Here is a 141,980-nt window from a genome sequence, read left to right as displayed (position 1 = left end):
GGGCGATGGTAGCTTATCTCTGAGAAGAGATGTGGCGGCTACATGCCTCTGAATTGTCTTACAATGAGGCTCAAGGGCCTTTTTATTATTGAACAATAATAGCAAACCCAAAACAACCAAAACCCTAACCTGAGGAGATGTAACACTAAGAGTTTATGGGCCCCGTTAGGGTGAGTTGGACAGCCAACTTCTCGGGGTCGCGACTTGGTCATATTATCTCCGTTTGATGCGCATGATAGCCCGTTGGAAAGATCTCTCCGAGGAATACAACAAAAAGAGAGATTTTAGACAAAAAATTGTTGATTGGTAGATTTCCAAAAAAACGTTGTTTAGGGCCTCAAAACGGCTCTGGAAGTTTAGGACCCGAAAAACTGCTAAAAATAGTACATTGTGCTACAATTAAGGAAACTAAAAAATTGAAAGAATCAATGGTGGGGGTCCAAGTGGAATTGGCAAGTGGCCACCAATATCCACCTGGATCATTCCTCCCCCCTTAGGAAGCAATGGTCCCCATTGCGTTGAATTCCCCCATGAGATGAGGGAACTTCTGCTGAACTTGGTCCCTGGTGAGCCACTTGCCTTGGTGAAGGAGTTGGCCTACTTTGACAACTCGATACAGTTGGATATTCTGTTGGCGAGTGTGCTTGATCTGTGTGTCCATGATCCGATCAGTTGTAGCTTGTTCCATGCAATCTGGATTTAGCTCTGTGGGTGTGAGCTGTTCTGTAATGTCGGATGTGTCTAGTAATGGTGGAAAGTATGGCCGAAGGCGGTCCACATTAAACATTGGGTGCAGGCCAAGGAATGGGGTAATGCTGAGCTCAAATGCATTGTCTCCCACAACCTTGGTAATGGTGTAAGGACCACATCGGAGTGGTCTGAGTTTCCAATAGGCTCCAGTAAGGCGTTCCTTTTGCAAATGCAACCAAACTTTGTCGCCCACCTAAAACTTGTGTGGCACCTGATGTTGATCATGTCGCTACTTGTACTTGGCATTTTATTTCTCCAGAATGTCATGAACCTAATGGTGAATATGTTGGATGTGCTCAATGAAGATGTTTGCCTTATATGTTTCAAACTGGACATCAGCCGAATCTGCGTGAGTAGCTACAAATGGCATGGCCACATCAATGGGACATAGTGGTTAGAATCCCAAGCCCACATGAAAAGGGTTGTGGCCAGTCGAGTTGTGTAGAGCCCGGTTAAAGTTGTGCTGAACATAGGGGAGGCTCTTGTCCCATGTGCGTGGATGCTTTGAGTTGTACATGCGCAGAATGCATACGATCATCCTGTTGACAACCTTTGTCTGGCCATCAGTTTGAGGATGGAAGGTTGTGGACTTAGTGAGTTTGGTGTCCAGCATCGACCAGAGACTGGACCAAAATGTACTGAGGAACCTATTGTCCCGATCTGAGATGATAGACAGTGGGATCCAAAGTGTACCCACATTCGTTCAAAGAAGAGTTTAACAGTGGCTTCTACTGTGATATTCTTCTTCCAGGCCGCCATAATGGCCATATTCGAGAACCTGTCGACGACCACAAAAACACAGTCATTTCCATGCTTAGTGGAAGGAAGGCCTGACATGTAATCCATGGAGATGGATTCCCAAGGTCGACTAGGGGTAGGCAGCGGGGTATAGAGGCCTTGCTTCTTGATGGTCAGTTTGGCAATGGCGCAGGCAGTGCATGATCTGATGTACTTCTTGAAATCCTGTCGAAGATTCGGCCAACAGAAATACTTCTACAGTACTGCCACCATTTTCTTAACCCCGAAATGCCCAGCAGCCTGACTGTAGTGTGTTTCCAAATCATCTTGGCATGCTCACTTGAAGGAACACAAAGGTGACCTAGGTGGCATAAAAGGGCATCCTGGAGGTGAAAATCTGGAACATGTTGACCCTCCAAGAGTGTCTGGTATGTGTGGCCAAATTCCGGATCGCTTTTGTAGAGAAGTGGCCAATCAGAAGTCTCGTGCCCATAAGAGTTGAGCACGATGGTTAACGCCATGATCGGTGGTCGACTGAGGCAATCTGCAACATTATTGGTGTTGCCCTTCTTATACTTGATATTCAAATGGAATTGTTGTAGGTATGTGGACCACTTCTGATGGCGATCATTCTGCAATTTCCCTTGGATCTGTATGAACTGCAAGGGTCGGTGGTCTGTGTGGATGACCATTTCCTTCCCCAAAATGTAATGCTTCCATTGTCGGCAAGCTTGCACAATGGAATACATCTCTTTGTCATAAGTGGGATACTTCCATACTGTGTCTGAAAGTGTCTCACTGTGATATGCCATTGGATGCCCATATTGAGTAAGGACTGCTCCAATAGCATAGTCAGAGGCATCTGTCTCGACCTCAAATGGTTGTTGCAAGTCTGGTAATGCAAGCACTGGTGCCGAGTAGAGGCGATCTTTCAACTCTGTGAATGCCTTCTGTTGAGATTCAAACCAAAAGAATTTTTCTTTCGCTCCTCCCTTGGTGACTTGACTCAAGGGCCAAGTGATATGAGAAAATCCCAACACAAACCTAGAATAGAAGTTAGCAAGACCTAGAAAGTTGCGAAGCTCTGTCAAAGTGGTTGGAGATGGCCAATCCCAAATGACTTGGATCTTGGCTGGATCCACATGCACCCCCTGTTCATCAATAATGTATTCCAAATACTGAACCTGGGTCATGCCAAAAGTGCATTTCTCCAAATTGGCACACAACTTGTGTTGCTGCAGTGTTTGGAGAACCTGTCGGATGTGGTGGAGGTGCTCTTCCCAACTCTGGTTGAAGATTAGGATGTCATCCAAGTATACCACTACAAATGAGTTGGTGAATGGCCGCAAGATGTCATCCATTAGCCTCATGAAGGTTGCATGAGCATTCGTCAATTCGAAAGGCATAACCAACCATTTGAAAAGGCCCTCCTTGGCTTTCAAGGTAGTCTTCCACACATCGAAGGGTTCGATTGGTACCTGGTGATATCCTGACTTCAAATCGATCTTGTTGAAATATTTTCCCCCCTTAAGTTAGTCCAAGAGGTCATCAATCCATGGGATCGGGTACATATTATGGACAGTGATCTTGTTCAGCACTCGATAGTCAATATAGAGTCTCCAAGTCCCATTCTCTTTTATACCAACACGAGCGGGCTCCCACAGGGCGATGAACTCAGACGGATGTGACCTTTTTGCTTAGCTCCTGAATCTGCCTCTTGATTTCATCATTCTCCAGAAGAGAGCGTCGATAGATTGGTCCATTGGGCAGCGGTGCACCTGGGGTCAGATCGATGGAGTGCTTGACCTGACAGTGCAGAGGAACCCCCGCAGAGGAGGTGAAGATGTCCTTGTACTCCTCCATGACCTTGTCCATCTGTAGTTGTCGTGCGGAGGGGCCTTGTCTGGAAGTCGTGGCCACAATCTTCTTCTTTCCTTGAGAGCGTATCATCAGGAAAACAAATTTCTCAGTTTTGGAAATGAGCTTACTGCATTGTTTTGCAGTAACAAAAGAGATGGTTGTATGTGGTGCTACCTCCGGTATCCTGTACAACTTATTTCCAAAAGTAACAATAACAACACAGGGCCTTGATTCATAAACAACATGTCGCTTCCACAAGTATGATTGTCCTAATAATACATCACAAACTTCAAGGGGAGAAATATCACACAATACCTCATCTGTGAAGGGCTTGATGTTGTATGGAAGGCGACACTGTTGGCTCACGTGAAGATCTCGTCCTTGGTGAAGCCACCCAATGATGTACAGTTGTGGATGTGCTGTGGTCGATAAGCCCAACCGCTTCACGACCTTTGCCGAAATGAGGTTCTTTTGGCTCCCGCTATCGACAATGAACTGTAGCGGGGAGCTTTTTACCCACATCTAGGAGTGGAAGAGACGCTCCTCATCCTCTGGATCTTCGGGTTCCTCCTTCTATATCTTCGTGGTGGCAACGATGGCATTGGGCTCCACATCGATAATCTGCTTCCCTTGTCATTCCCCTTGTCGGGTTTTGACTTAGAGTCGGAACATGCATCTGATTCTGAAACCTTTAGCTCGACCACCAGTGAATGCTTGGCCCGACACTCACTTGTGTTGTGAGTGGAGCTCTTATGGAACTCACACCACTTTCCCGTGTCCTTTTTCGGCTTCACGGCGTTGTTCTTTGCTTGTAGCTTTGGCGGGTTGTCTTGGGCCGCCCCGCCTTGGCTTTGTCCTTTGTTCTGCAATTTGGGAGCACCTTTCCCTTGCTTCAGATTCGCAGATCCAAAGTCTCGCTTCTTCTGTTTAAACTTTTGCTCGACCTTGATGGCATATCGGTATGCCGTGCCGAGCGAGGGGATGTTCAGGAATTCTATTTCTTCCTGGATGTACTTGTGTAGCAGCCACAATATTTGAGTACCAAATGCTGCTTCGAATCCTTGATACCCAACTTTGTGCGAAGGGTATGGAAAATATTGGTAAACTCCGGCACGTCTTGGTCCCTCCCCTGTCGCAGCGTGGTCCACTTTATGTATTGATCCTCATAGCTTCCGACAGGGTAGTACTGCTCCTTGATGGCATCCCGGAATGAATCCCAAGTGGGTGTGGCTGAAAATAGTGAGCCTGTACTTTCATCCTTCTGTTCGCAGTAGGTTTCCCACCAATCCTTGACGTGGGGGGTTGCTTTGAGAAGAGCGAAAATAATCTTTTCCTGACTGCAAAAATCATGAACAGAAAAATAACCCTCTAACAGATTTAACCATTTATCGATGGCATCTGCGTCTATTTGACCCTCGAATATGGGGATTCCAAAATTAACTTGTACCTTAAACGGTGTGGTGTTTCTAGAGTAGATGTTGGAAGCCGATGCATCGCCCCTGGTTAGCTACTGAAGGATCTGGCAAAAGTTGTCCATCATCGCGTTCCTTTGTCACTCGAGGGCTTCTTGGAGCAAGATTTTGATAGGATCTCTTGCCCCCTCGTCTTTCTTTTCATCTGCCGTGGGAGGTCGTCAGGATTTGCGAGGCTGGCCTTGCAAAGGTTCGATCAGTTCAAGCCCTAACTCCTTATATCCCAACCTCGTTGGGGACATGCAAAGAAAAACAGAGAAAAAGTAGACCACTCTAATACCACTGATCCAGATTTAAACAGGAATGCAACAAATTATAGAGATAACCATAAACAAAGAGATGCAATGGAAATAATACTTCATTTCATTAATGTAAAATACGGAAATATGCTTACAAACAGCAATGGAAATAAACCAGCTAGGACGATAGTAGCTTATCTCTGAGAAGAGATGTGGCGGCTACATGCCTCTGAACTGTCTTACAATGAGGCTCAAATGCCTTTTTATTATTGAACAATAAGATCAAACCCTAAACAACCAAAACCCTAACCCGAGGAGATGTAACACCAAGAGTTTATGGGCCCCGTTAGGGTGAGTTGGACAACCAACTTCCCGGGGTCGCGACTTGGTCATATTATCTTCGTTTGATGTGCATGATAGCCCATTGGAAATATCTCTCCAAGGACTACGACGTAAAAGACAATTTTAGACAAAAAATTGCTGGTGGTAGATTTTCGAAAAAAACATCCTTTAGGGCCTCAAAACGGCTCCGGAAGTTTAAGACCCAAAAAACTGCTAAAAATAGTAAACTGTGCTACAATTAAGGAAACTGAATAGAAGCAATGGTGGGGGTCCAAGTGGAATTGGCGGGTTGCCACCAATATCCACCTGGATCAGTTGGAGAATGGAGGAAATATTCATCTCAACAACAACCTATTTGTTCCAGGTTTTCATAAAAAAATTACTTTCCATTTCAATTCTAGAAGATAAAGGTGATAGAGTGGCTTTCATTGATGGAAAAACATAGTATGGGGTAAAAACTCAAGCATAGAAAATGCAAGAATGATTGGGATTCGTGAAGGAAAACTTTACAGGGTGCTAACTCCCCTTGCTCAAGAATTAATTCACATTGAAATCATCCCATGTGAACTTTTGCATAGAATATTCAACCATCTCCACTTCAAAATCCTTCCAACCCTAAATTCAATAGTAGATGGAATCCCTGAACTGAAAGAAGATCACGAAGGAGTATGCAAAGGATCTGCATTGGGTAAGAACACCAAGAGGCCATTTGGAAGAAGTGCTTCGAGTTCAAAATAAATCTTGGATCTTATTCATTCTAATGTTTATGGTCTTATGACTCCAAAGTCACTTGGAGGTCATCTATACTATGTCATATTCATAGATGACCATTCAAGGAAAACTTGGGTTTACTTAATGAAATCTTTACCAAATTTCAAGAATTCAAAGTGGAAGTAGAGAACCTTACAGAAAGGAGAATCAAGATATTGAGATCTAATAATGGAGGAGAATATAATTCAAAAGAACTTATAGCCTTTTGTAAGGAGTTTTAGATTAAGAAGGAGTTGATTGTCCCATATAATCCCAAACAAAATGGAGTTGTAGAACGAAAGAATTGGTCCATTGAAGAAAGTGTAAAATTTATGCTACATGATCAAGATTTACATAAATTTCTGTGGGGTGAAGCTACGAAGACAGTTTTATACATACAATATCGAAGTCCCCACAAGTTACTAGATATGAGGACTCCCGAAGAAGTATTCACTGGAAAGAAACCAACCGTGGATCATCTCTAGAGTTTTGGTTGTCCTGTCTATATTCATATACGTAAGGGCAAAAGAAAGAAGTTGGATCCATTGGGCATGAAGGGAACACTTGTTTGCTATAGTAACTCTTCTAAGGCCTATAGAATCTACATAATGGAAGGGCACCGAATATAAGTTAGCCAAGATGTAATATTTGACGAAAGTATTGCATTCAAGAAATCAAAGAATCTCCCTATGGACTATGTTGATGAAGAACTTCCAATATTTGAAGAGGAAGTTACTAGGGAGGAAGAAGAAACAAATCATGAAGATGAAGGTGAACCTATACAACTTGTGGTAATCCCCAAAACTAGAAAGAGACCTAACTGGTTGAAGTCTACACTACTTGATGTAGAAAGTCATGGATAAGTTCAAGGCACATTCAAGGAAAGCAAGAAGCCCAATCGATATTTTGGGTATGCAATATATATGACGAAATTGATAGAAGAAAATCTATCCACCTTTGAAGAAGTTTTCACACACCAAGAATGGAAGGATGTCGTGGATGAAGATTATCAATCAATAATGAAAAATGGAGTTTAGAAGATTATACCTAGGCCTGTTGATAAATTTGTGGTAACTTCCAAATGGATATACAAGATTAAACATGCAACAAATGGAAGTATTGATAAATATAAGGCAAGTTTTGTGGCTAGGGGCTTCTCTCAACAAGAAGGCATCGATTATGAAGAGAAATTTGCTCCGACAACAAGGTATACAACTATACGTTCATTGGTCTCTTTGGCAACATCGATGGGATGGAACATCCACCAAATGGATGTCAAGATTGCATTCCTAAATTGCACAATTAATGAGGAATTCTATATAGAGAAACCCTTGGGATTTGAAGTTAAAGATAGAGAGGCATATGTTTGTAGATTGAAGAAGGAATTATATGGCCTCAAGCAAGCACCAAGGGCATGATATGCTAGAATGGATGCATACCTACAAAGATTAGGCTTCACAAAGGGTTTTTTGATATGAACCTTTATATTAAGGTTGTGAAGGGAGAATTAGTAATCATTCTTCTATATGTGGATGATATTCTCTTGATAGGCGTGGAAGGTCAAATTGAAGAATGTAAGAAGCATCTAACAACAGAATTTGACATGAAGGATCTAGGGCCGATGCACTACTATTTGGGACTGGAAGTCTGGCAAGGATCGAATGAAATCTATCTAGGTCAAGGGAAGTATGTGATCAAGATGTTGAAGAGGTTTGAATTGATGGATTACAAACCAATGTCAACCCTAATGATCACAAACTTGAAAATACTAAGGATTTTTGTATCGATCCTGTGGATCCTCCCAAATATAGACAATTGATTGGCTCACTGATGTACTTGGTGAAAACATGACCAGACATATGTTTTATCGTAAATGTTTGCAGTTAATTCCAAGTGGAGTTGAAGCATGATCATTGGATATCAACAAAACATATACTAGCATATCTGCAAGAAACCATCCACTACTGCCTAAAATATGATAGGAGGAATGATGTCCATTTGATTGGATATACGGATTCCGACTAGGGACTCAGTGAGCAGGATGGAAGGAGCACTACAGGAGGATGTTTTAGTTTTGGATCCTCCATGATCTCATGGATGAGCATAAATCAAGATACAATTGCTTTGAGTAGCGCTAAGGCTGAGTATATTGTAGCCTTTCAAGTAAGCAGAGAATTTGTTTGGTTGAGGAAGTTAATGTTTGACTTGTTTGAAGGTAAATGGACCCTATAGTGATACATTGTGATAACTCTAGTCATATAAGATTGTCTGAAGACCCAATCTTTCATGAAAAGACAAAGAATATAAACAACAAGTATCACTACATTCGGAAGCTAGTACAAGATGATGTATTGCAACTACAATATATCTCCATTGATGTATAGGTAGCTGATATTTTGAAAAAATATCTTCCTAACAAGAAGCATGTGTATTTGAGAGACAAGTTTAGTTTGGTTGATATATCCTCCCTGGTTGAGAGGGAGAGATAGGCACATCATTCTTGTCTTCACTTGGGAAGAAAGAATGGAGGATTTGGTAAGTATCTAGCATCCAATACTCTTTGAGGATGAGGTAGGGCATGCAAGATAAGAGTAGTCATAGGGGATTGATATTCTTTGAGGATTGGCTATCCAAGATAAAAGTAGTCCTGATGGAACATACTCTGAGAGTACCCGGGTGGGGTATGTTCCGAGAGATACAATGATGATGGTGTCTATCAATCATTGGTCTCGCCAACATTGCACTATGATCTTGTGGAGAGATAGAGTTGCTAGTCAAAGCCTTGCTATATGGAAATGCTTGTTGGTATGATGATAAACAAATGGGTTACCAATCTAACTCCTCTCATAAGATCTCTTCAAATTGAGAATGTCCATGTACCATTTACGAATACCTCCCTATACCAGGGAGAGTTGAAAAACATGTAACTAGGTTCGGTCTTCATAAACATGAAATGTACTTTTGATTATTGTATATTGTAAAATGAAAGAAAAAATATTATTATTATTATTTGGAGCACGGCTTTCAAGCTCAAGGTCTTTTATTTTAAAGGTCAAGCACCCATTGAGTGCTTCTAGGGTTTGTCCTAAGTCAAGAAGTCAAAATACTCATTGTCATAAGTTGAAGACCCCATCGGGCATATTGTAACTTGTAAAGAAAAATATTTTTTCATTAAAAGTGTCAAAATACCCTTCAAGACCAAGTTTGTTTGGCAACTGGAAAGTCGGCTTAAATTTAGGAGCCACGTCCACCTTAAGAAGCCTATATAAAGGAGGGAACTCGACCTCCTTGGGACACATTCATTACTAACTCATTCAAGAGAATGAGAAAGAGGAAGAAGGCAACAAAGAAGGAAGAGGATGAAGAAGACTAGTTTCTGGGCTATTTCTCTCTAACATGTGCGATGGAAGGCTAGGGTTTATGTTGCTGGTCTAGGGTTTTTCTTTTGTAGGTTCGATCTTGAAGAAGGAAGAGAAAGAAGGCCAACGAAGGTCACTTTAGGTCATCCTCAAGCACCAAAAAAGGAAAAATTCAAGTGAAGGTTTGAAGAAGTGTTGGGAGGCTAAAATAAGCACACGTGTGGCAATAGTTGTATCTAGGAGGGCTGAAAATTTTAGACCTGTAGTAGAGGCTGAAATTTTGAACCTAGGGGTCAACGTTGTACTGCTAGAAGAGATTTGATTGAGTTTGAATTGGATAAGGGAAGAATATCATCTAGAAAGGTTGGAATTGGTCTTGAAGGGTATGGGTCTTGGTTAAGAGGTCTTGGAATTCATCGATTGAAGAATATAAAAGAAGAGAAGAGATTTGTGGGTTTTCCTCTCAAGTGGAGAGGTTTTTGCCTTGGCTTGCAGCCTACATTTTGTGTTCTTGTTTCTTCTTGTTTTGGTAGTTTTTTGATGATATACAAACATAATAATAAGTAATAAAAAGTGAGAAGAGATCACAAGCAATTATCAAGGAAATAGAAATCACTCTAATCATTTCCCTATAGATTTCTCATCACTGCATTCATATTCTTCATGTTAATAAAATAAATAAATAGCATGCAATAATATAATATTGCATTTATATTCAAATATCCCCGCATCACAATATTTGTCCATGTCTTTGCCTTTGTCTTGCCTTTGTTGTCATGGAGTCTTGCCTTTGCCTTGCAACATAACAATTCAACTCATGCCTTTGCCTTTGTCTGGCATCACAACAATCTCTTTACACAATTGTGCATACACCAACTATTGTTGCTCCTTTGCCTTGCTGGTACTATTGCATACCTTGCTGCTCCTATTGCTCCTTTTCCATCAATGACAATAATGCCATCACATAATACAATTGAACATAAAAACAAAATTCTTATAGCTAAAACATTTTATTAGTATGTTGATAAAAACCAACATAGATCCATTTTAATCCCAAATTTACCAAGAGCCAAGAAGAATCAAATCTATCTAGGTGCAAAAATTTCCTCTAACGTTGCATTCAGAATCAGGTTTGCATCTTGAGAGATTTGATCTGTCTCGACACTTGGTAGATCCAGAGTTGAGATGGATCTCTGCAGGTGTATACAACATATAAACAAAAAGAATTATAAATCTTGTCATCAATGTAAACAACAAATAGATAAAAACATATCCAATTGGCAACAATTAAGGTTATTGTTTGATCAAAATCACCTTTGTCATTTGGTGCAAGTAGTTGCTTCGAGGACCAAAGTTGTATTAATAAGTTTGGTGGGGGGTTGACAAGCCAACTATAGCAATATCACGCTTGTATTTTTTTGTATTATTTAGTTTACTATGTGATGTGTTCATTTGTCATAGTTTGAAAATAGTGTAGGGTGAGAAAAAAGAATTAGGAAGTCAAGAGGTGGCTTTCTTGACGATGGTATGGATAGTGTTGCAATTGTGTAAATATGTTATGTTAAATAATAGAAAAGTTTTTTAGTATGTAGATTTTCACACTTGATAATATGATGACGAGAATTTATGGAACGTTGAATGATCTCGTTGAGGTGTCCAACGTTTCAGGTGAACGCTTCACCCATCTTTAGGGACAAAAATCTCTTATTGATGAAGGTGGATGAAGTGTTCACCCAAAACACTCGACAGATCAACGAAATCACACAGTGCTTAAGAAGTTCTCATTGTCATATAAGAAAAGTTTATATATATATATATATATATATATATATATATATATATATATATATATATAAAAGTTATTATTATTATTATTATTAATTATGCTAATAGACGTATCTATTTCAGAATAGGCATTACATAATTTTAATTTAATTATTAATAATTATTAGGTGGTTGGTAGAGATTTAATATTCATAGAATATGTCTGAATATTCATAGTAGTGCTCACAGATTAAGGGTTAAGATTTATATTCAAGTTAGTTATGTCATTTTAATTAATTTATCCCAAATTAATTAATTAAAGAAAATGTCATGTCGACGCATGTCATATTGTACATGAGGTATTGATAAGCCATGGTATTGTAACAAAAGCTATTTACAAGTTAATAATTTTCATGGTAAAATAGGGGTGAATCTCCCTAGTTAAGAATATTGTTACATGTATTTTAAAATGTATATATGTTTAACTCATATACCGGTCTAGATCCATCTTAACTCTAGATCTATCAAGCGTCAAGATGGATTGGATCTCTCAAGGTGCAAACCTCTTTTTTGAGTGCAAAACTTAAGGAAAGGTTTGCACCTTGAGAGATTTGATCACTCTCTGCGCTTAATAGATATGGAGTTAATATGGATCTTTTATCCTAATTGTCTATATACTAATTAGATACATAGGAAAAGATCTACCGACTAAGACTTCATTATGCAATATGCTATGCCACAATACTAGTAAATTCCAAGTGAAGTAGAAAAACCATAAGTTAACTAAGCCATCAAGAGGAGTTGGAAATATCAATAGTTTTTGGAATGGTTGGATTGACTGGAGTGGAATATTTGGTTTGTAGCAAATATTCTCCATGTTTTCCATCCCCAGTAGGGTGTGAATGTTTTCACACTTAGTTATCATATTGTTTGAGTTTTACGGAAAAAACTATGTAAAAAGTTTAGAATTGCCCAATGTTTTTAAGTGGACACTCCACCTATCATCATAAATAATCGATACAACAATGTTTGAAAAGAGTCTCAGGTTCAAACTTCATGGGGAGAGATGGAGGATGGAAGTCACTTTAGGGAATTAAACTATCCCAAGGAGCATCCAGGCTTGACGGAGCCTCATACAATCCTGGTGATAACATCCCACTATGGGTCGAACATTTTTATTCCATGCAATAATGGAGCGGCCTTGGCCTAGGCTCAACCTAGCCATGACATAAAAGAAAAAAGAAGTGTATGGGGGTAGTGCATAAATAGGGGAAAATATTTTGGAAAACAAAAAAGATATTGTTGGTGGAGAAATATTACCATTAGAGAAAGGAAACAAAAGTCATATAATAAATGATTTAGTAGCTACAAAATTAAAAATATATATTAAATTAATAATTATAAAATTAGATTAGCAATTAAGTAAATGATTATGAATCCCTGTATTGGGTGTTAGGGAGGGATAGGTGGGGCAGGGCATGGGGAGGGGATAGGTGGGGCAGGGCATGGCCACTACCCCACCAAGTATAAAACATGGGAGATTTTGCATATCCCTCCCCCCATGCTAATCAATCAAGCATCATATTATATACCTGATGCATGTTTACACAACACTCCATGCAAAATGACAAATGATATGCACAGTCGGGTTTTAATGCCTGAGGATTTGACATTCATTTCAAAGTGTATAAATGCAAGTATAAACCTACAAATCCTGCTCCAGTTATCATTATCAATTTGGTGCACCATGAGAATTTGTAATTCTATGAGGTGGAGCACATTCGGTTTCTAAGCTCTGATCCAGGTTCAATTATAGTAGTAAATCAATGACATTTATGGACTCAGGTTCTCACGTAGGAATTTAATTATAGGGCGGCAAGGAATTCTAGTTTAAATTATCATCTTAGAGGTGTAATTTATCATTGGTCCATTGTTTCTATTTGGATCCAAGCTTCACTATGGATTTTCATTTAACTTTGAGTCCCTTCCCTTTGGTTTAGGAACTTGTTGGCTCCTTATATGTTTCCTCTCAATGTTCAAGTCCCACCACCTTCTTCTCATTCCTTGCCTTCCTTTTGGGACATGCATATGGTTGGTTGTGAAGGCAAGTCTTGTTTCACCTCTATTTGATGTGCCCCTAGGTTGGATCTAACCTGGTCTAACCTCTCATGCCTCACTAGTCTAGCCTTGCATCCATTCCTCACCTCCCAGGGTTACATTTCAAGCCCCCCCTTCCCTTGCCCCCCTCATGGATTTGCCCCTCCACACTTGAATTTTGATCTGGTATCCACTTGTCGATAGTCATGCTTAGACAACAATCTAGGTCCAGAAGAGAAGTTGACTTATGACCGTGAGATGGGTTCTTGTGTGAAAAGCCCTCAACAACGCATTTTAGACACCACACTCCACCTCAAATTCAAGAGGAAATAACCGAGGTGGAAAGGGGAATAATAGTGGAATGTGAATGTTTGTTGGATGTGGAAATTGCAAGTGACTTTTTCGACTGGATCCTGGTTGTTGGGCATACAGGGGTAATACTTAATTAGTATATGTACATTATAGATATTTACTGACACATGAAAATGTTGCTTGGGGGCATTCTTCTGGATAGAAACAAAGCTTGGGAAAAAATATTGTTGACATTAGATGAGTTATAACGCATAAATAGAAGACTAGATCAACATCTGCAACATATTAAATAACACCTGAGACTCCCTCTAGATATATATTAATTGCCAAGGAGTAGCAAAAAGCCCATTGTTGTCAAGGAATTAAACTCTCCCAAGATAGATTGATGAAATTTGTCCAGTCTCCCGTTGTTCATTTTTATTGTTTGTTTTCTAGTTTTACGGGTATGATAGCTCAAGAAGGCTATAGGCCTCAAAGTATCTATGTTGTAATTTTGAACTCTCAAACCAGTGTCAATTTTTTGATGCTCAAAAACCTCTAGTTCTGCCACTAGTCTAGTTTCCCTAGTGGTGAACCAGGGCAAACCAAACTATATGTCTTATTTTGTCTCTCATGAAATGAACTAGTTTTACATGCAAGAAAAAAAAAGGAAATTACTATGAAAATAAAGAGCGGGAACAAAAGAATGAGATAGGATGCAATAAAAAATAGATTAAGCCATGATAGTGAAAAGGGAATTAGAAAAGGAGGGAAAAAATAAGACAGAAAAATGTAAGAGAAAATCAATCGAAATTATTAAAATCTAGTGGAGGCCAAGGCTTAGGAAGAAGATAAATTGAAATGAATAAATTAAATATTAAAGAGGGTCAACGATTGAGGCAATGAATAATGAGTTTCAAAGACTGCCTTAGTTTATTGTCATCTTTTCCATTAAACTTATCAGGGTGGTTTTGAGTTTCAAGAGCCTCCCTTGTGATACATGAGGTGTAAAAGGGGTTGGAGGCAAGGATTTGGCTTCGTCCAAGAAAATAAGGTGTTTAGATTTGAAGGAAAGCTTGGCAATCACTGATTTGGAGATGATGTTGTTATGTTCAGTAAGATAAGCGTTGAATGATTTGCGAGTTTGAACAATGTATGATTTTCCCTAAAGCTAGAAATTTCACAATTATTGATTTAATATATATTTATTATTTCCTAATCATTCTCTAACACTTAAATCATTAAGTATATTACTCTACCTACTTAACTTTTGTCTCATTTCTTTGAAATTAATCTTTCTCCCTTAATGGTAATCTTCAAATTTTCTTTTCCCTTATTTATGGAAATTTCCCTTACTTTTAATTTAATTATATCTTATGATAGATAAAATGTCAACTTGAAACATTAAACATTTTTGGACTTCTTACATAGTTTCTCTAAAAAAGCTTTAACAACAACAAATTATAAGTTATATATATTTATCTCATAATAATTAAAAAAGAAGTATTGTATTATTTTTGGTTTCACTCAAGCGTGGAAGTTGACATTTCATAGAATTTTTTTCCTTAGACTCGTTGTATTTAACAAATTCTTATGAATAATCTTTCATAATTTTTTATTGGTATTTAGTACAAATAACTCTTCCAGACTATAATGGATTTGATATTCATTTAATTTTTACCACTTAAATAGAAATCTAAAGTTTCAACTTAATTTCATTAATAAATTATTGATAAAATAAGTGTAACACATTGGTTAATTATATTATTAGAAAATTTAAAATTTGAAATATATAATTATATCATTTTTTCATTTTTATAGAGATGAGATTTGAAATTCCAACCCCACGTATACTTTTTAATCATATAATAACTATCCCCGTTCGAGGTGGAGAACGAGGGGAGGCAAGTTATTGGGGGGCTAGCCTACCACCACACCACCTCATGCAACATTTAAGAGGGGGGTGGCATGGCCTACCCCTGGCATGTAGAAGCATGCAAATACCTCTATGCAATTATGAATATGGAAAGCTTCTCTTTCGAACCACATTCTTTTTTCAAACCACTGCTACAACGAGTTAAATGGTGTGAATCACTTCCCTCCCCAACATAGGTGGGATTTCGCCTGAAATCTTACAACTTCAAGGGACCTTTGAATGAAAACTCCCTTGTTTTATTAGAGATTCTTCCTTAGATTTTTTTGGACCTTGACCAATTCACCCCATTCCATTGCATTGCAGGGTTATTGCTCTATGCACTTTGATTTTGGAATTGTCTATCCCATGTCCATGCAATTACGATGAGAGTGGAGTCGAGATTTCAGGAGTGCTAGTGGTTGTGTTGTTGGACCTTTGTGTGTGATGTCATGGATTCCTATGGAGCTATCTTTTCCCCCAAATGTAGTAGTTACGTCATCAACTGTTCACCACATCTTGAACCTTGGGCCTTTGCGCGTTGCATTATTGGTGGTACTCCTTATGACTATTGGCTTTGTTCCTTTTTCATTTGATAGCATAATTGTTGACTTAAGTTTGGATGGGTGGTCTATAGATGTCGAATGGTGGCTCCAAGATTTGTGGCATGTTGAATATGGTTTGAAGTCTTGCATTGTTAGTCTTCTCTTGCCTCCCCTCTTGACCTGTTGCCTTCACTTTATTCTACACCTCTCACTAGTTCTCCCCTTTGTAGTTTGCAAGATAAACTATGTCTCCACTTCCCCCCTTGGTATTCTAGTTCTTGACCTCTACTCCCTACATCATTTTATTCCGAGCTCCATGCCTTGGTAACACATGCGCAGCCGATGAAGAGGGGGGCGACCGTGGGCATCGGGGTAGATCTCGTGCCTAAGCACACACACGATAGGTCGTAAACATTTACGAATCTATTGTACCCTCTGATATCTGTGCTAAGATCTGTCACCTTAAGTCTCTTTTTGTTGATGATCATAAACTTTTCTCTGATTTATACATCCTTGAAGACGTTTTCCATTAGGTTCCTAACCCTGACTATACTAGGGGAAGATGAAAACAATATCTTAGTTCAATTACCATTCACTGGAAGCTAAAAAACCTCCTTGTTTGAGTTCTGAAGGAGAGGCAAGAGGATTATTATGACATCTTTTCTACCCTGAATGATATCAAGTGAGCCCAAATGTTCCAATGTTCGTGCTTGGAGAGTCTAAATGCCCAACTAGCTCATTTGGAGTGCCACCTCTAGTGCAAGATTAAACCTACAACTCCTTTAAGTTATGATGCTAGAGATCCTGCTATAATTACTCCTTTAGATTCTTGATTTTCTACTATGTACCTTAGTGACACCTTTCTTTGTAGTTCTATAGCTGATAACCTGGTATACTTTTAACAATTGTTTTGATATTGGTATGTTTATCTCCTCAAAAGGTGGTCGATACATTTGGTTTCCCTTGTGACAGAGTGAGACCACCTATGGTGAATTAAAAAAAAAACATGAATAGTTGGTGAATGTAATTTGATGTTTTGATATTATGAGGCAATGCAACCTTAAATTCGGACAAAAAAAATCACATAATAACTTAATTTCATTAATAAATTATGAATAAAATATACTCATGAGCCTATAAAATAATCTATTTATAATTTTATTGATAATTAGAATTAATTGCATACTTTTTTAATGATTTTATAGGCTCATGATTTTATTTATCCACTTTTTAGCCTATGTCAATTTTTTAACCTATAATGATTTTTTTTTTCATAGAGATATTCACTTAATTTTATTAGAAAGTGCACGAACTACATTCGTTATTTATAGTTAAGTTTATTTAATTTATGGATACTTTATTAATGAAATTAAGTTCATTTATTTTATTGATAATTTATGAATGAAATTATCAATAAAATAAATAATAATTATGTTATGGAAGAGAATATCACTTCATAAAATCATATATTGTGACCTATTTATTTTATTGATAATCTTATTATAGGCCACAATATATCATTTTATGAAAATGATATTCTTTTCCATAACTGTTATTGGTTTTTATTGATAATTTCTTTGATAAATTATCAATAAAATAAATGAACTTAATTTCATTAATAAACTATCTATAAAATAAACAAACTTAACTATAAATAATGAATGCAACGAAAACTTCGTTCACTTTTTAGCCTATGTCAAATTTTTAATATATACTATTTTTTTTCATAGAGATATTCACTTAATTTTATTAATAATAAGTAAAATGGAGTGTTTTAGGTTTTAGTTTTGGTTGTTGGGAGTATGGTGATTTGTTTTGTTTTTTTTTTTTTTTAGGCTAGGCCAGTGCCAACCTTAATGTTGCATGGAAGAATGATCTGCCCACCAATGGGATGTTATCACCAGGATTGTGTGAAGCTCAATCGAGCTTGGATGCTTCTTGGGATAGTTTAATTCCCCAGAGGTGGCTTCCATCCTCAACCCCACCCCATTTGCTTTGAACCTATGACCTGGTGGGGACTAAACCCCACTCAAGTCAATTGGTCTACACTTCAATTCTCTTTTTCAGCTGGTTCAAATCTTGCAAAGGGACATGTTGACTTCTTGTGATAAGACTATAAGGGTAAGCACCCCCACTAAGAAGGATGTTTGGGCCCTTACTAAGTTGTAAGTTACTTGTTAGGCATTGGCTCTTGTGGACTGTTGGCACTAGCCTAGGGGTTAGCCACTGACACTAACATAGGGATTATAGCGACAATCGTTGAATTTGAACATAAGCCTCTCTTTTTTCAACAATAATGTGAATTTATATTAATAAAAAACTGCTCCCAAAACACACAACAAGTACATTGGAGTGACTATTAGAAATAAAATTTCTTCGATGAATCTAAAAAGAGAGGGGTTGAAAACCATCCTCCACCTAAAAAAAGAAGGGGGTGGTGGTAGAGATCCAATACTAGAATTTCTAAATCTTGCACCTACTGCTTCTTGAGAACATGAGTAGAGGATGATGCAAAAACTAAAATTTCTAAGATTTGGGAGAAACCGACCCATCCCTAAACCCATGGGAGCTAAGACAATTTTTGGCACTAGAATTCATGGTTTTCTTGCTTCGATATTTCCTACTTCTTGTTCAATGAGGGGAAGAGTGAAAATTCTTTTTAGAACATTTGAATATGAATGAGAAGAAGAGGGGGGTTTGATCTCCTCCTCCTCCTATGTTCTAACGTCTTCTTCTTACTTTTCTGTAAGAGGGATTTTGTCAGTATCCTTGGACAAAGACTTTTCCTCAATGGACGAATTAATATTCTTTGGAGACGTTGATCAGGGACTGATTGATCAACTTGGTCTCATCACCCATAACTTTTGCCTCTAGGGATTTCAAAACTTCATATCTATTACTAGAGGGAGGATGTTGATGAGATTCAGGCTTGCTAGCATGCAACCTCTTAGTCAAATGCTTCTTGTGTTTCTTTGTAATTGGTTTGAATTCTCCTTGCTTATCATTACTATGAGAAGATGATGGAGGATTAGAAGAAAGATGAGAAGTTGGAGCCTTAAGACAAATTTTTGCAAAGTGCCCATACTCATGACAAAATATCATTTAAAGGGAACTTGTTCATAATCCAATGCCTGAAGATGGGACCAACCATCCAAGTTAAGCTAAATCACCTCGAGAAGGCCTTTTGAAAAATCCATTTCAACGCAAATTCTGGCAGAAGAAAAGTTATTCTCCTTATCCATATCATTATAAATAAATTGGCTCAATTTATCTCCTATGGCCTTGAAAATACCTTCAACAGAGATAAGAAGGGGAATATATGATAATTTGATCCACACCTGTGTAGAATAATTTTTTCATCATGGAATTGAAATCCAAAGACCAATGGGTGAGACACATTCCTTTAGTTACCATGAAATAAGGTCCAAATGTGTAGATTTGATCCCTATCCTCGTTTAAAAAAAAGAACATAATAACTGTTTCTATAATAAAAAATACCAACAAATTGATTATTTACCCAACAGAGCCCCATGCTAAAACATAATTATAGTTGAGCCAAAGGTCAATGAACTTGTCAATCAACCTTCTTTTCTTCAATGTAGTCACATTTTTCTTTGGAGAGGAGGAAAACTCCAAATCAAGAAAGGGATTTGACTCCACCTTTTTAACAAATTTGCATGAGAGTTCAGTGTAGTCACATTTTTCTTTGGAGAGGAGGAAAACTCCAAATCAAGAAAGGGATTTGACTCCACCTTTTTAACAACTCTGCATGAGAGATCCATTGAACAAGAAATGATCACAATTGGCTTTGAACATAAGCCTCGCTCTATAATCCCAACAAATTACCAAAAGAAAGAAATAAATTATTTTAACGTCCACAAGGCTAAAAATAGCCTATAAAACAGATCAAACCTTAAATTAACATACATTTACTTCTTCACCCAAAGTGACTTAATTAGTTAATAAATTATTAATAAAATCCACCTTTTATCTCACATCTGCATCTGTTTTTAAAGATATAATGGCTTAATTTTATGAACAAATTATTCATAAAATGAGTGAAGTATTAAATAATGAATGCACTGAAACTGGGCCTGGAGTATGCCCTAAAACTGCTTCTGCTTGGTTAAGAGCTCGTCTTCCTCGGACGTAAGGAAACAGGTTAACGGCCCAAGACCCAGAGGCATCTAGCAGGAGTGAAAGCCTGCTCCCTTACGGACCACCAGCGGTTATTTTAGGTGGCGTGGTTTTCCTTGATAACAGTGATGTGTTAAACTAACATTCGCGGATAGCAGCGAGAGATGGCTGTCCTCACTGTTGGTTTGACAAAACTGAGTTTGATAGGTTTTTCCACCTTTTGAAAAAAAAATAAAAAATGAATGCACTGAAACTGAATAAAATTGTCTCTACTTTTTAGTACATAGTGACTTAATTTTATTAATAAATTATCAATAAAATAATTAAACCTAAGTATAATAACGAATAAAAAAGTAATCCAATCATTAGAAAATCTAAAACACAACCATTATCGGATTTTCGTTTTAAATAAAGCTGGGATTCGAAATTCCAGCCGCCTGGCACTCTTTAGCACAGAGTGGAATTGTGGTTAATCCACTCCTTTACTGAGACATATCTGGATACCATCCTGTAACGTGACGTAGTAGCGGACGTGGCAGCCAGTTGATCGAAAAGGACTGCACGTGGTTTTTGGCACAGAAGGGGAAGTGTGGACACTGGACATTCCACTCGAGTCGGACATAGATCAATACTATCATTACAACGTGACGTGGCAGCAACGTGATGAAAAGGGCCGCACATGGTTTTTGCAGTTGGTAAGAGTTAAAAAGGAGTCTATGCAAACGATTTACTATTCTAGGCGCATTCGGGCGATGAATCTCTGTGAAAGGGAGAGGAGCAGCGTATATAATATGTGTGCTGGTGGCGTTGATCGGAAAGAATGGGATTCCTTACTTGCAATACATATAGTTCGCTTGCACTTCTAATTGCAATATATGCGATCAAGAAGATTGCTGTTGTGAGTTCTTCAGGAGGAATTACCATGGTAGAAATTTGACATACGGATCGGAGCGGCCCTTCTCAGATAAGTTATTTATTTTTCTATTGTTTTCATTTGCCTTTCAAAATGTCACGGCGGGCAGAATTGGTCGAAAGCAGCAGTAGGAATGGGAACAGCGGGGGACAGAGCTTGGTTGAAGACCATGGCGTTCAAAGGTCTATCTGTGGCTACTGCAAATCGACTTCCCGCCCTAGCATTGCACACGGTGAGCTACGCTTATAATTTAATTTCCTTTCCTGTTTTTTCTTTTCCCATTCAATCATAGCAGAGCAGAGCTTGCTGGATTAACGGGAGAGCAGTTTTTCATTTTTGAAAAACCAATTGTATTTGTTTTACCGGTAAACATGCCTCAAAGGGATTCATCGCCAAGAACGGAGTTCCTTGGGGCCAGGTCTAAGCACCTCAGACTTGCACCTGTCCTTATCCCTTTGAAGCTTATGCTATTTGGGTGGGGTAGATTTACAGTGAGAATGGAACCATGGTAGACGATCTAACACTTCATCCTGGTGGCATTGAAATGCTTATTTGAAGGTCCATCTGGTTATTAATTTTTCATTGAAGGTCTAGGGCTCTAGTGCAGTCACATGTACAGATTTGGTTATTGTATTGCAGGGTTCAATCTTGCTGTATGGCGTTTAATATCTATTTTTCCGTTTATGTGGGTGGCTTGGTAGGGTGGGTGTCTATGTACATGTTTGTTATTTGTAATTGTTTTTCTCGCGGGGAGCTATGCTGCGTTAACATGGTACAGATTATATTTTACTGGCCCTATTGCCTAAACATGTTCTTCATGGGTTTTGAAGTCTGAACACGGTTTTCTCCCAAGAGAATCCATGACTTTCACCAATTTATCTTACCTGTCTTGACTACAGATTGCTGGCATTGAGAAGGACATGGGGTGGGCTTTTATTCACTTATATATGTGCAGGGAGTGCAATGAAGCTTCACACATTTGACCACTGCCTATCCTTAATGGGGTTTGAAGATGTGTTTCCACTGAGAGAACCCATCACTTTCACCAATTCATGTTACCCATATTAAATACAAATGGATGACCTTAAGGAGAACAAGAGGTGGGCTTTGACCCACTTATGTGGGTATGGGTAGTGGAACACAAGCTTCACACATTTGGCCATCACTTACAGGTGCTCCCATGGCTACTTTTAAGGGGCCAGTAAAGCCTTCACAGGAATTGAATCTTAACCACTAGTGAGAAACTCCTCATTCCTCACGACTGGATCCAACTGCTTTGGGCATACATACACACACGTTATTTTTTTAACAAAAACATTTTTAATTAGTTCCTACAAAATTTATATTTAGTGGGATGGGAGCTTGAGGATCACACTGGAGTTCAGGGCTCCACCTCATATTATCCAAAACTGGAGAGGCTGCCAAGAGAGCCTTTCTTCAACTTCCCAAAGGATTTACACACATGAGAACAGAGGCATTTTTGCCAGTCGATAACAGTTAGGCTTTGCAACAGACTTCCACCATGCACTTTTCTTAACACTACTTCTTATATAGATGCAACAGACCATGACAGCTAACATAATCAATAAACTAGATCAGAAGGGTAAGACCTAATCAACTGTTCTCGATAGAGTTCTAGTAATCCTTTCCCCTCCCTTTGAAATCCACATGGGTTATTTACATATTTTGAAATTGAAATGGACCAAGCCCGGGCTTCTAAGAGCATCAGCTGAGTAGAATGGCCCAGCAGTTAGAGCTAGCCCTTGGAAGTGTGTTAACCTCCAAATTATAGTCAACATTAAAAAAGGATCCTGGGAGGGAGAACCTGTCCAGCATATTTGCCACTAGATTATCCCCACCCTTTCTGTTCGTCCAGGTAAATATACCATTTTCAGGTTCCAAGTTGACCAAGCTATGTTGTTTTGATAAGCCTACAAACTATTCACTAGCTACCTCTAGACCCCAAATGCACTCTTTCTTTTCCCTCAACTGTTGATAATATTAAATCCCCCCAAAGTATCCGGTGTCTCTGAGAAATTAGGTTCTTAATGAAGCTTGGGCTCTTGAGAAACTTCTGTCCTAAGACAGTGGGTCCATAAACATTTGCTAATATGCCTACCTCAGTTATCTACTAAGTTATGAGTGCCAGTTATCCCCTACCTAGTGGTTAGCAGCTCTCTTATCTGCACCTTAGGAGGGTTCGAGAAGATGGTCATACTGTCTGAGAAGTCATTAGAATCAACAGTGGTCATCTTCAGTCCTTCCAAATTAGCTATAAAATCCCCTTTAGCACCTCCTCACTGTATTTTGTCTCCTGCAAAAAGTCAATATCTGGCCTCTCCTTTTGGATTTTAGCTTTAAGGATTCTTTGCTTACTGTCAACATTCGATCCCCTTATATTCCAATAGAGTATCTTTGTTTTAAACATCTTCAGGGGTGGGAAGAACCGTCTCTGACGTAAGGGATTGTGGGGCTGAGTTAATGAGGTGCTACCCAACCTCTTGCATTTTTTCAATAGCTTCATCCCATCCTGGCTGGATCTCATTTTGCTGGTTTCAGGATACTGGCCTTGATCCCCAGGCAATACGGTGGTCCTGAATGTTGAGAAATCCATAGGGCAATGATTATAGTGATTTCTCTTTACTTGATAACTGCTTGTGATGTCTTTTTACTTATTAGATTTGTTACTTATTATTATATGTGTGTATCATCAAACAGCTACCAAAAACAAGAAGAACAAGAACACAGAATATAGGCTGCAAGCCAGGGCCAAAACCTCTCCACTTGAGAGGAAAACCCGCAAATCTCTTCTCTTCCTTATAGATTCTTCAATTGACGAATTCCAAGACCTTAAGACTGACTTTAGTACCCTCCAAGACCAAGACCAACCTCTCCGGATGATGTGCTAACCTTGATCCAGTCAAACCCAGTCAAATCTCTTCCAGTAGCATTTCGACCTCCAGCTGCAGAATTTCGGCCTCCGCTGCAGATCTGAAATTTCGGTCCCCCCAGCAGTTGCTGCTTCCACACGTGTGAGCTTCAACCTTCCTTTTGAGCCTTTCTTTGAGCTTTGCTTGCTTTTCCCTCACTTCTGGAGCTTAAGGATGACCCTTGGTAACCTTCACTTGACCTACTTGCCTTCTTTTCTCCAAGATCGAACTTTTAGATAGAAACCCTAGATCTATTGCAGAAACCCTAGTTCTCCTTAGCACGTGTGAGAGAGAAATAGCCCAAACAAAGATCTTCTTCTTCGTCCTCTTCCTTCTTCGCTGCCTTCTTCCTCCTTCTTCACTAGAATGAGAGATGAGTGATTGTGTCTCAAGGAGGACGAGTTCCCTCCTATATATAGGTTCTTCAAGGTGGATGTGGCTCTTCCTTTTAGGCCGACTTGCCAACTGCCAGGCCGACTTGGTCTTGGAGGGTATCTGGACACTTTTTAAGACAAAAATAATTTTCTTTACAAGTTACAATGTGCCCGATGGGGTCTTCAACTTATGACAATGACTCTTTTGACTTCTTGACCTAGGAAAACCCTAGAAGCACTCAATGGGTGCTTGACCTATAAAATAAAAGACCTTGAGCATGAAACCCATGCTCCAAAAATAATAATAATAATTTTCTTTCATTTTACACTTTACAAGAATCAAAAGTACATTTCATCTTTATGAAGACCGAACCTAGTTACACATTTTTCAACACTGAAGGGTTCGGAGTTTAGGTTCTAGGATGACCTATAGGGAACACACCAAGTAATTATGTTCCTAAGATCACGTTTGCACTTTTCTCTAGTGACTTTCCTTGTTTTTTTTTGTTTGTTTGTTATTTTTAATTTATGGTTATAGATTTGGGTACTTGTGCATATTATTAGAGAATCTAACTTTTTTCTGTTTCTCATTGAAAATGTGGCAGGCTTCTTGGCGTACAATCTTAGAGTTGACGACTATCAAGGTTTGTTTTATGCCTCTATCTGGACTAATTGTATAGCTTCCCTGCATTTCTAACGTCTCTCGCTCTATTATTAGTGTGGTCCTTATCGGCAGTGTCATCTTAGGTGTTTTGGGCAGCATTATAGTGGTATTTCTTGTATGATGCATTAAATATTTACGTGGCAGAATTGCATTATGTCATGGTAAATCCCAGCTAAACTGCTGAGTCACTTGGCTTATACATGCATGTCTTAATCACTTCAATTCTATTGTTATTGTAGTTCTTATGTAGGTAGCCTCGTTGTTGATCATGTTTTGGTACTCTCTTACTGATGTATATTCTGCAACATGCTATATAAATATGTATGACAAGAATGAAGCATTTCATATGAAACTGCAGCTAAACTTCTGGTTGATTTCGCTGAAGCTGTATAGCTTTCTTAATGCTAACTTTGTGTACTAAGATCTACTTAATATGTGCTATGGGGCATTGTTATTACACAAACCCTCACTTCTTGAGAGAAAGTCCTAAAGCTCAAGCAAGGCTTTGGTGTAACTAAGAGAGTCCATTGTCACCTCACCAATCCTCTTCTTCACTTTAGGTTGGCTCTTCTCTGACTCAAGGCTGGCTTTCCCTAGTATAGGATTACTAGAGCTTATGCAGTAAGGTCCAAGGTGAAGTGAAGAGAAGTTTTAGCAAAACAATTTTTATGGATTGAAGAAGGTAATTGGATGGAAGGATTGGAGGCTAAGTCGCAGGATACAGGGGAACATAAACACATATTTGAAATGGAAACTTGCTGGAAATGTGACTCTTCAAAAATTAGGAAACAGGGAAATTCGATGTGTATATATATATATATAATGTGTTATTTCAGAATGTGAAACTTTGAAAGAAAGCAATTAAATTTTAACTTTTAACGTTATGATTTAGAATAAGATTCATGAGCAAGTGCCAAGAACATTCAAATGAGAAACATAAAAGACATTGGACAAGTGATACATAATGCAAGTAGTAATATCAAAAAACAACCTTTATTATTTATAAATGAGGCTATATACATGACCCTTGAGGCTACAATTTTACATGTATGAACAATGAACAATGAACATAGAAACAAAACATGAATTTCAACTAAGCTAGTAAACCCTAAAGGCTAATAGTCATCATCCTCATCATCATATTCATCATGGAAAATAGAATAAGATGCATGTTCAACAGAGGAATGTGGATTGATAGAAGTATTTCCAATTCCACTTCTAGATTCCTCAAGATTCAGTGCAGCAAGAGAGATGTTTAAGTCCGGGCATTTCGGATCCACATCTTTGGATTTTTTTCTCTTTCCTTTTCTAATAATACAATTCTAGCTTTTTCATACCCATGGCTCTTGTATTCTTGCGAGGCTTTGTTGATTGCCATAGCCATTTCATGCAAATAAGGAGAATGAAAAATATTGAATGGTACATCACATGCATAGAGAAATCATACTACTTTTGGATCCACCTCATCTCTTCCATTATCAAGGAAATCTGCTATTATTCTTCTAGTTGAGCCTCCTACATGTTGTGAACATTTTAAATTGAAAGCCTATTGCAGCAACTGGAATTTATTTTTCTAATTGTTAATTATTTTACTAAGTTGCACGAAACGGGGAAACGGAAACGAGTTTCCGAAACGGGAAGCGATACGAAAAGCGACCTCCCCAAATTTTGGAAACGGGGAAACGCGAATATATATATATATATATATATATATATATACTAAAAATATTTAAAAATTATTAATATATATATATATATGCAATCATAAAGCATTAATGATACATTTACATTATATGATTATAATTTATTACATTTAAACATTAAGATTAAATTTACATCACATTTACTCATGAGTCATGAATAATCACATAATGAAAATAAAAATATAGGAACTGGAAAATCCAAAATCAGCCTTTATTTATATTAGTATATGAGGCTGCAAGTACAATAAAGACTATAAGGCTGCAAGAACTATAGAGACAAGTCACAAAAGACTAATCCTCATCATAACAATCCTCATCAAAAATAGAAGCAGCAGAATGCTCAACAGTGGATGGTGGTGCTGAAGAAGATGATGCACCAATTCCACTTCCAGAATCGTCCTCAATATTCAGGGCAGCAAGAGAGAGATCCAAATCAGGATTTTCTGCATCCACATCCCATTCTTTAGAAGGACCACTGTTGTATTTTGGACCCCTACGAGATGCAAGGCGAAGGTTGGAGTGCACATAAACAAGATCCTCTGCTTTCTGTGAGCCCAACCTATTGCGCTTCACAGAATGAATAAAACCATAAGTGCTCCAATTCCTTTCTGCTGATGAAGAGCTTGCCACTTGTGAAAGAATACGAATGGCAAGTTTTTGCAAATGTACACCATTTGCTCCATGACAAATCCACCACCTAACTGGATTCATGGTGCTTCTCTCCTCCAAAGCTGATATATCTGCATAATCATCTATTCCTGCATAATCATCTATTCATATTTTTGGCTGTATAAACCCTAGAAAAATTAAAGAAATAGTAAGAAAAAAACTAAGAAATGAATGTGGCTTACCCAAATTAATTTTCTGTGGCTGAATTTACCCTAAAATGCCAGAAAAGAGGAGAAATATGGCTGTAGATGAGCCAAATCTGCTGCAAAAATAAATTTAAAAAACAAATCTATCAATAAAAAACGTTTTTCATATTTTTGGCTGCCTAAACCCTAGAAAAATTGAAGAAATAGTAAGAAAAAACTAAAAAAATGAATGTGGCTTAACCAAATTAATTATCTGTGGCTGAGACTACCCTGAAATGCCAGAAAAGAGAAGAGAAATATGGTTGTAGCTGAGCCAAATCTGCTGCTACTGAAATCTCCTGCTGAAATCTCTTTCTCTTGCTGCTGAAATCTCTTTCTCCTGCTGCTGAAATCTACTTTGCTTACTGCTCAAAACACCCTAGCTGAAACAACTGCCAGTCTCCAAGAGAAACGACTTGCTGAATAGTGTGATGAGAGAATGAGACAAACTGTTCTTTTATAACTTTAGAATAGGTTTCTAGAACATCCTGGAAACCCTAAAAAAATTTAAAAACAAATTAAAAAAAATAAATTAAAAAACAACTGTTTTTTTGGGGAAACGTGGCCAGTACGGCTTGGAAACGCGTTTCCGGTCGTACGGCCACGTTTCCGTTTTGGGAAACGTGGCCGCACGGTCGGAAACGCGTTTCTAGGTCGTACGGTACGGGGAAACGCGTTTTGTTTCGTTTCCCCTGGGGAAACGACCCCTAGGGCCACGTTTCCTGCAACTTAGTTATTTTAACAATTTATCTGCTACGACAAATATCGAATAAATCACACTGCAACCTTAAGAAATTAAATATTGCGGAAATAATAGCGTTGGAAACTAAGAAAATACTAGCACACACAAACAATAAAAATGACACTGTTATTTTTGGACAAATGTCCCCGAAAAAATCCAACTTGGGAAAACCGGTGCAGCAGCTGAGGGTTTTTATTATTATCCAACAGTGAAATCTGAGTACAATCTATGGATGCTCAACTGGCAATCCAAACAGAGAAAAATACTGGCAGAAATATTGAGAGAAATTTTTCTCACCCCCACAGGCAATCCTAGTTCAATCAAGCCAATCGAACTGGCTTCCCAACTGCTTCTGCGTGGGCCTTGTGTCAACCTTTGCGCAAGCCTGAAATACACTGGTTTGGGAACTGCTTCTGACTGACTGCCGTTGGACTAGAATCCTCTGGCTTGTCTCTCTGGAAATTCTTCCGGCCACTAACACCTGAAATGACCCTTCCTCCAGCTAAATCGAAATGCCCTCTATAGGCTTCTGGGGCAGCCTCACTGTGACTCTTTCTTCCTCTCTATAATGCACTCACTGGATCTAGAAAACTTTCTTCGTCCTCACTGTCTATGCCCATCACTCTCTGTTTCGATCTCTGGCTTTCCGACAACTGCTGCTGCACTCTGGAAAACGATCTGCCAAGGAAATTGAACTTCTGGTGTATCTTCTCCAAGTGCCCATCGACTTCCTCTTATAATCCACTGTTGGAGCACCAACGACCAAGATTAAATCTTAATCAATGGCTAGGATCATCTTGGAGTCAATCCATGTGAGTTTCTAGATGATTCACACTTTGAATTAATTAATTCTAATTAATTAACCATATTCCCTAAGTTTAAACCTAGGAAATATTTAAAAACTCGTTAATAATCTAATTAAGTCATCTCTAGGTGGAATTCTAGAAACGATTTTTGGGTTTTGGAGATCTTATGTATTCTAGCATCTCCACCAAATTTCGTGGCTAGAACACATTCGATGTTACAAAAACTAAACACTCCCTCTTAGCGAAGACTGTGTTCTCTCTCTAGTGCTGCACATCTTGCCATAACAACCTGTCTCTGTATCACCTTTGTCACATTGTTGATGTCTGGCTACTGTGACTGCCTGCCATTGCCCACCAACCATTGCGCAACTTTGATGCTGCATCTGTGTTGCTGCTGACACTGCCATATTGCTGCCAACACTGCATCTGCACTGTAACTCCCTCTCATCTGTTGCTGCTGCAACTGCAACTGAGAAGCATCCAAAATATTGAATCAACTGTGTTCAGTATGATGCATCTGTCTCCCGAGTCTCTAACTGCTACTAGCATTTGCACTGCCACTAAAGAATTTGTGCTGCTGTTGACTCTGCATTGCTGTCAACACTACACTACGCTCCTCAGCCTTTGATTGCTACTAGTGTGCAACTGTCACTCGGGAACTAATTGCATCAACTGCCACTGATCCATCCTGCTACTGAACACTGTGGGCCCCTGTAGCAAGGTAGTGATCCATGAGGTTGACTCCTCAAGGATCGTGCCCAAACTCTGTAGCTCTCTGGGGCTACAACTCCAAGTCACCCCACCTCACTCTTGGAGGTATCGCTGCCATCATCGCGAAGTCTTCCTCCAACTTGGAGGACAACCTATCTATCTCAGCGTGTGCTGCTACCTGGTCCTGCTTCTCCTGCTTGTCCTTTTTGAGAGGACATTGGGTACTGTAGTGGCCAAACTCGCCACACCTGAAGAATTTGACCTTAGATAGGTCCTTCTTCTTCTTTCTCTACTCCCCCTGCCCCTGACTGAGACCCTTTGATGCGTGGGCCACATTCTCTTCCTCCTTCACCACCTTTAGTCCATTGCTACTGTTGCCACTGATGGAGCTCTTTAACAAAGCTCGCCTCAACTCCTCCTGCTGCAAATGTCCCAATGTGGTAGCTTGTCTCTGCCTAATATACTTTGGACAAAATTTTTTCACCCCTTAGAGACACTTTTCAGTGCCAATCTCACTAGCTTTGTTGGTTGAGGTGTTGCTCCAACAGCTGCAAGTTGGTCTTGGATCTCCTGAATCCTCGTGAGGGAGGGATCTATGTCTTCCCCCTTCTACATCCTGATGCATCTCAACTTTTCTTCCAGAAACATCTTCCGCTGCTCGGAAGTACCCTAGTATAGCGTGGAGAGAGCATCCCACATCTCTTTGGTAGTATCCTTGCTAGCTATGTGTGAGACTATATGATCCCAGACTCCAGCCAGGATCAATGGCTTCGCTCGCGCCATCTCCTTTTTGTATTCCCTTAGCTGATCTGCATCCTGGGGAACTACCACTACATTATCAATGTAGGTTTTCAGGCCATATTCATCTAGAAGGAAGGACATCTTGGCTTTCTAGATGACATAGTTGGATGATCCATTCAACCTATCCTGATCTCAAAGCCCCGCAGTAGCCATCTCGAAAACTGTTGAAATCCCCTCTTTCCTTTTGCTTTGTTGCTGCTCTACTACTCGCACGCCCTTTTGGAGTGAGAAGATCTGCGCACAACCACTAACAACTTGCAAGGAAAAATCAAATTTCTGAGACTTGAAGTTCCCTGAGAGAAATTTTCCCTCTTATGTGTGTGCTTTTCTCTTCCACCTGATGTTGGTTTTGCTGCTGCACAAACCCTCTGCGTCCAACCAGAAATCTGCTCAGTGAAAATTTGAGCTGCAACTGCTCCCTCTGACTGCTGGAATCACTCTCCTGGGCAAATCGAATTTTCTGCACCCCTGCAACTGAAAATCGAATTGTTGGCCCAACAATTCGGCTTGCCTGTCTAAGCACTGTGCTGCCTCAAGAATTTCGGCTTGCTGCTCCCTCTGAGCAGCGAAATTCTTCCTCCGCTTCTGAGCTTCTTGGCTGATCACTCACGCTTTGATACCATGTGAAAATTTCAAGACTGAAATCCTATTGCAGCGACTGGAAATTATTTTTCTAATTGTTAATTATTTTAACAATTTATCTGCTACGACAAATATCAAATAAATCACACTGCAACCTTCACAAATAAAATACTGCGAAAATAATAGCGTTGGAAACTGAGAAAATACTAGCACACACACACAATAAAAATGACACTGTTATTTTTGGACAAATGTCCCCGGAAAAACCCAACTTGGGAAAACCGGTGCAACAACTGAGGGTTTTTATTATTATGCAGCAGTGAAATTTGAGTACAATCTATGGATGCCCAACTGGCAATCCAAACAAGGAAAAAGACCGGCATAAATATTGTGAGAATTTTTTCTCACCCCCATAGGCAATCCTGGCTCAATCAAGCCAATCGAACTAGCTTCCCAATTGCCTCTGCGTGGGCCCTGCGTCAACCTCTGCGCAGGCCTGAAATACACTGGTCTGGGAACTACCTCTGATCTGCTTCTGACTGACTGCCGTTGGTCTAGAATCCTCTAGCTTGGCTCTCTGGAAATTCTTCCGGCCACTAGCACCTGAAATGACCCTTCCTCCAGCTAAATCGAAATGCCCTCTAGAGGCTTTTGTGCAGCTCCTGCGTCAGCCTCACTGTGGCTCTTTCTGCCTCTTTGCAATGCACTTGCTGGATCTGGAAAACTTCCTTCGGCCTCACTGCCCCTACCCCCTCACTGTCTGGTTCAATCTCTGGCTTTCCGACAACTGCTGCTGCTCTTTAGAAATCAATCTTCCAAGGAAATCTAACTTCTGGTGTATCTTCTCCAAGTGCCCATCGACTTCCTCTTATAATCCACTGTTGGAGCACCAACGACCAAGATTAAATCTTAATCAATGGCTAGGATCATCTTGGAGTCGATCCGTGTGAGTTTCTAGATGATTCACACCTTGACTTAATTAATCATGATTAATTAACCATATTTCCTAAGTTTAGACATAGGAAATATTTAAAAACCGGTTAATAATCTAATTAAGTTAACTCTAGGTGGAATTTTCAGAAACGATTTCCTCCGAGTTACGGAGATCTCATGTATTCTAGCCTCTCCACCAAATTTCGTGGCTAGAACATATTTGATGCTATAGAAACTAACACATGTGAGGTTCTAGTAGCATTAGCAATTCCATTTGTGGGCTTGTCAAATTTAAATTATGCTTCAGATTGAACCTTTTTTTACCATGCATTCTTTGTGCATCATTTTCTTGATTTATTTTCTGACCTATCCACCTTTGATATCATAGTGCAAATTGGAATTTCATTGAGCCCCTTGTTATCATCATTTGTCAATATCTATCAAAAATGCCTCCTCACATGGTTATATGGATCAAAATAAGGTCTCCCCTTGTGACAATCATGGCTACACATAAATTTAGTTGTTTCACCCCTTCCCACCCCCTCAAGTTTTGTTACATAGTTCCATAAGTGTGCTGAGAAAGTTTTTCATCTACCTTCATTGCCACCTTCATCTTTGTCCCCTTCATTGCTTTTCAGGCCTTCGTCATGTGCATAAAATGGGTCTATGACCACTATCCTCTTCCTCTCCCTCATGTCTGTTTCACACTAGCATTGTGAGAATAAAAAATGGAAGATACACCACATGAACAACATTTGCTCCAAGTCTTATTTGAAAAACCTAAAAATAGAATAAGGGATAAGTTAGAACATGACATAGTAGGAGAAAAGGACAAATCCACGAACAAACAACACAAAGACATAGAAATAAACTACAAAGAATGGCCTTTCTGCCAACAACTATCTAACTGTTAGCAATAGTATATTGTGACTATGGTGACCTTTGATCTCTTACAAGTTTGCCTTCCTAAAAAACTAGCGAGAAGACTAGGTTTCCTACTCCAAACAAACAAAACCCTAATCAAAGATGCATGAAATGATGGAAGACACTTATAGAGAAGGGTTTATTATGAATGGGTGTGTTAAACCTAATTTGTGGGCCCTACATTATTGGAAATGCCAAACCAAGGAATGACTTTCAAATGTGGATGCTATTGCATTAATGAGAACATAATTATATAACATAAAGAGCGACTTGTGGGATTCATCTTCCAAGGTCAATTCCTATTCTAACTGTTCATATTTCCCTTTATTTACATATTTACAAGTTATTGACCCAATCACCAAGGATTAGGTGTCTAACATTCCCCCCACCCCTTAATTTGAAGGGGTGTTTATGAGACCAAGCATCATTTTGAAATTCTCAAACTTTTCTTTTCCAGGGGCTTTGGTGAAGATGTCTACAATTTTCTCATTTGTGGAACAATGTCTTAGATGAATAGTCTTGGGCTCTACATGATATCGAATCATGTGAAAATTCTAGATCTAACTCTGATTTAGAACTTATTGTAGTTATCTGGTAATTATCCAACCTATCTTTTCTTTAGAGACTATTTGTCACATCAAAAATATTTACTGTAAATTATGAATAAAAACACGTAAATTATGAATAAAAACACAACTGAAATATTTGCCAATTAAAACTTCCTAGGAACTGAGAAAACCACACACATAAAATGAACACCAATATTTTTAGACAAATGTCCCTGGAAAAACCCCAATGTGGGGAAAACCAATTCTGCAGATGAGGGTTTTATTATTTCTTTAGCAATTCTGTAATTGATAGATATTACAGTTGCTTGCCGTAGAATGGTGAAGCTATGGTAAAATATTTTCCTCCAACTACCAGCAAATAAAAGCACCTGGAAGGTACTCAAACTCCTTCTACAAGATGATATGACCCTCTTTGAGAAATTTGGCCTGTTGGAAAGCACCATGACCCCATAGAAAAATTCGTACGACCCCACAAGTGAAGCTTGGTGATGGAAGATACGGCCTCATGGCCTCCTGGAAAACTCAGGTTCCTCCAACAATCTTCTCGGCCTTGCCTTTTGGCTCCTAGAAGTTTTCGGTGTAAAAATTTCTGTTTTTCCACCCCGATTTTCAGTTTCTCCTTATTTCTCCCATGTAGTTAAATGCCCATTCCCATAACCATACATTTAACAGACTGTAAAAAATAAATATTGCTGAAAACACAAATTCTGGAAATTTTTCAGAATGCTGGAAATTGCAGAATTAAAAATCAGCAATCAAAAACAACCATTAAAACACATTAAAACACTGATATTTTTGGTCAACTTGACCCTGGAAAAACCCCCTACAAATCTTGGGGAAAACCAGTTTGAGAGCTCTTCTTTATTTCTGAAAATTGCCTTTTTACAGTGAGAATTATTCAGCAAAAATCAGCAAGCAAATTTACAACTTATCTCCTTTCCCGTGCCTCACAGCAATCTGGAAATTACAACAAACAGGACAGCAATAAATGCTATACGGCCTCCGTTTTGTGTGCAGAAAAATCAGCAAACTGCTCCTCGATTTTTGTGCAAAAATCTGCCTTTCACTATGTGCTGAATCAGCTGTACAAATCTGCTCAACTGCTGCCTTGGAATGTGTGCCAAGCTGCTGTCTCCTTCTCCTCCCTGCTCAGAAATCTCTTTTGCTCTCTTGTTCTCCTTCTCCCAATCTGCTCATGAAAGAATGAAAGACCTTTTCCTCCTTTAATATAACTCCAAGTGACTTTTGGGTGATCCAAGTGACTTTTGGGTGATCTCTAAATCCAATGGCTGAAATAGATTTAGATCAATGGTTGAGATTAAATGCTCATTTAAATCTCACTTTCTATTTTTTAATTCACCCCACTTTAATAAAGACCCACTTAGTCATTTATTTCCAAAGTCACTTTTCCTTTCTAATTTTTCATTTACTTTAAAATTAGACTTAGTAACTTTATCACTTAAAGTCACTTTTAAATTAGATTTAACTTTATAAAATTATAAAGTCACTTTAGGAGAAAAATTAAATTCTTTTGGACACTTTTCCCTAGGCCAAAGATCAAAGCCTAAGGGAACCACCTGTCCTCCGGTACCAAATTTCAACACTCCCTCTTACCGAGGAAGGTGTTCCTCACCACACCCATCTTGTCTCTGAAGTAGACATGCTTGCCCCGTGGTAAGGCTTTGGTAAGAATATCTGCAACCTGCTCATCAGTGGAAATATACTCAAGCTTCACAGCTCCCTTCTGAACATAGTCTCTGATGAAATGATATCTGATCCCTATATGCTTTGACCTGTCATGAAATACTGGATTCTCCGTGAGTTTAATGCAACTCTGATTATCACAGTAAATCACTGAAGGTCTCAACGGCTGACCAAATAAGCCAAACAACATCTTGCGAAGCCAGATGGCCTCACAACTAGCTAGACTGGCTGCCATATACTCTGCTTCCACTGAACTCAGTGCTACTGACTGCTGCTTCCGGCTGAACCATGACACTACTGCTGAACCCAACCCAAAACAACACCCTGAAGTGCTCTTCCTATCAGAAGCACAACCTGCCCAATCAGAATCAGTGTATCCTGCCAATCTCACTCCATCTCCCTGCCTGTAGTCCAGACCATAATCCACTGTCCCCTGCAAGTACCGCAAAATGTGTTTTGCAGCCACCCAGTGAACCTTCCTAGGCTCACACATAAACTGACTCATCGTGTTGACTGCAAAACAAATATCTGGTCTAGTGTTGACCAAATACATCAAGGAACCAATCAGCTGCCTGTACAATGTGGGATCCACCAACTCGGAATCCGAAGCATGAAGCTTCTTCCAGTTGGTGATCATCGGTGTCGACATGGGTCTACAATCCTCCATGTGGAATCTGCTAAGGATGTCCACAATATACTTCCCCTGCCCTAGGAAGAAATGCCCCTCCTCCTGCCACACTTCCAAACCCAAAAAGTAATGCATCAAGCCGATGTCCTTCATCTCAAACTCCGCCGCAAGATCTCTCTTGCAGTGCTCTATGAGTCTCTCTGCACCTGTAATGATCAAGTCATCCACATACAGCACCAGAATGAGAGGCTCCTCACCAATCACAATAAAGTAAAGGTTCGGATCTGCCTCACTCTTTGTGAAACCCATCCCCTGCAAGTATGCATCTATCCTGGAGTACCAAGCTCTGGGAGCTTGCTTCAGGCCATAAAGGGCCTTCTTCAATCTGCACACATGGGACTCCTTCCCATGCACCTCAAAGCCCTGTGGCTGCTCAATGTACACCTCCTCCTGTATGAAGCCATTGAGAAATGCGGTCTTCACATCCATCTGGTGGATCTTCCAACCCATCTCTGCTGCTATCGATATAATGGAGCGGATCGAAGTATATCGAGCCACGGGAGCGAAGGTCTCCTCATAATCAACTCCCTCTACCTGGGAGAACCCTCTAGCCACAAACCTCGCTTTGAATTTCTCAATGCTGCCATCTGCAGCATGCTTTACCTTGTAAAGCCATCTGGAAGTAACCACGGATTTGCCCTCAGGCCTCGGCACCACCTCCCAAACATCATTCTTCATGATAGAAGAATACTCCTCCTGCATGGCCTCTCTCCAGACCTGCTGGCTAGCTGCCTCCTCATAGCTAGAAGGCTCAGAGTCAAGGATGCTGGTAACCATCGCCATATAGCTACAAAACCTCTCAGGTGGTTTACTCTCTCTGACCGGCCTCTTCGGCTCAGCAACAGATGTGGCATCTCTCAAGGTGTCCTGAAGCCACTTGGGCTTCCTCTTCCCTGAGCGCACTTCTCCCACCGGAGAATGAAACTCCTCCTCCTCATCATCATCAGTAGCCTGAACTCCTGACTGTCTGTCTGCTGTCCTCCTGCCTGCACCTGAACCTGTAGAAGCTGAGGTACCGTGTGAACTGTCCATTAGTGGACTCCCTAGTGAACTGCTCTGCATGCTGCCCGGAGCACCACCCCTCTAGCTCGATGAGCCACTGCTCACTGACGGACCTGACATCCTCATAGATGTATCTCCTGATCCTTCTGATCCCTGCCCACTGGATCCCTGCGACTGACTCAACTGCTGCTGAGGGTCTGGCTGATCCAGATACTCTAACTCCCGTGACCTCCTAAAGGCCCTGTCCTCCTCGAACTTCACATCCCGTCTGACAACAACTCTCCTCTGTGCAGGAATGTAAATCCGAAAGGCCTTTGAGGTCTCACTGTAGCCCACAAAGATACCCTTCTCTGCGGTGGGCTCTAGTTTGGTCCTCTTCTCCTTGGGTATATAGGAGTACGTTATGCATCCAAAGATATGAAGATGACCAATATCAGGCTTCTTCCCAGAGAAAGCCTCCTCCAGAGTCATGTGCCCCAAGGCACGATGCGGACTCCTGTTCTGCAAGTAAACAGCTGTGTTGCAGGCCTCTGCCCACAAGAACAATGGCAACCCCTGATCATGTAACATGGCTTTGGCAGCCCCTATGATGGATCTGTTCTTCCTCTCTGCAACCCCGTTCTGCTGGGGGTTGTAAGGAACAGTGAACTCCCTCCTAATGCCTGCCTCCGCACAATAGTCAACAAACTCTCCAAGGGTGTACTCTACTCCATTGTCCGACCTCAAGGACTTGATCTTTCGACCTGTCTGAGTCTCCACAAGAGCTCTGAACTCCTGAAACCGCTTGAAGACCTCACTCTTGGTCTTCAAAAAATAAATCTAGGTCCTCCTGGAGTGATCATCAATGAATAACACATAGTACTCATATCCACTCAAAGAAACATGAGACATCCGACCGCTCACATCGGAATGAATCAAATCAAGTATCCCCGTCGCTCTGCTGTCACTGCTGGGAAAAGGGGATTTGGCAAACTTGCCCATCGCACAACCTCTGCAAGTATCAAAGTGATCAGTACTGAAATCTGGCACACCTGTAGTGATCTCCCGCAATGTCCTCAAGGCTCCATGATACATATGTCCCATCCTGCAGTGCCAAATCTCACACAGCTCAGAACTGCTAGCTCTGCTGTCGGTACTACTGCTCAATGCCAAAAGGGGTTGGAATGCAAACTTGTACACCTTTGCATGGCGTACACCTATCACTCTAGCTGAATCAGCTGGAGCGCCCCTGGGATACATCAACACCTGTCCTCCCCTGAACAGTACCTCATATCCTCTGTCCTCCAAAGCTGAGACGGATATGAGGTTCTTCCTCATCCCTGGCACATAAAGAACCTCTGACACCTTCAAGGGAGGTTTGGACTCCCTCTGAAATGTCACTGTCCCCACCCCGACTGCTCTAACAACTCTGTCATCACCGAGTACTACCTCAATATCAGTGCCACTCTCTGAAAGCTCTGAGAAGTATTCACGGACTCCTGTCATATGACGTGAAGCCCCACTGTCCACATACCAGATACCTGAAGATGCTCCGCTAATCGAGGGAAAAGCATGCTCCCTCTGAACCTGTGTGGCAGGTGATCCTGCACTAGAGGACTCACACGTAGTGAACGCAAACTCTCGGTCAAAACGACCAGCAAAGTCCTCAATCTCTGCTGAAGCTGCCACGTCTTGGTTCTTCCCCTTCTTCTTCTTCTTCTCCGGACACACAACTGCATAGTGTCCCATCTTTTGACAATTCCAACACTTCACCTTGGAATAGTCCTTCTGTGTGTTCCCCTGTTTACCTTTACCTTTGCCTTTGCCCCCACCACTGCTTGTGGAAGCCTGCTTCTTCCCTTTGCCTTTCTTGCCTCCTGCCACCAGTGCTACATCCTCATCCTGCTCAACTGGCTTGGCTGCCCCAAGCTGACCTTTCCTGATCTCTGTCTGAATACAATCATCCCAAAACCTCTCCCATGTGGGAAGGGTCTCACGTGCACAAACCCCATCAGCAAAGTTCAACCATGAACGGGGGAGGCCATTCACTGCAATACGCACCAACTCAGTGGATGGAATGGCCTCTCCAATCGTTGCCAACTCATCTCTCACATTGGTAATCTTTGTGAGATATCCAGTTGCATTATCATTCCCCATCTTAATGTTCTTCAGCTTTTCCTTCAGGACCATTTTCCGGTTCTCATTGGTACTCTGGTAGAGATTGGACAATGCTGTCCACATCTCATGGGCATTGCTCTTTCCTCTCACATGAGGAATGCAATGGTCTTTGATTCCGTCTAGAATCAGCCTCTTACACTTATTGTTCTTCTTTTTATACTCAGCCAACTGAGTAACATCAGTGGGCACAACAACAGGGTTCTGTGCGGTATGCACCATGATATCCCAGACTTCTACCTCCTCAAAGATACTCTGCATTCTCTCCTTCCAAACGCTGTAATTTATATGCCCATCCAGCCTATCCTCCACCCTCAATCCCAATGACATCCTGCTGTCCTAAAACTGAAAAATAGCACTGCTGTAGTAAAGATAAAACTGCTGTTTATGAAAAAAATCAGCTTGCTGGAATTTTCTGAGTGAAAAATCAACAACTGTAATTTTTCTTTTTGCTGTCCCAAACTGCCCTTCAGCACTCAAGCTCCGATACCATGTAAAAATTTCTGTTTTCCCACCCCGATTTTCAGTTTCTCCTTATTTCTCCCATGTAGTTAAATGCCCATTCCCATAACCATACATTTAACAAACTGAAAAAAATAAATATTGCTGAAAACACAAATTTTGGAAATTTTTCAGAATGCTGGAAATTGCAGAATTAAAAATCAGCAATAAAAAACAGCCATTAAAACACATTAAAACACTGATATTTTTGGTCAACTTGATCCTGGAAAAACCCCCTACAACTCTTGGGGAAAACCAGTTTGAGAGCTCTTCTTTATTTTTGAAAATTGCCTTTTTACAGTGAGAATTATTCAGCAAAAATCAGCAAGCAAATTTACAACTTATCTCCTTTTCCGTGCCTCACAGCAATCTGGAAATTACAGCAAACAGGACAGCAATAAATGCTGTACGGCCTCCGTTTTGTGTGCAAAAAAATTAGCAAACTGCTCCTCGATTTTTGTGCAAAAATTTGCCTTTCACTATGTGCTGAATCAGCTGTACAAATCTGCTCAACTGCTGCCTTGGAATGTGTGCCAAGCTGCTGTCTCCTTCTCCTCCCTGCTCAGAAATCTCTCTTGCTCTCTTGCTCTCCTTCTCCCAATCTGCTCATGAAAGAATGAATGACCTTTTCCTCCTTTAATATAACTCCAAGTGACTTTTGGGTGATCCAAGTGATTTTTGGGTGATCTCTAAATCCAATGGCTGAAATAGATTTAGATCAATGGTTGAGATTAAATGCTCATTTAAATCTCACTTTCTATTTTTTAATTCACCCCACTTTAATAAAGACCCACTTAGTCATTTATTTCCAAAGTCACTTTTCCTTTCTAATTTTTCATTTACTTTAAAATTAGACTTAGTAACTTTATCACTTAAAGTCACTTTTAAATTAGATTTAACTTTATAAAATTATAAAGTCACTTTAGGAGAAAAATTAAATTCTTTTGGACACTTTTCCCTAGGCCAAAGATCAAAGCCTAAGGGAACCCCCTGTCCTCCGGTACCAAATTTCAACATTCGGCCCTCCAAATGGCCTTTAAACCCCACACGTGCAACCTCTTTGAGTGAATACGACCCTTTAGAAAACCCTTACGACACTTTGAAAATCTCTGCCCTCCTGTAGCAAAAATATTTCGCAAATACTATTCCTTCGGATCTCAGACACAGGAAGAATAACTGATGAAGAAACCCTTTGAAAATGCATTTCTCTTAATCACTGCTGAAACCCCATTGATGTAAAACCCCATGCTATCTCTGCGCCTCAACTCATTGATTTCCAAAATTCCTATTGATTTCCTCTTATAATCTCCTCGTAAGAATTCAAAGACCAAGATATTTTCTCGATTGATGGCTAAGATAATCTTGACTCTATCAAGTACCTTTTCTAGAAGTCACTAGAGAGAAATCGACTTGTCTCAAATAATATTGATTAATTAACCTTTTCCCCTAAGTTATACTTAGGAAAGCCATTTAAAACTAGTTAATAATCTAATTAAGACATATTCCCTTAGAAAATTTTCCAAGGCTTGGAGATATTTTATTCTCATGTGCCCTTAGCCTCAATGGCACCTCCTAAGACTAGAAAGGTTTTCTGCATAATGCCCAACTTATCTCTGAAGAAGATGAATCTTGCCTTCCCTAAGGCCTTTATTAGCATGTTTGCAACCTGCTGATATATAGGCTCATATTGTAGCTGGACTGCCCTGCACTGTACACAATCCCTGATGAAATGATATCTAATGTCTATATTCTTCGACCTATCATGAAACACAAGATTCTCGGAGAGCCTGATGCAACTTTGATTGTCGTAGTGAATCATAGTCATCTCCACTGTTTGACCAAACAAGGCTACTAACAACTTTCGAAGTCAAATAACCTCGCATGTCTCCATGCTCGTTGCTATATACTTTGCTTTTGCAGAACTGAGTGCCACAAACTTCTGCTTCCTACTGTACCAAGAGACAACTCCTAATCCCATGCTAAAGCAACAACCTGAAGTGGTCTTTCTATCAATTGTACTACCTGCCCAATTTGCATTAGTATACTCCATCAACTCGACACCATCACCTCAAGTATATCTGATCCCATACTCGATTGTCCCTCGCAAATAACGTAACACATGCTCTGCTACTGTCCATGCATCCTCTTCGATTCAACCATGAACTGACTCAGAGAGTTTATTGCAAAGGATATATTTGGCTTGGTGTTGACCAAAGACACGAGATCTAATCAACTACTTGTGTAATGTGGGGTCCACATCCTTCCCAGATGTATTTACCTTCCTCCAATTGCTTATCATGGGTGTAGACATGGATTTGCAATCTTCCATCTTGAATCTCCTCAATCTCAATGCAGTATTATCCTTGTCCAGGGAAATCTCCCCATCTGTTTGCCACACCATACCTAGAAAGTAGTGTAGTAATCCCAAGTCTTTCATCTCGAACTCCACTGCAAGGTCCCTCTTGCATTCTTCTATGAGCCCCAATGATCCTGTCAAGAACAAGTCGTCCACATATAGGACGAGAATGAGTACCTCACCCCCAACCATCAAATAGTAGAGGTTTGCATTTGCCTCACTCTTCACGAAACCCATCCTTTGCAAGTATCTGTCGATGCACTCATACCACACCTTGGGAACCTACTTGAGCCCGTACAAAGCTCCCTTTAATTTGCACACGTGGGTCTCACTGCTGTGTGCTACAAAGCCTTCTAGTTGTTCAATATACACTTCCTCTTCCAATTTTCCATTAAGGAACATTGTCTTGACATCCATTTGATGGATTTGCCATCCCATCAATGCTCCAAGTGAGAACACGGTTCCGATGGAAGTATACTTGGCCATAATAGCAAATGTCTCCTTGTAATCTATTACCTCCTTTTGAGAGAACCCTTGGCCACAAACCTTGCCTTGTATTTCTCGATGCTACCATTTGCACCGTGCTTGTTCTTATAAATCTAGCGCGACCCAACCATCGCCTTGTCTGTTGGTCTAGGCACCATCTCCCAAACATTGTTCTGCATGATCAAGGTGTACTCCTCAACCATGGCATCCCACCACACCTACTTCTGTGTGGCCTCCTGATCGCTGGAAGGCTCGCTATCCACAAACTAACTTATTAATGCCATGTAGCCAATGTACCTCTTTGGTTTACTCCACTCTCTCTTGCTCGTCCTAGGACTCCCCACAAACTCATGAGTGTCCTTGAGTGTCTGCTGAACCTGTCGATTCCTTTTGCCAACTGTAGAAGGTGGAATTTGGACTTCCACATCCTCCTGATGCATCCCCTGTATCTGTTACATCTGCGGTTCCATGTTTTGTGAACTCTCTAGAACACCGATACTTGAGCTTGTGCTCATACTAGCAACAATACTTGTACTATCTTGCCCCTGATTCTACTGTTCTACCCTTAGAGCTTCTGCTTATTGCTCATTATGTTCAACTGTTGCTGGCAAATCTTTGGACCTCCAATATGCCTTGCCCTTCATGAGTTAGACATCTCTTCTCACAATTATCCTTCAGGTGCTTGGAATAAATATCCATTATGCCTTTGAAGTCTCACTAAACCCAACAAAGTACCTCTTCTCTGCAGTTTGATCCAATTTGGAATGTGTTTCCCCTGGAATGTGACAATAAGCTGTGCTGCCAAATATTTTGAGATGGCTGACATTTGGCTTCTTTCTTGTAAACTCTTCATCGAGTGTCATCTTTCCCAACGCCTTATGTGGGACTCTGTTCTGAATATACATTGCAGTACTGCATGCTTTTGCCAGTAAATATCTTGGACTATCCTGGTCATACAACATGGCCCTCATTGCCTCTGATATGGCACAATTCTCTCTCAACAACCCCATTCTACTGCAGGTTATAAGGAACTGTCCATTCCCTCTTGATGCCCTCCCTGGTACAAAACTCCTGGAAGGCTTTTCGTATGTACTCGCCTCCATTACCTGACCGAAGAACCTTTAGCTTCCTTATTGTTGAGTTCTCCACAAGAACTTTGAACTCGTGGAAGCGATTGAAGATCTCATCCTTGGTCTTCAAGAAGTAAATCCAGGTCTTCTTGGAGAAATCATCAATAAATGTAACGAATTATTCGTACCCTTTGAGAGACTATGTCAACATTGGACCACATATATCACAATGAATCAAATCTAGAACAACTTTGGACCTGTTGTCACTCCTTGGAAAAGATGCCTTAGCAAATTTCCCCAACACACCTCTTACACACATCGTCGTGCTTTGTGGTCACCTCTGGAACACCTATCACTGTCTCCCTAAGCAACTGAAGTGCCCCATGATGGATATGGCCCATCGTTCTATGCTAAAGCTCTCCCCGATCTCTCAGATCGCTGCTGCTTACCAGTGCCTTTGGAGTATCCATCTGCAACCTATAAAGTCTGCCGCTCCTGACTCCAATTACTATGGGTAATTGTTAGGCCCCTATAATACTAGTGTAGCTCCCATATTGTTACTGTTGTGTCCCATGTAGCCCCCATATTATTATTGTTTTGCCCCATAGAAGCCCACTATTGTTATTATTGTGCCTTTACATTATTATGGTTATGTAGGCCTTATTATATTGTGACCCTTTAGATTCCTATATGTACAAAGGAGGTCTTGTCATTTGTATCATCCAAGAATTGTTCATTTATTTGTTGTAAAGGAGTTTGCTCCCTCGAAGAGACTTATTTTCAAGTTATTGATCTATCTTTTCTTCTGTTTTGTGAATTGGTTGCATAACAATGACTTCCACTCTTGGCGCTTAATCAACACCTTCTGCCTTCCCCTTATCCTGAAGAACAAAAATGGAAATCTTCATTCCCATTCTTGGCACATGCAACACATTATGGATTGAAATGGACTTGCCATACTCCCTTTGAAATAGGTCTGTCCACCTCCCAACTAGAGCAAACTTGGACTTATTGCCCATCTCGATTTCGAATCTTATTTCCTTCTTGTAGCTGGAGAAGTACTCTCTAACTCCTGTTATATGGAATGACGCCCCACTATTTATGTACCAAACACCTTATGAGGTTGAGCTAGTCAGGCAAGTTATGAGTGCGAACTCCTGTTTCATCTGGCTAAAAAGTTCATTTGCTTTTGCTAAAGCTGTCGTCTACTTTTTTCCCTTCTTGTCACCTTTCTTCCTCTGTGGGCAATTGCTGACATTGTGGCCAAATTTGTGACAACTATAGCACTTGACTTTTGCTAGGTCCTTCTTGTCCCCCTTTGAGTTGGACCCTTTATTGGATCCCTTCTTTGATTTGTTCTTCCCTGCAAGAGCCATGTTTTCCTATTCTCCCTCACCCTTATGGCTGCTGGTGCTGGTGCCGTTGACGAGACTCCTCCTAAGCTCTTCCTGGGTAAAATATGACCATAGTCTTTCTCAACATGGAAGATCCTTCCTTCCTGTAATAACTTGTACGAAGACATCCCATTGCTTAGTAAACCTGTTGGGGGCTATCTTGACGAGATCATGGTCTTCAATTTTCTCACCAACACCTGCCAATTCTTCCTTGACATGTTTTGGCCTGGTAAGATAAGAGTCAAGACACAACGTTCTCACCCTTGTTTTGTTTCGTGCTTCGAAGTTTCTCTCTTAGGATCAACTTCATGTTTACACTGGAATCTTGATAGAGTTTACAAATTGCATCCCACATTTTCTAATCTATGTGGATATTGGGGGCCACTCGCCTATTCGACTTGGACCCCCACCATTGTTTTTTTTAGTTTCCTTAATTGTAGCACAATTTACTATTTTGGTAGTTGTTCTGGTTTTGAACTTCCGGAGCTGTTTTGAGGTCCTAAACGATGTTTTTTTGGAAAAAAGCAAACTCACAGCTTGCAATAGGGGTTTGCAGTCGAAAATTGTAGGATTCAAATAGATCTTTTTAACGAGGTATCGTACACATCAAACGAAGATCGTATGCTAAAGTTACGACCCCGAGAAGTTGATGTACCAATTTACCCCAACGAGGCCCACAAACTTTTGGCACTTTATCTCCTAGGGTTAGGTTTTTGGATGTTTAGGGTTTTCCATTATTTCTCAATATAAATAAGCCTTCGAGTCTCATTGCAACACAGTTCAAAAGGCATGTAGTTGCCAAATCTCTTCTCAGAGATAAGCTACCATTGTTTGAGCTAGTTTATTGCTATTTTGCATGTAGACAATTTTCAATACTTTATTATTAATGAATTGAACTTATGTTTTCGCTGTATCTCTGTGTTTCTGTTTATATCTGTATTTCATTTCGTTCCTTCATAAATCTGGATCATCGTCTTCCTCATATCTTCTTCTGCTATATGAGGCTTGATGTGATCCTTGACCCCATCCATAATAATGCGCCTGGTTTTGGCATCTTCCTTCTTGTAGGTAAGGAGTTGGGCTGCATTTGCGAATACGACTACAACACTGGTCGCATACTCCTTTAGCCCATTCTCCCCTAAGATTAATAGGATTATGGATTTTCATATGCCAAAGTTAGATGCTCCCTCTAATCTCCTGATCTTGTAACCAATTGAAGCCATTTCTTTGAAACCCTCGCAATAAAATAAGCAAGCCCTAAGTAAATCTGGAACAAATTGATTTAAGTTTTACAAACCCTCTATTTCCTTTCCTATATCCTATGTTGAACTTCTCAAATAAACCCTCTACGCTTAAGATCTAGTTTGATACCACGTGAAAATTCCATATATAACTCTGAGTTAGAACTTATTGCAGTTATCTGGTAATTATCTAACCTATCTTTTGTTTAAAGATTATTTGTCTTAGCAAACATATTTACTGTAAATACTGAATAAAAACACTACTGCAATATTCATCAATTAAAAATTCACAGGAATTGAGAAAACCACACACATAAAAATGGACATTAATATTTTTTGGACGAATGTCCTTGGAAAAACTCCAATGTGGGAAAAACCAGTTATGTAGATGGGGTTTTTATATTTCTTCAACAATTTTGTAATTGATAGATATTACCACTGCTTTCCGTAGAATGATGGTGAAGCTCTAGTAAAATATTTTTCTCGAACTACCAACAAATAAAAATACTGGAAGGTATTTGACCTCCCTTTGGAAGATGATACAACCCTCTCTGAGAAATTATGCTTGCTAGAAAGCACCACAACACCACAGAAAAATCCATATGGTCCCACACGTGCCGCCTGGTGATCGAAGATACGGCCTCACGACCTCTTGGCAAACTCGACCGCCTCTAACAATCTCCTCGACCCTACCTCTCGGGTCCTCCTAGAAGTTTTCGACCCTCCAAAAGGCTTGTAAACCCTGTTAGTCTCAGTCTTTCCAGCCTTCCTCCAGTGATCAAATATGCTCTTACAAAGTGGTCTCAAAGTGTTAAGGTCAAATTTTGTCATTTCAGTGAATATTCAAGCAAAATTTGGTCACTAGGCATTAGGTCTAGGGTTTGCTCTCACTCTTTTCAAAGTTGCCCAAATGTCAATATATGTCACTATTCAGCTGAGTCTATCATCATTCAGAGGGTTGTCATTATCATCTCAGTGTCTAATGAGTCATTGTACACCTTGTTCATGCTTCAGTTGCGCTTAGGCAGGGTCATTTCCCTCTTCATTTCCCTCTCCTAGGGTTTTGAAAGCTAATTTCTCTTGGATGGTCAAATCATTAGCAAAACTTGTATCCTGATGTTCATACACCTTCCCCTATCCTTAAAATACCCTATCAAATGCTTCCCATCCCTTAGATCCCCCAAATTCCTCATTTTTGCACAAACCCTAGTTTCTAGCTACAACCTGGCAATTTTCTAGGTTGGGCCTGTGTTTTGCCCTTTTGGACCCCTTCCCCTCGCTCAATCTCTGAGATTCCACTTTCCCCTGCTTCCTAACATCCCTCCCCACTCCCAAAAATTTCCCCAAGAATTTAGAAGCCCCCTATCCCCTTCATTTCGCTCCATTTCGACAAAATTCCTTGTTTCACACATCGGGACAAGTCGCACTCAAATGATGTTCCAGAGCAATAAAAGATGAATTTTGGAAAACTGAGAGAGGTTTTTGTCCATAACATGCCAAAGAAGAAAAACCTCCTTCACTTTTTGCACAGGTGTCATGGTTTTAGAGAAATGTCAAAATTACAATCGCCGGATCTAAGGTGGTTGGTCAAAGCACAAAAACGGAGAAAGAGGCCCGATCCACTCCAAATTTTGGCCAAAGCCTCTTTGACTGAGCATGGCACTAAATAGCCTAGCCACAGCACAAATCCCAAGAAATTTTGAGCATTTTGGGTAAATTTTGGTTTTTTCAGGCAATTTACAGGTTTTCTCCATTAACGGGTCTCACCCCCCGCGCGACCCTTCATCCTGGCAACTCCATTTTGCAAAAACTTAGCATTTCCAGATTTGTCATGAGAAGTTACATATGCTCATCCATGGCCAAGAGATTTTATGAAGTTTTGGGTCTCCAGAAAGTCAAAAAACAAGCAAAAAATGACTTTCTGCCACATTTTTGAGACACAGAAAGCAGTCTTGGGAGATTGCAATTTTGGAGGGGCAAATGACCACCAAATTCAGAAATTCCAGTTGGGTTGGAAAGTAGACTCACAGACCTTTCCAACAAGCCTACTCTTGCTCAATTTGGACACCTGGAAGTGCCCCAAAAGTGGTCCCAAAGGCGCGCGACCCGTCAGGCAAATTTCTCCAAATTTCAGTGTACAGCTCAGAAAAACGCAGTTTGACTTTTTGGGGTGGATTATTATCCTCTTTGATGTAATTAATGTACTTTTATGACACTTTTACACTTATGTACCTCTTCTAGAAGATTCATTCATGAAATAGGTGAAAATTAAATGAATGAATTGGTTTCCTAGCTTATAGAGGCAAGTTGTTTTGACTGCCTAGTTTTCAGTGCTTAGTTTAGAAGTGGTTGAAACAGCTCCTAGGATAGTGAGCTCGACCCATGGAGGCAGGGAAAGAGGTTAGATGATCTATATTATGTACTTTCTTGCTCATTTTCATGGTTGGACTCTTGAGGGAGAAGCTATCATTGTATTATTCACTGTATCTCTGCAATTTTTGGCAAAGGAAGACCAGGGTTTTGCAGTCCTTTTTGGGATTCTTGTGGTTACATGTATTGACGGTGTGTTTCTCTATGTACTTGCAAGTGTGTTATGTGAATCATTTCCTTACTTTTCCTTCTGCACATTAAACAAATGAAGTGTTAAAGTAGAATTCATGACTGTCATGCTCTGCTTTTAAGTTTGTTTAATTTCAATGTTTTCTGCTGTTTAAGGAGAATTCAAAGTTATTGTTTGCTCTCCTTAGCTCCTCACCTGTCTTTCTCATCCATTCACCTCAATCAAAGGCATCAATATTGTCTCCTACCTCGCCCCAAAGAACCCCCTGCAGAAACTGTGTCCAATCCCCGCACCCAAAATTGCCATCCCCTCAATTTGCCACCAAAAACCCTAAAAATTCCAAATCAACCCTTTTGATCAGTTTACTAGCCTAAAATCAGTGTTACCCTATTGGTCATCTCATCCATTGAAGATTTCACCGAGATAGACCGGAGAGAGCCCTCTCCAGCCCCGTAGGGCTAGCTACGAGGCTAAGTGGTTTGATGTTGCCTTGAGGTTTACCTTTCTCAGCCTGAGGTGAAATTTCAAGCGCTTACAAACCCCACACATGCAACCTCTCTGGGTGAATATGGCCGTTCGAGAAACCCTTATGACCCTTTGAAAATCTCAGCCCTCTTGCAGTAGAAATCTTTGGCAAATACTCTTCCTATGGATCTCGGACACTAGAAGAATAATTGATGAAGAAACCCTTTGGAAAATGCTTTTTGCTCAATCACTGCTAAAACCCTCATTGGTGTCAAATCCCACGCTATCTCTGCGCCTTAACTCATTGACTTCCAAAATGCCGATCGATTTCCTCATATAATCTGTCGTTGAGAATTCAATGGCCAAGATATCATCTTGATCGATGTCTAAGATCATCTTGACTTTGTCAAGTACCTTTTCTAGAAGTCACTAGAGAGAAATTGAAATGTCTTAATTAATACTGCTTAATTAAACTTTTTCCCTAAGTTATTCGTAGGAAACCATTAAAAACTGGTTGATAATCTAATTAATACATTTTCCCTTAGAAAAATTTCCTGGGTTTGGATATATTTTATTCTTTTGCGCTCTTAGCCTCAATGACACTTCCTAAGCCTAGAACACCTGTCTGAGCTACAAAATCTAACAAATCAAATGATACTTTGTGTTGATATGTTTGGTTCCATCATGTAATTTGAAATTCTTGGCCAACTCAATTGCAAAAATATTGTCAATCAGAAGGGGAGTAGAGTTCACTTGTTTGTCCTGTAAGTCTTCAATAATTTTCCCAAGCCACACAATCTCCTTGTTGCTTTTGCAATTGCCACATACTTTGCCTCTGTTGTGGAATCCTCTGAAACTGACTATTTGCATGACCTTTAGGAGACAGCTCCTGATCTAAGAGTCATAATATAGCCTGAAGTAGACACTCCATTTCCCTTATCTCTGTCAAAGTTTGAATAAGAATATCCAATCAAACTGAAGTCATCCACTCATGAATATTTGAGTCCAAAGCCTTGAGTTCCTTTCTAGTACTTTAGAACTATTTTGCAGTAGGGCAATGTCTTTCACAAGGCTTTCATATAAACCTGGAAAAGATTTCAACAACAAATGAAATATCTGGTCTGTAGTGGTGAGGTAGATAAGACTTCTTGTTGAAAATGTACCAAGGAGGTGTTTCCTAGGCTTTTCTCCTTTTGGCCTAGGGAGACACATAAATCACCTTTTGTCTAAGTGATATTACGAGTTTCTTAATATCAATTGGGGGTAATGTAATTTTTAGGTGGTGATGTACTAGGTACTCTATTATTAAAGTAACATGTGATTTAAAAGTTACTTTATGTGAAAAAGTACTAAGTACACTTTATTTTATTATAGTGACTTTTATAATGTAAAGTGATTTTATATGGAAAAAATGGCGATGGTACTAAAACATTAAAAATTACTAGGGAGGCTCATTAATAGAAAAGGGGACCACATGAGGAGGGTTCAAGTAGGGGACTCATCTCCACCCTTGATCTAATGGTTTGAGATTGAATCTCAACCATTAGATCTTAGGGATAGGGTTCCAATCTTTTCTATGAGACAAAAATGGAGAAAAGGAGTTTTGAGGCTCATTATTATTCTCACGAGAAGATTGAGAAGAGGAGGAGAGCAACTGGAGAAAGGAGGAAAGGTTTCCTTGTGAAGAAAATCAAACTACAAGAGAACTAGAGATGCTTCAGTTCTGGTACGAATTTCAAGAGGTTGAGTTTAAGTCTTGAACGAGGGTCAAATCTTAAGGAGCAACTTCATTAACCTTCAGCGTTCAGGACAAAACAATTTTCTGAGCAAGAGACAGTGTTCTGGCAGCATTTTTCTCACCCAATACTCAGTCAAAAGGAGGCTGAGAATCTTGCGCCAAACAGTGAAATTCTCAGGCCTCTCTGTGCTTGTATACGCAATTTTCAGGAGGCAGCTGTGGACTGATTTTGGTGTAAAAGCATGTTACCGGAGTTTGACTTATAGCTGAAGGATTCAAGCCACAAATCTGGAACTGTTGACTGCTCCAAACTTTAAATTCCCTGTGTACATTGAGCTCAAAGGAGGCCACATTTTTCGCTGGAGTAAAGGACTGTGAGAAGAATGATATCAGCCTAGAAAAGTCAGTGTGAAAAGAACCTCTGTGAAGAAGCTTAAAGCCTTAAAGGGATGAGATAAGTTTAACTTCTCTTGAAATTTTGTTGTAAAATTTTCCTTTCAAGAAGCAATTAATAGCCTCCTTCCAACATTGGTTTTCCCCAAGCAATGGGGTTTTTCCAGGGTCAATTTGACCAAAAAATCTATGTGTCTAATTGTGTGTGTGTGCATATAACTTGTATTTTGTATTAGTTGTGCTAATTAAATGGTAGAATAGTCCTAATGTTTTATGTAAATGCAATTATCAGTCTCATGTTTCATGATGGGTTTTGGTATTAAACCATGCAAAACATAAAACTGGGTTGGGTTACAAGTTAAACACAACTTTCTACACTTCCCACAAGTTGTCTATACTTTGTTGCATCTTCAAATTCATTCCCTTCTTTAAATGTGAGCTTAAGATTTTATTCCATTGGAGTAGACAAATGATTGCATTCAGCCATGCCAAACTTTTTCGACAAATCTCCAATGTACTTCCTTTGAGAAAGGAATATATACCTTGGATGTTGTATCACTTCAATGCCCAAGTAGTAGTGAAAGTGTCCCAAATATGTCATCTCAAATCCTTTCTTCAACTCTTTCTTTATGGATGCAATATAGTTTTCATTGTTCCCTTATTATCAACAGATCATCTACATATACCACAAGATAGACAACAAATTTGCCCATTTTCTTCACAAACATAGTTGCATCAAGATTAAAGTGTTTGAAGTTTAATTTCAGAAGATGCTCAGTCAACTTTTCATTCCAGGCTTGCGGTGGGTGTTTTAGGCCATATAAGGTCTTGATGAGTTTGCATACTTTCTGTTCTTGCCCCTTGACAGCCAAACCTTCTAGCTAAGACAAACATTTTCTTTTAAGTTTCCACTGAAGAAAGTGGTCTTCACATCCATTTGGTGAACTTTCCATCCATTTTTATCTGCCAAGGATAAGAGAATTTAGATGGTGGCCCATTTTGCTGTGAAGGAAAAGGTCTCTTCATAATTGACACCTTGTTTCTGTGCAAATCCTTTTTCCACGAGCATTGCTTTGTGCTTGTCAAGTGAGCCATCTGACTTGTACTTGTTCTTGTAGACCCACTTGCAGCCAATTGGCTTGGTTCCAAATGGAGGGTTTGCCAAGTTCCATGTTCTATTCTTTATGAGAGTATCATATTCCCTCTGCATTGCTTCTTTCCATTTATCATGAGAAGTTGCTTCTTTAAAGGAAGTTGGTTTAAAGTTGGTAGATAAATTCAATTCACAATCATATGGAACATCTATATCATCAACTTAATCAAAATCATTTACATCAACTCTATTTTTTTTGGTGGAATTTTTGGTTCTCTTCCTTTCGACCTCATCTGAATGAACACCTTCAAGTGTTTTGGTAAGACATTTGGGGGGACTTTTTTGAGATGGTCCAGGTTGCTTTTCTAATTGAGATGGTGCTGCATCAAGATTTAGCATTTATATCCTCTCAATCACATCACTCAAAGGGTCTTCATGATCTAAAGAAGTGGCTGGAACTTCATGAGGGGGAGACAATGCTTCAGAAGGAGATTCCATAGATTGATCCAAGATAGGAATCCCCCCTTCAAGATGTGGAATCTCATTGTCAAATTCATGATAAGTTTTTGCATGATTGATCTATCTAAACGATCAAACTAGTGCTCAACAATGTTGACAGTCTTGGAAGATTCAATAGTATCTGAATACCCCAAGAAGATGCATTTTTGACTTCTTGCATCAAGCTTGCTTCTTTCTTACTTATGAATCAAGGCATAGTAGGTGGAACCAAAGATCTTGAGAGGCCCTACTGAAGGAATGTGGCCATACCACATTTCATAAGGAGTTTTATTTCTGAGAGCACAAGATAGACATCTGTTTTTGACATACACTGCACATATAAATGCATCAACCTAAAACATGAACTTCACATTTTTGAAAAACATCATTGAGCGAACCAGATTTAAGATATTCTTGTTCATTCTTTCAGCTGCACCATTTTGTTAAGGATTGTATGGTACAATAGTTTGATGTTGAATACCATGTTGGTGAAGATAATTTCCAAATTCATTAGAAGTATATTTTTTTCCATTATTAATACAAAGGGAGCTAATATATGATTGTCCATCATTTTCAATCCATGCATGAAACATTTTGAAAGTTTCAAAAGCTTCTGATTTACTTTTCAACAATTATACCCAACACATCCTAGTGTAATCATCAATAAAGGTCATCATATATCTATTGCCATTTGTAGAAGGAACTAACATAGGCCCACACAAATCAAAATGAATTAGTGCAAGTTTCCTACATCCTCTAGAAGTAGAATCATGAAATGGTTGTGTTACCCACCAAAAATGGGTGACCTCATAGGATAATTTTTCTCCTAGATATCTCTTTAGCCACTAGCTAGCAGCCCCTGACAACCACCAGTGGAGTTGATGCATTGTGCCATTTGATCTCCTCTCCCTGCATTAGTCATATGCCCCCTTGCTCATCTGTCGAGAGTATATGTTCAAAGGTGGGAAATCTAATCCAAAAGGTATGTATTTCATTGTGCAATCGGGTGCTTATGCTTGTTTTTCCTTGGGCATCTTGGGCATGGATTATTGGGTGACTTGGAAGATCTTCCCAGTTTTTTGTGGGCAGAGGCATGTAACACGACGGTATACATTAAGAACTAGACTCCTCATAGAGCATTGGGGAAGAAAACACCAGAAGGGGTCTTCACAGGGAAGAAGCCAAAAGTTAGTCACTTCAGGATCTTTGGCAGTGTTTCTTATTACCGCGTACTAGATGAGAAGCGCACCAAATTGGATTAGATTGCAGAGAAGGGGTTTCTTGTTGGGTATAGTGAGACCTCCAACACATACATGATCTACATCCCTAGCAATAGGAAGATTGTAGTAAGACGGGACGTAAAGTTCATGGAAGATCAAGATTTCAAGAGATCTCGTGGGATGTGTGCAAGTGATCAGAATCAAATAACTAAAGCTCCATTGGTCTAGCAACAGGGGTAGCCAGTGGGATCACTAGTGGGACAGTCACAGGGATCCAGTACAGTAACGAATAATAGTATTTACTCAGGAGTAGGGAATCCAGTGAGATCTCAAGAGACGGAGCAACAGGAGTGGGATGAAGAGTTGACAAAACCTCCCACTACTAGTGGTCAATCCAACAGAGAGGTTCGTCAGACATTGAGAGATGCAGAGGAATTTGTTGGAGCTCCTAGAACGAACAAAAGACAACGCAAGCAATTTGACATAATCAAGTATTGGTAGCTCAAGTTGCAGAACCTTCCAACTTTCAGGAAGCCACACAACATTAGGTGTGGGTAGATGCCATGGTAGAAGAGTACAATTCTATCATGACGAATGATGTTTGGGAGGTGCTGCTGAGACTTGAGGACAGGTAAGTTGTAGGTTCTTGATGGATCTACAAGATGAAGTACGCTGCAGATGGCAGCATAGAGAAGTACAAGGCTAGGTTCGTGGCAAAGGGGTATGCACAGAAAAAAGGGATAGATTATGAGACCTTTGCCCCAGTTGCTAGATACACTTCTATTCGGTTAGTTATATCCACAACAACATTCTTGAACATGGTGATAGAGGAAGAGGTGTATATTGAACAACCAGAGGGCTTCGAGACTCATGAGAAATGCACTCATGTGTGCAGATTGAAGAAAACTTTATACGGGCTCAAACAGGCTCCTAGGCCATGGTATGGTTGGATTGAAAGCTACTTGCAGCAAATGGGATTCGTCAAGAGTGACGTAGATCCCAACCTTTACTATTTGGTGGTAGAGGGTGAGCTACTCATCCTAGTATTGTATGTGGATGATCTCTTCTTGACAGGATCATCAGGGTTCATAGAAGATTGCAAAAGGAACTTGGCAGTAGAATTTGATATGAAGGATTTGGGGTTAATGCACTACTTCCTAGGATTGGAAGTGTGGCAGAAGGACGGGGAGATCTTCCTTGGACAAGGAAGATACATTAAAAATATTCTCAAGAGGTTCAAAATGCAGGATTGTAGACCCATGTCTACGCCCATGATCACCAATTGGAAGAAGATAGATGCATCAGATGACAAGGATGTCGACTCCACCTTGTATAGACAACTTATTGTGTCTCTCATGTATCTAGTCAACATTTAGGCCAGATATTTGCTTCGCAGTCAATACGCTTAGTCAGTGTATGGTAGAACCAAAGATGGTACATTGGACAGTAGCGGGGCATATTTTGAGGTATGTGTGTGGCACAGTCGAGTATGGGTTGAGATATACCTAAGGGGATGATGTCAGACTATGTGGATTCACAGATGTAGATTGGGTAGGCAGTTCAGTGGACAGGAAAAGTACCTTTGGGTACTGTTTTAGTGTTGGATCAGGGATGGCCTCTTGGTGTAGCAGGACGCAGAAGTCAGTAGCACTGAGCTCTGCAAAAGCAGAGTATATGGCAACAAGCACAACTACGTGCAAAGCTATATGGCTTCAGAAGCTGCTAGTAAGCTTGTTTAGGCAGAGGTTGGAGGCGACTAGTGTCTACTGTGATAATCATAGTTGCATAAATCTCTCTGAGAATCTAGTGTTTCATGACAGGTCGAAACACATAGATATTCGATGTCATTTCATTAGAGATAGTGTACAACATGGAGCAGTCCAACTACAGTATGTTGCCACATAAGAGCAGGTTGCAGATATACTCATGAAAGCTCCAGGGAGAGCTAAGTTCATCTATTTCAAAGAACAAATGGGTATGGTGGAGAACTCGTTTCAGTAGCAGGGACAAAATTATTTAGGATGCGTCTTAGTTGTAGTAGCTGTAGTTGCAACAACAACAGATGAGAGGGAGTTGCAGTGCAAATGCAGAGTTGGCAGCAGTATGGTAGTGTCAACAACAACACAGATGTAACATCAGAGTTGTGCAGTAGTTGGTGGGCAGCAAGAACCAAACATTAGTAGCGTGACAGAGGTGATACAAAGACAAGGTGTTGTGGCAGGATGTACGACATTAGAGAGAGAACACAATCCTCACTAAGAGGGAGTGTTAGTTTGTAGCATTGTATGTGTTCTAGCCATGAAATTTGGTGGAGAGGCTAGAATACATGAGATCTCCAAAACCCAGAAATCATTTCTGGAAATTTCACATAGAAGTGTCTCAATTAGATTATTGGTTGATTTTTAAAAATTTCCTAAGTCTAAACATAAGGAATATGGTTAATTAACTAGTATTAATTGAGATAAGGTGAGAATCATCTAGAAACTCACACGGATCGACAGAGAATTAATCTGGGCCATCGATTATCTTTTAATCTTGGCTGTTGATGCCCAAAAGAGTCGATGGGTAGATGGAAAATACACCAGTTGCAGATACTTAGTGATCTAGGCAGTTTGATTTCCCATTAGCAGATGATTCAACAGTGAGATCGAGTAGCAGGTGGCAGAGGGAGCATAGTGATTTTCCAGAGGAGTCAGAAGAGGAGGCTGTAATTATTCTCCAGGAGGCTACAAGGGGCTGCACAGTGCCTCAGGAAGGGCAGTTCGATTTAGCTGTGAAGTGGGTTGTTTAAGGTGCCGGAGGCCGGGAAAATTTCAAGAAGGCCTGGGAAGAGACTTCCAGTAGCAGAGACAAGCAGAACATTTGCTTCAGAGGGAGTTCCGGGCTGAGTGTACAAGGGATTGCGCAAAGCCAGCGCAGACGTTGATGCAGATCATTTCGGGGGTCAGTTTCTGATCCCAGACTGAGCTGAGATTGCTTGGAGATGAGGGTAAAATTCCCTCACATATTTTGGCCAATATTTCCTTCAGATAGAAATGCTAGTTTGGCATCATTTTATTGTACTCAAAATTTCTGCTGCATAATAATAATAAAACCCTCATTTATTGCACCTGTTTTTCCACATGGGCTTTTTCCGGGGACTATTGTCCAAAAACAACCATGTCAAAATTTTATGTGTGTGCTAAAATTTGTCAGTTTCTAGTTTGCTATTTTTCCGTAGTATTTTATTTGTGAAGGTTGCAGTGTGATTTATTTGATATTCGTCGTAGCAGATAAATTGTTAAAATAATTAACAATTAGAAAAATAAATTCTAGTTGCTGCAATAGGATTCCAGTTTTAGAATTTTCACAGGAAGGGTTTTGACGTGGTTTTGTTCCCTCACCTTAAATGGAGGGTTAATCCTCATTCCTAGTCCCGTTTTCAGATTCCACATCTTTCACTCCCTTCCATACATTACAAGCCCTATTTCATCATTTTCCTTCTCTGAGTCCACATGACCACTAGGTCCACAAAGCATTGACACACCCCCTCCCCTTGTCCACATGTCTGGGTTGAGCCTGGAAATGTTGCCTCAGAGGTTGTTGTAGCAAAAAGAAAGTTAAAAACATATCATGGCCACAAGCATGAAACAAAAGAAAATGAACATTGTAAAATGCAGAAGATGGACTTCTTCCTGTAAGTCACCATTCAGAAAAGCACTCTTTACATCCATTTGATGGACTTTCCAATTGAACTGAGCTTCTAAGGCAAGGACAAGCCGTATGGTACTCATCTTGGCTGTAGGAGCAAAGGTCTCCTTGTAGTCAATGCCTTCCTTCTGTGAGAACCCTCAAGCAACAAGGTGAGCTTTATACTTGTCTAGAGTTCTGTCTGCTTTGTATTTCACTTTATACACCCATTTGCAGCGAATGGGCTTTTTCCCTGCAGGAAGATCATAAAGGGTCCAAGTGTGATTCTTCCGAAGACTCTGGAATTCAGCTTCCATAGCCTGTTCCCACTCAGGTGTACCCATAGTCTCTGAATAGGTTTGAGGCTCAAAAATACTGTGCAGGTTAGCCATAAGAGCAAAATTTACTGTAGATTGTTGTTTGCTATTATGTCTAGAAGTTCTACCTTCAAGGAGCTCATTATCCCGGAGATCACCAATGGTTTTAGCCCACCATTTAGGTCGGAGAGTAGAGGAACCAATATCTGGAGGAGATGGAGAAGGCTCAGGAACAATAGGAGCAGCAAGAGGAGGGTTATTTTCCGGAGGAAGCTCAGGTAGTGCATCATCAAATATTGATGCTGCATCATCCCTCCCATCAGGTGGACCTACCGGAAGAAGAACACTGTGAGGCTGATCCTCAGAACACTGCTCAGAAGGAGGAGATTGAAAGAATCCTCTGTCTTCATCAAATACTACATCACGACTGAAGCTAAGATGACTAGTGGCTATATCTATTAACCTATAGGCCTTGTGATGATCACTGTACCCTATCATCATGAGTTTCTGGCTTTTGGAATCCAACTTAGAGTGCTTAGCAGCTGGAATCCAAACATATGCAACTGAGCCAAATACTTTGAGGTGACTGATCTTAGGCTTACAGCCAGACCAAACCTCTTCGGGAGTCTTCCCCTTAACAGCCTAAGTAGGTGATCGGTTAAGAAGATAGACAACAATAAATACTACTTCAGCCTAGAATTTGTTCGGAACATTCTTGTGTTGTAACATGGAACGAGCCATTTCAACAACCGTACGGTTGCGGCGTTCGACAACACTGTTCTGCTGAGGAGTGTAGGGTGTAGTTAACTGACGTTTGATGCCATGAGTATTATAGAAGTTGGAGAAAGCAGAAGAACAAAATTCCCCCCCCCGTTATCTGTCCTAAGAGTTATGATATTACAGCCAGACTCTTTTTCAACTAAGGAATTAAACTTTTGAAAGATACTAAATACATTAGATTTATATTTTAGAAAATACACCCACATATTTCTATTGAAATCATCTACAATAAGCAAAAAAAATTTGCAACCAGTAATAGAAGATGTATGCATAGGACCACAAATATCAGCATGAATTAACTGGTGTACCTTAGATGCGCGCCAATATTCTCCATCCTTGAATGAAGACCGATGTTGCTTGCCAGCTTGATAGGCGCCACATACTCCCAACTGTTGAGTCTGAATATCAGGTAACCCTGACACAAGTCCCTCCCGAGAGAGCTGAGAGAGATACTGCATGTTTAGATGCCCATATAGCTGATGCCATAGAGTGCTGATGGGAGAAACACGAGCTGCTAGAGCTACTTCTGGAGAATCTCCAGTGTCAAGAAGCCTATATGGACCATGATCCTCTAGGCCAACAACAACCGTAAGACTAGTGTCCCTATCGATAATTGAGCACTTGTGTGCACTCAAGCTGAGGAGAGTTCCTCATAATCTGGCTGACATACAACAGATTAATTTCCATACTAGGAGCATAGTACACATTCAGGAAGATGAGTGTGTGCCCACCAGACTGGATCTGAACTGTACGTTTGCCAACCACTGTGTACTCTTCACCTCCGCCAAATACTACTAAATCACTGAAGGTGAGAAGTCAATAAACTAGTCACACCTGTGAGAGAAATGGCGTGATGCACCAGAGTCAATGTATCAGGTTGAAGATGGGGCATGATTTGAAGATTTTTTAGCCATAAAGGCGTAAAAGGCAGATTCTGTCTGCTCGGATTGTTTTGCAACATTCGCTGCCTGATGGGGCCCTCCCTGTTTCTTCTGTTCAGAAGCAATCCTCTGTCGGCAATCTTTCTTCATGTGGCTGAATTTGTGACAATAATTACACTGCACATTTTTCTTCCTAGCGGGATCAAAAAAATGCGAAGAACCTTTCTGCTGAAAGGACTGATATTTGGCAGCAAAAGCATTTTCTGAGGAGGCTGATGAAGCACCACTACCAAACTGTTGTTTCCAACGATCCTGCTGCATGAGTTTGGTGCATAACTCCGGAAACGTCAGATCAACATTAGTGGAGGTAATGTTGAGTGTTTCTATGAAGTGCTCATAAGATTTTGGTAGACTTTTCAGAGTGATGACTACCATATCTTTTTCCTCCATGGTTTGACCAATGGCTTCGAGCTGATCTCGAATGTCTTTAATCCTGTTAAGATGTTCCTGTAAAGACATACGTTCGTCCATCATGATGGAGAACAACTGATTCTTGAGAAAGAAAGCTTTGCTCTTGTCGGATGTCTTGTGTAATTCCTTCAAATGTTGCCAGATTTCAGTAGCTGTCTTGCCGGAAGGAATCTGCGGTAACTGATCATCAGTCACAAAGAGTTTTAGAAGCGTAACAACCTCTCGATTTCGATCATCAAACTTATCTTGATCGGTACCAGCTATACCAGGACAGAGCTCTTTGTTCAGAATGAGTTGGTCAAGATGCCTATATTCAAAAATGGTCAACATTCTCTGTTTCCAGATGTTATAATTTGTGCCATTAAAGAACTGATTGGCTTCCAACATTAGATTGGTTAGCGAGGCCATCTGCATGTTTCCCAAGACATGGAAAACAACAAAGGAGTCTGGCACAGATTTCAATGCAGATGCCGGCTGATCTGGACAAAATCTGACAGGGGCTTATGTAATAGAAATAGAACCAGAAATTGTAATATTTATGGACAGATGATACCTGTATCACGCCAAAAAAAATCCACGGCCCCTCCTTGGTTTGCTCAATGGTTGCTGTTAAATAATGCGTATTGCTTTGCGTTGTGCTGATTGGGATATAGGTGGGGACATATGCTGCTACAGGAATGCCAAGTTCCAGCTAACTCTTGCTCAGGTACAGAAAAAACAGCGCAAAACTTTACTCCAACAATAGGACTGAACACGTCCCTCTACTAATTGGCAGAAATGTGCAAACACTGTTACGACTGATAATAATGGCGATGACCCTCGTGTTGATAACGTTGCACGCAGCCGTCGCGCGATCCTAGCCGTCATTCCGTCAATCACACGCAACTAATGGTCAATCTAGCCATCACTCTGTCCTGTTGTCGCCGTTGCTTCCGCAGGCCACACAGAGAGATTTCACCAGCGGTAAGAAAAAATTTCTCCAGCTCAGGTAGAGACAGAGGGGATCAAGAAACAGTGCCGTTTGAACGACAATAGTGACCAACTAGAAGATTAGTTGGCGCTGTTCGTTCTCATGAAATTTTCAAAGGGTTCTGTTTCTTCTTGGCTAACACGAAATGGCTACTGTAGCTTCTGCAAAGAGTAATGTCTTGAAATCGATAGTTCCAGCCGTCAAGAAATGCCTGTTGCCTTCGGCCCGTCCAGGGGATTCCATTGCCTCTGTAATGTGCCGGGGCTTGTCAACGGAGGCAGTGAAATACAGGCCTGAGGACGATTCGTCGATTCAAGATGACAGAGAAAGGTGTCAGGCTCCGAAAATCCGCCGCGGGGGTTGGAATTTGGCCTCAATCAACTGTTCGATAACCCTTTCCTCGCAGCTTCTTGTGGGACAGAGGGAAAGTCCGCCTGCGTCGGGATCAGATGATTGGCTTACCCTCAAACAATCACCCAAAGTTTTGAGATATTGCCTTCAATTAACGGAGCGTCGGCCTTTGAACTTTGGAGGAGCAGCACCATGAACAACACGAGGAGGAAGAACAACGTCATTCATCAGAGAGAACTTAGTATGGGTCATCACTGGCCAGTAACCACTATTTATCGAGAACGCTGATACACCGAACTCTTGTGTCTTTGGCTTCACTGAGGGGTTTCCATATGATTTGAGAATTGAGAAAACGTCAGATCAAAACCCTTATATAACCAAATCCAAAAAACTCAAAGATCATCACTGGAAAAATCAAAAAACTGCGGCGCAGAAATTGTGACACCCAGTAAAAGAAAAATTCAGATTCCTAGAGAGCAATTTCGAAATGAAACACCAAATTTTTCAAACAATGAAAAATTATTTCGAAAGAAATACCAAAGCTCTGATACCATAATCAATGAATGAATTGAATTGATTTACATGAGCAAATGAAGCTCAATAGGTAATATAGAGATATTTACAGAAATAGAAACATCAAGTTTCTATTAGGAAATAGAAACAACCAGTTTCTTCTGAGAAACTGCTAAAAAGATAAAAATAGAAACAACTAATAAGAATGAGCATTAAACACTAAATAACATTATTCTAATAGACATTAATATAGCACGTGGGCAAAAGCCAAGCATGAGCTCTACCCCTTACTATCGCCATCACCCTGGTTCTTTGGGCCCCATGAGTGCCCCTACTTTATTAAGGAAGCCATGCACATCGCAAACGTTGGTGGGCGATGAATTGCCCCACCTTAAGGGGGTAATAACTGCGTACGTCATACGCAACATGCTCTCATCTCCTACAGCCCGAGTAGTAATACAAAGAAAAATCAAGAAAAGGCAAAAGGCAAGTAAAGGGGTGGAAAAACAAAGGCTGGGGTAACTCATGCATCTACGATTGTTGCCTCCTACCTCTATACACCTGATATGTGGACATCCCTCATCATTGCCACCCTTGAACCCACGACATTTGGCCTTCAGACCTTCGTGTCCCCATCCATTCATCATCAACCATATGACACCTATCAAATGAAGGATATACCAAGGAACTATCATTCCCCTTAGGGGTTGGGAACACCTAATAGGGCCGTTTATTAGCCACTCCTACTTAGGAAGGTAACACTATTGTGAGCTTGAAGCTCTAAATTTGGAAGGGAAACCCATTATGAAGTCTCAATCATGCCCTTGATAAACAAGTTTGGTTCACTTAGATGCATTAATGAATTATTGTACCTGATGGTGAGGATGCACATTGGACATTATATGTAATTGGCAAGTGGTTCATCATGGGTTGGGCAACTTAATTGGGGCCCAAGTCTAACAAAGGGTCATATTGACACCCCCAGGGGAAGTGTTGAGAGCCATAAGACTCCCATCATGTGTAGAGCATCATTTCACACCATGGGCAGCCTCAACACCTTCAACAATTTGTTTATTGCCCCACATTATTCACGAGATGATGCACTTGGACTAGTGTGCCCAACTGACGTACCATATGGAGTGGTAGCTGATCCAAGGCCCAGAGGAGGTTTGTCTCACCCTTGAGACATGGGAGGGCAAGCACCATCATCAAAGCCCTTATTTGGAGCATCATATAGGCTATTCTATCATCAAGAGACCCATGAGATCAACATTTGTGCCCCAAACCCACTTTGGGGCCCCACATGATGACTTGCATGAAAAATTAGGGGTCATCCCTTTGTGATTTATGGAGCCCTCTCTCACATCCTGGCACCTAGAGGACTCAACATGGCCCTCCAATGACCTTGCATCAACATGACATCATCAACTCGGCTTGGGTGGCTTGTGACCAAGGCATATATCTTGTTCATTATTATAATATTTTGGGGGCTACTAGGCTAAATTCGATTTAGGAGGAATCATATAAATATAACTTAGGTTCATTTGTGAGAGATCATGATCACACTTGGATTCGTTCTCTTGTAAAGAACTCACACTTTTTCTTTGGAGCTATTGGAGACTCTTTTATTGCATTTTGATGCATGGAGATGATTCACACTTTTTCTTTGGAGCTTCTCCTTGAATAGCGGATGGATATATTGCATGCCTCTTTGTAAGTGTCTAATGTTGATGAAGTTTTCTTTGAACTTGTTTAATGTATGGAATTGCTATTCTAGAATATGCTAAATTTGTGCCCTAATTGTTGAAGATTAATTTTGGAAAGCTTTTCTAGTAGAGTATCTCATATGTTATTCAGTAAAAGGCACGTAATGAATGTTGCTAGTGAATGAATATCTTTGAATTCTTCATGAAACTCCATTATCTCTTGAAGAGGGTAAATGTTTGAAGTTGGTACCTAGGGCATCGATTTCGAGCCTCCTTGGAAGACGTTTTATCTCATCTTAAGCATATCAAGACTCCATTGCCCAAAGCACTACGCACTAGTCCAAGGTATTTGGTGATCAAACTTCTCTGTCTCCATAATTCCTCTTTCTAAATTTTTTGCCCCCTTTCTCTTGGACGGCTAGACTTGGGCGTCGAGTGAAATTGATTGGAGAGTACATTAATGAATCCCAAGGGCTTAAGCTTCAAGCCTAGGGTCTTGCCTACAAGACCTCAAGGTTTTGGTTGGCATCTCTTAAGTTTTCACCCATAAAATCTTGTGCTCTAGGTGTGCCCTAAGAGGGAAACCCTAGCTTGTATTTCCTTGGCTTAGGGGCTTCTTTGAGGGTTGTATGAGCATACTACTCGAAGAAGTAGATCATAAGAAACCGTTTCTGATACTTGTCTTGGTCTCGGGAGTACCTTGACCAAGAAAATTCATGAAACCCTAGATCTAGCACAAGCCCTTTCTAGGTTTCTTGTAGGAAGCAAAGTTCCTTTAGAAGCAATATACCATAACCTGGGGCTTTCCTCAAGAGATCCTAATCCATCACCTTGCACCATAAACCATAAAACATTTATCAAAGGTGATTATCTACCTACTGGGACTCCTACCATCGGTGAAAGTTTGTAAAGAGCAATGGACATTGACTTTGGTGACAATAGGTCATTGTCCTATTGTTATCACATAGTCTAGCTCTCCATCCTTTAGAATTTTCCTCTTTAGGCCTTGCTAGTTTGTGTGGTAACATTTTTGGTGCCATTATCGGGGAGGAACGAGGTCTACCTCCTTGGTCAAATCTTTGAAGATGTGGCTCTTTCAACGACAATATAAATCCTCTTCTGGCGACTCCTAAATTGCTTGGATTATGAAGATCACGAAGAAAAGATAGCTCCCGTAATTAGAGCTGTTGCTAGGAAAGCTGGCGAGCTTGATAGATCTACTTCAAGAAATCCAACACCTGTTGCAAGGCAACTTTTCCTTGGCATCATGAATACTAGCACCAACCAAAATCAAAACCAAACATTCCAACTTAGAAAATGGAACGTAGCACCTTTCAAACCTTTAAATTTCACCGCTTTCCTTGATGCTCCCCATTCATTACTTGAAAGGCATCGTGAGTGGCTACCCAAGTTCCAAGGGAAGGGTAATATCACTACTAATAGACATGTGAATAATTTCCTTTGGGCCATCTTCCCTAAAATGATTGAGCATGAAGATACTGTAATGATGTTATTTGCTTTGACAATTGAGGGAGATGTGAGAGATTGGTACACTAGCCTACCTCCAGGGAGTGTGACAAGTATTGACCAACTTGAAGACCTCTTTAGGAAAAGATGGGCCATTGATGCTGATGGAGATATTGCCACTGAGAAGTTCTACCGTATGCAAAAGGGACCAAATGAAGATGTTAAAACTTTCATCCAAATACTCGATAGGGTTATTTGGGAAATTCTTGATAGTCTTGAGCCTACCGATGCCCAAATCCTAGACAAGTTCATCAAGGCAATCCAAGGCCATCTAACATACCAACTTAGAGATAAGAAGCCTAAAACTCTTGCTGAAGCAAAGGAGATGGCCATTGAAATTGAACAAAATCTAAATGTTGCCCATATTGAGATGTTCAATTTCCCTAGAGCTAAAGTTGAAGTCAAGAAAGTCAAATCTAAAGATCAGATAAGATCATTGGTCACTTTGTGCAAAAATGTTGAAAAACTATCTGATGACATGAATACTAGGGATAAGGTGTATATGAATAAGTTCATTGTTCTAGAAAGAGGATAGAGAACCACTTTCCCCTCCAAGAACAAAAATAAGGTCTTTGTTAAAAAGAACAAGGAGGGTTGACCAACTCAACAAAGTGTCCCTAATACCTTGGCTCCAACCAATGTGGTGGAACAAAAAGACTGATCTTTCGAAGAATATCAAAGTGATAGTTCTAGTGAAGAGAGTGAAGATGAGGAGGGTAGTGAACAAATGAATGTGGTTGGTGAATCCCAAGCTTTCAACATCATATTAGGTGGTACATATACCCATTTGCAAATCAACGAAGTAAAACTTAAAGAAGAACCAAGTGATACTGTGTTGAATACAGAGAATAGCGAGAGATTCAAAGGGGTGCAATACTACAGGAAGAATGACAAAGAAGCCTCTTCAAGCTCTAAGCCATCAAAGGAAATGGATCTTCCTCCAAAGGAACCCCCAAAGAAGGATCCTCCTAAGAAAGATAACATAAAAAAGTATCCTCCTAAAAGGGAGCCCAAACCCAAGATCAAAGAAGTTGAGTTAGACATTGATGCAGGCGCTACCATAAGTAAATTTAGTATGCAAGTTCCTATAAAGGAGATTGTAAAGATCCCATCCCAAAGAAGGCAAGTGAAGAAAACCCTAGGGGTTGATGAGGATGACCCACCTATTATGTTGCAAAATATTCATTTCACTAGGACTAATCCTGGCCATGACCCATTCCTACTGACCCTAGCGATAAACTATATTCTTCTTCATAATTGTATGCTAGATTCTGGGGCTTCCGCAAATATTATGCCATTAAAGGTCATGAAGCAACTTAAATTGAACATCACTCAACCCTATAAGAATGTATGTGGTTTTGATTCTAGGTCCATTCCCGTCCATGGCCTTATTAAAGATCTCAAGGTAGCTTTGGCTGTTAGTGAGGATATTTTTGTGCTTATGGACATAGTTGTTATTGACATACCTGGCATGGGGGGAATGTTGTTATCTAGAAAATGGGTTGCTTCTGTGGGTGGACAACTTCAAATGGATTTATCTTATGCAACCATCCGTCAACCCGACAGGACCTTGTTCATTCTCTATAAGGAGCTTCAATTTCTGAAGCATGTGAGGATCTTGGCCTTCTCCCATATCCGGGTAAGCCCCCTTATCTCAAGGATTCAAATGTCATTTCCCTTCATTCTTCCCAAGAAATATGTCTCCTTAAAAGGCCTAACCCTAAAGAGAATAAGCCTAAAAAGAAGTGGGTGCCAAAACCAAAGGAGGAATTTAAGATTGGGGAAGTAGTGTTGGTTGAGAAAAACCCCGTGCCCGTCAATATCCATGGTAAGGTTGGCAAAGGGTACTATTACATAGCTAGACTTGATGGTGAGCTTTGGCCTAATCCCGTCAAGGCTAGTCACATCACCCCTTTCCTGGATACTTGACATTGTATATTATGCATGTTAGAGTAGGATGCATTGCATATTGATTTTGCATAGCTACTATCATCATATCATGTTCTCATGCTAGAATAGATGTATTTAGACTAGACTTGCATCTTAGAATAAATTTTCTTTTCTGTATGGTTTTATTATTTGATGAAAACATGGGCGATAAAAGTACGCCCAGGACACATGCTTCCAACATTGTTTGTGATGTGTAGGATATAGGTCTGTGGTCCCAGAGGATTGTTGGTGTTCTCATGAATTCCCCGTTCGAGTACATTGATGGTGCACTCTACAGAGAGCTTATGTCCCAGTTGGATCCCACTGTTGCCCACCAAAAGTAGGTGACCCCGTAGGAGAATTTTTCTCTTAGATATCTCTTCAGCATGCTGCTAGCAACCCCTGACAACAACTGGTGTAGTCGAGACACTGTGCCATTTGATCCTCGCTCCTTTCATCAATCATATGTTCCCTCACTCATCTGTTGAGAGCATAAGTTTGAAGGTGGGAAATCTAATCCAAAAGGTGTGTCTTTCATTGTGCAATTGGGTGCTTATGCTTGTTTTTCCTTGGGCATCCTGGGAATGGATTATTGGGTGACTTGGAAGAAGGATGGGTTTTGATCGTGGTTTTGTTCCCTCACCTTAAATGGGGGGTTAATCCTCAATCTTAGTCCCTTGGGATCCCACATATTGACCAATGGTTTCATGAAGGGCACTACTTGGGAAAACCCAATTTTGGTTGCGTGGTCCCAATTTCCCATTCCACATGTTTCATTCTCTTTTGTACATGACAAGCCCTATTTCATCATTATCCTTCTTTGGGTCCACAAGGCACTGGCACATCTCCTCCCCTTGTCCACATGTCTGGATCGGGCCTGGAAACGTTGCCCTTGAGGTTGATGTAGCTAAAAGAAAGTTAAAAGCATATCATGGCCACAAGCACGAACAAAAGAAAAAGAACATCATAAAATGCAAAAGATACCCCATACATTAATATATCACGTGGGCAAAAGCCAAGCATAAGCTCTACCCATTACAATGGCCATTACCCTGGTTCCTAGGAGCTAGGGCCCCATGAGTGCCCCTACATCATTAAGGAACCCATGCATGTCCCAATCCCTAGTGGGCGATGAACTGCCCCACCTTAAGGGGGTAATAACTGCTTACATCATACACAACATGCTCTCATCTCTTGGATCCCCAAGCATTAATACAAAGAAAAATCAAGGAAACGCAAAAGACAAGTAAAGAGGGGTGGAAAAGCAAAGGTTGGGGTAACTCATGCATCCACAATTTCTCCCTCCTACCTCTATACAACCCTAGGTCGTACTGATCGGTTCTGCTGGTTTCGGTACAGTTCCGATAAAATTGGTCAAAGCTATGCTTCCAGAAGATGCTAACAACGTTACAGTAAAAAGAAAGAGGATCATCCATAGTTCAACTATGGGGAATAGGGGAGGTGAAGAAGAACCAAATGCTAAATATCTCTTGCAAGTGATGATTCAAGGACAATAACAAATACCCAATTTGCTAGCCCAAGCACAACAACAGATGACACAACTCATTACCCAAGCTTTGGGAAATCTAAACAACATCCACAACAATACTGCTAATGTGTGTAATAGGGCTATGTTGAGGGAAGTAGTAGCCACAATCCTGGATTTTTTGCACAATACAACACAAGGCCAACCGATGGAAGTAATCATAGACCCTTACTTAGTTTTTGGACAATTAAGCAACAACCAACCAAGGAACAACAAGAAAAAATGACTTTACAAAGTATTTACGAGAATATGGGACTTTGGGAGAAGATGTTCGAGCGCACATGACGTTCAACAAATACAACAACATTAAGTACATGAGCAAGCCCAAGGCACAACAAAATCATGATCTAATGTGCAAGATGGGGAAGTTGTACATTCCCTCCTTCGATGGATCAACCAAAAGTTTAGCTAGGGCTTGGGTACAAAAGTTGGATACCTATTTCAGTGTTAATCCCTTGTAGGAACCAAACACTATCCAATTTACCACACTACATTTGGAAGGGGAGGCACATGGATGGTGGTATCCGTTGAAAATGTAACTAGTATCAGTCTTGTTAAATTTGACAACTAGGGCCAAAATCCACCTTGGACAACTCATATGATGAAGCTGATACTTTTATTGGATTCCTCTTTCCGAGAGGTGTAGGATCGATCTAAAGATCATCTCATTCTGACATGTACAAATGGAATTATGAATTTATTTCGTTTATGGACAAATTGTCAAGGTCGACCAACAAACTAAAGTAGGCTAAAAAGCCCAAAAGACATGTCTTTTCATCCTCAAAGTTGCATATAACTAAAAGGTGCATCTACCTCATTTGGACATCATTCATTCTCACACATATATCTCTCTCCTCATCTGATTAGGTCGTACAACTTGAGGACAACCTTCTTCTCCTCCACACGTGCGAAGAGTTGACTGCGATTTTCTTTTTCCTGCATTGACCAAGTTGCAGGAAGTTTGACCAACGTTGACCTTGTTTGACTGCGAATTTTGTGGAATTATTTTTGTTTGGGCAGGTCACATTTTTGGGCATAGAAATAGAGGCATTTTGTGCTGTTTGACTAACGTTTACTGTAGGTTTGACTCTGCGTTGTCTGAGTTTGAATTATATTTTCGGGACTGTTTTGGGCTGATTCAGACTATCCCTGGAGGCCGAGTTGACTGGGTTTGACCGAGCTGATTTGGGGGAAGATTTCTGCTAAGTTGACCAACATTGACTTTCTTGTTAGGGCATCCTGTTGACTGCAATTGGACTGGACAGATTTGATTGTAGTTGGGAAAGTGAATTTTGTATATTATACTCACTCTCTCTGCTGAACTTTTGAAGAATAATAAGAAGACTTGATCAAAGGGTTTCCCCACATTGGGGTTTTTCCCTGGCAGCTGCCAAATATTGTATCCTCGTGTTGGCTTGTCTTCAGCTTTTTATTTATGTTCTATCTGCATCTACTGTCATGTTAATGTGATTGCTAATCTGGAAATTGACATTGGGCTAATAAGGAAAATTGAAGTAAATTTCTCTTAAGCATAGAACATACCATTGCTATCTTGAATTAACAAGTCTTCATGATTGTTGTCTAGCTTATGACATGGCATAATTCCTATGTATTTGTAAAAAGAAGAAAATAAAATTTATTGTAAAGAAAAAATAAAATTATTATTTTATAAGCATGGGTTTCATGCTCAATTTATTATATTTCTAGGTCAAAGCACCCATTGTGTGCTTCTAGGGTTTGTGTCATGAGTCATTGTCCTTGTCATCTTGTATTAGACCCTTCTTGGGCTTATTGTATCAAAGAAGAAATTTATTTTTGTGTCAAAAATGTAATTTGTGCCTCCACCAAGTTGGCCTCAAGAATTGTCAAGTTAGCCTCATGAAGGGAACTTGACCTCACAGAACCACTATATATAAGTTATGACTTCGACCTATTGTGGCATCCAAGCAAGGAAGTTCGATCTGCAATCAAAAGAGTTGTGAAGAAGTGAAGAAGGCTTGAAGAAGAAGGAAAAACCCTAGCAAAGAAAGGAGGAACCCTAGCGAAGGAGATAAGCTCATTTTTCGCTTGTTTTCTCTCACACTTGGGAGATTCTAAGTTGCAGGAAGGGTTGAAAATTGTAGGTCTGTAGGAGAGGCTGAAATTTTGATGCAGGAGGGCTGAAATATGTGATTGAAGCAGTTTTTGAAGAAGGTTGACTTTTGTTGATTAGAAGCAAACTTTGTCATCTTGAAAGGAATTTGTTGGGAGGCTACGTGGTGGATTGGAGGAGGTCTTATTGTTGGTCAAAGGGTCTTGGTGGTCTCACTTGATTTGGTTCTAAAGGAAGAGGAGAATTTTGGGTTTTCACCTAGAAGAGGGGTTTTGCCATGGCGCAGAGCCTACATCTTGTGTCCTTTTTGTTTTTGATCTTCATGCATTTGGTAGTTGCTTGATGATAAGAAGATAAAAGAAGACATAAAAGAAGATAATAAGAATACAAAGAAATCACAAGTAATTATCAAGATAAGAAATTTTTTCTACCTTTCTGATTTTCTAATAGTACCATGGATTGGTCACCTTAGGGCACTCCAACATGACGTCTTATGTGTACTTCACAAAAAGATTGATACAACATTTTGATCAAAATGATCTTGAGATACATTTTAAGGAGTTGGCACAAATCAAACGGACTAGAACACCAGAGGCTTTTCTCGCAGAATTCGAACGAATAATAGACATGGTCATAGACATCTCGGAGCAGAGGTTGGTCATGCTCTTTCTAGAAGGTCTAGCTAAACCATTGCATGGGTGTGTCAAGGCTTTCAAACTGTCCACATTGCAAGAGGTCATCACTAAGACTTGAGATATGGGAGATGCAACACCAAAAGTGAAGACTCCACCCATACCACAAATCCCTATGAAAGACAAGGCTAGGGAAAGGGAGAGATTCATTACATAGAAGTAGTTTTCGATAGCGACAATGAAAATGATACAACAGAGGCACCAAGCAAGGAGCCTAGCATTTCTGAAGAAGCACCATCCCTAGAAGAGGCTAAGGGAGATAACAAGCCATGTCCGAGAATTGAAGCAGGTACTATTGCCACTCTCTCAGGAGTCCCCTAAATATCACACCTTCAAAATCAAGGGTGTCATACGAGGACAACGAATCATAGCATTGATTGATGGTGGAGCAACATACAACTTCATTGATGCAACCATGGTGGTAAGGAGAGGCATCCCTACCTAGGAATTTGAAGGTTTCAAAGTGAGGGCAACTGATGGGCATAATATGACATGCACACAGGTAGTTCCACGTTTGAGCATCACATTAGGTAATTGTACATGCATTGATGATTTTTATGTGATAGAATTGGCTAATACTAATGTGGTGGTGTTGGGAGCACAATGGTTGTACTCACTAGGAAGATTTGTAATGAACTACCAAGTGATGGAAGTGGAATTCCGAGACCCAAATGGCAGCAAGGTACTAAGTCATATGAACAATGGTGGCCCCCAAATTGTATCGGCCAAGCAAATGGAGGTCATACCTAAGCGGGGGGGAGTAATTTGTGTGGCAACTTGTAGGAGTACAATCCCTAGATCATCAAGTAACAACTTGCAACCTTGAGATGGGATGTAAAGAGAACGTTGAACATGACATATTTACATTCTTGAGAGATTGGAGAGCCCACCTCTTAGTAGAGTACTCCAAAAATAAGTTTGCCTGTGAATTGTTGGACAGACTCATCCATGATGATAGGTACAAGTTAGAAAATGAGATCATCTTCTATGAAGATCAGCTATATTTTATCCCCGAATCTACACTCAGGGAAAAGCTCATTAGGCTTACACATGACAAGCCAGCTGAAGTCACATTGAAGCCTCACCCTCCAATCAGGAACTGCACAAATATGGAGCAGACATTTAACAAAGGCAGGCTAAAGACTGGTGAAAAGGAAGTCAATCAGATTGCAGCAACAAATTCTCCTGAGGTTCATGACAGTCTTATAAAAAGGGGAACACAAGACATGTTAATTGTAAGAAGCACTATAAAAAGCATGGAAAGAGGTATGTGGTAACAAAATATCATAAACGTGAAGTTTTATCTCTACATATTTTCTATCTTCAGCCACTGCTTACAAGGTTTGGTATATGAGTGTGAAGCTGACCCTCTTAATTTTCCAGGAGGACCTCATGCTTGAGCTAAGAGCCAAATTCTGTTATGCCATCTTTGCTGCTCTTAATACTTACAGTGTTACTACAGTCCCTTCGCTGCAAAATATATTGGGATAACACAAGTTACAAAAAGGGGAGAGCTGGAAGTGTTTTTCAGTTTACTTCAAATTGGGAAAAATGTCATGACTGCACTACACACTGCCAAATCACTCTTACCATGGTCAAGTGATTGCAAAGTTGCATGGAGCTGTATTGTCATTGATCCCTCACAGGTTGATGGGCCTTGCACTTGCGCAAAGAAGAGGTTATTAAACGGCCAACCATGCATAGAAGACAACACATTAAAAGATGGAAAGGGGTCCCCTCCGAATGAAGTGAAGACAGCAGAAAAATATGGACAGCCTCTGTAGTTTATTGTAAGATTATTACCACTAAAAGGGGGATCAATTTCGTTCATGCTTTTTCTAAAGTTATTGGAGTCTGCTACTACGGTGAGAGGAGAAACTTCAGCTGACATAGAACTTACGTCAGTAGAAACACACACCTATACTTTTCGCCCAGAACTCACCTATGATTTGGAAGGTATAAGCAACAATTATTGCATGATGACATCGTCAATCAGCAATATGATTATTGGGGTGCAGGAAGAAAAAGGGGGTGCCGATATGGCAGCAATAAGGACTGAAGGAACTCTTTTATTCTTAAAAATTGAAGAAACAATCATGCAACACCTAGACTTGCAATTGCCTGAGGACAAGCAATGTTGAGAGGGGGGGACCATAATGTCCCCTATTGACTAATTTTCCATGGAAACACGAAGCAGCCTATCCAACCCCATAGGCTATACTTATTGATAAAGGGGAAAACCCAAGTATCCAATGTTTGCGGAAACATTGGGTAAATTTTGCGGTAGATGGGGCAAAAAGTCCAAATTGGGGGTTGCATTTGCAACCCCTCATATTTGAGAAAACCCCATGAGGAAACCTACAAATAAAGGAGTTAGAATCACTTTTCATCATTGATTTGGATTGGATATCTTTGTTTTCTTGAGCTGATGCTCGAAGTGTTTTAAGACCCCTTCTTCTTGAATAGTTTCGGTGGAACTGGAAGTGATCCCACCCTAGCTAATCCTTTGTCTAGTTTCAGTGGAGCTGATCCCACCCTACCTAGACACGTATTTTCCTTGTTCGAGTACAACATTTTCTTGGAGCAGTTCTGGTTTGATTTTGGCACATTGAGATGTCCTCTGTTCAACTTGGAAGATTCGGTCTGAGGCTTGCTAGGGACAGTAGTATCTGCGGCTTGCTTGGAGGACAAATCTGAGAACAGCAAAAGCAAATTGAGGATAGTGAGGTCCTAATTTCGGGAACACAACTTTCCCCTGTTAATTGCCTGTTCTTCCATTGAATAAGGGTTCAGTCTGTGGTCAGTTGAAGGCCAGAAGAGATTCATTCTGTGGCTTAAGTAGGAGGCTGTCTGAATTTTGTGAAAAGACAGCAGAGGCTTAGTTGAGACTCATTCCAGGCATCACTACAATAAGCAGAATAGCCGAGTCAACTAAGGCCTGTTCTCAAGATAATGAAGTATACTCGGCCCTTCTAGGGCTGAGGTCAGCCACGGTAAGGTAACCCTACCCAAGGACGAATGTGGAATTCTGGAATCTGGTGGTTACGATCCCAAGGATATCATTGCGACGATATTCAGGAGTTGAGTGTCCAACGATCTAAGCCAGAAATCAGCCTTTTGGGCTGCATCTACTGCAGTTTCAGCCACCAGTCCGTGGGGCATTCCTGAGGCCAGCCATTATATCTTCAGGTCTGTGGGCATCTCCAGGACAAACTGGACCTTGATGCAGTAATGTACAGTAGATAGTAAAGTAGTAAGTAGCACTTAGATTGGACAATATAGCAAAGTACAGTTGCATATTGATTTGTTAGCTTGTGACATTGCAAACAGTACTGGTGGAATTCCTGGTTGGATACAATCTCTGTTTTGTTGGGCAGTCAGCCCGAAGTCAATTTGTTTCCATTGAAGAACTATATTGCTGTTGAAGATATTACTCGCTGTTGGAAATATTGATGTTATTCAACGATGCCTACTGTTAAATAAATAAACGTGAAGTTTTATCATATAATATTCTGTTTGATTGGAACCCTAGGAACCCTACGGGCTAAAATTACACTAGGACATTACATTCTCCGCATATGTAGACAGCTAGAAACTTCTTATCAGAATATCAGAAGAAGGTAGCAAGTGACCATCCACTTCCAGACTCCTGGTATAAACAATGATATATCACATGGCCCTCTTTATATATGGCAGATCAGAGGGAAAACATTAGACACTAATGCAGGAGCAGCGAGGAAGTTAATATTTGTTTATAACGTATAATCAAAATGCAAATACATAAATCAATTAGATTCCACCCCTGGATTTACCCTTCTCTCGATACTCTCTTTCAATTAGATCAGTGGGTTGTACCTATCAGACTTATCAACCAGATCTGGTTATGTGCCTTTAAGGGTGAGCAGAGAGGGTTAACAAGCAGATCTTGATCATCTATGATTTACAGTCTATGAACTATATATTTTGAAAAGTTTTTATTACTATTTAGTTTTGATTGTTACATATGAGCAAATTAAATGGTTTCATAATAAATTAAATCTCAAGCATAAGTACTTAGCATTCAGTCTTGATGGACTTCATTAATGCTTTTATAATAGTTTGTTGAACATATCAGGCTTTTTGGAACTTGGAGGTGAATTGTTTACTGTGTCTATAGAGTTTAAGGGAGATGCATACATTGTGATTCACCATGGTTGATGGTTGGTGATTGAATAACATTATGGATAATTGTTATATGACTGAATTAATCTACTCTGCTGTCCAAACTATTCTATACATATAAATATCAAAGCTACATTGTCCTGAATGTGGCACTTTGCTTGCTGCTGTTATACTTGTAATTTTTGAAGTTTCTTATTCCCAGAACCATTATTGAATCCAGAAATTGCATTATCAAACAATCTGTGAGGCTTCATACCTTAAATTACAAGGAACACTTTATAGGCGTGGTTTTGTTTCTAGAAGAAAATGTCTCCTAAACATGGACTGTCAAGTGTTTTTGAGTTCCTAGCTGTTCAGGCATGAAGGCATTGAAGCTTAAATATTATGGTGAGGTCAAAATTTGTGCTTCTTGAAATGGAGCTCTGGCACTATTTTTCCTTTTAATTTACATTATGATATGTGAAACATATTCAATATGAAATTGCATGATACAGAAACAATTAAAATTTTATGGTTTGTTTGATTGCCACCATCTTTATGAAATTTAAAATGCATTTTCATATCACATTGTTCAATCAAACCTGTCTATATAGACCTTCTTGACCGTGGCTGGAGAAGATCTGGAAAGCTTCTTTACAAACCTGAAATGGAAAGAACATGCTGCCCCTCTTACACTATTCGTCTCAAGGTAGATGCGTTTGTTCCAACAAAAGAGCAAAAACGTGTCCAGCGGCGGATTCAGAGGTATATTTGAAGTTTACAAGGTTACATGCAAGATTCATTTTAAAGTAAATCCACAGTTATAATGTTCCTGAGACTAGTTTAGTGAGATACTACTGCTTTGTATAGCATTCTTTTTCCTTTCCAACCATGTTGATATTGTTGACTATCATAGAACTTGTCCTGTTTACTGCCAAATAAAATAATTTGTGATAACTAAATCTTGCAGGTATTTGGATGGCACTTATGATGGATCCAGGACTGTAGGAAATATACAAAAGGAAGATAACGTTAACTCTAGAAGGTTATCTAGCTCTATGGAAAATATGTTTGCAACTATAGAAGTGCCAGAGATTTCTGCATCTAGTAAGGCATCATGTAATACTGGAAATTCAAAGACAGCTGAAGTGGATGGTACTGCAAAAATAATATCAAGCAAAATTGATGATGCTGTCAAGGTTTGTGTTGAAATTGGAGAATTACCTGCTGACATTATCTTTCCCCGAGCAGCTGTGAAAATAGTGGCAGCTGATATGAAGAAAAAATTGAAGGGAGTTTGTAGAGACTTAGAATACACAAGCAGTGTTTCATTTCAAATTGCAGCTATTGTGAAGCGCAAGCTGGTGATAGGAAACACAAAGAGTGCATGTGACATTTCACTAGAAGTCAAAAGTCACAAAGAAACATCACTTGGCGTTTCTCCCATAGTAATAGCAGAGAAATTAGCTTCCAAGCTAGAAATGTCTGAAGGACTTTTAGGTTTACATGTAAAAGCCTGTAATGGCCATCTCAATTTCATGTCCCTCAATGGACCAGAAAATTCAGTGCAGAACTCTCATGGTGAAGCTTTTCCAGTGAAGGAATGTGATATATTATCTACAAGGAAAACTGGAGGTGATTGTAAAAGAGACAAAGCTCTTGATAATAATAAAAATCATCAGCATCATGAAAAACACAAGCTGGAAATCCGTATGAAAAGATCAGTATTTGATCGTGAAGAGTTTGCCTTGTACAAGAAGTATCAAATGAGGGTGCATAATGATAAACCAGAGGAAGTCCATAGAAGTTCTTACATAAGATTCCTTGTAGAAACCCCTCTCATTTTTGTTCCACCAGGGAATGACAACCTCACTCCTCCCTGTGGCTTTGGCTCATTTCACCAGCAGTATTTGATTGATGGCAAATTGGTTGCTGTTGGTGTGGTTGATATATTACCAAGATGCCTTTCAAGTAAGTACATGTTTTGGGATCCAGATTTGGCTTTTTTATCACTTGGGAAATATTCGGCGCTAGAGGAAATAAAATGGGTGCAAGAGGCACAAAAGCACTGCCCCACTCTTCAGTACTATTATCTTGGTTACTACATTCATTCTTGTCCAAAAATGAGATACAAGGCAGCATATCATCCTTCAGAACTTCTATGTCCTGTGCGCTACCAGTAAGTTCACTCAATTTGGTGCTAACAATTTATACTTTATCTGTTATTGTTCTTTCCCATCTGATGCTTTTGAAGTGCACTATTATCTGTGATCTTGGATATACACACATATATAATTATAAACATCTTTTTCCAGAATAAATCATTTGCATTTCATGCAGGATGGAACAATCCAGTTATGCCTTGTGTAAGTATTTCATACTTAAAGGTAGCTTTCCACTAAAAAGGGAGATTGAGTCTGATTATTTTTATCAGTAGCTAAAATCACACAAAAGATATCCTTTGATAAACATCAACTTCTGCTTTGAGTGAACATTTTCATGCTTCTATTATAAAACTTTAAATAAGAGAGAATGCGTTTGGATCTATGCTTTTGGGAGTGCAAAGCACCAATTTTCAAAAGCTTCCAGGAGCATTATATATATATATAGTGTGTGTGTGTGTGCCATTGTGAAATGCATATCTCAAAGAGACCCATTAGTTTTCTGTCATTTAAAGGATGGTACCCAGGATAAACTAGATTCTTCATGGCTCAAGGCCTATAAGATAGATAAGATAAGATAATTATATTAATGTCCAAAAAATGACTACAAAAGTAGGTCAATGGGTCTGAAGAGTGCAACCAGTGTTAATACAAAGTAGGAGTGCAAGCAACTCGTAGAAATGTCAAAAGTAATATAAAGAAAAAAACCTACAAAGATATAATGTCTAAACATATGTATAAATGTATAAAACTGTGACAAAACCACGGTGTTATAAAATACCAAGTGAGTTTGGGCAACTTAAGAACCTGTCAGGAGAGAGAGTGTGAGAGATCAGATGATGAAGCTGATGATGTCAAGATCTCCCAAGTCTAATGGCCCAAGTTGAAGGGGGAGAATAAGGCACTAGCTTGTTGTCTGAGTCCTCTAGAAACATTGGGGGGTGTGGTTGTATGATCTGGGGGGTGTACGAGTGAGGGATACTCCTAACATCTGAGGTTGGAAGAAGGAAACTCCGAATGGATCTTTGGTTGCTTGTCTGGGGTTGGGAGACAGTTTGACGGGCGGGAGGTACTCTACTCTGTGACTGCTTGGCGCTGATTTCTCTGGCACTTTGAGAATGTGTGGCTTGCTATATGGACCAATATAGATGAGCTACTCTCGATAAGAACAATTGGCCTCCCTAAGGTGGAGGGGGAGGAGAAACTTGGGGTCTCAACATTATGTTGTGTGGTGCAAAGTGGAAGTCTGCCTACCATTTGTTGCTTTGATCTGATAGGTCAATAGGGAAGTATCAGGTGATCATTCTGGTCATCTCAAGGCAAGGCATGGTTTGCAGGAGCTAAGATTTGTGGCAAAATATTTCTCTATTGAAGAGGGCTAAGCATCTCTAGTCTTGATACAAAGAGATAGTAGAGAGGGAGCTCCCTGAGTCCCTATAAAGGCAATGATAGTGTCCTTAGGATTGGGGACACTATAAACTAAGGTGCATCTCTGTCTTCGGCTCCTAAAGGTGGCACACATGTTAGATCCTATCAAATTGAGGTATATGGTGGTTTGTCTCTATCTAGAGTCAACAAGAATTGATCCGAAGCTGTCCCAAAGGGATACTGAGGGAGTGCATTCATGTATAAGGGGGGTGAACGATGATGTCATCATGCAATTCTAAAAATTGCTCTAGGGTGGTCCCTCGACACTGATCCATTTGCTACTGAAAACTGTGGGCCCCTATAGCAAGGGTGATGTTCCAACTGATGTTGCTCCTCTTCCATGGATCTTGCCCGATTCTTTGTAACTCTAGTGACTAATGTTCAAGGTCTCCCCACTTCTTTCCTAGAGGTATAGCTGCAGACAATGCGAATTAGTCCTCCAACCTATTGGACAAATTATTGATCTCCGTCGAAGCTGTTGCCTGCTCCTACTTCTCCTTCTTGTCCTTCTTCTTCAGACACTGGGCATTGTAGTGACCAAATTGACCACATCTGAAACACTTGATCCTCGACAAATCTTTTTCTTTTCTTCAGCTTTTGAGCCTTGTCCCTGACTGGGATGTTTTTTTGCCTTCCCCTTTAATGCAAGGGATACATTCTCTGCATCTTTCACACTCTTCGTTCCTTTCCTGCTGCTACTTGTAATATTCCTAATTGAAATTTACAGTAAAATACCAAAGACATGCACTAGCTACAACATAAGAACAACCATATAATTCTAAAAACACATGCAGCAACAAATTAAAACTCCATTGGGCAACAACAATGATTCTGAGCCATTTTATTGATAAACCATGGAATTTGATTACAATGGGAATGGAAAGTGTGCACCTGAGCTTGATATGGAAGAAAGCAAATACCCAGGTGAGAATAGCTGGAAATATCCTCCCAAAATGGCTCCTCAAGGTTATACGTTTTACCTAAAAATTCTGCAAAATTAGGAGTATACTCCTTGAGATCAGCCCAACAAAACCCATAAAGGATTTGGGCTAATTCCGATCTCTCGGAATTACCCAAATTTGGTGCTATGCCCTCCCTAGCAGGTTTCTGCGTCCCTGATAACCAAAAGTGATGAATATGCCACTTATTCCTCCTGAAAAAGCTGTAGGAATGCCCTGAAAATTCCCTCCGGAATAATTGAGTGAATTCCCTTCCAAAATCTGACACAAGTGGGATGAATCCAGCCCCACAAATTTTGCCCAAAAACACTACCACCTAGGCCCTAAAATGGTGAGTTCAACTCTCTCAAAAGAAACAACTCCAGGCCTTGAAATTCCCCACAATTGTTGGTCCAACCTGAGTGAAATTTTTGCTAATTGTTGGCCCTTGAATCTCCCTCAACTCAGTGGTACAACTTTGCTCCTGCATCCTCTTGGAAGTTCGAATTGGCTGAATCAGTTGACTTGGCTATCAACACAAGCAAACTCTCAAGTTAGATGAATGAACAAGGAACCACAAAAATGAGCTTGCCTTTGCCTTTTGTAGCTGCTCTCCTCTTCCTCATCTGGTCCCCAACAAATCAAGCCCCCTCCATGTAGGTTGAATTCCTCCTAAAGGTTCAATTTCCCCTTTGGTGTGGCCCCCATAACTCACCCTTTTAATTTTTGACCCACTTTGCCTAAGTTGCCTTCTTTTCCTTTGCAAAATTTAATTCCCAAGCCTTCTAACCCAAACACCTAAGTCCAAATGCCAAAATAATTGAGTAGGAAACAAAACTGCAAAATTGGGGATACTCCTTAGATAAATTTAATTATTGGGGACATGACAGTCCTCCCCTCCCAAATGTTGCTTGCCCTCAAGCAACTGAAGTGCCGGATGCTGCAAAATTTGTTCTCCTTCCCATGTGGCATCCTCTTCCGGTAAATCCTTCCATCTCACCAGGTACTCTTTGATAGTTCTACTCCTGAGCCTCCTTTCCCTCTCTTGCAAGATGGTCTCCAGTGTCAAAACCAAATGCCCCTCATCATCTAGAGGTGGTAGCTGTCACATGCTGTCCTAGAGCCTTCTTCAGGCAAGAAACATGGAAGACGTTGTGCACTTTGCTCCCGGTTGGAAGCTCCAACTCATACACTACCTCACCTACCCTCCTGGTCACCTTGTATAGCTCGTAAAAATGAGGCTTGAGATTTTCCGCTCCCTTTTGCTTGATTGTAGGTTGGTTATAAGGATGCAACCTCAAAAATACCAAGTCACCCACCTCAAACTGCCTCTCCACTCGACCCCTGTCTGCATACAATTTTTGTTGGTTTTGGGCAGTCTGTAAATTATCCTTAAGAGCTCTAAGGATATCTTGGCTTTCCTGCATCCAATCCTTTGCCCCTGGGGCCCTGCTGTCTCCAAAGATCACATCAACAAATGTTAGTGCATCATAACCGTAAAGAGCATAGAAGGGCATCATACCTATGGACATATGGTACATGGTGTTGTAGCAGTACTCCCCGAGGTACAACCACTTCACCCATGCTCTTTGCTGCCCAGTCACATAGTTGCGTAGGTAGCCCTCCAGCCATTTCTTCATGACCTCTGTCTGGTTGTCTTTCTGAGGATGGTAACTTGTACTAGGTGTGAGCTCAGTACCCACTAAGCAAAGAAGCTCCTGCCAGACTCTATAGGTATGGCTATAACCATTTTTGCATACGTCTTCAAACCATGCTCATCTAGCAGGAAGCCTTTCTGGCTTTTGAGATACAATAGTTTGACGCTCCATCTAGCCTATCCTGATCTGGAAGTCCTGTTGAGGCCATTTCTGCAAAACTCAAAACTAAGAAAATAAACAGGAATCTCCTCCCTTTTTTGCTTGGTTGTCTGCTCTGCTACTCACACTACCTCTTGAAATGCGCATATCTGCCTGCTGCTCCTCCTACAATGGAAATTTTGGATTTCCTCCAGAAAACTGAATCTAGAAACCCTAAAAGAAAATATGGAAATTCCTTTGTGTGTGCTTTTCTCTCTTCCATCCAGTGCTGATTTGCTACTGCAAAACTGCTCAATGAAATCTATGATCTGCTCATCGGAATTGCTTCCTGGGAATACCACTGCCTGCAAATTACTACAATCGAGGCCTTCAAAATGTTTTGTTGCTTGCAAACTGAAAACCGAACCTTGCCTCAACTAATTCGCACTCCTGGTTGGCCTTTGTGTAGACCAAGAAACTTTTCCTAGAGACTCCCTCTGAAGCTACAAATTTCTTCTTCGCTACTGAGCTCTTGCTCTGTCTTCAACACTGAAAAATATTCTTCTAACTAATTACTATTAAGTGCAGTTTATTTGCTACGCCAAACAACGAATAAAATCACAATTGAATTTTCACCAAAATTAGATATGTTGCGGAAACAAAAAAGGAACTGAGAAATAGAGCTCACACATAATAAAATTGACATCATTATTTTTGGACAAAAGTCATTGGAAAAACCCAATGTGGGAAAACCAGTGCAACAGATGAGGGTTTTATTAGTATTCTTCAACAACAAAAATTTGAGTACAATTACTGGATGCCAAACTGGCTATCCTCTCCTAAGAAATCATTGGAAAAATTATTAAGGGAAATTTCCCCTTCTCCACAAGCAATTCGACAACAATATGCCCACTCAAACTGGCTATCCAAGACCCCTAGGTAGGCCTTTGTGCAGATGTTGCGCAGTCCCTCACACACACACTCCTTGGACCTGCTTGTGAATGAGACGTCCTGCCTGCTGCTCTTGTAAGTGATTCTCCGACTCTCTAGAAAATTATCTCGGTCTTCAGCACTTGAATCAACTTTCTCTGAAGCTAAATCGAATTGCCCTTTGACGCTGCGTGCGCAGTCCCCGCGCAACCTCATTGAGGCATAATTCTGCCTTTCTCTGCCCCTTGTTCCGACATTTGAAAACTCCATCGAAACACACTGCTGTTGCTCCTCACTCTTTGCTTCTGATCTCTGATTCGAATTCTATTCCTGGCTGAATCTCTGCTCTTTTGGAAATTCGATTTGCCTAGGTCACCCACTCACTCGATGTATCTTCTCCATCCCTATCATCTCGCTCTTATAGTCTCTCATTGGTGAACCAACGACCATGATTAGATCTCCATCAACGACTAAGATCATCTCAAACTCAATTTGTGTGAGTTTCTAGAGAATTTTCACTTTTCTCAATTAATTCCGTTTAATTAATTGATTTCTCTAAGTTAAGACTTAGGAATTTTTTAATTATTGATCAATTAATTTAATTGAGCTGTCTTTGGGTGTTTTCTCCTGAAACCTTTTCTGGGTTTTGGAGAACTTGCTAAGTCACATGACACGGGGACACGGGACACGCATGATACACAAATTTGAGAGTCTGACACAGGGCTCGTAGACCCCCAGAATAGGACATGTAGGACACTTTATGTATATATATAATTAGTACTAAATAGATATTTCCTATTTGTACAAATTCTCTGATGATACAAATTCATACATATAGATTCTTTATTGTAAATTTGTAACATTATGCATACAAATACAATTGTGACAGATTCATCAATGATCCAATACGAGAAAGACAAGAAATTAACAATAAAATGCAATTTTCTCATTAAGTTATCAAATTCAAAATGTGTTACATAGGTACTGAGCCCTAAGGACTCCTGTCTAGGAATGCCGATGACAAATAGAAATAGCAAATAGAAAACAACTACAAGGTAGTAGGCAACTTATCAATCACCATCATTAAAATCAACATCACAATCATGGTCACCACTACTCTCCCTTGCATCCTACTCTTTTATATCCAATGTAATCTCTGCCTCTGTTGGTGTGGAGGATGACCCCTCAAGAGTATCACCATCATAAAAAGTGACAGGCTCTAGCATTGGCTCACTAATATCCAAGTTGCCATTGCCAACTCAACATTGCTATCCAGATTCCAAACCCATATCATCAGGAAACACGCTCCTAAACCCTTTGTTACTCGCTCTTGCACACCCACAGCAAGAGAGACACATTACAATGAAGAGAAAGCGGCCCAAATTGGGCTTTTAAAGAGTTGCGACACACTTTTCAAGAGAGACATGTTGCACACATTTTGTCACAGTTTCAAGGAAGCAGTTGTGCCAATTTGTTTTAAAAGATCAGAATTATCAGCCAACAACTTATTATGTCATTGTAAACCCATTTTGCAAATTTGTAATGTAAATGATGCTAGCACGACCGTTTAATTATGTAACAACCTATGTTAGCGTATTATTTTGGCGACGAATTTCATCCTTGGAGGTTTTTCATCTCACTGATTATCTATGTTTCTAAACACGAATGATCGGCAAAGTTTCTCCCTCCAGTCTCAACCCCAAAGCTAGGGTGGAATTTATCGACAAAGTCTTAGGTGAGTCCTGGCGTTTTAGTCGAGTCTAGTGTAAAAGTGATTTGGGAATAATTTAAGCTATTTGGCTAAATTATATTGTGTGGCAGCATTGGGTAAATAATATGAGGGTCTCTAACGAACGGGTATTCCCCCTTTGAGAGTTGAATTATTGTAATATCTGATGTAAAAAATATTGAAGTGTATGGTCCCTCATACTTAGACTTCATGGCTAAAATATTTGAGGGTGGAAAAATAATTAATCCCCTCTTGTGTCAGTTAATTAATTTTTTGGCAATAATAAACTTAAATCCTAAGTCAGAAAATTAATTAATTTAGAGTCAAAATTAAAATGTTAGAGAAATTAATTTCTCAAAATGGAAAAATTCGTGGGTCTAAAAAAAGTTAATTTTTGGAGGTCCTTCAGGAAGGGAATATTGGAAATTTCAAGAAAATTTGGACCTTTGGACCTTGGTGGTTAAGTCAAAGTCAATTTTTTGAGGAAATTAGTTCAAAATAATTTTTTTTGAACTAATAAAAAGTGGATTTTATAAGAAATTTGAAAATTCCTCAAAAATAAATATTTTCAATGCCAAAAATTAAAAGTTGATCAAGGATTTATCAATGGTCGAGATTATTTAGACAAGGATCAAGTCAACTAGTTGTTATTTTCCACTTGGAGGGATTTCTCTATAAATATAAGGCATTTTGCTTCTATTCTTCATGATGATAGTTACTCTGGTCTAAATATAACTTTTTAATGCTGGTGTGAAGCCACTTTTTTGCTGGAAACATTTGAACTCTATAATAAATGACTTTCGGGTTCAGTTCATGGTGTCTTTGTTTCATTGATTTGTGGTACGTGCTATGTATGTGCTTTCTTATATTGTGTTTCAATATCATATAATTGTTATTTCATTTGTAGATGATAGGAACATTCTATTGGTAAGTTTTGGGTTTATCTTAGGTGATTCGATTCATTGTATGAGCTAACAATTTTCTCTTAAGAAATATATAGAGTTTGAAGGTTCCCAACCCTTGGGCTCCAAGTTCACAGACTGTGGGCAAAAGTTGACTTTGTTTGGGCACCAAGAATTTTATGTGGGTTTCTTACTTCGCTAAGGTTGTGGCTAACACCTATTTTTTGAAATACATCAAGCTATTGTCATTATCATAAGAAATTTACTCTTCAAAAATTCTCTCAAGCATTGTACATTTGTAAAAATATTTTTGCAAAATAATTTTTCGTAAATTAATTTTCTAACCATTGTATTTTAAATTCTAATCCATTTTAATTTTTGTATAGTATTTGGGGTTTTGAAATTGAAATTGAAATTTTTATTTTTCATTGGGTATTTGGGTTTCTATTCTAAATTTGTTTCAGGATTGAGGAAGAAATTGACATTGGACACCCCTCAGAAACCCTAACGTATAGGGTTTCTTATTTTCAAATTGGGGAAGAAACCCATTTTCTGAAGGCGCTAGCCCTTACCCAACCTAAAATGCTAGTGTTTGAGACTTATTTTGCAAGCATTAAGAAGGCCATAAGCCCTACAAGGGTTTCTTCAAGGGATTGACATTTTATCTCTAACAATTTGTTTTGCAGCGATTTTGGGGTTAACATTGTGTTTTCAGGTGGTCACCTTCATTGGAAGTCTTCCTAGCCATCTACAAGGCCCCAAGGCCTCTTGGTTTGCTCTCTAACCTTCTTATTTCACCTCTGTCCTAAAATTGAATTCTGAAGTAATTTATGACAACAGTATAATTAAGGCCTAAACACACTTTTTATAAGCCTAAGTTCATCAATAAATCACCTAAGACATTTATAATTAACCTAAAGTTGAATTTGAGTGCATAGAAGTGATTTTTTGTGGACTGTTGGGTAATTTTCAGATCTGATATGTTTGCTACAACCACCTAAAAACACTTGCAGCAGTCATAAAGGTCTGATCTTTGGGTTTTGAGCTAACATTTTGTGAGTGCAGGTGATTTCTCTCACATCTCCAAACTTGGCATAGGCCATTAGGCCTTGGGGTTTGTTTCTATTGCCTTCATCTCTTATTTTAATTGACTGCATAATTTATATCAGATCTGGTATATTGATATAACAATGGCATAATCATCATAATACAAGCCTAAAGAACCCACACATTAAGCTAATAACTCATACAAGGCATCAAGAATAAATTACAAGGGTTTGATCTATCAATTTAATTGTTTTATGTTGGTTGTTATATAATTTTCAAGGTCTGATTTGAAATTGCAGATGTTTAATCTGAAAGTTTCAGGTCTGATATAATTGTTACAATAGTGTATTTAGGGCATAAAAACACATAAAATATGCCTAAATTCATTAACAAGTCACTTACGGCATTGAACATTAATCTTGTGGTTAAATTGATTGCATATAAGTTATTTTTTGAGGACTGTTGGACAATTTTCAGATCTGATATGTTTGCTACAATCATCTAAAATAAAATAACAATGGCATAATAGTTGAATTGCAAGCATATTTCATCATTACGAAATCATTGACATTGGTTGGGCTTGCATTTATTTGCATATCTTGTCACTTCCAGAGGGCTGTCATAAAAATCAGAGTTCTGATATATGTTGCATAAGGTCTGATATAAACATTGCAGTGGTGTCAAAAATTGTTGACAGTTATCTAAATTCACTTGGCATTTGTTCCTTACATCCTTGTGTTAATTTTAGGTATGTTCTATGCTTAGAGCAATTTATTTCAATTTTCACAGTTAGCTCCATATCTTTTCCAGATTAGCAATCACATCAGCATTAAAGTAAACTGCAGATAGAACATAAACATAAATTGCAGAAGACAGGCCAAGACAAGAGGACACAAAATGTGGCATTAGCCAGGGACAAACCCCAATGTGGGGAAACCCTTGATCAATTCTTCTTTTATGTTCTTCAATAATTCAATAGATAGAGAGAGATAGAGATAGTACATTTACAACGGAAGTCAACACTTTGACTTATTATATCTACATGAGATCAGTTGAAGACATGCTGCTTCAACTGATTCTCCAAGGTGACTCCTTCACCTATCATAGTGTTGCATCTTGTCTACATGCTGCACCTCGCTGTGCTGCACCATGCTGCACTTCATGTAGATGCTCTTGTCACTTTGCTGCTCCACTCATTGAGCTGTTCTTATCACGGATCTGCATCTAATGTTGCATTCAAACCCTGCTATGCTATACTTGATTATCAGTTGCACTTGTCACAGTGTTTTCACCCAATCATACAAGACATACTCAATACCAATGCCTTGTTGCTACATCATGCTGCTGCTATACTTCAGTTGCTTCATCATGCTGCAACACCTTGTTGCTACATCATGCTGCTGCTATACTTCAGTTGCTTCATTATACTGCCATATGTATATCAGCCTTAGCTGCTTGCTATGGCTTGCAGCCTAGCAAAGCAGCTAGGCTATAGTTCCAGAATCCTTCAAGCAGACCCAAACTAAACAATCCTTCTTTTGTCATGCTGTCACCTACAACGATCTGAATTTATACACTGTCCTTTCTGACCTCTTTATATTGCAGCTCAACTTCCTTGCAAACAGAGTTCAAAAACAGCCCTATCATGCCCAAACAGCCTTGAAATAGACCACGTTGTAACCTACAGCGATGTGGTTTTATCACATAATTCCCACGCTGATTTTTCTAGACTCCTTCATGATGTTATAGGCCTCCTTCTGTTATAGCTAGGTCACCTCTTGTTATGGCTAGGCCTCTCCTCATCTTGATGCGGCTATGGCTTCATAATCTGCAGCTACGACTTCATTATGACAACGACTAGGTCTCCTCTCTAGAGCTGCGGTTAGATGTCTCCCTTGACTGCGTATTAGGCCCTCCTCCTTGCTGTGGATTAGGCTTCTTCTCAACTGCAGTTAGAGCCTCCTTTAGTCAACAAATTAGGGCTTCTTTAGACTGCGTATTGGAGCTCCTCAAGACAACAGATAGATCTCCCTTCAATTTGCGGCTTGAGCTCTCCTTTTGACTGTGGCTAAACATCATTATGACAGCAGCTAGGTCTCCTTTCTAGAGCTGCGGTTAGATGTCTCCCTTTGCTGCCTCAGATCATCATTAACTGCGGTCAAGGGCACCATCCTTACTGCGGCTAGGGCATTATTCTTACTACGGCTAGGGCATCATCTTACTTAGTCCATCGTATACTCTTAGTGTCTCTCTTTCACCAAAACCCAGAGACGTGGAGAGGAGGAGATCACATGAAGAGTGTGTCAAATGACTTCAAGTCCTCTTTTATTTATACTAAAACGTAGAGGTTGAATAGACATGACTGTTGGGCTTCTGAGCCTACTTTAGTTGCTGGCCGACTTGACAATTTGTCCATAATCAAAATAAATTCATATCTTCATAAACACTTATCGGAATCAGATGATCTTTAGATCAATCCTACACCTCTCGATGAGAGGGATTCAAGAAAAATATCAGTTGCCATAAATAAGATGACCTACATGGAGTTTGGCCGTAGTTGCCAATTTTAACACCTTGCTACTCAAGTCAATTGATAATCATAATCGTGATAAGAAATATTCTTTTGTTAATTTGAAAGAATTGCTAATTGTGTTTAAGGTCACTATCTTGTGTATGTAATTGACACATTGGCACTCTATTGTTATTGGTCATTATCTAATTGGCATTATTATTTCATGAGCAATTGTCTTGATATTAACAACATTTTGGCGCTTTCTATCTTGTTTCTTTGAGCATTGTCTCTTTTAGTGAAGATCGTCATTACATACTGATTAAGTACTTCATCGTTTCAAATTGAATATCGTTGTGATTTGTCACTAAGTACTTGAGGCATTTAAAAATATCACTAGAAGTAATCTTACATCTTGCACTTACATTTTGGAATAAGCTTGGTTGATAGAGAGATAGGACCACCTTTTTCATCTATTTTGAGGAGTATAGAAACTCTTTAGTGGTTAACACGGTGACCTTGTGTTGATTTTTTTGTAGCTTGGGAGGTACTCCAAGCCTTGTGGATTGAGGGTTTGGAGGGAGGAGCTCCACAAGTGGCCTTGTGGGCTTGAAACGCAAGCTTAGGGTTTTTCACCCATCGAGATTTGGGCCAAAACCATGAAGAATTTGAGCATGAGAAAATTTGAGGTGATAGAGGATGGCGTGGCGAATCCAACGCTTCGAAATCACTGAAATCAGAGCTCCAGAACTTAAGATATGAATTTTTGAAGTTGTAAGTTAATGTTTGGACAATCAAGTCATGCAGGCTTGAGGAGAATTCGTCCAATAGACATGAATCTTCACTAATTCGTGGAGCCCTTCTTATGTGTATAAAAAGGAGGTGATGGAGAGTCATTTTACTCATCCAAGGACATCAAAGATCATCATACATCTCTGAAATTAGGCTGAGCTCAAGGAGGACAAAGCGTGGAGAATTAAGGGTTGTTTTGGGCTAGTTTTCTTCTTCATTGCAGGTCCGAATTAATTGCAGAGGGAGGCCACATTTCAGAGTGAGTTTGGGGATGTTTCTAAGTGCGGTTTTGTGTGAGTGATCTCCCCTTGCTAGGCCGCAATCAATAGAGGCACAAAAGGGTATGCCACAAGCCTCTTTTCCTTTGAGTTAGGCAGGTCGTAAGGCTATCTGTAGCTACAGAACTGGCCGCAGGCCTTATCTCATCTGAACAGAGGGCTGAGAAGGGTTGTTTAGGGCTGGATTTAGCCCATACCTCAAGAAGATTGTGGACAGAGAATAGGAAGGGAAGACTGCAACTGGAGAAGGAGGTCTGAACGTGAGGGAAGAGGGTTGTAGTAGTGGGTTACAAGCCCTAACCAGAAGCAGAACCTTACAACGTGAACAAGACCTCAAATAAGGTATGTATACAATGCGAACAAGACCTCAAACAAGTATGTATTGATGAAAAGTTTTGTTGATTTGATGTTATGGATCATGTCCTAGTGTGGACAGAGTTGTTGCAGCCTGTGGGAGCCATGTGTTGGGGTTGTCTTAGGTGTTAAGAAACCCCAACTAGGAGCAGATCTTGTAGTGGTATAATGTTGTCCTAGGAGAGGACAGTTTGGAAGTCTGTTAGTAGCCATGTGGAGGGTTTTCCTAAGTGTTGGATGCTCTAACTAGGAGCAGATGCTATAGCGAGGATTGGTCATTCGTGGACTGTTGGAGGGCAGCGTGAGAGTGGACCAAGTGTGGATAGTGATTGGGCATTTATGGTATGTTGGAGGATAGTGTAATAGTGCCCAAGTTGGAGCCCTGTGTGCAACACTTAGATGGACAAAAGTAATTGCTAGAGTGCTAGTAGTTGAGTAGCCCTAGACTTGTATGTGGAGAAATACTTCTACAACAGATGATGGGTAGTCCTCCTAGCCTGTGTTCATTGTGGGAGATGGACATCTTGCAGTGATAGGTGGCAGCCCTCGTGCCCTATGTTGGTCTTCATCGGAGCAGCGCAGGAAGACCATAGTGGGCTGAAGTCCCTGAGTAGCTGAGGAGCAGATTGAGAGTTGTTCACAAGTGGAGCTGTGAACAACTCGACAAGAGTCTCGATGTGTTGTGCTCTTGATGGACTAAGGCACAACTAGTGAGCAGATTGATAGCCAAGGTTCATAGACCAAATGGACTTGGATCGTTGATAGAGGCAGTGTTGCAGATCGGGAGCCGAAATTCCGGGCAGGTACAGGGTACGCCCAAGGGGAGCTGAGAGAGTCGACTACATCAGCCAGATGGTCAGAGTATCTTGTTGAGGGTAGATTGGTTGTCGATGGACTGACACCAAGCCCCAGTTTTGTATCTTGTATCAGTGGATGTATGAGGGCCATTATCCCTAGTACGGGAGCCCTAGATTGTTGTATTATATGTTGATTAATATAATGAAGTTGGGTTGAAAAATGTAAAAAGTTGTCCATATTTTGTGCATATGTGATTTATTGTTGTTTATATTCTGTTGTGCAAAGTAGTATCGTTCTGATTCTTGGTTTGGTGGCATCAGAGATTTTAAGGCTCTATCCTAGACCCAAGGTCGTGGAAAAAGAACACCTTGCAGTCATCAGAGCCACTGTCTCTGCAGCTCCGGAGGCACCAGATGGTTGGAACACAGGGGGAGGTATCGTTAATCAAGCCTCTGCTTGCTTCTTGTTGGCTTCCATCCCACAACCTACTCTAGAGACTAGTTCCAAAACAGTTAAGAGGAAGGTTACATTTAGAATAGGCATCTAACTTAAAATCAACCAAGATTTTGCATTTCACCTAGCTTGTAGGACTTGCATTTCATCTAGGTTAGTGAAGCATCCAAGCAACGATTGTTCATCCGGTTACTTGGCATTTAATTGGTAATAAGCAAGAAGTTGACTCCATAAGGCACTGGTCTCACATTCAAATCTAATCTAATCTTTAAGTCTTGCTAAAATTAACCAAGTAGCTAGGCCATTCAATCGTGTCTCCCAGACTCATTGGTTGCCAACTTGTCCTTCATCTTCACATTTCCATAGGGACTACCCCCCATAGCCTGTTGTTGGGAGACAACTAGAACGGAGAGGTCGGGGATCAGAGTGACAACCCTTGACTTGAGTCATTGTTGCAGTCTCTGTACAATCTGAGTGACAACATTTTTTGGCGTTATTGCCTGGGATAGGTTTATCTTGTTCTCTACGCTTCAACGACATTCTATCATCTTGTCATCCTTCCTTATCATTTTGTTTTGTGATCTTTCATCTTTTCATTTAGCCGATAACTCCACAACATTTTTTAGTGTCGTTGTCGGGAATAGATTTTTTGTCCTTGGTTCTCACGACAATTTTTCAATCCTTCCATCTTTTCTTTTATCATCTCACTTCATTCCTTGCCCTGTCAATGCCCAACATCTTTTGGCGCCGTTGTCGGGGACAAGTTTATCTTGTTCTTGGTGCTTTAACGACATTCTTCCTAATCTTCTAATCATTTTCATCTTCTTAATCCGTCAAGCACCACATTTTCTGGCGCTTTGATATCTCACTAATCTTCTTATCACCTTGTTCACCTCTCTGTTTGCACCTTAGCACCTAGACATTTGGGTTAGTTTCCTGTTTGGGTGGCGACTCCACTTATTCATCCATTTTTTCTTAGATAGGAAGTTCTCCTTGATATCCATCTGCTTCTCCTTGACTAACTTTTTGGTTTTTGCCTTTTGGATTTTAGAGCTAGATTCATGTTCAAGTGGTGACTCCACTTCTTTCATTTCTTGCAAGAATTTCTGCTAGAAGCTCGCTTCTTGTCGACATCTTGTTTATCTTGAACAAGTATCTGTCTCTGACATCCATTGGCTCCTTTTATCTCTAAACAAGTTATCATGAATGACTTGTTTGTCATGATATGCCAGAAAGTGCCATTAATAAATTGCCTTCTTTTACAAGTAATAATGCAATCACCGCTAAAAATCATCTTAGGAAGTTTACTCGTCTTATGGAAATAATTTGTGGCTCTGCACGTTATAATCATGAAGATGTCAAAATGCGACTCTTTGTCCTTTCCTTGGAGGGTGATGCTAAGGATTGGTTTTATGATTTTCCTGACAATTCCTTTGACTCTCTGAAAGATATTATTGATGCTTTTGAAGATAAATATGGAGATCAAAGGGGCTCACCTTGTGCCTCTAGTACTATAAAGAAAAAAGAAAGTGATCCTGTGAAGGACCCAAGTATCGTAGAAAGTTGTCAAGAGAATGTGCCACATTGATCTTTGCCATATTGCAGACCTTGTGATCATTTTCACGATGAATCCACTTGTGCCATTGCAAGAAGAATCCTTGATAGTGGAAAGGTAGGAACAAATGATCAAATTAATATTGATGATGAAAAATAAAATGATAAGCATCTTATTAAGGAATTGAATCAAATGGTTAAAGACATGCAATTTAGCAAAGCATAGTTGAAGAAAACCATGGAACTTAATCAAGAAAGATTATTAGTAGATCCAACCAAGGATATGAGAACCATGTGTACCAAATTATTGGCCATAGAAGAAAAGCGTGACGAGGAGTTAGAAATCAAAAGTTAATCACTCCAATCAGATGATCACCATGCAAAATTATTTGATCACTATGGAAGCAAATCTTAAGGAAGAAATGAGTTCTTTTCAAGTAAATCATGATAAAGTGATAAAGGACATGCAAGTCAGTCAGATGGCTCTTCAGAACAGGTTACAAATTGTGGAAATTACGTAGTATAATTAGGCGATCACCTTTTAGTATATGATGGATACCATGGAGGAGAATCATGCTAGAAAAATCAATGCTATGAAGGATGAACATTCTAATCAAATGAATGCCATAAGAAGCGAACAAATCATTGTTCAAAATACGATGCAGATAATGGAAAAATCACAGTTTCAGAAACTCCAGCCACGACCAAAGGATTTGGAGCATGAGCCTCCGAACTCGCTGAAGCAAAATTCATCTTATTATGAAGAGGTCATTGATTCCATTGAGAAATTGAGAAGAATCAGGTGGATGCTTGCAATATTTAGCCATTGACATTGATAGAGAAGGTTCATGAAAATAAAGAAGAGTCGGTCTCAAAAATCTTGGATGTTCTAAATTATCCGTATGAGCATTGTCCAAATCAGATAGAAAGTTGTATAGCAACCATATCTTCATCAACATCACGTCCTACTAGAATCAGAAGTAAAAAACGGAAGAGAAAAAGGAAGAGGCTCGATGCATCTGATGGCCGGGAGCAGCGTGATATTCAGATAAGTAAAAATCCTAGAATTTGCAAAATTCAGTATGGCACATCCGAAATGCAACCCACAAACTTGTCAGAAAGTCGGCAGATGCTGAGTATGCACTATGTTGAAGACATTTAATGCCATAGGGCATCTTTTGTATAGTATCTCTAACCCTACTTTTATTTATGTCATTAGTTAGTTTTCTTCTTATACATTTATGTTTCATATCTTTATATTTCAGTTTGTTGGAGTAGATTTTTTCTATTCCAGTAGATATTCTATGTATGTATGATGATTTCAATTTTGAATGGATATCTATTTGATGGACTTTTGTTTTCTTGGATACAAGATTATGGATTCTCACGTCACTTCATAGAAGCAACATGTCCCCATATGGAGCCAGATGTTGCACACGTTTTGTCACAGTTCCAAGGAAGCAGTTGTGCCAATCTTTTTTAAAAGATCAGAATTATCAGCCAACAACTTATTATCTCATTATAAACCCATTATGCAAATTTGTAATGTAAATGATGCTAGTATGACTATGTAATTATGTAACAAACTTGGTAAGCCTATTATTTTGGCGATGAATTTCATTCTAAGCCAGAAAACTAATTAGTTTAGAGTCAAAATTAAAATGCTAGAGAAATTAATTTCTTGAAGTGGAAAAATTCGTGGGTCTAAAAGAAGTTAATTTTTGGAGGTCCCCCACCAAGGGAATATTGGAAATTTCAAGAAAATTTGGACCCTTGGACTTTGGTGGTTAAGTCAAAGTCAAATTTTTGAGGAAATTAGTTCAAAATAATTATTTTTGAACTAATAAAAAGTGGATTTTATGAGAAATTCGAAAATTCCTCAAAAATAAATATTTTCGATGGCAGAGATTAAAAGTTGATCAAGGATTTATCAACGGTCGAGATTATTTTGACAGGGATCAAGCCAACTAGTTGTTATTTTCCACTTGGAGGGATTTCTCTATAAATAGAAGACATTTTGCTTCTATTCTTCACGATGATAGTGACTCTAAATGTAATTTTGTAATGCTGGTGTGAAGCCACTGTTCTGTTGGGAACGTTTGAAATCTATAATAAAAGACTTTGGGGTTCAGTTCATGGTGTCTTTGTTTCATTGATCTGTGGTATGTGTTGGGTATGTGCTTTCCTATATTGTGCTTCAATATCATATAATTGTTATTTCATTTGTAGATGATAGGAACATTCTATTGGTAAGTTTTGGGCTTATCTTAGGTGATCTGATTCATTGTATGAGCTAACAATTTTCTCTTAAGAAATATATAGAGTTTGCAAGTTCCCCAGCCCTTGGGCTCCAAGTTCACAGACTGTGGGCAAAGGCTGACTTTGTTTGGGCACCAAGAATTTTATGTGGGTTTTTTACTTCGCTAAGGCTGTGGTTAACACCTATTTTTCGAAATACATCAAGCTATTGTCATTATCATAAAAAAATTACTCTTCAAAATTTCTCTCAAGCATTGTACATTTGTAAATATATTTTTGTAGAATAATTTTTTGTAAATTATTTTTCTAACCCTTGTATTTTAAATTGTAACCCATTTTAATTTTTGTATAGTATTTGGGGTTTTGATTTTTTTTTTTTTATTTAATTCTATTTTGTTTTTTCGGTATTTGGATTTCTATTCTAAATTTGTTTCAGAATTGAGGAATAAATTGGCATTGGAGATCTCAGAAACCCTAGACGTCCAGGGTTTTCAAGCTATTTTTGCAGGTTGCTTATTTTCAAATTACGGAAGAAACCCATTTTCTGAAGGTCTTAGTCCTCACCCAACCTAAAAGGCTAGTGTTTGAGACCATTTTGCAAGCATTAAGAAGGTGATAAGTCCTACAAGAGCTAGATCTCATTGCAAACAAGGGTTTCTTCAAGGGATTGACATTTTATCTCTAACAATTTGTTTTGCAGCCATTTTGGGGTTAACATTGTGTTTTTCGGTAGTCACCTTCATTGAAAGTCTTCCTACCCATCTACACGGCCCCAAGGTCTCTTGGTTTGCTCTCTAACCTTCTTATTTCACCTTTGACCTAAAATTGGATTTTGAAGTAATTTATGACAGTGATATAATTAAGGGCTAAACACACTTTTTATAAGCCTAAGTTCATCAATAAATCACCTAAGGCATTTATAATTAACCTAAAGTTGAATTTGAGTGCATAAAATTGATTCTCTGTGCACTGTTGGGTAATTTTCAGATCTGATATGTTTGCTACAGCTCCCTAATAACACTTGCAGTAGTCATAATGTTCTGATCTTTGGGTTTTGAGTTAACATTTTGTGAGTGCAGGTGACTTCTCCATTGTTTTAAAAAACGACCGAGTCGACTCCGACTCGGCCGAGTCAGACAGAGCCAATGCTTGGTCGGGTCGACTCTATGGCTGAAATGGAATGGCTGGCCGGGTTGTTACCGAGCCAGTCATTGACTCGGTCGACTCGGTAACAACTCGGTCGACTCGGTAATGACTCGGTAACAACTCGACCGGCTCGGCTCTTTGACAAAAATCCTGAAGCACATTTGTCAAAAGTTGTTCTGCCTCCTACATATCAATGGTTGGGTTGTTGTTTATTGCATATTTATAGCCCTAAAGTAATCTATCACTGTGAGAAAGTTTTGAAAATTACAAGGCCGAAGTATGGTTATCCTAGTGGCATGAATTAGAAAACCGAAACAATGCATTGAACCGTACAATGTTTTTAAAAAGGCAAACGTTCTGGAAATGGACTAATAAATATATATTTACCTCTGATTGTTCTAGAGCTTGACCAAAATTAAATCAAGGGTTTTGACTTTGAGACTTCATTAGGGGCAAAGAATTGGTATTATTGTTGTTGTAGTCTAGTGATTGTCCTTAGGCTGAGGCAGAAAAGAATCCTGGCATTGGTGGCTAAGTATGAACTTTGTATTGGACAGTGCACTGGGTGCCATTTTGATATAGTGGATATATTCATGAGCCTACTTTGATCATATGTTGTCTTCTCTCTATATTCTAAAGCTTTGTGTTTGGAAACATGAATGAAAATCTTTAAAATTATGTTTTTTTATAAAAAAATAAATATTTAATATATTTTTTACAACCACCGAGTCATTGAAATCAAACCAACCGAGTCGATACCGAGTCGGAGTTGAAGTCGGAGTCGACCCTCGGCCATTTCCGAATAGGAGCCGGAGTTTTAAAACATTGGATTTCTCTCACATCTCCAAACTTGGCATAGGCCATTAGGCCTTGGGTTTTGTTTCTATTGGCTTCATCTCTCATTTTAATTGACTGCATAATTTATATCAGATCTGGTATATTGATATAACAATGGCATAATCATCATAATACAAGCCTAAATAACCCACACATTAAGCTAATAACTCATACAAAACATTAAGAATACATTACAACCATTTGATCTTTCAATTTTATTGTTTTATGTTGGTTGTCATATAGTTTTCAAAGTCTGATTTGAAATTGCAGAGATCTGATCTGAAAGTTTCAGGTCTGATATAATTGTTATAGCAGTGTATTTAGGGCATAAAACACACAAAATAATCCTAAATTCATTAGCAAGTCACTTAAGGCATTGCACATTAATATTGTGGTTAAATTGATTGCATGTAAGTTTTTTTTGAGGACTGTTGGACAACTTTCAAATCTGATATGTTTGTTACAACCATCTCAAATAAAATAATAGTGGCATAATAGTTGAATTGCAAACATATTTCATCATTGAGAAATCATTGACATTGGTTGGGCTTGCATTTGTTTGCATATCTTGTCACTTCTTGAGGGCTGTCATAAAATAAGCAACCTGCAAAAATAGCTTGAGGGTTTTCAAGCTATTTTTGCAGGTTGCTTATTTTCAAATTGTGGAAGAAACCCATTTTCTGAAGGTCCTAGTCCTCACCCAACCTAAAAGGTTAGTGTTTGAGACCATTTTGCAAGCATTAAGAAGGTGATAAGTCCTACAAGAGCTAGATCTCATTGCAAACAAGGGTTTCTTCAAGGGATTGACATTTTATCTCTAACAATTTGTTTTGCAGCCATTTTGGGGTTAACAATGTGTTTTCCGGTAGTCACCTTCATTGAAAGTCTTCCTACCCATCTACACGGCCCCAAGGTCTCTTGGTTTGCTCTCTAACCTTCTTATTTCACCTTTGACCTAAAATTGGATTTTGAAGTAATTTATGACAGTGATATAATTAAGGGCTAAACATACTTTTATAAGCCTAAGTTCATCAATAAATCAACTAAGGCATTTATAATTAACCTAAAGTTGAATTTGAGTGCATAAAATTGATTCTCTGTGCACTGTTGGGTAATTTTCAGATCTGATATGTTTGCTACAGCCCCCTAATAACACTTGCAGTAGTCATAATGTTCTGATCTTTGGGTTTTGAGTTAACATTTTGTGAGTGCAGGTGATTTCTCCATTGTTTTAAAAAACGGCCGAGTCGGAGACATTTTGTGAGTGCAGGTGATTTCTCCATTGTTTTAAAAAACGGCCGAGTCGACTCCGACTCGGCCGAGTCAGATTGAGCCAATGCTTGGCCGGGTCGTCTCTATTGCTGAAATGGAACGGCTGGCCGGGTTGTTACCGAGCCAGTCATTGACTCGGTCAACTCGGTAACAACTCGGTCGACTCGGTAATGACTCGGTAACAACTCGACCGGCTCGGCTCTTTGACAAAAATCCTGAAGCACATTTGTCAAAAGTTGTTCTGCCTCCTACATATCAATGGTTGGGTTGTTGTTTATTGCATATTTATAGCCCTAAAGTAATCTATCACTGTGAGAAAGTTTTGAAAATTACAAGGCCGAAGTATGGTTATCCTAGTGGCATGAATTAGAAAATCGAAACAATGCATTGAACCGTACAATGTTTTTAAAAAGGCAAACGTTCTGGAAATGGACTAATAAATATATATTTACCTCTGATTGTTCTAGAGCTTGACCAGAATTAAATCAAGGGTTTTGAGACTTCATTAGGGGCAAAGAATTGGTATTATTGTTGTTGTAGTCTAGTGATTGTCCTTAGGCTGAGGCAGAAAAGAATCCTGGCATTGGTGGCTAAGTATGAACTTTGTATTGGACAGTGCACTGGGTGCCATTTTGATATAATGGATATATTCATGAGCCTACTTTGATCATATGTTGTCTTCTCTCTATATTCTAAAGCTTTGTGTTTGGAAACATGAATGAAAATCTTTAAAATTATGTTTTTTTATAAAAAAATAAATATTTAATGTATTTTTTACAACGACCGAGTCATTGAAATCAAACCAACAGAGTCGATACCGAGTCGGAGTCGAAGTCGGAGTCGACCCTCGGCCATTTCTGAATCGGAGCCGGAGTTTTAAAACATTGGATTTCTCTCACATCTCCAAACTTGGCATAGGCCATTAGGCCTTGGGGTTTGTTTCTATTGCCTTCATCTCTCATTTTAATTGACTGCATAATTTATATCAGATCTGGTATATTGATATAACAATGGCGTAATCATCATAATACAAGCCTAAATAACCCACACATTAAGCTAATAACCCATACAAAACATTAAGAATAAATTACAACCATTTGATCTTTCAATTTTATTGTTTTATGTTGGTTGTCATATAATTTTCAAAGTCTGATTTGAAATTGCAGAGATCTGATCTGAAAGTTTCAGGTCTGATATAATTGTTATAGCAGTGTATATAGGGCATAAAACACGCAAAATAATCCTAAATTCATTAGCAAGTCACTTAAGGCATTGCACATTAATATTGTGGTTAAATTGATTGCATGTAAGTTTTTTTTGAGGACTGTTGGACAACTTTCAAATCTGATATGTTTGTTACAACCATCTCAAATAAAATAACAGTGGCATAATAGTTGAATTGCAAACATATTTCATCATTGAGAAATCATTGACATTGGTTGGGCTTGCATTTGTTTGCATATCTTGTCACTTCTTGAGGGCTGTCATAAAAATCAGAGGTCTGACATATGCTTCATAAGGTCTGATATAAACATTGCAGTGGTGTAAAAAATTGTTGACGGTCATCTAAATTCACTTGGCATTTGTTCCTTACGTCCTCGCTACTCAAGTCAGTTGATAATCATAATCGCGATAAGAAATATTCATGTGGTAATTTGGAAGAATTGCTAATTGTGTTTAAGCTCTCTATCTTGTGTATCTAATTGACACATTGACACTCTATTATTATTGGTTATTATCTAATTGGCATTATTATTTCATGAGCAATTGTCTTGATCTTAACAACATCTTGGCGCTTTCTATCTTGTTTCATTGAGCATTCTCTCTTTTAGTGAAGATCGTCATTACATATTGATTAAGTACTTCATTGTTTCAAATTGAATATTGTTGTGATTTATTGCTAAGTACTTAAGACATTTAACAATATCACTAAAAGTAATCGTACATCTTGCATTGACATTCTAGGATTAAATTGCACTAATTTACCTCCAAGCATAAGCTTGGTTGATAGAGAGATGAGAATCACTTTTCTCATCTAGCTTGAGGAGTCTAGAAACTCTTTAGTGGTTAACACATTCACCTTGCAGTCGTCTGAGCCACAATCTTTGCAGAGCCGGAGGCACCAAGTGGTTAAAACACAGAGTGAGGTGTCGTTAATCAAGCCTCTGTTTGCTTCCCGTTGGCTTCCATCCCATAACCTACTCTAGAGACTAGTTCCAAAACAGTTGAGAGGAAGGTTACATTAGATTAGATTGCACTAATTTACCTCCAAGCATAAGCTTGGTTGATGGAGAGATAGGGCCACCTTTCTCATTTAGCTTGAGGACTCTAGAAACTCTTTAGTGGTTAACACGGTGACCTTGCAGTTGTCAAAGTCATAGTCTCTGCAGCGCCGGAGGCACCAGGTGGTTGGAACACATGGGGAGGTATCGTTAATCAAGCCTCTGGTTGCTTCCCATTGGCTTCCATCCCACAACCCACTCTAGAGACTAGTTCCAAAATTGTTAAGAGGAAGGTTACATTTAGAATAGGCATCTAACTTAAAATCAGCCAAGATTTTGCATTTCACCTACAAGCATTAGGTTAGTGAAGCATCCAAGCAGTGATTGTTCATCCGATTACTTGGCTTTTAATTGGTAATAAGCAAGAAGTTGACTCCATAAAGCACTGGTCTCACATTCATATATAACCTAATTTTTAAGTCTTGCTAAACTTAACGAAGTAGCTAGACCATTCAATCGTGTCTCCTGGACTTGTTGGTTGCCTACTTGTCCTTCATCTTCACATTTCCATAGGGACTACTCCCCATAGGGATCAGAGTGATAGTCCCCGACCTGAGTCATTGCAGTACCTGTACAATCTGAGCGACAATAGGACACATGTTCCAAATTTGCGAGATGCTGCTTGGGAGAATCAGACGCTAGGTTCACAAATCCCTCGTGTTTGGAAACGCTTGACCCACAAATCAGACATGTCCCTCGAGAATTGTGTTTGACACGCAGGATTCGGGTCACGTGGGGAGGGGGAGGACATATCTAGTTAGAGATCTTGTATTTCTTAGCTTCTCTGAAAAAGGTCGAGATTAGAACACCTGTCTGATGCTACAAAAACTAACAAGGGCTTCATTGACGCAAATTGGGCAAGGAGATCTGTAGACATGAAGAGCACATCGGGTTGACATTCAGTGTTGGATCAACAATTGTTTCTTGGTTCAATAGGAAGCATAGATCAATCGCATTGAGCTCAGCTGAGGCTGAGTACATCGCTGCTTGTTTGGCAGGGTGGAAATCTATTTGGTTGAGGAAGCTTCTCGTGGGATTGTTCAGGATGGAGTTGGAGCCTACAGTGATACACCGTGACAATAAGAGCTGCATTAAGCTATTGGTTCCTTTGTTTTTTTTGGAAGAATTTTGAAGAATATGATTGAAGAGTAGTTGTGGAGAAAGAATGGCTAGACTTGCTAGAAGTGGCCACCAGAAATCGGGAAGCAATGGAGAAGTTAAAAGTCAGTTATGTTGGGATTTGTGACATTGTGAAAGAAGGAAGCGCCGACCATATTTTGAAAGAATCCAAGCTGATAAGGACAAAAGCACCAGAACCTGTCAAAGTAGACTTGATCGAGATTGGGATCTAGGACGCTGCATGATGATTAGATTGGACCAGATCAAGCGAGCACGATCTATAAAAAGGGCCAAAGATGAACAAATCAGGTTGTTTTTAGCTGTGGAATTGGGTTGTAGTTATTTGAAGAATCAAAGTTCTGATTGGCTCCTTGTTGTGTAATGGATCGATAGAGTTTGAGTCTTTTCTCTTTGAAGCTCTGTATCATTCGTGTAATCTAATGTAGTCAATAGCATAAAGATCTTGCAAGCATGTTCAAATTTCTAGTGTAATGTTCTTGGTTAATGAATCAAGGAGTTGTTGCGGGAATGAGTTGTGAATTGATGGTTGACGATTGTGTGGCCCCATTAAAATTTTATTTATCTTCACAAGATCTTTCATTGTTTTAGTTATGGATGTTTATACTGCATGTCAGCGTTGTTGCACTGGTTAATAGAATGTTCAAAATGCATGTAGAACATAATGAATAAAACTTCTTCACCATTGTTCTAGATCCCTTACCTCTTGTTGTTCTGACATGCCTAAGGCGCGACGCTCCTTTTTCCCCAAAGAGTAGTGAAAATGTTGGCGATAAGCTGGACTGCGACGACACTTTTTGTTGGCAACCTACGGTTGAACCTTGGGTATCTGATAATTAAATTTTACGCCAAGACAAGCTCTCTGAAAATCCAGTGTTTCATGATTTCTCTAAGCACATTGACATATGTTATCACCACATCACATATATTGTTTAGAGAGGTATAATTTCACTTTAGTACATACCAACATAAGAGCAAATAACAAACATTATGAACAAGGCATTGCCATGAACTGGATCTGTATGCCTCAGAGAGAAGTTGGGTGTATTGCAAAACACCTTCCTCTCTAAGAGGGAGTGTTGATTGGAGTAAAGAAGTAAGCGTTCTACTTGTCTAAGTGCTAAAACTAGCAGAAGAACGCAAAACACTACCAATTTAGCATAATCTTAATTTATTTAAATATTTCCATAAGGTAGACTCAGGAAAAATAAAAAATTCCTAAGTTAACTTATGATTTAATTTCAGCCGTTGATCACGAGTTTATCCTCAGCCATTGAGAGGGAGATTAGGGTTGAGATCAAAATTATAAGAGGAAATGGAGTGAGTTAGTGACAAGTTAGTTGATCACAAGCAGTGTGTCAAATCAATGAAGGAAGAGCCGAGGGTTTGAGCAGATCTCAATGATACAAGATAAGAGAAGAAATTGAGTGAGGGCCGAGCTCCTACAACCTCACCATAGTCATACCATTCACACATGCACACAAGAGAGAGGATTTGCGCTCGCACATGTGCGCAGTTTCGCTGATCTGCAAAGGGATTTTACAGATCAGTGTGCAACAGGGGGTTGATTCATCTTGGAGGATTGATCAGTTGTTCTTGTGATGAAAGGGGAGTTTCTCCCTTGTTGTAATTCTCAGAAGGAAATCCTTTGGTGAAGAAAATAATAAAGATACACATCATTGCAGGTTTTCCTCGAAGTTGGGGTTTCCTAGGTATATCTTGTGTTCTGTGTTGATGTGTTTGTCTTTTGATTTATTTTTGGCTGTGCATGTTTGTTGAAGAATCTAGGGCTGTCATATTAAGGTGATTCTTCTTTGACATGATAACAATTTGTGAAGAATTTATACAATTTATATTAGCTTAATATTTCATTCATTATTAGTATGTGTGTATGTTAACTTCATCAAACTGCTATCAAAAACAAAAGAGACGAACAAAATGTTTGGCTTTCTACCAGGGCCAAAACCTCTCCCTCTTGGAGAGGAAAACCCATGCATAAATTCTTCTTATAGAAATTTCCTTGACGAATACCAAGATCATGACCCTTGCCATATCTTGCCTCTCCAAGACCAAGCCACCAGTCCTCTTCGTGTCACTGCTGAGATCATTATCTTTGCTGCACTACCAAGGTCATCACTATTGCACCATCTTGATCTTTATTACTGCTAGAACATCCATTGCTACAACATCATCGAGATCCTCATCATGACAATGAGATCTTCATATGCATGATTGACAGCTATAGTTAGATCCACTGAAAGCATGACTGTTTCTCTATAGATGCACTTCGTTGCACTGAGATCATAGTTCAAGTTGCTTCAGAGACGATTGAGACTGTGGTTCTCTCATGCACTATGATCTTTACTGAGACAATGAATGTGTTCTCCATGCACCGAGGCCTTTCATTCTAATCTCCAATGAAACAGTGACTGTGATGTTATCCCTCCACTGAGATCAACATCATCATGCTATCACAGAGGTTACAAGGTATCCGAGATCCCATACATATCCAAAGTTGCAAGGATGCTTGTCTTCTTGTAACGTGGATCTTAGACCCACTTCCATCTGAGAGTTGATTCATAGGTATGCCAAGATCATTGGTTCTGCTGTTGTGACATATCTACATAGATCCGTATACCAAAACGGAGATGCCGAGGTTGTAATCACAAAAGTATACATGTTGTGTCTCTATCCACAGTATTACCCATCCGAGGGCTTCTCCTTCCAGTCATAAGTATGCCAAGATTGTCCAAAGCTCAGGCTAATCCTTACACACGATTATTTTGCTTCATTTAGCTGAGGTTATGATTGCACCTAAACCCCAAATGAGGTGCAGTCAAACCCTAACTTCGACTCTGCTTCTCCACACGAAATTTCAGAGCAATCCGATATTTTTCTTATACATTTTTGCGCTGACCCTTCATGGGTATTTATAGTGGTGAACGTATATATGAGCTGACATGAACTCTTGAATCGACTTGACCCTTTTCTTCAAGCCGACATGCCATATATTTATTTATTTAATTCATTTTCTAGCCGACTTCAAGATCTCTTCTTGTTTTGCTTGCAGACTTCGGTAGGCTTGCTTTTGAGGCATTGATCTTGGTCTTGGAGGGCTGTTGAAGACTTGTACATATTTACATGAACTCATGAGGAATTTCTATATGCATGACATGACTCTTTGACATATAAATAAATCCTAAAGACATCAAGAAGAAGTGTTTTACCTAGAGACACTTCTTGCTCATGAAACCCATGTAGCAAGATTAATTTATTTCCTTTTATTACTTCAGATACAAAGATCATGTCGTTATGAAGACTGAACCTAGTCACACTTCCTTCAACACTCCCTCTTAACTAGGGAGGTATTCATAATGGTACTTGGTCATTCTCAATCTGAAGGATTTCTCATAAGAAGAATCAGATTTACATCCATCTGTTATAGCATGATTTCAACCAACATTCTTTCCATTTAGCATGGCCTTGACTAACAACTCTATCTCTCACTTAGATCAGAGCACACAATGTTGGCGAGACCAATGATTGATAGACACGCATCATCATTGTCTCTCTTAGGGTCATACCCACCCGAGTGTTCTTCGAGTATGCCCTACTAGGACTATTCTCATCTTGGGTTCCCAGCCCTCAAGAATATCGGTCCTCTTGCCCACTCTTGTCTTGGATGCCCTACCACATCCTCAAAGAGTGTTGAATGCTAGAGGATTACACAATCCTCCATTGTTTCTTCCAAACTGAAGACAAGAATGTTGTGTCGAACTCTCCCTCTTAATCAGGGACGAGTTCCAATTTTCTCTTTTCTCATAAACTTGCTCGAGTTCCTTTGCTCATAGGAACTTCCCAGAGCTCCCTCTTACCCAGGGACTATCATCAGTGCTTTATAGGGTCTTCTAGTTGACTGACGATCCAAGACTTCGATGTCATCAATTTCTTCACATGTAGGGTTCAACCATCCATCACTTTCCTCCATCATGTCATTCCTTCTTTCCCTGAAAGTATCTTCCTTGGCTTTACATCTGGGGCTTCCTTCATAGGCTCATCTATCTCCACTTTTCTTCAACAGTGATTGCGTTGGATCACAAGGTACATAGTTGTGACATCCTTCACAACTATCCTTTCTTTGATCCTGCACACATACCCAGACTTTTCCAAGAGGCCAGACACCAAAAACAAGTCTCATATTACCTTTTGGTGATTGCCTTCTTCCAGTGACATCATCTTATAGGTATCAATCATCTTGCATACATGTTGACACATCTCCCAATGATATCTATTGTCAAGGGTCCTCATCTTTTCAAACTTCCATCAGAGTCTTCACATCATTTCGGGAGGTTTCCTGGTCAAGTCTTCTTGATCCTCTGGATGTTGACTGCCTTCATCATGGTTGCATGTTTCACGATCTCTTTCATCCTCATGTCTTTCATTCCCAGGAGCTCTCAGAGTTCTTCAATTGTACTCAACTACCTCATACTTCATATGAGGACATATTATGTTGATTTCATCTAGTTGGACTTATGTCTTTCTGCATCCTTTCAGAGGAGGAGATCCTTTCCCTTTTGATCATGCTCGATCCATTTTATCTGCAACCATATATCATGACATTACAATATCAAATGCAAATACAAATACAATCATACATACCTCATTTTTCCTTCAGGTATCTTACAATAGTCTCCTTGATTGAAAAGATCTTCAATCCCTTGGTCTGCTTCATTTTTCATATCATTGAACCATCATCTCATGAGTTCCAAAGGTTGGAATTCCTGACGAGACATTTGCTGCCTTCCCAGACTAGGAGATCCTCCGCTGAGATCTCTATCAAAGATCCTTCAGGATCTAGTATATCCCCATCTGGCAAATGTTTCCTTTGACCTGGATGACTTCTTCCTTTCCTTCAATGTACAACGAGATTCCCAAGAGCTATGTTCTTCATGATTCCATATGAGCTCTTGCTTTCATGATGCCACGATGCATCTTCTTACTATGTTCATATTTGCAGGGACTTCTGATAGAATTCTTTTGAGAGGGACACCATCTCATTCATAATGGAGATCCATTATTCCCTCTTTCTCTGATCTTTCTTTAGCTACCTCCGGCAATATGAGTTCCATAGTACTATTTTGTCTTGTTAACCTTCCTTTACTTATCTGCACTTATTTGAGTCCTATCAACTTGTCTTTCTCTATCTGACATAGAGACCACAAAACTGTTGATCGAGGTGACCTTCTTGTTCATAGACATTTGCCACTTTGCTTATCGATGATGATTGTCTATTCATCATTTTCCCAGATCTCTCAATTGAAATCTCATGAAGATATTTCTTCATTCTTTGGCACCTTTTTGTACTTCATTTCAAGGAGTATATCCTCTAGCATTTCATGTACCCTTCTTGTGTCTCCTTTCTTACTTCATAGAACCTTAAGAGTTCTTATGACTTTAAAGGAGACCTTGATGTGCTGACTTCATTTCTTCATACGGATTCTGTCAATCCTACTGCAAGACCTTTTGATGACCTGTCTAACCCATAGATCTTCTTGCAATGATGAAGTCATTAAACCAAACTTGATTATAAAATAAAAGATACTTACTTGATATGTGAAGATGAGATCTTCACCTTGATCATGTTGGCAGTTGATGAGGTAGATGCATTGATGCTACCTCTGGATAGGATCCTTGCTGAAGCTTATCTTCAAGCCTTCAAAATAATTGGCTTGAACATCTGATCCTTGCAGCATTGACTTGAGGTTGCTGGCCATGATGTATAGAGACTCATTAGATAGAGTTATTATGGATGTGTCAACAAACACTTTCATTCTTCATCGAGTTCTGTCCATACAACTTGTGACTGAAGTGTAGTGAGACCCATTACTATGTTGTATGTGATCTGATTCTGTATGCCCTTGAACATCAGGCTTTTGACAATCCGAGTTGTCAAGACTATAGAAGTAAGATTGAGATCATTGTGGCATAGATCAAAACTGTGGAAGTCACCAAAGTCATTGCCATGAATGCTTCATCCTTTGACTGTTGTCCTTCAAACCCTTTGCTGTAGATTTGATGATGTAGACTGCTTCTTGAATCTAGGTCTCATTCTTTGATTGTAGATCCTTCAGCTAGATTGATGCCTTGACCTCTGAATGTCTCTTTTCTACCCCTTTCCTTGACTACTGAACCAGACCCTCTCATACCATGTTGATGAATCTAGGGCTGTCATATTCAGGAAATCCTTTGCCGAAGAAAATAATAAAGACACACAACATTGCAGGTTTTCCTCGAAGTTGGGGTTTCCTGGGTATATCTTGTGTTGTTGTGTTTGTCTTTTGATTTATTTTTTGTTGTGCATGTTTGTTGAAGAATCTAGGGCTGTCATATTAAGGTGATTCTTCTTTGACATGATAACAATTTGTGAAGCATTTATACAATTTATATTAGCTTAATGTTTCATTCATTATTAGTATGTGTGTATGTTAACTTCATCAAACTACTATCAAAAACAAAAGAGACAAGAACACAAATGTTTGGCTTTCTGCCAGGGCCAAAACCTCTCCCTCTTGGAGAGGAAAACCCATGCATAAATTCTTCTTATAGAAATTTCCTTGACGAATACCAAGACCATGACCCTTGACATATCTTTCCTCTCCAAAACCAAGCCATCAATCCTCTTCATGTCACTGCTGAGATCATTATCTTTGCTGCACCACCAAGGTCATCACTGCTGCACCATCCTGATCTTTATTACTGCTGCAACATCCATTGCTGCACCTTCACCGAGATCCTCATCATGACAATGAGATCTTCATATGCATGACTGAGAGCTATAGTTAGATCCACTGAAAGCATGACTGTTTCTCTATAGATGCACTTCGTTGCACTGAGATCATAGTTCAAGTTGCTTCAGAGATCATTGAGACTGGTTCTCTCATGCACTATGATCTTTACTGAGACAGTGAATGTGTTCTCCATGCACTAATGCCTTTCATTCTAATCTCCAATGAAACAGTGACTGTGATGTTATCCGTCCACCGAGATGAGCATCATCAAGCTATCACCGAGGTTACAAGGTATCCGAGATCCCATACATATCCGAAGTTGCAAGGATGCTTGTCTTCTTGTAACGTGGATCTTAGACCCACATCCATCTGAGAGTTGATTCATAGGTATTCCGAGATCATTGGTTTTGCTATTGTGACATATCTACACAGATCCGTATACCAAAACAGAGATGCCGAGGTTGTAATCACAGAAGTATACATGCTGTGTCTCTATCCACAGTATTACCCATCCGAGGGCTTCTCCTTCCAGTCACAGGTATGCCGAGATTGTCCAAAACCCAGGGTAGTCCTTACACAAGATTATTCTGCTTCATTTAGCCGAGGTTATGATTGCACCTAAACCCCAAACGAGGTGCAGTCAAACCCTAACTGCGGCTCTGCTTCTCCACACGAAATTTCAGAGCAATCCGAAATTTTTCTTATATATTTTTGCGCTGACCCTTCATGGGTATTTATAGTGGTGAATGTATATATGAGCTGACATGAACTCTTGAACCGACGTGACCCTTTTCTTCAAGCTGACATGACATATATTTATTTATTTAATTCATTTTCTAGCAGACTTCGGTAGGCTTGCTTTTGAGGCATGGATCTTGGTCTTGGAGGGCTGTTGAAGACTTGTACATATTTACATGAATTCATGAGGAGTTTCTATATGCATGACATGACTCTTTGACATATAAATAAATCCTAAAGACTTCAAGAAGAAGTGTTTTACCTAGAGACACTTCTTGCTCATGAAACCTATGTAGCAAGATTAGAAAAAAAAATTGTTTCCTTTTATTACATCAAATACAAAGATCATGTCGTTATGAAGACCGAACCTAGTTACACTTTCTTCAACAATGTTAAGTTAGACAACATAGCGTATTTGTAATTTAAGTTTCCAGAATATCAGTTCTTTGTGTTTCTAGGTTTTTACACTAAGAAAATTGCGAATCAGTTCACTGGATTTCAAGGAAACCTAACAAGAATGAAAGATTATTGCACAAATCAAGAATAAATGATATTCTATAGTTACCTCTTGATTATGTGCTATAAAATGGACTAGCTTGTTGGTGTTTACATTATCTAACTCTGATTTATGACATAAAAAACATAAAATTGCAGATTTTGGATAAGGAAAAGCCACCTAAGGGCATCTAAATACACTTAAAATGTTAGATCTTGGATGCCTTGGCTAGGACAATGAAATATATATATATATAAACAGCCCACAATGATAAAATACAAGTTCAAACGATGGTGAATCCACTCCTCTATGAGGTCAACCGTTGGTTGGGGAAATTTGTAGCAAACGTGCAGGGCTGAGGGTTGAAACTTCCTCGAAAACATCCCTCGCTAATCTGTTTTTAGTATATTGTTGGCTGATTAGCCATGAAATGACTTCAGTGCAAGGGAGTATTTCAAGCCTGATTGTGACCTTGTGTAACCCTACTTTCTTAATTTGTTGATAGACCTAGAGTCTAGGTTTATCTCAGCAAACATAAGAGGGAGTCCTTAGTAAGCTTCCTCCTTGAACATTGTTGATTTGGCGTAGCATCGGATGTGCTCTAGCCATGAAAATTGGTGGAGAGGCTAAAGAACATGAGATCTCCAAGACCTAGAAATGGTTTGGGCAGATTCTACCTGGTTAAGGAGATATTAAAATAATTAATATTTTTAATGGAGTTCCTAAGTCTAAACTTAGGAAAAATAAAATATTAATGGGTATTAATATAAAACTGGGTTAGAAGGTTCTAAATGACATGGATCAAGCCAAATCTAATCTTAGCCATTGATTAGAGATTTAATCTCGGTCGTTGAAGAACCAATAGGAAAAGTATAAGAGGCTTGAGGGTCAGTTGGAGAATACACCAGAGTGATCAGTCATTCGATTTTCTAGGGTAGGGTTTGCGAAGTGAAATCGAATCAGTGATCAGTTTGCAGCGAGGGACAGTGAGTACGAGGCAGAGAGGCAAAGACAGTGCCGGAAGGCCAGCACAGAGGCAGAGAGGTAGACACAGAGCCAGAGGGAGCCACACAGAGGCAGCAGAGACTGCGTAGAGGCCAGAAGGGCCTGCGTCATCCATGCAGAGGCTGCATGAGTGACACAGAGAGCTACAGAGGCTGCGCAGAGCCTCAGAGGGCTAACGCAAAGGGTTTCAGGTTGATGCAGAGGCTAGGAGGGCTGATGCTGAGCTTCAAATTGTGCTGGAGAGGGATTTCGTGGAGAAGACTTTCCGAATATCTGTTTCTGAAGAGAGGTATTGTTGCCAGATTTTATATCTCTATCGGGTGAGCCAGTTTGGCACCTAGTGTACTAAAAAAGCGCTGCTTAATAATAAAACGCTCAGAACTGCTGCACCGGTTTTCCCAAGTTGTGTTTTCCCAGGGATGTTTGTCCAAAAATAACGGTGTCCCTTGTGTGTTTGTTCATTTCTTTCAGTTGCTGATCTGTAGATGGTTGAGATTGTATTGTGTTTATTTCAGTGTTTATATGGTTAAATAACTCGTTAGTAATTAAACAAGTAGGCGAAATAAACCAGAGAATACAAATAAAATTTCTAATGAGTAATACTTAGAAATTTCAACATCTGGTACAACTCAGCGTTTGTAAGTGGTGCCCATGTCCATACTACATAGTGTGACTCCATACATAGGTCCAGGGACCCTCACCTCTGTGTCAAGTTCTATCACTTCATTCCTCTCAGGACTTAATTCAATCACTAGTTCCTTTTGTTACCTTTGTCTTTTTGATGCTATATGTAGATCATGTGACTCATCCATTTCAACAACAGAGCACATTAATGTAATTAGAAGCCAAAATCAAGATAAGTTCCTCATTTTGGTGGATTATTTTTCTTTTAATACAATGATAGAGGAAACATGACTTCTTCTAAGGCCATTGTCTTTTGGTGTTGAGCAATCTAGGGGCATAACAAATGCTTTTGCAATAAATTCTATTTTGTAGCCATCTGCTGATGTAGGGTTTGGTTCAAATGTAGGTAAGCGATGAGAAAATCTACATTGAGAAGAAAGGGAGAATTTAAAAGAAAGAAAAGAAAAGTAGGTCTCAATAAATTTTGGGTTACCTATAATGATTGTGAGCTAAGTTATTTTGAGGCCAAGCTCTAGCAGTTGATTTCTTAATTAATTCATTAGTCAAGTTTGCTTGCCATAGGGCAGCCTGAAATGCAGGGTATGATGAAGGAAGAATGATGTTTTTCCATTAAAATGTGTGAATTTACCATGAATTGTTGGTTAATGGCATCTTCAGGATCTATATATATATATATATATATATTTATTTTTTATTATTTATTGTTTATAGTGTTGAGAAGGTAAAAGTGGCGACTGTGAAACCTAGGAGACAAAAGTTTGGGGGTTTTCCCAAATTTACCCTTTTGTAGTGATTGATGGTTCTTTGAGGATTTGCTAGAAGACCCTTCACCATACAACTTTATTTAGGGGACAGTTCTTGAAGAATTACAGTGCACAGTATAAGAGGAACCTGGGGTAGCTCCAGTGATACAAACTTTAGTTTCTCAGTCACTTGTTGAGTGGTTTTAGGATTGTCATCTTCAGGTATAATGGCTCCTAGATGGTTGTGAACTCAGCCCTTCTTCCACCGAGATACATGCCAATAAACAGGCTGTTTATACAGTCTTCTAATCAGCAACACGTCCTCTCAAAGGTTGGCTGTAGCTGGACCTCCAAAACTGATAAATCTAGCCCCTTTTTACTGCATATATCAGTTCCGCGAACAGGCACCAAACTCAGCCCAGGTCACAGCTCAGTATCTCACAAACACCCACAATAACTCAGTCTCCATGCAGGGTATATACAGCAACTTGTGTAGGCTCAGAAATAGCAGCTGTGCCTCACCAATCAGAGATTTCTCTTTGGCAAAGGACACGCCCAGTAACACTGATACTCAGCTATCCAGAGATCCCACTTAGCCAGCAAAGCACAAATGATAAACTCGCACCAGGGAAGAACGATAGCTCTGTCAATGGACTCGGCCAGCAAGAAAAGATCGAACTTGGCCCCTTTGTTATCAGCGCTTGCCTGCTCCAAAAGGAAGTGACTTGACCTCTCATTTTATGTGGAAACTGGACCCTTTATCTTAGAACTCGGTCCTTTGAAACAGTTGCCCCAACTTGACCACTTCATGCAAGGAAACTTGGCCACTCCTTGAATATGTACTCAGTCTGTATAAGAAATATAGAGAACCAAAAGTTAGTCCATAAAATCAATTGATAACATGTAATATCCTAGGGCCTCCTCCCAGACCTACCCCTTGCTTCTATGGGCCTTACACGGTAGCCAAGCGCGTGGGAGAGGTGGCCCAACTCCAAACCATAGGGTTTGGGATTGTGGGGGAATTGTTACCCCAAAGTCACTTGTGGGCTAAGAACCCAAGGTTGAGGGTTTTGCACCCAAAGGAGCTGGGCCAAAACCATGATGACTTTTGTTGATTTGACCCTTGGATATGGAAGAGCACCCTTAGAAGAACAAGTAGCAGCTTCAAGCACCAAGAGAGGAGGTCTACAAATGGAGATACTAATTTTTATTTATGTGTGTGGGCAAAAGTGGCACAAAATGTAGGGTCGGCTTGACTTAAGGAAGGCCCAAGGATGGGCTAGACGTTGCCACTTGAAAACATATAAATAAGACACATGTGGGACCTCATTCAACATCATCCAAGTGCAATGATTCATGAGAAAGACATCTGAAATAGGTTGCAGATGAGGAGCAGCCCAAGTGAAGATGAGGAGGATGAGTTTTGGTGCTTCTTGTGACTGTCTTGAGGGCCGAGTAGATCAGGATTGCAGGCCGAGGCTAGAAGAGCAGATCTGGGTGGTTTTGGCGAGGGTTTGTGGCATATTCTTCTCTGTTTCAGAGTCGCAGAAGTTCAGATTGAGTTGCAGGTAGGCCGAGCTTAAGTGGAGCAGCTTCAAGAGGGCCAAGTGCCCTGTTTTGGACGGCTGAAGGCAAAAAACTATAAAGGAGAGAAGGCTGCAGCTCTGGAAGAGTTTTGAGAGCATAAGGAGAGGGCTAACAAGGTCTGTTAGTAAGCTTAACCAGGCAGTAGATGCTACAGCAGTATATACCAGCCCAGATTTGAGGATAAGGTATGTACTTGATGTCTTTAAGTTGAGTTGTTGCTAGAGGATAGTTGTCCTAGTGTAGGACAAATTTGTGGAGCATCTTAAGGCTGTTAGGAGGACAGCAAGTAGGTGTTCTGTTGCAGCCCTAGATCAGTTGACAAGGACTTTGACAGCTGTAAGAAGGGTGAAGTTTGAAGGCCTAGTGGTTGATCCCTTGAAGGAAGCGGTGGGAGCCTAAGTGGGCTAGTGAATCAGCCCTAAGTTGACAGTTGGAGAAGGACATTTGACAGTCAAAGTGGGCAGCCCTCCATGCCCAAAGTTTGTCTTCATTGGAAAAAAACAGGAAGACAATAGAGGGAAGAAGTCCCAAAGGAGCTGAGGAGCTGCAGTGGGCAGTCTAGAGGTATTCACAAACAGGGTTGTGAACAATTCAACAGGAGTCCCTATGTTTTGAGTCATTGATGTGTTCAGAAATCTAGGGGCCAACAAGTGTAGGTGATTTCTCTTACTTTGATAATTGCTTGTGATGTATTTTTTCTCTACTTGATTAACTTCTTCTTTCCTTTATTATTATTAGTGTTCTCTATCATCAAACAACTACCAAATCATAAAGAACAATGAGACAATAGGACACAAGATATAGGCAATCAGCCAGGGCCAAAACTTCTCCAACGGTGAGGAAAACCCACTAGAATCCTTCTCTTCTTTTAGAACTTCAATTAATGAATTCCAAGACCTATGACCCTTGACCAAGACCCACCAAGACCAAGTCATCCTTCCTCTTTGATGAAATTCCCTTAGATAGCTTCCAACAACAAACTTTGACCTTCCAGCAACTTCTCCAACAACTTCGACCTCAACAACAATTTCTGCAACTTCAACCTAGCAGCTTTAGCAACTTCGACCTAGCAACTTCAGTAACTTCGACCTAGCATCTTCAACAACTACGACCTAGTAGCTTCATGGCTTTGACCTTGATGCAACTTCAACAACTTCGACCTAGCAGTTTCACAGCATAGATCTAGAGGCCACTTCACAGCTTTAACCTTGCAACTTCACAACTTCGATTTTGTAGCTTCACAACTTTGATGTAGCTTTAGAATTTTGTCTAGCCCAGAAACTGTAGAAACCCTAACGAAAGAGAGAGAGAGGCCCAAAAACTTCGATTTTGATCTTCTTCTTCTTCTTCGTCCTTTTCCAGCTTCTATCTTGAGGAGATCGAACTTGCTTGAGTGAGTGTGCAAATGAGGTTGAATTCCTTCTTATTTATAGGCTTGTGAGGGGTACGAATTGCTATCTTGAGGATGATTTGTCCCTTCATGTAGGCCAACTTGATCTTTGTGCCATGACAGGGTCTTGGAGGGTCTTTTGACTTTATTTTGACTCTATAAAATTTTCTTTACGATATGTAACATGCCCAAATGGGTCTTCAATACATGACAATGACTCAATTGACTTTATGACAAACCTAGAAGTACTTAGTGGGTGTCTGACCTAAAAATAAATTTCCCTTGAGCATGAAATCCATGCATCAAGAACACAAATAATAAATTTGTTTTTCTCTCTTCATTAAATACATAAAATCACGATTACATATGCCATTATGAAGATCAAAGCTAGTTACATATTTCAATACTCCCTCTTAACAAGGGAGGTATTCATAATCCATACAAGGTACTTGGACATTCTCAATCTGAAGAATTCTTGTAAGAAGAGTCAGATTGACCCATCTGTATGGCATCATATCATCCAACATTGTCACATAGTAAGGCCTTGACTAACAACTCTATCTCTCCACAAGATCAGAGCACAATGCTGGCAAGACCAACGATCTATAAACACCCTCATCATTCTCTCTCAGAACATACCCCACCCAGGTTCTCTCAAAGTATGTTCCACCATGACTATTCTTATCTTGGATTCCCAGCCCTCAAAGAATATTGGTCCTTTACGACTGATATTGTCACGAACTGAAAACTCCTCCATCCTGCGACTAATGATCATGGGCTCCCGTAGCAAGGTGATGATCCGAGAGGTGGGCTTCTCAAGGATTCTGCCCATTTGTAGCTCTATCGAACTACAGTTCTATATCAGCCCACCTCACTCCTAGAGGTAATTTGGCTGTCATGGCAAAGTCCTTTTCCTGTTCAATCTTTGCGGTTGCAACCTTAGGATCATGCTTCTCATCCTTGTCCTTTTTCTTCAAAGGACACTAGGATGCATAGTGGCCCATGTTGCCACATCTGAAGAATTTCACCTTGGAGACGTCCTTCTTTCGTCTCTGTTGCCCCTGCTGTCCCTTTGATGCAAGCACTGTGTTATCCCTCTCCTCTACTTTGGACTTCGACCCACTGTTGCTGTTGCTCCTGTCAAGCTTGACCTTGAGCAGGTCTCTCCTCAGCTCTTCTTGTTTCAGAGCTGCACAAATCTCGTCCCGATTTGGCAATGCTGCTCTGCCCAGGATACTCTGGACAAAGACTTGCCATTCATCCAAGACAAAATTTAGAGCCAATCTCACTAACTCCGAATCCTGAGGTGTATGCCCTGCAGTCGACAACTCATCACAGGTCTCCTTTAGCTTCGTGAGGAATGGATCCACACATTCTCCCTTCTGCATCTGAGCAGATCTCAACTTCTTTTCCAAGTACATCTTCCGCTGCTCGGAAGATCCTTGATACAATGTGGCCAAGGTATCCCACATCTCCTTAGCAATTGCTTTGCTAGCAACATGGCATACCACGTGATCCTTGACTCCATCCAGGATCATTCTCTTGGCCTTTGACATCTCAGCCTTGTATTTGTTTAGCAGATCTGCATCCACAGGTTCAACTACCACATTATCAACATACGTCTTTAGGGCATACTCATCTAGAAGGAAAGACATTCTAGCCTTCGAGATGACGTAGTTGGAAGCCATGTCCAACCTGTCCTAATCCCTCAAGCCACTGGTTGCCATATCCTCCGAAAAATGTCTAACTCCTCCTTTCTCCTTACTGCATAGCTCCTAGGTTGACTCACGCATTCCCTGATGGAGCTAGTAAGTTGCTGCTCCTTTGCTGCTCAACAAATGAGAAATATTGATTTCATCGGCAAGAAATCACTGAGGAAGTATTCCCTCACTATGCAATCTGCTTTCTCCTTCTGACAACTTTTTTGCCCAGCACTCAACTTGCAGAAAACTGTGTCCCTCTAGCTCTGCGTAGCTCCCTTTGCCTTGGAAAGATTTCGATCGGTCAGTCTTACCTCTTTGTTGGCTCACTCAGAGAGAGACACCCACGAAAATATAGCCCTCCTGGCTAGAACTGCGCAATCCCTCAGGGGATTCGAACTGCTGCTTGCTGCAACAAGTTGGCCCTTGCTTCAGAGCTAGATCTGCTCTTCCCTGTTTCACATCAACAACTCTGATACCATGTGAAAATTCCTAGATCTAACAATCTCAGGAATCCTACTGCAACCAACTGAATCTACTTCACCTAGATTGTAAATTACATTACAAGCTTATTTCAAATTTCTTCTTGAAACATTGAAGTAAATTACTGAAGCAGCCTACACCAAATTAATTATGATTCTGAAACATAGAAACTGAGCAAGGAAAATAGAAACACATAGGACACTGTTATTTTTGGACAAATGCCCTCGGAAAAACCCAATGCGGGAAAACCAATGCAACAACTCTGAGGGTTTTATTATTATGTAGGAGAAATTATGAGTACAATTCTAGGATGCTCAACTAGCAATCCGATATAGAGAGAATACTGAACAAAAGATTGGTGAAATGATCTCAAGCTGTCACTGGGAGAATCAGTGACTAATCTTGCTGAACTGGAGGCACTGTATCACCCTCTGCGTTGCCTCTGTGCAAAACTGTGTCATTCCCGACAGTTTTTGCGTCACCACTGCTGGGTATTAAGTTACCCCTCTTCCAGATCCTCGGTTGGCTGAGAAAATCTACTTTCTGCTTCCCAGACTCACACCCCGACTTTCTGCCTCCCAGACTCACACCCCGGCTTCCGACAACTGAATTTCGACTTCCCTTAGCAAGAAACTCGACTTCCCCTCAAGGACTGCATTGCCTCTGCGTCAGCACTGCGTGGGCCAACATCAACCTTCCTCTGGATGTCTTTCTGTTCTCCCTCTGCCTCGTACTCTCCGGAAATTCCTTCTTCCGGATTCACTGCCCCTCTGCTGCAAGAAATCTCCTCAATGAATTTTTCCTCTTGAGAACTTCTCACTTCAGAAAAATCGATTTCCTTGATCTCTCGGTGTGATTTCCAAATGATCCTCAAGCCTCTTCTTATATCTTGTGTTGGACAACCAACAACCTAGATTAAATCATAATCAAAGGCTCAGATCGTTTTGGCTTGATCCGTGGATTTTTCTAGAAGTTTCACCCTTGATTAGATTAACACCCATTAATATTTTAATTTTCCTAAGTTTAGACTTAGGAACCCCATTAAAAATATTAATTATTTCGATAAAATCACTTTTGGGTGGAATTTCCCATAACACTTTCTAGGTTCTTTGGAATACATGTGCCCAAGCCTCCCTGCATAATTTGAGGCTTAGAGCACATCTGATGCTACCCCAAATCAACACTCCCTCTTAGCGAGGAATGTGCTCTAGCAATACACTACTACTGCATACTACTCTGACACTGAAGCATTGTCCTGCGCACTGTTGATGTCTGACATGCTGTCCACCAACTACTGTGCTGCTGCTGCTACTCTACTGCTGCCTTTGACACTACCACAACCAATGCTACATCTGTAGTGCAACTCTCTCTCAAATGCTACATCTACTATGCTGCTAGCACTGCCACTGCTAACACTGCATCCGTACTGCAACTCAGTTGTTGAGAGAAGCAACTGAAAACACCCAAGACCTCAGGATCATGCTTCTCATCCTTGTCCTTTTTCTTCAAAGGACACTGGGATGCATAGTGGCCCATCTTGCCACATCTGAAGCATTTCACCTTGGAGATGTCCTTCTTTCGTCTTTGTTGCCCCTGCTGTCCCTTTGATGCAAGTGCTGCGTTATCCTCCTCTACTTTGGGCTTCAACCCGCTGTTGTTTCTTCCGTCAAGCTTGACCTTTAGCAGGTCTCTCTTCAGCTCTTCCTGTTTCAGAGTTGCCCAAATCTCGTCCCAATTTGGCAGTGCTACTTTGCCCAGGATACTCTGGACAAAGACTTACCATTCATCCGAGACAGAATTTAGAGCCAGCCTCACTAACTTCGAATCCTGAGGTGTATGCCTTGCAGCCGACAACTCATGACGGGTCTCCTTTAGCTTCATGAGGAATGGATCCACACGTTCTCCATTCTGCGTCTGAGTAGATCTCAACTTATGTTCCAAGTACATCTTTCGCTGCTCAGAAGATCCCTGATACAATGTGGCCAAGGCATCGCACATCTCCTTAGCAGTTGCTCTACTAGCAGCGTGGTATACCACGTGATCCTTGGAGATGTCCTTCTTTCGTCTCTGTTTCCCCTGCTGTCCCTTTGATGCAAGCGCTGCATTATCCTCCTCTACTTTGGGCTTCAACCCATTGCTGCTGTTGCTTCCATCAAGCTTGACCTTAAGCAGCTCTCTCCTCAGCTCTTCTTGTTTCAGAGTTGCCCAAATCTCGTCCCAATTTGGCAATGCTGCTCTGCCCAGGATACTTTGGACAAAGACTTGCAATTCATCCAAGACATAATTTAGAGCCAGTCTCACTAACTCTGAATCCTGAGGTGTATGCCCCGCAGCCGACAACTCATGACGAGTCTCCTTTAGCTTCGTGAGGAATGGATCCACACATTCTCCGTTTTGCATCTTAGTAGATCTCAACTTCTGTTCCAAGTACATCTTCCGCTGCTCGGAAGATCCCTGATACAATGTGGCCAAGGCATCCCACATCTCCTTAGCAGTTGCTCTGCTAGCAACGTGGCATACCACGTGATCCTTGACTCCATCCAGGATCATTCTCTTGGCCTTTGACATCTCAACCTTGTACTTCTTTAGCGGATCTGCATCCGCAGGTTCAACTACCACATTATCAACATACATCTTGAGGGCATGCTCATCTAGAAGGAAAGACATTCTAGCCTTCCAGATGATGTAGTTGGAAGCCCCGTCCAACCTGTCCTGATCCCTCAAGCCACTAGTTGCCATATCCTCCGAAAAATGTTGAATAACTCCCTCTTTCTCCCTACTGCGTAGCTCCTAGGCTGACTTACGCACTCCCTGATGGAGCTGGTAAGCTGCTGCTCCTATGCTACTCAGCGAATGAGAAACACTGATTTCCTTGGCAAGAAATCACTGAGGAAGTATTCCTTCACTATGTGATCTGCTTTTTCCTTCTGACGACTTTTCTTTCCAACACTCAGCTTGCAGAAAACTGCGTCCCTCTAGCTCTGTGTAGCTCCCTTTGCCTTTTCAAGATTTCAATCCGACAATCTTACCTCTCTGTTGGCTCACTCAGAGAGAGACACCCACGAAAATATAGCCCTCCTCGCTAGAATTGCGCAATCCCTTAGGGGATTCAAACTGCTGCTTGCTGCAACAAGTTGGCCCTTACTTCAGAGCTAGATTTGCTCTTCCCTGTTTCACATCAACAACTCTGATACCATGTGAAAATTCCTAGATCTACCAATCTTAGGAATCCTACTGCAACCAACTGAATGTACTTCATTTAGATTGTAAATTACATTACAAGCTTATTTCAGGTTTCTTCTTGAAACATTGAAGTAAATTACTGAAGCAACCTACACCAAATTAATTATGATTCTTGAACATAGAAACTGAGCAAGGAAAATAGAAACACATAGGACACTGTTATTTTTGGAAAATGTCCCCGGAAAAACCCAATGTGGGAAAATTGGTGCAGCAACTCTGAGGGTTTTATTATTATGCAGGAGAAATTGTGAGTACAATTCTAGGATGCTCAACTAGCGATCCGATACAGAGAGAATACTGAACAAAAGATTGGTGAAATGATCTCAGGCTGTGACTGGGAGGAGCAGTGATTGATCCTGTTGAGTTGGAGGCTCTGTGTCACCCTCTGCGTTGCCTTTGTGTAGAACTGCGTCACTCCCAACAGTGTCTGCGTCACCCTTGTTGGGTATTACGTTGCCCCTCTTTCGAATCCTTTGCTGGCTGAGAAAATCTACTTTCTGCCTCTCGGACTCACACCCGGGATTTCGCCAACTGAATTTCGACTTCCCTTAGCAGGAAACTCGACTTCCCCTCAAGGACTGCGTTGCCTTTGCGTCAGCACTACGTGGGCCAACGTCAACCTTCCTTTGGACGTCTTTCTGTTCTCCCTCTGCCACGTACTCTCTGGAAATTCCTTCTTCCGAATTCTCATTGCCCCTCTGTTGCAAGAAATCGCCTCAATCAATTTTTCGTCTTGAGAACTTCTTGCTTTAGAAATATCGATTTCCTTGATCTCTTAGTGTGTTTTCCAAATGACCCTCAAGCCCATTCTTATATCTTCCTGTTGGACAACCAACAACCTATATTAAATCATAATTAAAGGCTCAGATCGCTTTGGCTTGATCCGTGGCTTTTTCTAGAAGTTTCACCCCTGATTAGATTAATACCCATTAATATTTTAATTTTCCTAAGTTTAGACTTAGGAACCCCATTAAAAATATTAATTATTTTAATAAAATCACTTCTGGGTGGAATTTCCCAGAACAATTTCTGGGTTCTTTGGAATACATGTGCCCAAGCCTCCCTGCAAAATTTGAGGCTTAGAGCACAGCTGATGCTACCCCAAATCAACATGGATATGTCAGATTTTGATTTCCTTTTCTATGTGACAATAGTTGCATCTTTCATGATCTTTCCTTACTTTCTTCACATATTGCTTCTCAGGAACTTCCATTCATAGTTCTTTCATTTTTATTGACCACCTCGTATTCCATATGAGGACTTATTATGTTGATTTCATCTAGTCAATATGTGAACCATGCCTTTATGCATCCTTCCAAAGGAGGAGATCCCTTTCTCTTGATCATGCTCATGAGGTGGAGCATTTATCTGTGCTATCTGCAACTATATGACATGACTCAATTTTATCAAATACAAGCATACATACCTCATCTCTTCCTTTTGGTTAGCTAGACTTCTTCAACAACATCCTTGATTGAAAGAACTTCAATCACCTTGCCCTGCTTCACTTCTTTTGACATCATACCATCATTCCATGAATCCCATACAAGGTGGAATTCTCAGCAAGACGCTTCTTCCAGTAGGTGAACCTTCCGATGAAGGTTCCAATGGAGGATCTTGATCATCCTCATCCTGCAAATGCTCCTTTTTGAATGATGTATGATGAGCTCTATACTAGATGAATTTCTTTTTCCCCTAAGTACCACTTATGCTTCTAATGAGGTTAGCAAGAGCTACATCCTTCTATAGGTTACAACAATAGACTTCTATTTTAGCTATCTTTCATGCTTCTTTATGATGATGTCACGATCTCTTGCTTTCAATCATATGCTTCTATGATGCCATCTCCTAACATGATGTATCTTATCATGCTTCTAATGATTCCTATCATGATTGTTTACTTCCTCCTTCTTGGATTTCTTCTTGCCAGCTTCTTCCACTTCTTCAGTGATATGGGCTTCTTCCCTTCCTCTTTTATTGTTGTCCTTCTTGAGCTTTGGACAATCTCTCTTGTAGTGTCCATATTGATGAAAGCCATAGCATTGAACCTTTGACATGTTCTTCTTCTTTTTCTGAGGATTGAGCTTCCCAAACTTCCCTTTTCTTCTAGCCATGGCAGTAAATGCTTGAGCTTGCTTGCTTGCTTGATCCTACATTGATTTTTGTCTTCAGCATGGTTTCTTCGATTTTGCACAATGACCATAGTTTATTGAATGGAGTAGCTTCCTTCTTCCCATAGATGCTTGATGAAGTTGCCCCATTCCTCTGGTAGTGCATTGAGCATTATGGTAGTCATTTCCTTGTCAGACATTATTTCTCCCAACTCTTGGAGTTGGTCTCTTATTTCTGACACCCTTGTAAAGTATGAGGCTATTGCTTTTTCTTTTGATATCTTCATCTTGTAGAGCTTGAGCTTCTTCTTTTGGCGGTTCGACAATTAAACCCTTAACATGACCAACGACTTCATTTTCTATGAGGATCAAATCTATCCTCTTCTTCCATCTAAGAAAGTTTTGACAACCCAACCAATTTGTTGCTGTCCTTGCAATATGAAGCCATTTTGACATATTCAAATATAGATATAAAAATACTTGTCAAGTGAGGATACTCCTATATGATGAAATCTTCAACTTGATGCCTTCTTGATTTTGATGATGATGTAGATAATAGAAGATGTATTTGTTCAAAAGTCATCCTTGTCTCAAAGGGAGATCACATTGATTCCTTGATGATGATGACAACTTTTTCTTGCTTTTCTTCCTTCAAGACAATGCTAGTTAATCTTGTTTCACAACCTCAAGTTTCGGTCCTCCTTCAAAATTTCGGCTTGTTGTAGCAGTTCTACAATTTCGGCCTTTTCTACAATAACCCTAGCTCACACGTGTGGCTAGAAGCTGGACAAATTTGCCTTCTTTCAACTTCGCTTTACTTGACTTCTTTTTCTTGTTATTTCGGCTTGCAAAGGATACCTTGCTTGGCATAGAACTTGATCCTTGATGGGGGCTGCAATTCGATACTTGCTGCTACAAAAGGATGTTTTAATACTTCACACGTCTGGAGAATATAACCTAAAAAACAAACCCAAAAGTGCTTCACTCTTCCTTCCTTGTGATAATGATTGTAGAATGTGTGAGTTTCCCAAGAACACTTCATGTGTAGAACCCTTCTTTGGATGAGCTAGGGTTTTGAGGTCTTCTTTGATGCTCTTAATTATTCCCTTTCAATATGATGAGAGGGTTAGTCCTTCTTAATGATTGATGCTCTTGACGTTTCCAAGAGGATCTCTTTATACTTCGGCCCTAGAGTATCCTTCTTCGTGTTGCCCTTCCGTGATGTAGTCACTTTAGCTCCGATACCATGTCGAGAAATCTAGGGGGCAGCAAGTGTAGGTGATTTCTCTTACTTTGATAATTGCTTGTGATGTATTTTTCTTGCTTGTGATGTATTTTTCTTGTACTTGATTAACTTCTTCTTTCCTTTATTATTATTAGTGTTTTCTATCATCAAACAACTACCAAATCATAAAGAACAATGAGACAATAGGACACAAGATATAGGCAATTAGCGGGGGCCAAAACCTCTCCAAATGAGAGCAAAACCCACCAGAATCCTTCTCTTCTTATAGAACTTCAATTGATGAATTCCAAGACCTATGCCCCTTAACCAAGATGCTCCAAGACCAAGTCATCCTTCCTTCTTGATGAGCTTTCCTTACACAACTTCCAACGACAAACTTCGACCTTCCAGCAACTTTGACCCCAACAACAATTTCTGCAACTTAGACCTAGCAGCTTCATAGCTTCGACCTTGATGCAACTTCAACAACTTCAACCTACTAGTTTCACAACTTCAATCTTCGACCTTGCAGCTTCACAACTTTGACCTTGCAACTTCACAACTTTGATGCAACTTCAAAATTTCGTCTAGCCCAGAAACTGTAGAAACCCTAATGAAAGAGAGAGAGAGAGGCCCAAAAACTTCTATCTTGATCTTCTTCTTCTTCTTTGTCCTTTTCCAACTTCTATCTTGACGAGATCGAACTTGCTTGAGTAAGTGTGCAAATGAGGTCAAATTCCTTCTTATTTATAGGCTTGTGAGGGGTATTAATTGCTATATTGAGGCCGAATTGTCCCTTCATGTACGATGACTTGATCTTTGTGCCATGATGAGGTCTTAGAGGGTCTTTTGACTCAATAAATTTTTCTTTACAATATGTAACATGCCCAAATGGGTCTTCAATACATGACAATGACTCAATTTACTTTATGACAAACCTAGAAGCACTCAATGGGTGCTTGACCTAAAAATAAATTTCCCTTGAGCATGAAACCCATGGCTCAAGAACACAAATAATAAATTTATTTTTCTCTTTTCATTAAATACATAAAATCACGATTACATATGACATTATGAAGAGCGAACCTAGTTACATATTTCAACATGATGGACGAATGATCAACTAGAGGGTAGATTGGAGAGTCATGTTCAGTGACCTAAAGGAGCAAGACCTTTGATAGAGGCAGAGCTACAGATTAGGAGCAAAAGGACTAGCATATGTGTTCACGGTACGACCAAGGGAAGCTGTGAAGTCAACTACATCAGCTAGGAGGTTAGATTGTATCTTGTTTAGGCTAGATTGGTTGTCATAGTAGTTGACACCAAACCCTACTTTTTATTCTTGTATAAGTGGATGTATGAGGGCCATTATCCTTGGTACGGAAACCCTAGACAATTGTATTACAGTTTGTTAATATAATGAAGTTGGGTTATTGAAAATTGTAAAAATTTGTATATTTGTGCCCTAGCATTACAGTTGCTTGAGGACAAACAATTTTTGGTGGGGAGGACTGTGATATCCCCAATTTCATAAATTTCACTAAGTATAGCCCATTTTTGCAATTTTGGTGTCAAAGGCACACTTTGGCATTTTTGGACTTAGGAGAAAAGGGAAAATTGATTTCTTAGTGGAGGGTGGGGGCCACCCAAGAGAGAGAATTCGACCCTCAAGGAAAATGAGGCAAATTCGTGGATTGTAGGGGGCACCAAGGGGTACGCATGGGGCTAGAGGGAGGCATTTTCGAGGCATCTTTTGACTATCTCACTTAGACAATTCAACCTCTCTCGGAGCTGTTTAGTGCAGGAGTTGGAGCGCTGTTGAACACAGGAGTTTCAGGCAAAATTTCACCCCTTCTTTGGAGAACTTCAAGTGTCTCCCTATTTGGTAACTTGGTGAGCTCATTCCTGGGCTTCTACAGAGCTTCATTGCAGCATGGATTCCCAATTTTGTGCACTTCCTGGGCACAGAGGCAGTTCGAGTGGCATATTTGTTGACCAACTACTGTGGGTTTGGAGTGTCGACAATTTACAAAAGGATTTTCCTATTTGGTGTTGGAGTTTTGGTAGTGAGTTTGCAAAACTAGAGAGCAGCAATTCTGTGGATCGAATTTATCTATTTTTGGCAGTGCACAGAGGTTTCTGGGCAGGGCTTCCACAGGTGTAGGCGGAGTGGAGATTTCAAGGAGCCAAGGGCTGGAAAGGTTGGGTATCCAGAGGAGAATTTTTATTGGAGCTTGGAGGATTCCTTCAAGAGTGGATTTGGGGCTTTAGCAATAGGTTTCTTCTCATTAGTTCGTACAGCCAGCCAGAAAGCCATTCACACCTCTTGGTGGGATTTTCTGGCACTCGGAACTAGCTCAAACCCTTTCTGAGTTCTTGTGGGTTTGGTGAGAGGAGCCTGAGGCTAATTTTGTAGAATTTTTTGAGTAGTATTTCAGGCATAAGTCCTTGTTCTATCAGGCAGCCAATAGCATAATTGCTGGGCAGTGCACATTTCCAGATTGGAGCCATTCCAACACTTGGGTCAGCGAGATACAACCTGGGTTTTGCATAGCTTGCTTAGCAAGCCCAGGTTCCATCATTCCTACCCATTTCTATGTACTCAGATTTCCAATAATTAATAAAATGGCTGAACTGTCTTGATTATTTCAATTGGTGTCTGTTTCTGTGTGTGTGGTTTAAAATTTATTTGCTATTCCTAGCTCATGTTTCTGTTATTTACTATGTTACCGGATCCGGCTCAGGCAAGTGGAGTATTGCCGGATCCACGGATCTGAACCGGATCCGGATCCGGATACTCCCAAATACGCTAAAAATACGTATATTTTAAAAAATGCGGGTTTTGGAAACGGAAAGCCGATTTTGGATACGGATCCGGACGGTGGCTGCCCGAATAGGTGGCCGAAAAAGCAACGCAGATATTTTCTAGGTTTTAAGGTTAGATATTTTGTGGTCTCGATATTAAAACATTACTTTTAGTTTTGTCGTTGTCGGACTCTGCGTAGCTCTGTCTGCTTTGACCCTTTCGTTTTGTCGCCATTCGTTCCGGGCTCAGTGCTCACCGCCGGCCCCTCCTGCACAGGACTTTTGCTTGCGGGCTTACCGCTTTACGGTTTGGTTTTATCGTTTACGGTTTGGTCCGTAATGGTTTATGGTTTACGGTTTGGTTATATATATTTATTATTTAATATTTATTTGGTTTATGGTTTGGTTTAAGATTATGTTATATATATTATTTAATATTTATATATATATTAAACAGTTATATATATTATTTAATATTTAACAGTTATATATATTAAATAACAGTTATATTAATATATATAAACATGAGAAAGTAAATAATTATAAACCGGTATAATTGTAAATGATTATAATTGTAAAGAATTATATTTATAACAGTTATATATATTATACAGTTATATATATTATTTAATATTTAACAGTTATATATATTATTTAATATTTATATATATATATGTTATATAATATAATTATATATGTTATAACTTATATAACATAATAAATTATAATAACAGTTAATAGTTATATTAATATTTAATATATGTTATTCAAATTTTTAAAATGTATTTAAAATTTAAATTTACTTTTTTTAATGTATTTAATTTTACAATTTAATTTTTAATTGCTTATGGATAATCATAATATTAAATTTTAATATATTATAACTTGACTTTTAAATGCAGTGGCAACTTGCAAGTAACCAATAGAGTATTTGATTTTTTAGCTTTAAGGTGTTTTTTAAAAGTTTAAATATATATATATATATATATATATATATATTGTACGTGACGTATCCTTGCCGTATCCGGATCTTAGATTTTCAAAAAACTAGCGGATCCGTATCCGTATCCGTATCCGAATCCTGGTAACTTAGGTTATTTATTGTTATTTTCCACTTAGGAATACTACAATTTTTTTTCCTAGGGTTTGTTAGATAACTATGGTGTTCCAAGAGATTCTTTTTTCCTTATTAATGATGCAGGGAATTCAAATAATATAGTATCCAGTAAACAATAGTATTTCCTTCAACAACACAATAAACAGTCAATACAATGCTCCAATAGTATTACTATCATCCAGGTTAAATTGCTCCAGTAGAATTCAAATAAATTCAGTATAACCCCAAATTCAAGAGATCTATACAACTGCATCTAACCAGAAATTCAAGTCATTCTAAAATTCCACAGAAAAAAAAACCCCTTTTACAAATCTGTCCTAAAAAATACTAGAACAGTTTCAGATCTGGTAATTGGACTCATTCGGCCTTCGATTTCCTTCAGGGGTCCTTCAAAATATGTTGGGTTTCCTCAGAGAAATTCAGGCTTGTTTTAGACCTTCTCAATGCCTCAACTCACTACTCCAACACAAGCACAAAAAATACCTCAGAAATCCTCTGCATCTAACACGATGGTATTGCGAGTTCTCTAGGGACTTTGGGTTAGACGTAGACTGTAATTAGCCCTTTGAGTAGCTTCAAAAGGTGCTTAAGTGATGTCCAACCTTAGAAAATTGTTTTGCTCCAGCTCAGATGACTCATTCTCTGCTTAAGGATAACTCGCATAAGTTTGACCATAGAACACTTTTGATCTGCCTCATGAATTAGCCCTTGTTTGCCTCAGATCAACTTTTAAAAGGAATGCAAATGCCTTTCCTTAGCCCTTCCCACCAGAAACCTTGATATTCTCCAGATGTATGCCTTCCTGTGTCCCAGAACAGTAAATAAAAGACGAAATAGGTTGATTTGCCTTAGACTTCCTCACAAAGACTTCGTTGCTTCTTCAGATAGATGCTTCTTGTTGCCAGAACAAAGAAAGGTGACTAGGTAGGGTGGGATCACCTCCACCTAAACTAGTCAAGGAGAAATGGGCTCTTAAAACCCTTGGAGCCTCCAGCTCAAGAAAAAACTGAGACAAAATGATTCAATCCAATGATGACTCAAGTGATTCTAATCTTCTTGTATTTATAAATTTTCTTGAGGGGAATTTTCTCCTTAATTAATCAAGAGGGGCTTATGGTAAACCCCAAATTTGGGCTTTTTTTCTCCAGCTGTCCCAAAACTCACCTGCTGTTGCCCAAACATTGGGATTTTTGAGGTTTTCCCCTTTATCCAAGACTATAGCCTACAGGAATTGATGGGATACTTCGTCCCTTGGGCCAATTAATCCCTTGGGGACATTACATAACACTGTGGACTTACTTCTTTGCCCAAAATCTCCTTCTCTGCTAAAGCACAATGTCGGAATCTAAGTGATCCCACTCCAAACCAGCTTGGGTGTATACTTTCAACACCTAAACCAACAACCAGCAATGAAGGTTTCCAAAAACCCTAGTCTCTTTATCAAGAGCTCTCCAATTTTTTAATTTTCAAGTGAGCAAATGCAAGAATGAGAAAGACTCCTCATTTTCCTCTTTTTATAACTCATTTGCAACTTTTGCCGCATATTTACCTTTTTATTTTAATAAAGTCACTTTAGTGGATTTTCTCATTTATAATTTAAAAGTGATTTTTCATTAGCTTAAGACCCATGTCCCTCTTTCACCACTTTAGCTTTTGTAATGTTTTCTCCTAGGCGAATTGTGTTCCTTTGATTAATTTTTACTGTCCTAACCTATGAGAACCTTATTAGGCTAGTGGATCCCCTTCCTTATGTCTCCTAAGTGGATGGGGACATTACATAAATATTTACCTGTTTTAATCAAATAACTTTAGAAAGCACAGCCACCGAAGACTTTGAATTGAAGCTGTATTTGGTGTGGTGACTACATTTTTTCCTCTAACTAGTCATTCCCCATCACTTTCAGCATCTTGCAATGCAGGAGTTCTCTCTCTGCTGCACCTTGAACCTGCAGTTTCTCTAAACCAAAGCTGTGATGTGTTTTCTGACAAACTGCAGCTTCCAAACAGGGTAGTGCCATCTTCTCCTATGAACCAGCAGAAACCAGAATGCAGTACTGCCCTCTCCTCTGAATCAGCAGAAACCAGAATGCAGTATTGTCTCCACTTTCTTTTTCTGAAAGGAAGGCCGGGCATAATGTGGTATCACTTTTGTGTGGTCTCCAAGGGCAGTCTGCACCCCGCTTAAGTGCAAATTCCTCACGATAGGCTCATGGTGACTTTCTGCTGTGATATATTAGAGTACACATGCATAAGTTGGAATGCGAGAATTCGTTTCATTTTGTATAATAACATGAATTTACAGTAGAAAATTTCCCTTAAATTTTGGTTGCTGAAAAAGATATGAAAGATCTTCAGCCTAAAAGAGAAGATTCCCAAATTGGTTGTCTAATCCCAAGTTTGTTTGTTGTAATCTTTGTAATATGTATGCATAAGCACATTTTTTTATTTTTTCTTCTTTTAGTGGCTAGAGGAATTAGTAACTGGTCTGGTTTCATACTTGCGTGACACAGGGTCGATTCTGACCGCTACCACTATAACCCCTAGGTGCCTACATATGCCTCGTCCGCAGACACAGGTAGGTAAGGGGATTTGAACCTCGAATATCATGATACATAACACTTCCTTTTCACGGCGCTTGCCAATTGAGCTACCCCCGGTGCCTACATATGCCTCGTCTGCCTTCATGGGTAGGTAAGGTGATTTGAACCTAGAATATCTTGAAACATAACACTTCATTTTCATGGCGCTTGCGAAGTGAGCTGCCCCCAGGGGCTATGCATAATCAGTGAATCACAATTCAATTTTTAAGCTCTACACTTATTTTTAGCAAAATATGGTGCCCATCTAAATTTGTCATTGTTTATTCTAACTGATTTTCGTTTCCTCAATGTTGTCCATCAAAGAGGCTAATTGTTGTTTCTTTCCTTTTACCGTGTCCTGATTATTATCTCACTTGTAATCTGGTGTGTAGAAGTCGGCATGCAATCTTCTAGCTTAACATTTGATGACAACATTTTACTGTTGGGCTTTCCCAGTCTGATCAATATGGAATTATGAATTCTTTTTGGGAAGACAGACTTTTGTCTCAGAATGAAATTGCTGTTTTGCAGCTGATGTTGTGATTCTGACGCATTATTTTGTTTTGATAATTTCATCTCGACTTTTGCAGGTGGATTCCTTTCCAGGTTGCAAAGCCAGTGCTTGATAAGACGGCCTATGCTTGCCTCTCTGATTTTTGTGGCGATGCAAAACCTCTTTTAAACCCTGCCGATGAAATGCATGATTCCACTGGGCAAGATGATCAGGAAATGGAGAATGATCTGGAGTTCCGTGATGGCGAGTTCGTTGAATTCAAAAGTTCGGATAGCAGTGATGATTCGATGGACGTTGAGTATGGTACTGAAACACCTGCTGGTGATTTCGATACTGATGATATCAGTGGTGTTCTCATTCAATTCAACAACTTGCAGTTTCGATATAAGGTAACCATTTTACTTTCTTGTTTACTTGTATTAAATTTTACTGTGGAGACATGGGCGTTGTGAAATGCTTTTTCCATCTCAGTTATATCAGATTTCTCTTTGAATATGTTTTAACTGATCCTTTTTCTGATTTATTTTGACGTGAAGGACCTAAAAACTTTTCGTTTTATGGATTCGTTTGCTGGAGACTTGCGGAAATATGTTAAAATAGTTGGTCCAGAACTTTCTGAACGCATTGCTTACCATCTGGGTTGAGTGCACAACGTGCTGCACTCTAGCAGTGTTTATTGTAATATTATGTAATATATATTATTTGTCTGTTTTTAGTTTAGGATAGATATTCTGAAATGAAAGCAAAGTTTTATATATTTATCCTTTATTGTATTACAACCTATGGATAGTGCTTTCTTTAGTTCCTCCACTATATATAGAAAAATTGTAACATAACTTCGTGTGGAACTGACTACTCTTTTACATCTTGCTGATTTTATAGACTCAGATGTATTTTCCAATTTCAAATGTCCGTTGGAATAACAGGGATATCAAATATTGTCTGTAATGCTGAAATATAAGTTGCAATGGAAGAATATTTTACTCATCACATACACCACTGGTATCATTTTATGGGGGATCTGGGGGACAGGTTATATGAGAAGGGAATTTTGCCTTAACGCAACAATTTGATGGAGAAGTATACCAATGGTCACTGTTAGGAACCAGCTGGGAATCAAATATCCAAAATAAATGGGACTGATGAAATCTATAAGGGATAAATATAAAATTGAATATTGAATGATCAATTTACCAGTGCCTCCACGCTGATATGTCATTCATTGGTCTAGAGGCTTGCAAGGCTAAGACGTTTGGGATGTTTAATTATTATTATTCATTATTATGTAGTGTTTTATCACTCAGTGATTTTATTTAAATACAGGACATGCCCTCCTTGAATGATGAATTGCTATCAAATCGTAGTTAGGAGAAGGGGAAAATCTTCATTCGAAGTTGTAATGCTTTTACTTTATTGATCAGTTGTTCTTGATGATGTCATGATTGAGTAAACGGGGCAATATGACCTTCAAAGTTTTGAACAACGTTTGGGCATTGTGAAGGGTCTTTTCACTTTTCACTCTAAATTGATTTTCTTCAAAACTATATGTTGATACATTTCATTAGGAGGTTTTTGTTGTTGTTGTGATTCTTAGTTTACCCTTGGAAACAAATGAACTTGGAGTCCTAATATTTAATATGTAAATTGATATTTGCTTCAGGGGATGTGAATATGTTGATTTTTCCAGCAATGGTTTTTGTGATAGTGTTTAATAGTTGTTTTTTGTTTTCAATAAAAAATGTTTGTTAGTATTTTGATTTCCATGGATATCACAATTTTGTGGGTGGCCCACAAAGGATCTTTCTGTTAGAAAATGTAAAGTGGCAGTAATTATAACTTCTTTTCTTCAACCTTGATACTTGCTTATGAAACTTAGTTTTCTTCAACCTTGATACTTGCTTGTGAAACTTAGTTATCTTCTTTATGTTCTTTAGTTAGATCTTTTCATCATACAATATCAAGAAATAGTAACAACAAAAGAGGACACAAATATAGGCTCTCAGCCAGGGCAAAACCCCTCCAAGGGGAAAACCCGAAAATTGTTCTCATCTTAGAATCTGTTTCAAATGAGATACAATGACCCAATCCCTAGACCAAGTCATTCTCCCAGGACCAAGTTAACCCTTCCTTAAGACCTTCACTTCAACTGCTTCTTCCTTGCAACTTCGACCTGCTAGCAACTGCCCATCCACTTGACCTAACAACTTCATCCTCCAACAACTGCTGCAGAAACTCTAATCTATCTTCTTTTGAGACCTTCTTGGTGCAAAACAATTCTCCCCAAGGTCAATAAGGTCAAGAGAAGGATTTCGCTCTATCCAACAACTTGTTCCTGCAATTTTGCTCCCTAGCAACAACTTCGTTGCCCAACAATTCAGACTTGCAACTTCGACCTCTTTCTAGCTGTAGAAACCCTAGATTCTTCGCACATGTGAAAGAGATAGAGCCCAAAAACAACGAATTTTGTCCTCCTAGCTTCTTCTAGACTTTCACTCTCCTTTTCCCAGCGTCCTAGCTACAGATCGATCTCTTTCCTTGATAGATCAAACTTGCCAGTGAGTGTCTCCAAATGAGGTCGAACTGCTTCCTTTTATAACTTTCTCATGGGGTCGAATTCCCTCCTTTAGGCTGACTTGAAGATCTGAGGGCTGACTTGTACTTTTGAAGATTCCTGAACATTTTGGACTCAAAAGTAATTCTTTTTACAATTACAAATTGCCCGAAAGGGTCTTATAAACATGATGTTGACTCCTTTGACTCATGACAGTAAATCCTAAGACCTAACAAACCCTAGAAGCACGAAGAACATGATTTTACCTAAAATACCATGAAACCCATGCTTTGATAATAATAATTTTCTTTTCTTTTTCTTGTTTGTTACATAGGATACATATTTAAATGAGTACTACAATTATGAAGACTGAAACTAGTTACATTTCTCAACACTCCCTCTTTAACTAGTGATGTATTCATAATTGTACAACTAGTACAACATCACATCTCAAACTGGAGAGTTCTCAAGAAGAGTCAGATTGATAAACCATACTATAAGCATCATCATTATGACCAACATTGTCCCTGAGGCCTAACTGTACAAGCTCTTCTTTAATTCAAGAGCATTATGTTGGGAGGCTTTTTCTAGATACCACACTACCTCTCTAAGGAACATACCCCATCCAGACTATGCTTATCTTGGATCTCCATACGTGAGTCCTCAAAGAATATTGGTCCTCTTCAGCTACTCTTCTCATGGATTCCGGTCGTATCCTCAAAGAGTGTTGGCCCCTGGGACTACTACCTCTCTTGGATTCAAATCCTCAAGGAGTATCAGTCCCCTTTCCTTTCTTGGATGGTCCATCCTCAAGGGAACCACATATGCTTATCTTATCCTTCACCATTCTCTCTTCATCACCTGAAGAGGAGAATGCACATGTGATGTCCCACATCAGCCCCTCTCAGTCAGAGAGGACATCCCTATTCTACTTTAATCTCTCGAGAATAAATTCTTGCTCCTTATTCCATGGGACTCCTTTTGCTCCCTCTCAAAGCCATAGGAGATTCCTTCCTTCCAATAACAGAAGCTAGTGTTACTGTTGAAATATGTAACTAGGTTCGGTTTTCATAATGACATGTAATCATGATTTTATGTATTTAATATAAAGAGAAAACTAAATTTATTATTGTTGTTCTTGAGGCATGAGTTTCATGCTCAAGGGAAATTTATTTTTAGGTCAAGCATCCATTGAGTGCTTTTAGGCTTGTCATAAAGTCAATTGAGTCATTGTCATGTATTGAAGACCCATTTGGGCATGTTACACATTGTAAAGAAAAAATATGAGTCAAAATAGAGTCAAAAGACCCTCCAAGAGCTCGTCATGGTGCAAAGATCAAATCAACCTACACACATGGACAAGTTGGCCTAAAAGGTGCAATTCGACCTAGTGGAAGACTTATATAAAGGAGACTTCGACCTCACTTGGAGGAGACACATTCACTCACCAATTCTTACAAGGAAGAGCAAGCAGTGCAAATAAGACAAGAAAAGTGAGTTTTCTGATTTGTTTTTAGGCTATATTCTCCACAAATGTGAAGGTAGGGCATCATCTTGCAGCAACAGAAAATTGAGTTGTAGTCACTTCAAGAAGGCCGAGTTTTGAGTCAAAGGAAGTCTATCTTGCAATCCGAGTTGATAAGGAGGTCTCATCTCAAGTGAAGAAGAAAAGAAGGACAAGGTTTTCATCATTGTCTCTCACGTGTCACCTAGGGTTTTTGCAGAAGAATCTGTTGGACAAAGTTGCAGAAGAATCTGTTAGATGAAGTTGTAGAAGAATCTGCTGGACGAAGTTGCAAAGATTCTGATGGAGGGGTTGAAGTTGCAGAAGAATCTGTTGGAGGTCGAAATTGCAGGAGTTGTTGATGAACTGCTAGAAGACAAGCTCGTCAAAGGACTTGGTCTTGGAGGGTCTTGGTCAAGGGTCATAGGTCTTGGAATTCATCAATTGAAGATTCTATAAGAAGAAGAATTCTTGTGGGTTTTCCTCTCAAGTGGAGAGGTTTTGGCCCTGGTTGATCGCCTATATCTTGTGTCCTATTGTCTCATTGTTCTTTATGGTTTGGTAGCTGTTTGATGAAAATAACATAATAATAATCAGGGAGAAAAGAATCTAATCAAGATAAGTAAAAATACCTCACAAGCAATTATCAAAGTAAGAGATCACCTAATCTCGCTGCCCCAGATTTCTCAACATGGTACCAGAGCTAAGGTAACAAAACAAGGAAAGGCATCTTAAAGAAGGACACTCGGGCCGAAGCATAGGGAATACATCTTCTATTTCAAGAGCATCAATCATCAAGAAGGATTAACCCTCTCATCAACTTGAAGAAAGTAACTAAGGAGCATCAAAGAAGACTTAAAAAACCTTAACAAATTCAAGGAAGGGCTCTTCAAAGAAGCAAGAAGGCGGCATTGCCATCATCATCAAAGGAATCAAGGTGATCTTCCTGTCTTTGAGTGAAGGATCTCTTTTGAAGGAAAGCATCTTCATCGAGTAGACATTTTTCTATTATCAACATCATCATCAACATCAAGAAGGCATCAAGTTGAAGATATTGTCATTAAGGAGTATCTTCACAAGTAAGTATCTTTATGTCCACATCTGAAACTATCAAAATGAATTCATTTTGTAAGGAAAGCAACAAATTGGTTGGGTCAACAAACTATCTTGCATGGAGGAAGAGGACATATTTAATCCTCATAGAAAATGAAGTCATTGATCATGTTAAGGGTTTAATTGTTGAACCACTAAAGGAAGAAGCTCAAGCTCTAGCAAAATACATGTAGGGATAAATAAGGGCTCAAAGAATTCTTATAGAATCAATCAAGGGCTCTCTCATCCATTATGTAGCAAAATTGGAGAAGTCAAAAGACATCTATGACAAACTGGTAGAATTGTTCTCTGTAAGCACTACAAGAGAAGTAATATCATAAAGAACCGAGCTCTATAAAATGAAGATATCAAAGGAAGAAGGAATAGCCTCATACTTTATGAGGGTGTCAGAAATACGAGACCAACTGCAAGAGTTGGGGGAAATAATGTCTGATAAGGAAATGACCACTGTGGTGCTCAATGCACTACCGGAGGAATGGGGCAACTTCATATCAAGCATTTATGGAAAGAAGGAAGCCACCCCATTCAGTGAACTTTGGTCATTATGTAAGATTGAAGAAACCAGGTTGAAGGCAAAAAGTGATGTGGGATCAAATGAACAAGTTCAAGCATTTGCTGCCATGGCTAAAAGAAAAGGAAAGTTTGGGAAGTTTGGTCCTCAGAAAAGGAAGAATAATATGTCAAAGATCCAATGCTATGGCGGTGAAGAATATGTGCACTACAAGAGAGATTGTCCAAAGCTCAAGAAAGACAACAAGAAAAGGAATGAAGCCCATATCACCGAAGAAGTGGAAGAACCTGCGAAGAAGAAATCAAAGCAGGAAGAAGTAAGAGATCTTTACTATGAATGAGATAAAATTCTTCACTTGGTTCTTTTCATGACATTTAAATGTAGCTATCATGGTAGGAAACATTATAAGCATGATAGGATGCATCATTTTAGGGGATGACATTATAATTTTTAATCTAGGTTGTCATTGATGTCAATATAGCAGTGTTTGTGATGGCAAATTTTTTAATACATGATGTTGCCTATTGATGCTCATTGATCATAATGCTCATAATGATGAAAGTTTGATATATGATGATATGATGAGATGGAGGACCCAAGTGGATTAAATACATATATACAGACATAATAAAAGTAGTAGACCCAAGAAGGAAAGCCATCAGGGAAGCCATTGGAAGTCAAGAACAAGAGCAGTCAAAGAAGAGTTATCGGAAGAGTTCATCGAAAGCAGTTTATCAAGAGCCATCATGAAGCCAAAGAGTAAGAAGAGGTCATTGGAAGCCATCGAGAAGCAAAGAGGAACACATCGGCGAAGGAGCATAAACAGTGTTATCGGAGGAGCTAAGAACCCAATCTAAGAAACAAACCGTGGAAACCTTTTAACAAAAGTCCACAGTGCATCGAAGTTAACATATCAACAATATATTATATCGACGACTTTATTACGTGTCACATTGAAATCTGTGATTGCGATTTGAGCTGCGGACCCGACTATTCCAATAGAACAAGCTCTAATGTAATACTACGTCTGCCACTATCCGATATTACAAAATCGAAAACCATAAAGTTTATTATGTATCACCACCCCAAATCCGTCGATTGCGATATGTGTATTACGGACCCGCTGGACCATTATAATACTCCTTAATGAAACATCGTGTTCGCCACATCGGAAGGTTTTGCAAAGTCGTAAAGGGATGTCACGATAAAACCCTCGATTGTGATATGTATTACGGACCCGATCGCTCCATTATGATACACCCTAAAGAAATATCGCATCCGTCGCATCAGAAGTTTCATATCGCAAGTCTTAAAGGGTTGTCATGGTAAAACCTCCGATTGTGATATTATTGCGGACCCAACTGCACCATTACAACATGACTTAATATAATATTGCATCTGCTCTGTCGGTAGTAGGGGTATCAGGTTGTTATATCGTGAAGCCATAAGGTTGCGTTTGCGGGATTTTCATTAGTTGTGATTGCGGGAATTCGAAAATTTGTGATTGTGATTAATAATGTGGCATGTGGAACCTCCATGTGGGCCTTGGATGAATATTAAAAAGGGCCTCTCCGATATATTGTGTAATAAGAGACCTCTGAAAGTTGCGATTGCGATTAGTGGTGACGTCGCATGTGGGCACTGCCAGACGTCTATTATAATATGGTTATAGCCTCTCTGGTTTCTCCGTAAATAAACAAGTCGGCCTCCCTCCAATAAACGTGTCTCTCAGTCATTGGTGAAACTCGTATAAATACAAGTTAAAATGTTTCACTAAAGTTATCGATCTTGGGCATTGAATACATAAAGGAAGTAACAGTTCACAATTCGTGAACTCAGAGAAGCCGAAGGACAAGCGAAAAAGAAGAAACAAAGGAAAGGAAGCCGAAGGTTGATCATAAGAGAAATACATAGGAGCATTAAGAATTGAAGAACGAAGAAAGCTGGAACTAATTGCGCATAGGGTCATTCATACAGTTCAAACCTGTGATGAATTAGAAGAAGTACAAATTGCAACCTGAAGAACAATATTTTGTGAAGATCTGTATGACCTCGAACCAACGAAGTAAGATTTCATCAGTCATCAGTTGAAGGGAGTAGAAGACAACACCAACGTTGAAGTATTTGTGAATTTGTTCCTTGGAAGCATCGAGGCTTAGCGCAGATATCTTGTTGAAAAACTTCAGCAAATCTTGGAGACATTATTGGAGATCATGATGCCTATTTGAAATCATCATGAGGTAACTCTGCAGACTCTGTTTGGACAATATGAAAAGTTGTGAAGACTCCTTCGTATAAAGACAGGTTGTCATTGATGTAGCAATGAAGTTGTAGATTGACAAAATTCAGTGAAGAAGATTTTAGGACCAGAGAATTACTATCAAACATATCTAGACAAAATATAACAGTGGGTTGGAGCCCAGAGGGTTGGTGCCTTGAAGGTTGGAGTCTCGAACAAATCCAAGGTTGGTGCCTTGACAAGATAGGGTCAGAGCCCTTGGGGTTGGTGTCTCAAAATTGGAAGGATTGGTGTCCTTGGAGTTGGTGCTCTTAAATCCAAGGTTGGTGCCTTGACAAGATAGGGTCGGTGCCCTTGGGGTTGGTGCCTCAGAATTGGAAGGATTCGTGTCCTTGGAGTTGGTGCTTCTAAATCTAAGGTTGGTGACTTGACAAGATAGGGTCAGAGCCTTAGAGATTGGAGCCTCACAAAAGACCAAGTTGGTGCTTGGCAACAGGTTGGAGCCTGGGAGATTGAAGATCGGTGTCTTCATCAAGGGTTGGAGCCCTATATATATTTTACTTGATTTATTGTAAATATTATATTAATAAAAGCATTTATTCCTATTGTTCATTTTGTGTTTTAACAATTGAAAAGGTATATTGATTCACCCCCCCTCCCCCCTAGTATTTCCAACAATAATAACATACGATTGAAGCAAGAGCTCATGACATCATTACAAGAAGCATGAAAGATAGCTGAAGTAGAAGTCTATAACAATCATCATGAAAAGGAAGTAGCTCTTGATAACCTCTTTGAAAGAATAAGTAGTACTCATGGATAGAAGAAGGTCATCTAGCATAGAGGTCATCATACATCATCACTAGAAAGGAGCATTTGTAGAATAAGGATAATCAAGATCCTCCCTTAAAATTTTCATTAGAAGGTTCACCTCTCTTGGGAAAACAAGTGTCTCACTAAGAATTCCATCTTGTATGGGATTCATGAAGGATGATGGTATGGTGACAAATGAATGCAAGATAATTGAAGAGCTTTCAAGCAAAGAAAGGAAGTTGCTGAAGGAAGTCTAGATGACCAAAAGGAGAAAAGAGGTATGTATATATGTGATGATTGATTCATGTCATTATATAGTTGTAGAAAGCATGGGTAAATGCTCTATCTCATGAGCATGATCAAAGAAAAAGGATCTCCTCCTTTGGAAAGATGCATGAAGGCATGGTTCACATATTGGCAAGATGAAATCAACATAATATGTCCTCATGTGGAATATGAGGTAAAGATGAAGTAACTATGGATAGAAGTTCCTAGGGAGCAAGATGTGAAGAAAGTAAGGAGAGATTGTGAAAGATGCAACTATGGTCACGTAGAAAAGGAAATCAACATTCGATGACTAGAAGATTTGGCCATGACATCTCTAGAGAGAAGGCATGAAGACCCTAATAAGGTCTATAAAGAAAATCCTTGACATTGAAAGTCTTCAAGACGTGTTTATGAATGTGCAAAATGTTGATGTTGCAAGCAAGCAAATGTCATGATGTCAGGCCATCACAAAAGGTAACTTAGATTTGATGTTCATTTTTGACTTTTGAACATCTGGATGGGTTAATACAAGGCTACCGGAAAAAGAGTTGTAGATGTCACCTACAACTAGCACTCATGTGGTTGGATGGAAGATCCTGGAGAAAACATGACTTGAAAGAGGTGGTCGTATGAAGAAAAAACTAGACGTGGATTGAAAGATCACTTTCTGATGAAAAGAAGGATGGCATGACTATTAGTTCACTCCCATGGTTCGTTGAAAGTGATGGATCGCTGATGCCCTATGAAGAAGTCCCAAAAGATGAAGGCTCCATAATGATAAATATGAAATTCATGACATCAAAAGGAGGAGCTCATCAAGCAGCTGAAGGTACCATGATCTCCACCGAAGAACAATAAGTTGTTGAAAATAAGCCCATAGTTAAGAGGGAGCTTGGACAAGTCCTTGGATAAGAGGGAGCTTGCATACATTCCTTTATAGGAATGGTTATATCTTACCTGGTTAAGAGGAAGATATAGACACATCATTCTTATCTTCATATTGTGAAGAAAGAATGGAGGATTGGGATTCTCTTTGAGGATGAGGTAGGACATTCAAAAGAACCGATATTCTTTGAGGATTGGGAATCCAAGATAAGAATAGTCCTGGCAGGACATACCCTGTGAACACCCGGATGGGGTATGTGCCTTGAGAGACAATGATGATGGTGTCTATTAGTCATTTGTCTTATTAGTCATTTGTCTTACTAGCATTGTGCTTTGATCTTATGAAGAGATAGAGTTGTTAGTCAAGGCCTTGCTATGTGACAATGCTGGATGAATTGATGCAAAAATATGGCTTA

The 141,980-nt window shown here is 39.7% G+C and overlaps 1 protein-coding gene across 2 annotated transcripts; it reads left to right on the top strand.

The window, feature by feature from the left end:
- Positions 1 to 20,949: 20,949 nt before the first annotated feature.
- LOC149149548 (arginyl-tRNA--protein transferase 2-like) lies at positions 20,950 to 132,546 on the top strand. Of its 2 annotated transcripts, XM_089438308.1 has the most exons (7): positions 20,950 to 21,401; positions 25,079 to 25,117; positions 76,524 to 76,674; positions 76,880 to 78,088; positions 78,225 to 78,275; positions 131,758 to 132,070; positions 132,218 to 132,546. In XM_089438308.1, exons 1-7 carry the CDS (start codon positions 21,263 to 21,265, stop codon positions 132,323 to 132,325), a joined length of 2,010 nt encoding a protein of 669 aa, XP_089294434.1. In that variant the 5' UTR covers positions 20,950 to 21,262; the 3' UTR covers positions 132,326 to 132,546. The 2 variants fall into 2 exon arrangements, with proteins under 2 accessions (XP_089294434.1, XP_089294435.1); XM_089438309.1 differs by lacking the exon at positions 78,225 to 78,275 and having other exon boundaries at positions 20,964 to 21,401.
- The last annotated feature ends 9,434 nt before the right edge of the window (positions 132,547 to 141,980 follow it).

This window comes from Pinus tabuliformis, chromosome 9 (assembly GCF_031772625.1).
Source record: "Pinus tabuliformis cultivar Carrire ecotype Pingquan chromosome 9, CPIR1, whole genome shotgun sequence".
Taxonomy (NCBI): domain Eukaryota; kingdom Viridiplantae; phylum Streptophyta; class Pinopsida; order Pinales; family Pinaceae; genus Pinus; species Pinus tabuliformis.
This window is presented reverse-complemented; position numbering and strand designations above follow the sequence as displayed.

What these genes read in the sequence shown, in the direction of transcription:
- LOC149149548 (XM_089438308.1), top strand. Translation starts at nt 21,263, where the DNA reads ATGTCACGGCGGGCAGAATTGGTCGAAAGCAGCAGTAGGAATGGGAAC. An exon ending in CCGCCCTAGCATTGCACACG is followed by an intron (nt 21,402 to 25,078) that starts GTGAGCTACGCT and finishes AAAATGTGGCAG; the next exon opens with GCTTCTTGGCGTACAATCTT. An exon ending in CTATGTCCTGTGCGCTACCA is followed by an intron (nt 78,089 to 78,224) that starts GTAAGTTCACTC and finishes ATCTTTTTCCAG; the next exon opens with AATAAATCATTTGCATTTCA.